A 101,551-nucleotide genomic window follows, 5' to 3' on the forward strand; every position below is an offset into this window, starting at 1 on the left:
CACCGTATGTGTATCGTCGTCGTGCAGGTCATCCAACAAATAAAAACAGATGTCCTTATCAAGGAGAGGTTATTGAACAACTTATCTGTAGCCGGTGTCACCAACCTGGACATACAAGACAAAATTGCAAAAGCCTTATTCCAGTACCTAGTTCTGTACCATCAAGTTCAAGAAGAAAGAAGAAAGATGGAAAATAGTTGCACCTGTTAATTGTACTTGTTAATTTTAATATAGATGCTATTTTTGTACTTGTTTCTGTAACTCTAATGTTTGTGACTGTTAATTTTAATATAAATGTTGTCTTTGTACTTATTTCTGTAAACCTAATGCTTGTGATTGTTACAGAGGACAAATTTTGACTATAAGATGTTATCTTTTTATATCGTTTTTTTTTCCATTATATTTGTCGCTTCCGGTAACTATATAAAAGACAAATGCATATAAATGAATCAATATATAGATAAACATATATACAAATACAAATAACATATAAAATAATCGTCAATCAACATCTTGAAAATATAGCTGCGTGTCTAAACGAGTGCGCAAGCGTAACGATTCCTCTCCCTCAAAGGATAACGATCGGTGAAACGCTAAACACTCGATGTATTATAACATGAAGACCCTACAGTCACCTGATAGGGGCACCTGCTGCTGTATATCCACTACCCTATGCAATGCAAATGGATCGTCTTGTGGACTTCGGCACATCTCAGACCAAAATAATGTCGCAACTAGCAAATGTGGTATCATCGACGTATATCCCTACATCTTTTGCCTAAATAGCTCTAGGTCAGCAGTGAAACTCTGTAAGGAGTCATAAACCGTAATCTTCCACTTCTTCAAATCTAACACCCTTGCCACCCAATGCGCATTATCAAAGTTTATTTGGATATAAACTTGTACACGTTGATATAATACATATTAGAACTTAATCCATTATTCTTCGAAAGGTACTTGAGATTCGAATACTAACCTTATCGATCATACCCCAAGGTTACAAATGCAACTGAGGTAGGTAATCTGCATCCACCATACGTGTAAAGAGCGGAAGGAACTGGTAGCTATCCAAATCTCTCGTCCATGACGTATACTCATGAGGGATGTATCCAACAAAGCAACTCAAAACCGTCATCCAGTTCTGTCAAACATTTGTAGTATCATCATGCTGACGTTGACATAATAACCCTAAAAACGAATCAACATGTAGGAAAAACAGAAAATATAATGTTATCAAGCCATAGAAGGATTATCTAACCAAAATACGAAATTCATTTGTTAAAGTGAACTCACCTCGTTAGACAACCATCCGGAGGTGTCCATGAGTGTACCCTAAAATGCAATTTTGGTTCTCTCACCTATGTCATATACATGACATTTCTCGAATAGGTTCGACTCTACATACCACTTCTTGAATATTTCCTTAAGCTCGGACAGGTCTCGTCTATTGGCTTTGTGGTTTAAGAGGATTTGTGTATGGACTATGAATTAGGGGTCCATTCTTGACAATCATACCACGAATTGTATGAAAATACTACACCAAAACAAATAATACGTTAGGTAAAATGAATAATAAATTATTCCAACCGAACTTAATAAATTTTTTAAAAATCTAAACTTTTTAATACCTTCTGTAACGTTGGAGTAATAGCTGGAGAGTCTGCAAGTGAAGCTATATCGAATACATTTTCTTTTGGGACTGGCTGCATTCAAATACACAAATTGACTAAATAGGATGATAAATTATTTCAATTGTAGTTATTAAATTTCTTGAAATTTTAATTACTTGCTTCTGGTCCTCGTGTCCAGGGATCTCAAGAACATCATCAGTGACCTCATCATTCTGGGAGACAATATCGATCACCTGTTTTCCTTTGCTTGGAGTGTTGAGATAGACCAAATGGAGATCCTATTGTAACAGGATAGAAAGGGTAAACGACTATTTAAAACCACGAAATATAACAATTAACAAATGAAATTTCTGACACTTCACCTCAACCTCCTCCCAAAGTGATATTGGAGCATCCGCATGTGGTGATCGATCGACATTACCAATATCCTATGACAACATTAACATTTAATATTAGTAAATCAAACTATTGAACAAAAAAACAACAAAGTATTCATTATACAATGTACGTACCTCTAATGTCGAAACAGACGTCACAATGGGATCCGCAATCGGTGTAGCCGCAGAAACGTCAGAACGCTGTCACAATATCGATAATAACAAGTTTAGAGAAAATCAAACCACATATGTGTAAATGAGATATAATATTGTATATCTATGTTATACTAACATGAATAATCACATAAGATGTCAACGGAGAAGACCTCATGTAAAGTGATTCATCGTCGCCGACATCCTGTATCAGAATTACAAATTAATATTAATTAATCGAAGAGTTATATTTAACGAGATTAATAGATGTATAATCAAAGAATTCAAATATAACATTTATTTCAAAAGGACGTTATAATTACCTGAACCATCGTAGAAGGTGCCATCGAGAAGACCTCATGCGATGATATATAATTGTCGATATCAAGAGTCAATATCAGATCTTCTCGGGATGGTCTCTCATCAAACAACTGACGCTGTAATAATTTTAATAGATTAAAATTTATTTCAAAAGTAACATTCTTAAAATACTCGAAGTAGTTAGCACTTACAATGACAATAGGTGGAGACGGGAATGTCAGAGCCCCTGTCGATAGTCTGTCACCATCGTCCTAAGAAGACTGTAATAGCATGTACAATTATTATAAGGTTTATATGATTGTGTATATAAATAGAAGAAATATCTTGCAAAGTATTAATTTTTTTACCTGTCCAACAGTATTTGTATGGTGATGAGATTGTCCGGCCTCTGTATGAGTCGTTGTATCCATAATACGACTCAGTCTATCCTTCATAAGAGTCATCTTATCCTCAATACGACTAAACATATCTTCTATCTTAGCCTCTAACCCAATAAGTCAAACTAAGATAACTTATCTCCTAACATCGAAGAAGATCGACCATCCGACACCCCTGTATCTCTCTCCACCGGAGATAAATCTAATGGAAAATCAACATCATCCTACAAAATATATATTTTCAGTATTCATTATTGTTATATCCAAAGTATATGTTAATGCTTAATAAATTAGTACTTACTGTATCTCCAGTGAAGATAGTTGAGATAAAATCTCATCCTGGAATATCCTTTGTGTGCCATCTCAACATCCGGGCGACTCCTACAATCGGTGACATATCTACCCATCGATATAACGAGTCTAGTGTCTCATATATCCAAAACTGTAATATCAAGATAAATCGGTTCTTGTATATATTTACAATCATATTAAACTAATTTTATTTTAAAAACAAAATTTTACTTTGAATTAATAAATACCATAATTACTTGAAACGCTAGTGGAAATCTTATGATGTCATACTACTTAAGCTGGTTTTCCTTTTTCTTTTTTAGGCTGGAATCTATAAAAATTCGAGAGATATTATCGCATATAGAGTGATATGTCATCTGCCACACTCGTACTCCCCACAGGTATGCATTAAACCCATCAAGATGATTAGCTAATTGTAATATCTTTTAGGGAATTGTTTTCCTCAAATCACTCCCTAACAACCTTATGTGAAGATAAAACAACAATGCTAACTTTACTGCATCAGTGTCATCTTCCCCCCACGGTCTCTGTTGGAAAATATGGCTCAGATCAACATATATAACTAATTTACACCCATGAAAATATGTCTGGAGGATCCGATCTGTGGCCTTCGATGGAATATAGAGGTCAATATCTACCATATGACTGAATCAAAGGCCTGTCATAATAGCAAACTCATACGCACTGAATCTGACATCCACATCATTAACTCGAAACCATAACTCCTCTCCCGAGGTCACCTTATTTACTGATCGAAGGATGAAGGAATGTATTAGAACTCCACTAAATTGACTATCCTTCAAGTCCAAAAAGTGTCCGAAACAGGTACATCAAAACATTAGTAGTTACCTCTTTGTTAATAATTTTTTGATCATGGCTCCTACATCTCTATATCCACGTGTAGTAACTTGAGCCTTGAAATGTTTTTTGAGAGGAAATCGCAGTTCATCTCTGCTTTCGTCCCCTTTTCTCTTTTGTACAGCTCCTTGTATGAAAATTAAATTACAATCATATTAAATTTATATAAATTTTAGGGAATAAATTATTTAATTCTATACATAGAGGCCTTATTCGAAAAAACAGATATCAAATTTGAATTCTACACGTCAAAAAACCTTAAGATGGATAAATTTCAATTTGATCCCATATGGAAAATATAAAAAGTCCTAAAATTTAATATAATCGCATTTTGCCCCCCTAATTCCAACCACATGAAACTCATGCTGGATAACTCTGGAAAACCATAATTTTCCCCCACCATGAGAATTCGTGCATCAACTATGCGAATTCGTGCGTCAACCGCACGAATTCAGGGGGTTGACCGTAATTATGCGAGTCCACAAAATTTTCCAATTTATATTATGGCCTACCACACGATGAAAACGCGTAATTTTACCCCTAACCACACGATTACATGTAGTCCACGATGTTCGAAAAGTGCAAAAAACAACCCCGTCTTCAACAATTCTCACCACACGAATTCGTGTGGTCACTGCGCCATTCGTGTGGCGATCGCCGAATTTGTGTGACCACATTTCACCCTCCAAACTTCGTTTTTTAAACTCCATTTCAACAACAATCAAATCTACACCTAATATAACACGAAAGCTCTAAGAATATTCATCCAAATCACAAAGAAATCAAGCATTTTCGTCAATCATACCAAATCAGAACCCTAACACTAAACTGGGTAATTTCACATCAAATCGCTCAAATCATCAACCAAAATGCATAGAGAGATGACAAAGGTTGTTTTACTAACTTTTTTGTCCATCTTTGTTGCCCGAAACATCACAAAAATCGTCAGAGAAAATCGATGTTGCCGAGTGCATGAAACGCGAATTCGAAAATTCTGTTTTCGTGTGTTTGGCCGAATGCGCATGGTTAATGTCTATTTCGTCTCTGAGGGGCATTTTCGTCTCTTTCTAATTTTGGGGCATTTTTGTTTAATAGTGAAATTCAGGGTAATTTCGTATTACCGCCTTAATTTTGGGGTAATTTAATTAATTTCCCTTATTATTGTTCATGGTCAAATCTCTCTCCTATTTGTTTTTTATTTTTTATTTTTAATTTTTGGGGGTTTGGTTGGTTAGAAATTGTCGGGATTGGAAAATTTTGCTTTTCTAGGAAAACAATTAAGGCAAGAAACCATTTTGAATACTTTCGTTGGATATTTTCTCCCCATAACTAGTAATAATTTGTATCTTTTAAATAAATATACCAATAAATAAATAAATCCACTAAATATTTGTGTGGGCATTATTAGTATGATAATGAAAGATAGCAAACTTAGCTATCAAAGAGATGAAATATTCAAACTAATCTGTTTACTACAATATCCTACTCATCTAGAATTACTATAAAGATTCAGAAGCGTTTCATCTTTTATTGTTCATTATTATCTTATATTTGATAAAATTGTGAACAACTTTAAGACTAGGGGTTGTTCAATATTGAATGACTTATGGAACAATATTCCTTTTTCACGATCAAACATTTCTTCTTTATGAATGATATATACTCGGTTAATGAAACTTCATATAGTTTATAATTTAACAAGGGAAAAAAAAGTAAATCGAAATCAAATTGATAACCTATTAATTGGTTTTTTATTCGATTCTACACATTTTGGTTTGATTTTTCTGGCGGCTCCTGTGAGATACCCGCATGCTAGATTTCATCCACTAAGAGAAATTAATATTAAGGCCAAAGGACTTATTCCCACCCAAAATTTTCAAGTTTCTACTCATTAACTTAAAAAAATCTAAACATCCATCTATCTGTTAATTTTGATTGTTAATATTAAGAGTAAAATTATTGTTTTTAAATTTTATTTAAAGAAAAAATAATTTATCCTTATTTTCTATCTTGGTTTTGAAAACTAATAATTTCTTTGTAACTTAATTTTAAAAAGTTACTTTTTCACTCCCCACCAATTAGAATTTTTAGGGTTTTCATATTTTAGAGATAACAATTACCCCTCAAAATTCAAAACACAACATTTACATTTCCAAAAATTCATTCTCTATTTCTAATGATCATTATTCTAGATGATTCGCTTCAAGGTATTATCACCTCCACCACTAATAAGCTCTCTCTCTTTTTCGTGATTTCTTGATACAAAAACCATCAAAAATTTAATTAAAAAGGTTGAATTTTTAGAACGAATCTATGCGACAAAATCACACATATTTGTGCGATAGAGTTGTGCATTGGTTGATGCATAGCTTAATTGAATGATATCGCACGGAACAAGGCCGAATCACATGCTAGATTTCATCCACTAATACAAATTAATATTAATAAATAAAAGATTACATAAATATTTTTTAATCCAATCAAATTGATTTATTTATGTATGGTCAAGCCGCCGTGAATTTTTTGCCGAGAACTTTCCTTTCCATAAGGTAAAGTGAGTGCCAGCTAATTGTTTCTTGCTTTAGTTGTTGAGACTTTTTCCAATTGGTCAAAGTCTTATGGCTTATATTATAATATTAATATGATATGTCATAATTGTGATTATAATGATCACGTGGATATATTAAGATTAAAAAATTGAAGGAGTGTGGTCCACTTCAAAACAATAATTTTTAAATAATAAATAATTACATAAGGCTATAAAAATATAGGGAAATTGGAAATTTTGTCATTTTTCAGGTATAAATATACAATTTTATCATATTTTTTAAATATTAAATATTTATATAATAAAAATAGTATAATATCTAACTATCCGTATCTTCAAATTAAAGTTTGTGAGATTTTCAAGCTAAGGTTAATAAAATCTCCAAGGTTAACGAGATCTTCAAGCCTTGATGATATCCAAATGTAAAAATAATTGCATTTATAATAATTACAATTGAAAGATAAAATAAGTTTTATGAAATTAGATTGATACTTTAATATACAAATTTTTTTAGTTTTTGTATTATAAAAAATTTCAATCCTCATTCAAAAATAGTGTTGAATCTGGATTGAGTTGGGTTAGTTAGAAAACCGGTTTAGTTTGATTTGATTTGATTTAATTTATAATTTTTAAAATAATAATATTTTTATATTTAATTAATATAAAAAATATTTTAAAATATTTTTATTATAAAAAATAAAAATGACCATAAATTACCTTAAAGATTTATTAGACATAAACTATATTTATGTATGGTAAAAATTGATAAATATAAATAATTATTGTGTTTAATTGAATATAATAAAAGAATACTAAATTATTATTTTATTTAAATGCCATTATTATAATTATTTTAAAATATTTTTAGTTATAATAATTAAGAACAGATTTATAATAAAATTAAGATTACCTTAATAATTTTTTAATATATCAGGTAGACATGATAATCAAATTATCTTCTATATTGTTTATTATATTACCATTACTAATAAAATATTATCAGAATTTTTTATTATCGGTAAACCAAATAAAATAATATTAATAATAAAAAATAGATTACTAAAAAATATTTGATTATTCCCAAGCAAATATCCCCTTAAATAAAATAAAAGTTTGAATATTTTTATTAAATCTAATGAAACATAATAATTATTTATAACTATTAATTTGTTGTTCGTTTTAATTCAAATTAATAGTTTGAATTCATAGCTTGATTTATTTAAATTTATGGCTCCAATCGATGATTTTGGCTATTATATCGGTGAAACAATGCAGCCTTATCAATGTGTCATGAATTCAAACCATTAATTAGTATTATGAATTCACACCAAATTAAATCAAATAATTTTTTATTTAGAACTGAACTAACATCACTTTTAATTTTAGTTTAATAAACTTGAGTTGAATTATTTTTTATTCTAATTAAATTAAAATTAAATTATTTTTTATTTAAATAAAACTCAAATAAAAAAAATATTTAAACTCGATCAGTTTTTTACCCACCCATATTAAATAATCCTCTCTCTCTCTCTCTCTCAGTGTGGGGACATCTTATCATGGTGGGATATTGCCATTTCTGTCTAGGATAAGGGAAGGTATTTTTATCAATTGAAGGAGTTTAAAATTTATTTACAACCCTTATAAGAGTGGCCTTCAAGATTTACCTTACCCATGATTTAATTAGTTTTCCAAGAACACTTACGGCTGATGTGATGTGGTGAACTCAAGTTGTTTATGGTCATCTGGGCGGCTAAGGTTTTTTCGTCAATCCTCATCTCTTCACTCCCTTTCATTGTTCTCATACTGTTTTCAAAAGCACCGTCGATTTTCTTGACGCTGACTTTTCCCTTCAATTCCATGCAACGTATCAATGTTATTATACAATCAACCGCCGTCTGCCCATCTCATCTTGTCTTTGAAAAGTAATCTTTTCTGTTCTTGTCTTTCTCTGTGTTTAATTTAATAATTACTCATCAAGTTTGAAGTTTAGAATTAGATTTGGTTACATGTATAACAGAAGCCTTCGGAGTTGACGATAAGAGCAAAACCCAAGTCTTTGTTTCCTGTTGTCTTCAAATTCTTTCTTCTTGCTTTTAACCACTTCACTCTCTTTGTGATAAAAGTGTCGTTTCTCTCTCTCATTCGCTTGTCATTTTGCTGTTTGCGTTGAGGAACGAAGCGGGGAGAGGAGATAAGTTTTGTTGCAGAAGAAAAATGAGGCTTGGTCTCTCAATGACCAAGGTTGTTTCTCTTTTTGTTTTGGGTTTTTTGGTTCTCAACTGCTGTGTCAACTTTGGATCTCACGCTCAGCGTTTGCCTGATGAAGAAGGTAAGTTCACCGCAATAAACTCAGTTCTTATTATCTGGGAAAACGTGAAGTTTGATTTTGATTTTGTCTCTGTTTGCTTGGTGATGCTTGTGAAAGTGTGTTTTTTCGTTTGGTTGCCTAGAATTAGGAGATAGAAGAATTTTGTATTCTCATATCTTCATTTTGTGTAAAAATTGGAAGTTTGATCTTGATTTTCTTTCGGAGTAACTGATTTTAGTTTCTGGGTATGTTTTTGTTCTGTCTCTTACATTTGCTGTGAGAATTCTTCTCTTCGGTTGGAGAGAATCTAAAGAAAGATATTAAAACGAAAGGTTGAAGCTTTGAATTTGTTTAATTATATTAGACCTAGAAATAATCTCTTTTTCTTTCAGTAATCTAATATGATCGATTGTTTGACGTTAAATCGTTTCTCTTAGTTTCCTGTGATTTGTTTGGTTGGCGAGAAAATATAAGCCATTAGAGAATTTTACTTTTCCCGGAAAACACAGTGTGAGAAAACAATTAGAATAATTTCTTGTACTTTGGTTTCTTAGTATGCTCTTTTTTTATTGATTTTGGTTTCCGGGTATCTTCTTCTATAATTGTTTCTGTTCTGTGTTTTGACGTTTGGTGTCAAAAATGTTCTGTTTGGTTGGCAAGAAACTAAAAGATGAAACCAAAAAAAAAAAAAAGAGTGGAAGCTTTGAGTTTCTTTTCTTTTAAATTCCACGTAGGAAAAACTCTCTTTCTCACTCAATAATTCATTTACCAGGAATATTATTGTTCATGGTCAAATCTCTCTCCTATTTGTTTTTTATTTTTATTTTTTAAATTTTTGGTGGTTTGGTTGATGACAAATTGTCGGGATTGGAAAAGTTTGCTTTTCTAGGAAAATAATTAATGCAAGAACCCATTTTGAATACTTTTGTTTAAATTTTCTCTCCATAACTAGTAATAATGTGTCTTTTAAATAAACATACCTATAAATAAATCCATTAATTATTTGTGTGGGCATTATTAGTATGATAATGAAGGATAGCAGACTTAGCTGTCAAAGAGATGAAATATTCAAACTTATCTTGCCTTCTTTCCCTTGTTGAATATTTTATTCTGTGTGGGTTCACAGTGAGAACCTTGGTAACAGTGTAGATCGGAGACATTAGTTTGATTCTTTGATATGGATTAATCATCCAAGAATTTTCACTTCCCACAATAAAAACAAAACCTATTCTCTGTCTTTCTTGCAAGTTGCAAGTGGGATTGTGATATGTTTCTTGCAAGTTGCAAGTCGTTTTGCATAAAAAATTTTGAAAAAAAATCTACTGAGCCAACCCGAGCCAGCTTAAGCTCGGCTCGAGCTCGATCGAATTGAGCAGAACCCGGCTCGTTTCGGGCTCGAATTGAGCAGAACCCGGCTCGTTTCGGGCTCGAGCCGAGCCGAGCTCGAGCTCAAGCTGGCTCGGCTCGAGTCCAGCCCTAGCTGAAATTAATGAAGCTTGATTGATACACACACATTCATTCTTGTTCATTGACATGTGAACACTTATGAAATTAATGTGTTGAAAGAGTACTCACCTTTTGACCATTTGCATTATCTTTGACATGGTGGAATATGAAACTGATTGCTTTAGCATTTCTGATTAGATTTAGTCTTGATTCAATTTTGTTCTAGTGCTCATGAATGAGTTTTTTCTCTGTGACAGTGAGTGCTCTCAAAGCAATACTCTCGAAACTGCAGCTCAAAAATAAAAGTGTATCCTCAACTTCCTGCAGTGACAGTGCATGGACTAACTACGATTCTTCAACTAAAAGCAATATCACCTGTGATTGTACTCAGAACAACAATACTGTTTGTCATGTCACTATTTTGTATGACCTTCTTCCCTTTAACAACTGTCTGTATATGCACAATTTACGTTATAGTGTTTACTTAGCTTGTCGTTAGAGTTAGTTCTGATTTTACTTAAAACAGAGACTGATATTATAATTTTAAAGTGAATTTTAGCAGCCCAGTTAGTAATTTGTAACATCCATTTTTTTGACAGCAGATATCGAGTTTTTTTGACTTATTTGTTATTAATTAGTAGTGTTGCGGCCTATCTTATGAATTCTAATGCTTTTGATTTTCACTGTCGAGTTCTGGGCTTGTTCTGCTTGCTACTCTCTACTTATATGTTTCCTTGTTATTTTTGTTGTGATAGCTATATGAAGCGTCAAAATTTAGCTGGAGTTTTTCCTGAAGAACTTGCTAATCTTACTTTTTTGAGAGAAATGTAAGTGGGTGTTCCTTTTTTCTGCATTAGGATATCTTTGTGCAATATCGGCACATTTTATCAAATGGTTCTCTAAAATTGAGGGCTAAGTGAAGTTGGTTTTGTCAAAACAGCGATCTTAGCCGCAACTATATTAATGGAACAATCCCTCCAAGACTGGCTCAGCTCCAAAATCTTACCATTCTGTAAGTTGCTCCAAACTTTTACCACTTTAAATGAGTTCCCTTCTGCATTTGTTTATCTGGTTTCCGAAATTCCTTACATTTTCTCACTGTGACTTTGAGTGCTTTTTCCAATTCCATTATTTATTTAGTTATTGATGATTTAGATAACTTGTTGGTAGGTTTATAACTTTATGTACATTGCAGGTCCCTTTTGGGAAATCGTATTGGCGGTTCACTTCCACAGGAAATTGGTGACTTTCCTTCACTTGAGGAGTTGTAAGTTATTCATCAGACTCCATGCTTAAATGAAGTAAGAGTTGCTTAAAACATCAATGTCAACTGTGTTTCAATTTTCAGGATCTTGGAGGCTAATGAATTTGAAGGACCTATTCCTGAAACCCTTGGAAATGTGAAGAACTTAAGGAGACTGTAAGACTTCTGTCCTTATCTTCCAATTTATTCCTTTTCTGAAGAATCAGGCAACTGCTGTTGGTGCTTCGGTTCAATTTTTAACCCACTGTGTACTTTTACAGTCTTCTTTCTTCAAACAATTTTACGGGACCAATACCAAAATCACTTGGCAGCCTGACAAACTTACAAGATTTGTAAGTAATTTAGTGTGACATAAACATATGAAATTTTAGTGTTTAGAATTTCCTGATGAAAAGGCTTGATGCACTTTTGCAGTCGGGTAGATGGAACCAATCTGACAGGAAGGATACCTGATTTCATCGGAAATTGGACTAATATGACCCGACTGTAAGTTTTTTACTTCATTAATTTTTCTTCTTTAAGAAAGCGAATTTCTATTGTTTAGAACTTAAAAGTTTTCTGAGTCAATTTAAATCTACTGCAGTGATATGCAGGGAAGCTCCTTGGAGGGACCTATTCCTTCCACTATATCACAGTTGACAAATTTAGAAGAACTGTAAGCACTTGGTCCCGTGTAACGGTGACTACAATATTCAGTTTAACAATAGAATTATTGATAATTTCTGATGCTCGTTTTCATTTTCAGGAGGATTTCTGATCTGAAAGGATCAGGTTCGCCTATCCCAGATTTGCAGAAAATGACAAATATGGATAGATTGTGAGTTGACATTGACTTAATTTACTGCAATACAACATTCAATTTGGCCATCTTTTATCGCATTAACTTACCAATGGGTCAACTCTATTTCTGTGACTTAGGGCACTGAGAAATTGCTCGCTTAATGGTACAATCCCACCATATCTTGGGAGTATGCCAAAGTTAAAACTTCTGTAAGTTGCTAATCTTTTCTGTGGTGATAGATCAATCAATATATGTGAAAAACTGCACCTTTTTATTTGGATAGGAAACAGTATATAAAAAAATGCTCTTTCAGTTGATAGATTTGTTCAAAGACACTTTACCTTATTTATAATTGTATGGTCCACCTTTTTATTATTGTAGAGACTTGAGCTCCAAAAAATTAATAAGTCAAGGTATAATAGTAATAAAGTCAAAATTATCTTGATAATATATTCATATTTAAGGTGAAATTTGTAATCAAATTATATTTCATATTACTTACCACATTATAAACCAAATAAAGTAATATTAGTAATAAACTATAGATTATCAGAATAATTTTTCAATATAGTGAGTCAAATGCCCTCTTAGTAGTAACTCGAATTAGACGAATTTTGTTTTGAAAAAATGTCTTTTTGTGTATTATTGTGTAACAAATCTTGTTATTCCTTGAAATTTGACAAATTGTGTTATTTCGTAATAAATCATGTCATTACATATGTTTTAACATAACTTTACTTATTACATAGTTTAAGTTAATTTAGGTATAGCAGGTCAATCCAAAAATATTTCTGTTCGGATTAAGATTATAAAATTTTGATACAATTTTATTTCGAATCGGATTAAGGTTTAGAGTCTTCGATCCAAAATCCGAATTAATACGACACGAATACTATCTGATGACAAGAACTGTCAAGTCTATAAAAAACTAGGGTTGTGCACGGTTCGATTTAGTGCGGTTTTTTTCAAACCAAACTAAGAAAAATGGTTTGAAAAATTTTCAAACCAAACCAAACCATTTTATGTTTCAAACCAAACTGAAAAAATACAATTTTGTCCAATTTGAATTACAGTTTGAATCATAGTTATTAGTGTCCCATGATATACAAAACATATCATATCCTATAATATGATAAGATACAGATAGAAAGTGATACGTATCATAAGGTATATCGAATTAGTACGATACAGTAAACGTATCACTTGATATAGTATGTATCTTATGATACAATATATATTTCTTATATTAATTAATACATTTTTTTAGAGAAAATAAATGCATAGGGGTGTATATGAAATATTTTAAAATGTTAAAGGTATTTATGATAGTTTTTAAATGATGATATGTCAATTATAATGTTTTATTAGTAATTTATTATTTTAATTTTTAAAAGGTGTATTATTCAATATAATACACGATATTGTAAATTGAATTTTTGGTATACTATAAGATACACAATTTGATTATTATAATTTAAAACTTTTAAAATTATATATATATATATATATATATATATATATATATATATATATATATATATATATATATATATATATAATATTTAATAAAATTAAGTGAATTGTAGTTTTCTAAAACATAATATACACATGTAAAATAAATATAAAATATATATACGATATACATGTACAGAAAATGACAAAATAAATATAAAAAAATAAGTTGTATACCTAATTGCTTATTGAAAAATTTTGTCAAACATAGTTTTATTTATATATATATGTATAGTTTACGATTTGAAAATTGTTCAAATCACAACCCAAATTAAAAAAACGGTTTGAAAATTCTAACCCAAACCAAATCATTTTATAAACCAAAATAAACTAAACTATAATTTTTAAATAGTTTGATTCAATTTTATGATTTAAACTAAATTATGTACCCTCCTCTAAAAAAAAAAAAGCTGCACCTATTTATTTGGATAGGAAACAATATTTAAGAAAATGCTCTCAGTTGATAGATTTGTTCGAAGACACTTTTAACTTATTCATAATTGCATGGTCCACTTTTTTATTATCGTAGAGACTTGAGCTCCAACCGGTTGACTGGTCAAATTCCTGAAACACTTCATAGTTCGAAAGCCCTAAAATTCATGTAAGTCAATTAGAATATTTAATGATTCCTTGTCTATAACCACTTCAACATGCAGTACTTTCGCTAATTTACCAGTGGTTTGCATACTTTTTTTTCTCATAGTTTCCTCGGCAACAACTCATTAACTGGAGCAGTTGACAGTTCGATACTAAATGATAACAAGAAGTGGTAAGTTTGCCATATTTATCTTGCTGACACAAGACTTGAGGTTGTCAATCATGATGGCTCATTCATTTTGAGAAATTTTTTTTATCGATTTTGCGGCATTGCAGGGATTTATCTTATAACAATTTTTCAAAGCCATTTACAGGTGGTTGTCAGCAGAGCCAAGTGTAAGAGACTTTTCTATATCAGTTACTCATATCATTTGTCCATGTCTGTGCAAGTCTTCTTATTTTTAGTTATTACTATTAATTCTGTATTATATCTTCTGTTATATCTAAATCTTTCCTCTATCACTTCACAGTAATGTAATCTCCAGTCTTCCGTCCTCCGTGGACAACTCGTAAGTTTTTTCTTTTTCTTTTGCTTTTGCTTTTTTATGTTATCAGTAAGGTTGTAACTTTCTTTCTTGTGTATATATATAAACTAAAACATCAATGATTAACTCAATAAATTTTCAAATCAGAGATTCCTGGTGCTTCGTGAAGGACCTTCCCTGCCCCGTAAAAGCCACACGTAAGTATATACTTGTCAGTTTTATTTTTTCACCCAATTGCAATACCCACCTGATTTATACTCACAGCAGAAGAATTTGTTCCTGCAGACTATTCCTTGTTTATTAATTGTGGAGGAGGTTCAGTGAATTATGGGGGCTATACCTATGAAGAGGACTTTAACAAAGAAGGTCAGTCAGTCTTTGCTTCAGTGGAAAAACGGTGGGCTTACAGCAGCACTGGTATTTTTACAGCCGATGAAAATCGTGGTTACTTGGAATCGAACCTGAGTGGTCTGAATCCGAGTGGTGAAGACATCTACAAAACTGCTCGCCTATCACCGCAATCACTCAGGTATTTCGGCCTGTGCATGCGACAAGGCAGTTACAATGTGAAACTCCACTTTGCTGAAATTATGATTACGAATGATCAGACATTCAGCAGTCTTGGAAAGAGAATATTTGATGTTTCTATCCAGGTAAAGGAAAAGCGAATACTTAATGTTTCATACTTTTTTAAAGATTTCTTCAACTTTTTAGAAGAAGAATGTTTATTTTTTGGTTAAGCTTGCAAAGTTCTAATGATCTCAATTTGGCACAGGGGGAGGTGGTTTTAAGTGACTTCAACATTATGGAGGAACCTGGAGCTGCCGGTGGAGGCATCACGAAAGAATTTAATGTCACTGTAAGTGGTAGCACTTTGGAGATCCACTTATACTGGACAGGGAAAGGAACTAATGCCCTTCCTGAGAGAGGTGTTTATGGGCCACTTATTTCCGGAATTACAGTGAAACCAAGTAATTGTTTCTCCTATATAAGGATTTTCCCTATTTTTTCCTGCCAACTTGTCCCTTAACTTCTTTATAATTTCTTCTTGTAGACTTCAAAGTTGATACTGGGGGTTTATCAGTTGGAGCCATTGTTGGCATTGTACTTGCTTCCTGTGTAGTTCTAATACTGGTGGTGTTGGTCATTCTATGGAGGCTGGGTTACTTGTGGGCCAAAGACCCTGAAGATACAGGTAATGTTTATAATTCAAAACTATGTTTGCAGTAGTTAAAATATCTTTGCTTCATTCTGACATTAATATGCCCACAAAAGCTTCTCTTTTTCACTGATTGTTGGCTAAAGTTTTAATTTCCTTTCTTGTTGCAGAACTCCGTGGTCTTGATCTTCAAACTGGTATTTTCACTCTAAGGCAAATTAAATCTGCTACCAATAATTTTGATCCTGCTAATAAGATTGGTGAAGGAGGATTTGGGCCTGTTTTCAAGGTAAAAATGGTTGTCATAACTTGCAGTTTTCAATGACAGTGGCAATTGCCAATGAATTACCATGTTTACATGGCTCTGACACTTCCAGGGTACATTGGCCGATGGTGCTGTGATTGCTGTGAAGCAGCTATCCTCCAAATCAAAGCAAGGAAATCGTGAATTTGTGACTGAGATAGGCATGATATCTGCTCTGCATCACCCAAATCTTGTGAAGCTTTACGGCTGTTGTATCGAAGGAAAAGAGTTGTTGCTAATATATGAGTACATGGAAAACAATAGTCTTGCTCGCGCACTTTTTGGTAATCAGATCATCAACATTACATATACTTCTTAATTAACTTCTATCAATTGTGGTTGAACTCTTTTATATTTTCTCCTTTTCTAGGTAAACCAGAACAACTGCTCAACCTGAACTGGGAAACAAGAATGAAGATATGCATAGGTATTGCTAGGGGATTAGTATATCTGCATGAGGAATCGAGGTTGAAAATTGTTCACAGAGACATAAAGGCTACCAATGTGTTGCTTGATAGGAATCTAAATGCGAAGATATCAGACTTTGGTCTAGCTAAGCTTGACGAAGAAGAGAACACCCATATTAGTACTCGTATAGCTGGAACAATGTAGGTCTTTTTTCCTTTTGAATGGAGTATCAATAAATTTTTTTCATCTGGCTTCAATATTTGTTTCTTGTCCAGAGGATACATGGCACCTGAATATGCAATGAGGGGCTATTTGACCGATAAAGCAGATGTTTACAGCTTCGGAGTTGTTGCTTTGGAGATTGTCAGCGGCAAGAGCAACACTAATTACAGGCCAAAGGAGGAGTTTGTTTACCTTCTCGATTGGGTAATTAACATTAACAACATTCATCACTCCATACAATTTAATGAAGTTACATTTGCAGTTCTTGCTTTGACATTTTTTCTATTCTTTTCTTATTGCAGGCATTGGTCCTGCAAGAGCAAGGAAACCTTCTTGAACTTGTGGATCCATCTCTTGGTACAAAATTCTCCAAAAAAGAGGCAATGACCATGCTTAACATTGCTCTTTTATGCACCAATCCATCTCCCACTCTCAGGCTATCCATGTCTTCTGTTGTTAGCATGCTTGAAGGCAAAAGTGCAGTCGAGGCACCTATCATTAAGCGCAACACCGACAACAATGATGCAAGGTTCAAAGCATTAGAGATAATATCACAGGACAGCCAAAACCACTTCACAACCTTCTCTCATGGCAGTCACGAAGGACCATGGTCCGGTTCCTCGACTTCTCTCCAAACCAGAGACGTGTCTATAGAGGAGGATTCTTCATCAAGAAGGCTTCTTAAATAATCTTTAATAGTCAGTGGAAATTTGAGAAATGATGCTTTGAAAATTTTTATTTAGAACTGTAAAGAAAGGTGAGTTGGATTGTGTTAGGAACCAACTCTTATTTAACAAAAACAAAAGATAAAAACATAAAATACACAATAAAATAAAACTATTTTATTAATTAAAAGATTGTAAGGATAAATTGAATAATTTGAAGAGTTTGGGGTCTCTCATTCTAGATAGTTTGAGGAGTTTGGTATCTCTCATTCTTCGACCATTCGAGGCGTTGAAAACCTCCATGAATCAGTTAAGGTTGGTTGTTCAAATTACAAAACCTAAAATATGTTTTCCCCCTTCCTTTTTGAAACTTGATGTTGTTTTTATAGTAAGTGTCGTAATTATAATATTTTTCTTCTTTTCAAAACTATCTTGTCCTCAAGGTGAATATATACACACACAACACATTCAAAATTTTCTTTTCTTTCCCCTTTTTTTGTAACTTTTTTTTTTTGGGCAAAGGAGTATTTTTCACTTAAGTTTTAGCTCAATCTCAAAATCACATCTATGATAATTGAAAAACTCAAAACTCTTATCTACGACTCAACTACTGCTAAATTTTTCTGTTAGAAATAACAATAAAATCATCATTTTACTATTAAGATTAAAAAGATATAAAATTTATTAAATTTTCTCCTGTAGGTATTAAAAACTAATAATTTCACTTCGTCTAAAGTTTTCAAAACATTTTTCCCCCAAACCTAGGGGGTTCCATATTTTTTAAGTTGCAAGTACCTCTTAGAACTTTTAAAAATAACAGTTTCACTCAATTCTTGAACTTCACTTTTTAGTGTTTTCTTTCGCCTGAGCCAATGGTAAACACTGGTATGATAAAGAGATCTTCATTTCTTTATCCACGGTGTGAAGAAAAAATGTCTCTTTATCTCATAGTGGTATAATGAAGGGATCTCTATCTCTTTGTCCATGGTGAGATGAAGAGATGTCTCATCATCTCACAATGGTGCGATAAAAATATGTCTCTTCATCTCACAATGGTGCAATAAGGAGATCTCCATCTCTTCATTGCATTACCTTTTTCCGTTGGCACAGGAGAAAAAGGAAATTGAAGAGGATGCCGAAAAAGATGTCAAAAGCTAAAGTTGAACCATTCCATTCTAAACAATTTAATGAGTCTGAGATATCCCATTTTACGGTCATTCGAAGCGTCAGAGACCTCTTTGGATTAATTAAGATTGGTTGTTTAAATTATAAATCCTTAAAAATATTTCTTCCCCCTTTCTCTTTGAAACTTAATATCCTTTTTATAAGAAAGATTGTCATTAGATTGAGCACGAGTGTTTCAATCCTAACAAATTGCATATATGTAGCTAATACTATGAGGTTTATTGCTTTTTTTTTTGGCAGAGTCTTCATGAAAAGTTTGTCAGAAAAGTTTACTAATCAAAATTTGTAATAGAAGAAGCCTTATTGATCTTTTTATTATCTATCACTGGCATGTCCTTCGTATCGTCATAAATAAATTTTATCATTTATGGTTTCAAATTTATTTATTTTCTATATATTACAAGTAATAAGAATTTATAATTAAAATTGATGGGTCTATTGGCTCTCAATGAAAGGTAGGTAAACTCCTAAAGAAAGGTTGAATAGGTTATGTAAGATAATTAAATAATAAACTTTATGTAATAAATTTAAAGGGTGACGGGAAGAAAGATAGCTCAATCAACTTAGAGTAGTTTAGAGTTTTTTTCTCAAGTTTTTTACGTCAATTTCTTCCATGAATTGTTGTGAGAAAAGATTTATGATAAGGTAAAATTGCCCAATGGTTAAATTTTCTTTACCATTGAGGCTTGGAAGGGGTGTCCTTGTTCCTCGAGTGGGCATTTGCTTTTTCATTGATTTCTTCTTAAATATATCCTAGAGACTAATGGCTGCTTGAATGACTTTGATTTTTGCTTGAATGATCATCACTAATGAGCATGCAAGATTGATGAATGAGTGTTTATGGCTTGAAGTGAACGAAATTTTTTGAACGATTTGCCTTTTGAGTAACGAGTTGGACTTTTGAGCAAGTGTTTGTTTAATCTGATCAAGTAGGGGTGAGCAAAATAACCAAATCAAAACTACAACGTAAGCATTTGACTTTCGGTTTTGGTTTCTATTCAAAACCGAAAAAATTAGAGTAGATTCTAGATAGTAATATTGTGGAACTGTTAGATTTCGAGTCCGGGACAAGTTCTTACATGTTGGGAACCAGAACGAACCTAAATAATTAAATAAAATGAGTTGGGCCGCGACCCGACCTACCTGACATATGCATTTTCCATTTTCTAATTTCATTACTTTATATTTCCCAAAGTTCTTTTCCCGAGCAATACTGTTCCCCCAAATCTCTTTTGCTGTACGCCCTAAATTGCTTCCTCCTGCAAAGGCTTTAATTTGACCACGTAAGTTTTCCTTTTCGTTTTAATTGATAGTTAAAACTAACAGTTGGCGAGTCATGCTAGGATTTAATATAGGGAAACTCAGGAAATCATTTAAGGAAAGCACAGGTTTATTTAAAAGAAAGAGAAACTTGAGTAGAAATAGAAAAGGTAGCAGTGAAATCAGATCTAGGAAATGAATTAAAAATAAAGAAAGAAAGTAGCAGTGGCTGAAGCAAGCAGGAATTGAAGAAAAAAGGTAAATGGTAGTGAAGAAAGAGACTAATTTAACAGAGAGAAAAAGAGAGACATTGATTGTTGAAGCTGAAGAGAGAGACTAATTTGTTTTTTATGATTTTGCAGTAAGTACTTGATGAGGTGAAAGAAGTGCTGTAAGTTATATATAGCACCAATGAACAAATGAAATGAAATCTCTGAACTAAAACCGTTTGACAGAAATTTTGAAGGTAAAAAAGAGAGGGCAGTGTTAGAAATTTTCTGAAGTGGGCTAACATTAATTATGATTTTGATTTAATAAAATTGGGTAATTAAATAGTCTAATGATAGTTTATAGATAAGTTTAAGTGATCAATAAGAATAAGTCTAATATATTTAAATGTTATACTCTGGGTGGACAGTACAAGTGTGGGCTTTAAGGTTTTTGGACCTTGATGAGAGATCAATTAACCTACTATAAATTGACTAGGTCCCTATTCCAAAATCTAATGTAAAATAAATGAAGTATAACTTACTTATTCAAAACTGTGATTGAGGTTTCTGGAGTAGAAGACCAAGTCGCATTGAGAGGTGATCTCAGCAACTAATTTCTGGTGATTTTAATAGGTTTTTCAATTTCAAATTACATGGAGATCTAAGTATTTCTAAAATCCTAAAGTTTAATTCAGTATTTTATAATCTATACGTAGATCTTAAGATTATTATTAAATAATTTATTTTATTCTATTCTATAAAATAAATATAATATGTGGTATCAAAGCAGATACGTATTAGGTTATAAAATCTGAATTTAGGAGTTAAACTCTGAAATTTCGGATGCTAGCACGTTACTGATGCAAATTTTCAGATAGGGGAACCCATATGACTGTCAATTTCTTATCAGAAATACGAATGAATTTAGACGAAAATATGGGAAAATGGGTATGTCAATTCCGTAATTGGGAATCTCCTTTTTGTTGATTCCAATTTGTGGTTTATTCATAACCCACCACAGCCATAAGAAATATATCACTCCTTTTGTTCTTATCTCTTAATCTCATCATGCATTCCTGATTCTGATTAAATTATATTTTGAAAACCATAAATCTAAAGTATTAAAATTTTTTAATTATTGCTTTTAATAATTTTGATCCTAAATTAGGGTTTTTGATTCAAAATTAGGGTTTCAATTTTTTTTTTAATTACGGATTGATTCAGTTTCAGTATAAAAGGATTTATATTAAAATTAGAGTTTTGATTTAATTTCTGAAATTAGAGTTTTTTTAAAATCAAATTAAGGTTTAATTCAATTAAGTTTTTTTTTTTTTTATTGAAATCCTATTATGGTTAAAGTTTTTGAAATTAAATTAAAATTTCAAAATTGGAGTTTTTTTTTAAGTTTTGGATAATTTTAATTTTAAGGTTTAAAATTAATTCTTTTAACCTTGAAATTAAGCTTCGGAAAATTCCTAATTTTGATAATTAAGGTTAATTTTCAGTCCAACAAATTTAATTTCAAATTCAAATTAATTTTTTGGTCAAAACTCGACTTGACCGATTATTGGCAAAATTGAAGGCTGTTGAACCTCCATCGGCGTGAGCTATGTGGTCACGCCTTCTCTCCTTCGATCAGCACTGCCAATCAACGACAAGATTGGGTAGAAAAGTCATGGACGTTGATCGAGTGTGACTGCCTTCTTCAACATTTCTCCAACGCGATTTTTGGGCAAAAATGCTATTGGAGTCGACGATGGCATGGTCTAAAACTTCCATGTCATCCAAGATTAAGGTAGTTACCGAAACTGGCATAATTGTCACCAGAATCCCAAATTAGGGTTTTCAGTAGGACTCGGGTCAATAACAGGTTGGAAATACTCGATAAACCCACCCGTAAATGAAAAAGATATTGTTCAACCTAGTCAAAGTCAAACCGGGTCATAGAGATCCGGTTAATAATCAACATAGGTTTATTTGACCCATGTACCCGATTTTCTTTAGTTAAACCTACCCGAACCAACCCTGGAGCGTGAGTTTCACATGCACGTGAAGGGCATGCTGAAGACCTTGAAGGTGCGTGAATGAAAAGGATGGCGCGTGGGATTCAATTGAAGGTGCGTGAGAGCATGTGGTTGTTCTGATGGCGCGTGAGAGCGCTTGACCATTGTCTGGGGCATGTGTCAGCGTGTGTGATTATTATTGATGTGTTTGCCGCATGTGGAGGCTTTCCTTTGGTGCGTGCAGCGCGTGAAATGACTTGTTCAGCACATTGGTAGTCTCTCAAGGTATATACAAGCTTGTAGTTTGTGTAAGTAATATATAGGATCTTCTGAAAGCATGTTAATGCATATAAATGACAAATTATATTGGGTGGTCTCATGTAATTGTGTGTAATTTGTTCCTAACATGCATAAAGAATCATTTGGACATGTTTGTGTGTCAAAGTCCTTTGATAGCATGTAATAAAGTTTTAAAGTTTTTTTTGGGATACGCAAAACACATGAAAGGTTTTATAGGGTGTATATGAGTATATGAAAGTTAGTTAAACACATTAGTATGTGTAAAACCCTAAGGCAACGCATGAAACCTAATAAGAACATGTGACCATAAGTGATCTAAAGGTTTAAGGGTGCACATTACAACATATGAAAGGCAAACAACAACCCTTGACTCGCATTAAAGACAAATATCAGCACATGAATGGCTTGTGGTGGCATGTAAAGACATATTAGACACCTTATAAGTCTCCATTTGAGATGAATTGAATTTTAAGTTAACTATTGTGGCATAAAATACTTTCTTAAAGTAAAAATTATTGTTCAATGGGATAGATGCAATAATTTAAGGAAGATTGTCAAAGACAATAAAGTATTATGTCTTATGAAATCTTATTTAGGGCAATAATATTTAGTATCATTGAAATATTTTGTGAGTTTTCATGATAGTAATTACTAAAATGATACATTATTGAGACTTACAAAATTTTTCCTTCGGTAATGATACATTTTTTGGTTTTTAAAGTATAAGGTTAATTTTGGAAATGCATTGGTCATGAAGAACTCAATACACCCAAAGGTGATTGGGTTTATTCAATTGACATGTTTTCCTATTTAAACAGAAGAGGAACAATGGTTTAGAAAGTTTTATCTGCCCAAAGGTGATATTTCTTTCAAAAACCACATATTCTGAAAGTCTTTATATGGTTTTCACCTTGTATTTGGGATCCTAATAACATGTCATTTTTCTGCCTAAAGGTGATTTAATGATGATGCACCAAGAATCCCTATAAGGTGTGGCTTATACAGTTTTAAAGCTACTTTAATTATTGCCCAATGTGAATTTGTTGCAATACTTAATTAAAATTGTTAGAGATAACTCAGTGTTGTATCTCATAAAATCTTAATTTTGACAGTATTATTTAGTCTCAGTAGAAGTTATTGTAAGTTTTCAGAATGTTTAATCGACGAAATGATGCATTCATTGAAGCTTGAAAAAATTTCTATGTTCGGTGAAAGAGACATTCTTCAATTGACACATACAATTTCCTGCTCAAAAGTGGTTATTGTGTGTTAAAATTGATGGTTGCATAAGGTATTTATGGAATTACATTGGTCATGAAAATTTCAATTCACCCAAAGGTGGTTGCGATTTTCAATTGACATATGCTTACCTTCTAGTGTGAAAGAGAGCAGTAACCTAGGAGATTTATCTGCCCAAAGGTGATAGATTTCCAAAAGTCATTTGTTCTTCTTATTTGTAACCTTATGCTTGAGGGTACTAATTGCATGTCATATTCTCTGCCCAAAGGTGGTTATATGATGATACGCTTGGAAGCTTCGTAGATAATAGCTTATAAGGTTTTCAAGCTATTTATTGCCAACGATATTATTTATTTATTGCATCCATCTTTGATAGACTTCATCATTGTGAACAATAATAATAAAGCCGCAATTGAGGTCCTGATTGACTCTAACTTTAAAGAGTTAGAGATAAAAATTGATTTTGCACTACTAATTAAAGATATATCTTTGGACTAATGAGTTAATGAACCATTTAAGCTCAAGATGAAAGCCCGATTGAATAAAAGGATTTCAAGGTTGAGTAGGAGAAATCCATCAAGTTAAGTGTAACACCCCAGGTCCAATAACCCGGCCCACTGTTAAGATATTGTCCACTTTGGACACACAGTCCATCATGGGTTTGCTTCTGGGCTTTGCAACCCAAAACGCGTCTTAACAGTTAAGGAGCTCACAGGCTATTTAACCAATCCAATTCTCCCACCACTAACCAATGTGGGATCCAAAGACAGAGCACACACAGACCCAGCATCTCTCCCGTGCTTTGTCGATGTGAGATTCGCCTAGGGGTATCACATACACCCCCCCTTACGGGACTCAGCGTCCTCGCTGAGGTTTGCCCCACCATCGTTCAAGAGGACACGCGGAGTTGCTCTGATACCATTTGTAACACCCCAGGTCTAATAACCCGGTCCACTGTTAAGATATTGTCCACTTTGGACACACAGTCCATCATGGGTTTGCTTCTGGGCTTTGCAACCCAAAACGCGTCTTAACAGTTTAAGGAGCTCACAGGCTATTTAACCAATCCAATTCTCCCACCACTAACCAATGTGGGATCCATAGACAGAGCACACACAGACCCAACATCTCTCCCGTGCTTTGTCGATGTGGGATTCGCCTAGGGGTATCACATTAAGGTTGCTTGTTATAAGGAATCTCTTGTTGATTACTTCGTTGGAGGTTTATCCTAAGGATTACTAAATATCTCACAATATTGGAGATACTCTTTAAATAGTAAAACTCTGAGAAAGCATGATGGTCTCAAAGGAGTCAAAGATTGATGAGTATGTGTTAGTTTTCAAAAGGCACCATAAGACTCACTTTTGACTTCAATCAAATTAAGATTAGTTATGGTTTAGAATCAAATATGAAGTGCTATTAACTGGATTCATAAATGTTCTCGAATAAGAAACGCATAAAGTGAATGAGCCTTAATGGTAGACTAGGTTGTTCAAGCGATCCTTAATTATAAAGAAAGAACAATAATAAGAAGTATTAGTGTTGATTGTCTAAATAAGGTTAAGGTTTTAAACGTGAAGTTGATCAATAGATAAAGGCTAGGTGAGTAGGGGTCCATGTTTAGGTTTGAAAATTGTATGGTCATTAAGGTTAGAAATATGGTCATAATAGATATTTTATTAAAATTTTCAAGATCTTGGGACTCCAAAATGGTATTCCTATAAAACTTAATCTTAGGCTTGAAGTTACAATGAGAAGTAAACGTGGGTAAGTGTTCATGGGGTAAAGTTGTCAAAATAAGTTAGTCTTTTCTTAATGGATTTCTTTATATATATGTCAAAATTATTACCCCAATTAAGGTACTAAAGTGATAGACATCCAATTCTTGAAATGTTATAAGATTAGACAATATCATGGCTAAAATCAATAGTAGGAGTCAATAAAGATTACAAAGTCTAATAGAATATGAGATCATCTTAAAGGACATTTTGCTAAATAATTGATAGCTAATCTTCTAATAGATAAGTCAAATACAATTGATGAAGGTATGAAAATTTTGATAGGATTGTATATTATAAAAGGATAATTTGTTATCATCAAGAATTATTATACGTATCTCGCAAAGGAGACCCTATAACATTGAAAGCTTATTTGGATTAGAGTTATAATAGGTAAATGTCAAAGTTATCTCTCTGAATGAAAGCTTAGTAAAGGAGCTTGTATGGTGTAATTAGGTCTGTCAAAAGAATAAGGGATGAAACATTTGGTATGAGATCTTGAGAAGTCTATCTACGATTAAATAAACATATTGATAACAGTATCTCAGATTTAATAAAGTGCAATTGCTCATAACTTCATATGAAATGAATTGGTTCAATATAGGAATATGAAGATCAGTGGGAGCAAATTTATTTTTATGATATGGTTCAATATATTGATAGCTGCAATATGAATTTATTCCATAAGATTAAGTCAATTTTATCCAAGACGTATGATGTGAAGGATCTTCAAAATGCATCATTTGTTCTTGGTGTTGAGATACACTGTGATAAGACTCATGGATTTAGTGATTTATCTCAAATGCATACTTGAAATATGTGCTTAAACTGTTCAACATGAAAAATTTTAGGGCAAACAATGTACTAAGTAGTCACTGACTGGTTCATGATTTATGATTTTCAATTTACACCTCTCAAATCCAAGGATAATTATTTGATTGTGGTTTAAGAGGTAATGAGATGCTTGTAAAAGATCAAATTTCGTGGTTATAAAATGATCTAAAGTCTATTTAAAGACATATTCTCATACTTGCTCAATGGCTTATATTTGGAAAAATACTAAGTAGTCGTGTGCAACAGTCTCAACCATATACATTTAATTTGTAGCTTATCAAGTGTGTGGTCAAACGATTAATTGAATAAACTACTTATTGTTGACTCTATAGCAGTGCAATTAGATAAAAGACCACTAGTAGATTGAGACATACAAAATAAAATATATTATAGTCAGGAACCTCATAAAGAAAGAAGACATTAGACTAAAATATGAAATGCAAAGTTGATAAAGTTTAAACCCTTAACCAAAGGAATAAGACCTATAACCCATAAAGTCATATTGAAATATAAGGGTGTTTAAGGTCTTTTGACAGTTATGGTTAGTGGGAGTCTTTATTATCATTGTTTTTATTGATATGTTTGTGATCACATTGTTGGGTGCTATTTCTGCCACACTCCCAGATTTGATCTATGTTGATTTGATTATTAGTAATTGTGATAAAGGATAATTTTATGTTGATCAAGAATATAAGTGATGTCTTGGTTCATTATTGATGGTCATATTAATTGGATTGTTTATTAAAGTGTACTTTATCTTTGGACTATTTTGTTTTTTAAAATAGTGGCCACTTAAAGTTGAAAATGTTAATTATCCCGAGAGTCAAAATTGTTTTCCTTTTCTTAAAATAAAATAAAAATAATTAATATTGCCCAAATGGGAGAATGTTAGAAATTTTCTGATGTGTGCTAACATTATTTATGATTTTGATTTAATAAAACTAGGTAATTGAATAGTCCAATGACAGTTTATAGATAGACTTAAGTGATTAATAAGGATAAGTCCAATACACTTAAAAGTTATGATCTGGGTGGACAGCACAAGTGTGGGGCCTTAAGGTTTATTAGACCTTGATGGGGGGTCAATTACCCTACTATAAATTGGCTAAGTCCATACTCCAAAACCTAATGCAAAATAAATGTAGTATAACTTACTCATTCAAAGTTGTCATTTAGAGAGGTTTTTGGAGTAGAAGACCAAGTCACATTAAGAGGTGATCTCAGCAAATAATTTCAGGTGATTTCAATAGGTTTTTCAATTTCAAATTACATAGAGATCCAAGTATTTCTAAAACTCTAAAGTTTAATTCAGTATTTTATAATCTATGCGTAGATCTTGGGATTGTAATTGAATGATTTATTTTATTCTGTTCTATGAAATAAATCTAACAGCCAAATGATTGAAACTGTTTAGTGATCCTACTTTTCTACCATAGCCAACCACCTTCTGTAGATGAGAACACCAGAACAAACAAATGATGACTATCATATTACGAGGGCAATCATATTCCTTTCAAGCAAGAAAAAGGTTTAGTTCTTAACCACCAAAACTCATGTTCGTAAACTAATTATGAACATCATCAGTCACATTGTTTTATAAAGGAGAGAGGATGTGAACTTACACAAGCTAAAAGGATTGAGACAGAGCATTGACATCAACAACCACCTTCTATGCTTTGACCACAAAGCTGGACATATAGAATGCATTCCATTCTGAAAAACAAAAAATAAAAAATAAAAATAAACCAGAACTTTCTTTCCATAACTTTCTTTTCATCCTATATCCAACAATCATAATTGGAAAATATCACTGTTATCCTGCCATGTATTCGTCTCGTTCAATTATGTTTCATTATCACCAATGATTGGTGAAGCTGTTAGTGGGTCGTGGCTCACAGGTGTCTTTTTCTTTGGTGCTTCAAATTTTCAGTTTCTCACCATTTTTAGAATGACGTGTTGCTTCAATTATTTTTCACAGGAATTTTATTCAATCACATGTGCTTCAATTATTTTTAAAAGTTTCTCACTATTTTAATTATTTTACATTGACACAAGATGCGTTGTAGAGATGTCTTCCATTGGCACAGGATGCTTTTCAAAGTTGCAAAGAAATAGTTACAAAGAAAAAGAAAAAAAGAGAGAAAATCACTTCGCATAGGTTATGTTAAGAGGGTATTATGAAAAAATAGATTAGTGTTATAGTATTTTTGTTAAGTGTTTGTAATAAGTAGTATATATGTATATATAGTTTTAAAATCCTATAGAGGATAAATATTTAAAATTTTAAAATCTTATAAATAAATAAGAATTTAAATAATAAGTCTTGTTTGATTAAGAATCGTCGTTGCCACAAACATTAAAATATTCTTGCCGGCCGGCCAACCACCAGACAAGAAATTAAATAGAAAATCGACTGATCTAAAGTTTGGTCAATTATTTGTTTTTTTATAGTGTCGTCACTCCAGCCTAAATCTTAAATTATAAATTATTATCTTAACTTATATGAATAAATTTATACCATTTATTGTATATGTATAATTTTGTTATTTGGTTTTTGTATGCTTGATTTTAGAGATTATATTATTAAAAATATTATTTTTAATAAATGTTTTTTGATAATAATGAGTTCTATCTGAATTGAATCTTTATATTGAGCAGAAATTAACTATATTAAATAGGATAAATCTCAGATTCAGTGATTGATCTCACAATCATTAAATCAGATAAGTTAAAAGTTTGATTTTGATATATCGTTAAAAAAGACTTGAATTTATAAATTTTTATACATGAAACCAAGGTTTTCAAAACTGGATCAGGATAAAAACCGTTTTAAGTATTGGTTTCGGTCAGACTGGTTGAACTTTTTGAATTGGTCGGTTGGACCGGAATTACAGTTTAGTCATAAAATCTGTATGTGTACGTTGTTGTTTTGCTTACTGCTTCCCATACAAATACTCTTTAATTCTTATACGTTAAGAAAGAACAAAGTGGAAGCCCTTATTAATTAAAACTCTTTTCTTTGAATAGAGAGAAGAGAAGAAAGAAGGAATAACCATCATTAATCTCTATTATAATCCCTAACATCTCTCTTTTATATATATTTTCAGTCATTCGGAAGTGGGAAAGAAGAAAAACTAACTTTGCATAAAAAATCTAATATATGCATTCAAAGTTAAATATTGTAATAACAACTAACTTTGCATCAAAACAAAATATATGTATTAAACAAATCCAATTCTACAAACACATGCACTATTAATAATTGAACACAACCAAATCAAAAATCTAATCTATGCATTAAATAAAATATAAAATCAACCAACCAACATAACCATTATTAAACAAACAATATTCAATTCCACATTTAACAAAATATATCAAAAACATAATTTATTTAACATAAAATTTAATAAATGAACAATTAGTCATTCTTCATTATCACTAATGATAAAAGATCATGTCATCACTTCTGTTGCACATTCTATCAATTGTTCATCTTTTACACTATCTTCTTCAATAGTATTATTTATAAAATTTATAATTGAACATTTTATTTTCTTTCAGTTTAAAAAAGCAATCATTTATATAAGAGTGTAAATATTTGTATAAGTACTAAAAAAATGTTTTTACCTGGGAAATTATGTGATAAATCATAATTTGTTGGATCATTATTGATGGGAATAGATCCCTCTCCATAAAGCATTTGATCTAATTCATCTATATTAAATTCACCAAACTCCTCTTCCTCGTCTACTATCCAAAAGTCTGTTTTATCGATACTTTCATAATCAATTGGATCAAAATTTGATTTCTTGTAACATAACCTAATAAATAGCCAAAATGATAAAAAGTAAATAATTAAAAGATTAAAGAGCACTATACCAATAGCCATTAAATATAGGGCACAATCATATGTAAAGTTGTAAATAATCATTAAATATGATAAAATAGTTTAAATAAAAATATTTATAAGTGTAATGAAACATAATTGATAATTGTGTTATCTATTTTGCAATCGTAAGTTATAATGGATAAAAACAAAATCGTTTACATGTTGATGCTCCAATCTATTTCTCTTCTTAGTGTGTATGCATTCAAAAACACTCCAATTACGCTCACAGTCTGAAGATGTTGAAGTTTGACTAAGAATTTTAATTGCAAACTTCTATAAATTGGGAGTATTGTACCCATATATTCTCCACCATTCATCTAATACAAAATAACATGTAAATAATTATGTAATAGAATTTTATAAATTAGAAAAAGAATCGAGACATAAGAAACATATAGATTAAATTCATGTCAGGTTGTGTGGTTTTACATGTTTCAATAGCAAGCTAACGTGAGAAACTCCCTTCACATTCACGAAACATTCTGCTCTCTTCTACTAACTTCGCCTTACTAACATTAAACATATATGTTTTACTCTCAACAACATCTAGAAAACCCTAAAATATCTCAATTTTTGCAAAAAGATTCACGATCATACTGCAATGCAGGATTCAAGTAATACGCAGCTGCATGAATACCTCGACGCAATGTCTTATCCCACCTCAACTTGATTATTTGAGTATAAGGCTTGTAGAATTTCTTTTTATTTTTAAACAACTTCTTTATCCTCAATCTAGCTCTACATATTCCATCATAGATATATCCCAATGAAGGTCTTTCATTTGAGTCTACAATATGAAGCAAACGCATCAATGATCCTACAACTTTTACAATTATACCCATTTCGTTCCAAAAATCATTATTTAGAATTATAATCACAATCTCTTTGCCTTGATTATTCTTTGCATATCTAGAATTAATCAAAAACCTGTTAGTGACCATCACTTGTAAGTCATGCTTATGCTCAAAAAGACTTTGCAATGCGTTGAAAGTCGTAGCAAATCGGATTGCACCAGGCCGTATAATTTCTCTCCATCCTTCTCTCTTTCTCAACCAAGCTATCAATAATGTATGATTATAAATGAACTTTGTCACAAGAGATGCAAATTTGGAAATTTTAATAATGTGATCCTTTTCACCAATATCTTTCAAAATCAAATTGATACAGTGTGCTGCACAAGGTGACCAAGCAATATTTTTATATTTTTCAGACAATAATCCTTCAGCTGCTTTGTAATTAGCTCCATTATCAGTCACAAAATGGACAATACTCTTAGGCCCAACCCATAATACTATTTCCTCAAACAACCTAAATAATGTGTCCTCCCCCTTTACAACACTAGATGCATATACTAATTTGATAAAACAAATCCCTTTTGGATAATATACTAAAAAATTTATCAGTGACCTACTAGAAATATTTGTCCAACCATCAGCCATAAGTGTACAACCAACTTCTTCCCAATTTTTTTTATAACTATCAATAAGTAATTGCACTTCCTTCTTTGAATCATTTAACAAATTCACTCGTGCTTCATGATATGTCGACTGCTTATATCCAGGCCCAATTGCAGTAATGGCATCTAACATAGGTTGGAAATAAATAGAATTTAATGCATTAAGAGGGATGTAAGCATCATATAAAAACCTCACAATACCATATCGGCTCTCCATTTGGCTTCTTTTCTAGCCAAAACACTCTTTATTGAAGGTTGAGTCCCATTAGTAGTCCTTGGAGCAAAAAAATCCCCAACGCCAATCGGTCTTTTTCTTTTTGAATCATTTGTAAGTCTAATTTATTTTCCAGAAGACCCAATACAAGTATTACCTTCAGTCATGTTCATAGGAAGAGATAACTCTTCAAATTCTTTAATTATAATATCACCCTCAAATAGAGGTATAGTAGCACCAAAAGGAGTTGCATGCGTACGAAATTCTTGTTTTTCTTTATTTTTCGTTGCAATCTCATCTAATGCATTAACCATTTGATATCTAACATCATGAGGAACTTTAGTGCATGGACCAACATCCCCTTTTTTTCAGGTCAAATGCTGCTTCATTCTATATATCCTACTGCCTCTAGTTGTCTTACCACAATATAAACACTTCAACATCTTCTTTTTATTCTCATCTATACTCTCAAAAACATGTGCCTAAGTATATCACCTTTCACTCGACATGGTGTTGAAGAAACTTCAGATCCAGATGAGGACATACTCCCACTTTATTTATCTGTTGCATATAAAAATAACAATAAAATCAAAATACCAATTTATATATATATATATATATATATATATATATATATTCATTTAATATAAAATATATATTGAGCATTTAAAATAAAAACTTTTATAAACCCTAAACTCTAAACCTCAAACCCTAAACCCTAAACCTTAAAGTATAACTTTTAATTTTAAAATTTAATATCATCAATATTTGTTATGTGAAAGTCAAATACTCAAAAACTCATAATCACTTTTATTATTTAATTCAACTATAGAATTTCAACATACGTAACTCCATACATTCATTCTAAATAACAATATTCATAATTTGATCACAACACATATCTCCATACATTCGTAATTTGAATTTCAATATTTATTATTTATAATAATATTCGTTATAAATTGTTATATATTAGTTCATTATATGTAAATAGGGTATCACAGAAGACTGATATTCAACTTTCAAATTCTTAGAAACTAACCACATTACGAATGAAATACATTCAATCCAGACATTCAATACAAATGCATAATAAAATTATAAATTCGTAATATAAAATTACAAATTAATAATAAGTCAATTAATATTTTCTAATTGAGAATTTATATTTGTTTATATAAATTGACCTATTATATTATATAAACCAAGGATCACTCCCTTGTTTCAATTCAATTTTTATCTTTTTATATTGTTTCAGTTCGCTTCACTGTACAAACATAAACTCATAACATGCAGTTTTAAATTTGAAACTTTCAAAAGTTTTCACAGCCTTAAGCAATTGATCCACCAAAGAGTTTACAAGGCCTTACAAAACACCAGCTTCCCGTCATTGCCTGAGAAGTCGTCGGTCACAACAACAATGGAAACTCACCGTCGTCAGCCATCATCTGATGACGGCGAGTTTGCCGTGAAATTTACAAATATAGTCGTGAAACTGCTGCCTTGTGAGCCTGCAAACAAACACCCTTTGGCGATAGCGTCGTCATATTTAAATTGTCGTTGGCAAGGAACAGGAAATTCGTCGGCTGTAGCAACTGAGAACTACGTCTGCGTGCACTGCAAGGAAGAGGAAAAAAGAAAAATAGTGTTTTATATGCAGCCAACAGCAGTCCAACCCGATTTCTGCCCCAAAACGGGTTTGCCTTCAACAGAACTCGACTACAGTGTCGGTTCACGGACCAACCGATTCAACCGACTAGTCCGATTTGGTTTTTAAATCCTTGCGTGAAACATCATTTTTTACCACTGAAGTTATCTTTGTTGGTATTTTTAATAAAATTATATATGTACATTTTTTAATACATAAATAGATATATAGATGATAAGTCATCATATTATTAAGGGATTTTAAATTAATGAAAAGTTAATACCCATTTACATAATAATACATTATATATATATATCCGTTTATATACTTATATATGTATGACATTCCTCTATTATTTTATTTTTTTCATAAATTATTTTAATTTTCATATATTTCAATTGATTCTTTAAAAATAAAATTTATTTTCTTTGAATTATATCCAGCTCAATTCTAAGGTTTTATCGTAAATTACAAGTCTCCCCATCTAACTAATTTCATTTTCTCCGTATGCACATCCCCTTATGATATACCAAATATTATACAACTCTCAAACTTTGAGCAAGTTTATGTATACATATTTTTAGTATATAATTTAAATATGTAAATGAGATATCATCATATAATTGAGTATTACTATATTAGTCGAATCATGTATCATATCATGTATCGAAAACCTAATTTTTTTTATCATGTATCGAGTATTATATCATATCATATAATATGATTTTCAAAAAATAGAATAATACAGTTTTTAAAAGAATTTTAATTGACACATTATCATTATAAAAATATCAAAAATACTATTGAAAATTTAAAATTTCTCTTATATATTTGTATTACTCAATCATTTTCTTTAAAAAAGTGTATCACTTCATATCGATAATATGTATCATATCGTAGGATACATATTATATTGTATAATATATCTACTATATAGTATTAATTTGATATATATAATGATACATATTTTTTTTTTATCTATATCATATGATACATATTGTGTATTATAAGATACTGATAACTATAAGTGTTACTTTATTGTTGATTCAAAATCATCCAATCATATAAAAATATATTATCTGTATACCTAAATTATATACTAAAAATATAAACACATAATTTTATTGCTTAAACTTTTTACTAGTGTATTGTAATAAAATATGTTTAATTTCTCAATTATTGAAGGATAATACTATTAATAACTACGAGATAATACAAGACAAGTTTTATTGATATAAGTTGAAAATTAAAATTGGTCCAAGATGCTAGGGTTTCTCATGATTGGTTAGCTGGTTGACAAGAATTGTGAGGGAGGACTAAATATCATTGAAGATTAGTTTACTATTGTTATTTTTAGATTATTTTAACTTTAAAACATTGTCGAAATTGAGTGCTTGAATTTACCTTAAACTAGTGTTTCCTTTTGAAACTCTTCAAAACCAAGTTTGATTTAATATGGGTAGAAAGATGAATGGACATCGGAAAAATATTGTTTTTGTCCGGAGCAAACTATAAAGTTTTAGAGGTGTTTCATTTTTTATTGTTCATTTTTATCTTATACTTAATAAAATTGTGAACGACTTTTGGAGCAGGGCTGTTCAACATTGAATAACTTATGAAACAACGTTCCTTTTTCGTGAACAAGCATTGATGAATCGACGTTCACTTCTTTTTTTAATTAAAAAATGCCAAAAAAGCAAACCAAAATCATAATTGATAAACCTATTAATTGGTTTTTTATTCAATTTCATCTATTTTGGTTGAAATAATATTATGAGTATAATTTTATGTAAAAATAACATCGTATCATCATGTAATTAGATAATTAAAAATAAAAAATAAAAAAATATCTAATTACGTAATGATTTATTAATATTTATATATATAATTCTATACATAATTTTACTGTTTGATTTGATTTGTCTAGCAGCCCCTAACGATAACGAAAATGTAGCTACAAGAAAAAATCCAGAGGGTCTAAAAGCGTGCCACGTAAGAGTGCCGAGGAAGAACGCTGTGGCAATTCCTGAAGTAGACAAACCAGAAAGCAAAATCGGAGAGCTTAAGACGAAGATCACGATGTTCTCAGCAAAGCAGACTGTGACGTGGAAGCATCTGATTGCATCAAGCTCATGGCCTCCGATACCGCGCTCCCTGTATCGATGGAACAGCACGGCTGTCCGAATTGACAACATTTTATTGTGATTTAAGTTGTAACTAAAGTTAGTGTTTTTGCAGTTGAGAAGAGTGAATTTGGATTTGTGGAATTTCTGGAGAAAATTCGAATGTCAGAACAGTACAGAAGGAACCGGAGGAGATTTGATGACATTTTTTGTTGGATTATAGAATTCGTGAGAGTCACGCGTGACGAGAAATGAGATTGGTTCAGATTCCGGGGTTCGGAGGTTTGACTTTGTCACGGGTTGCGTTCAAAATTCCCGGTTTAATTTGTTTAATAGATCTCTTTAGGTTTAGTTTAATTCAAAATCACTCAATTACATAATAACACATATTGAGTATATACTCAAAATAGATAAATATATTTTTCTTGATATCTTTATTATAGTAGATTCGATCAAATCAATAAGTTGAAACTCGAATTTAACTCAAAAATAATTTAACCTTATATTTGATCCAAATCAACTCAAATTTGAATATTCGGATTGACTTTGAATTTGTCTTTATAATGAAGAGTACCACCTAAACAGTTTACTCTGATTTAGTTCGTTTCATTTAAGAGTGAATTCAAACTCAAATCACTTAGATCAAATCTAAATTATCATTTTAATCCCTCAACTCTTTCTATCAAATGACATTCATCCCTTTGCATTCCATGTACACCAATCGTTTTCATTCTATAACTTCTTTGTTATAATGGCAATTAATTCCCCTTCTTATGAATTTAATTTACCATCAAACATTTGATATCACAAAGTTTTTGGGAGTCCTTTATATCATGAATAAATAAGAAAATATCACTTTTTTTTTCTTATGTTCTTTCCTTGTGCATCTTCTTCTTATATTCTTTATATTTCATTGATAAATACATCTATAGGTTAGGTTAGGCCATGACATGACTTATTTTGGTGCAGCCCCTCAAGCTCACGGATTGTGTCAAGCTAAGACCAGCAAATTTGTAAATTATACTTGTTCAAAAGCAAAATCCAGAAAATGACAATAACGCCCTTTTTGCAAGACCATGTAAAATTAATTATTTATATATTTTTTAATTTTTTAAATTTTTTAAATTTTTATGGGTTGGCTCACGGGCCTTTCCCACAAGCCCCATGCATAGTTCGTCTAAATAATGGGTCTTCACATAATCCATAATTTTGTCAGTCATATGTACTATCATCCTCTTTCAAAGCATCTACAAATGAAGCATAACCTCCTTGTGCTAGTGACCTCCTCGGTGAAATAGATCGAAATCTCTTAACCTTATTTTTGCTTATGAGAAGTCTCTTTCCTCTGGTGCCTTGGCGTTGCTTTGGAAGGGTCAATTCTCATTTTCATTAGAGCAAATCCTACTATTTTAAACGTAAGATTTAAACTAATTGACAAAAATCTCAAGGTTATAGTACTATAGATCATTAAGAGTAATATTATGTATATATATTTTTAATACAAAATTTAGATATATAAATAATGTGTTATCACGTGATTGAATGTTACTTTATTTTAATTTAAAATCATCAAATCACATAATAACATATTATTTATGTATCCAAATTGTGTACAAAAATATATATGTATAGTTTTATTAAAGGGAAAAGAGCAATATCATGCGTACACACTTTTGGTACATAATTTGGAAACTCAAATGATATATCATCATATGATTGAGTGTTACTTTATTTTTATTTAAAATCATCCAATTATATAATGACACATCATTTGTATACCCAAATTATATATTAAAAATATATACACATAGTTTTATTAAAGGGGAAAGAACAATATTATGTATACACAATGATATGTCATCATATGATTAGGTGTTACTTTATTTTTTATTCAAAATCATTTAATCACATTATGACACATCATTTATATATCCAAATTACGTATCAAAAATATATACACTATTTTATTCAAGGGGAAATAGCAATATTATGTACACATATTTTTAGTACACAATTTAAATACACAAATAATATGTCATCATGTGATTATATGTTACTTTATTTTTTATTTAAAATTATCTAATTACATAATGACATCATTTATGTACTCATGTTATATATCAAAAGTGCTTTCCTTGTTGTAAACAAACAAATACCCTTAGTTCTCTGTATCAATTATGAAAATTATGAGACATGTTGGAAAGATTTTCTATGTTTAGATAATAATTAATTCTCAATCATGTATGATAAAAACAGAAATATTTCTGAATTTCAAATCTTATATTTCACTATTTTATAATTTAATTACTACTGGTTCATGAAGTGACAAGAATTGCATATAAAATCTCATCCCAAGTACAGGAACACCAGCAAGACACCAATGGCCACAGTCCTTCTGGCCAACAGGTCCATACACAGAAGGATGCCCATCGTTTCTAAACCGGGATAGTGTTGTTACATCCAGCAAACTCACTGGCTTCGACATTTTGCTCAATAGATCCTTCACGATGGCCACCGCAGGCAGTGGACCTGCCAGATATGTTGAACCACTTGCGGGCTGAGTTTGGTGCTTGCAGCTTGCTGAGGTCCCTTCATTCCACTCTTGCCCACTGGGATAAACCAATGGTATGAAAGAGTGAGATTACAATTCAAGAATAACAGTAAAATATCGTGTACTCATTTTAAGTATATAAATAAATACACTTTTGATGTGTCATTAAATGATTGTGAATTAAAGATAAAGTAACATCCAATTATATGAGGATACATCACATATATATTCATTTATATATTTAAAAATAGATATATATAACATTACTCATTAACTATTAAAGAGCCTACTTGTAGTGGGTAGGAGAAATGCCTTGATAGAAAACTTTGGTGATGGAAGGATCAATGGAAGAGTCAACCCATTTTGACCAAGTAGTAAGTCCCTTTTTGAGGGCAACCAATCGATCCATATATTTCTAAATGTTATTCCCTTCTTGAATATAGTCTCATCTGTCACATCAATTTGTATGGATACGTTAGTAAAATTTATTTATACATATAGTTTTATTTTTACTTAGAGATGGATTACGTATTTTTGTAGGGTTCTTGTATGGAGCCACCAACGATAAGTATTGAAGATGAGCATGTCATATCCTTTCCATGCATTGCCATTTTTAATTGAGTCGAGCTTGAGAACCCTCCCAATCTTTTCAATCACTAAATCTAATAGAAATGGTTTAAAATCTAATTTTATTGAAATGTCATAATCCTGCAAGTTTCACGTATACATTTGTTTAGACATCATCACTCAAATGTATCATATTATTCATAAATTTTAAATAAAAAAATTCCTCGTATAAACAATTATATTAAAAATATTAATCCACAATTAAATTATGAAATATAGCTAAATCGATTATGAATAAATCATCTAATAGGTTAAAATTTTTCCCCATCAAGACGCATGCATATAATCTTACATATATACAATGTTTTCAAAATGAGATCAAACGTTAACCCGTTGGAGGGGGTGGTCCAGTCTAATCAGTAGTCAGATCGGTTAGCTATTAAAAAATAATATTTAAAATAACCTCATATAATTTGTCATTAATTATATAATACGACTTATTTTAATATCAAAATAAGTTTATGCAAATAAAATCATCTTATGTTAACTAGGTTAAATCTATTTTTTTATCCAGTTCAATTAACTTAAATGATTTAAACGGTTTAAACCCCAAATCAATTTGCTCCAATTCGGTTTAACTGCAAAACTTGTTTTTAATTAAATCAAAATCGGTCTGGCTAACCGGTGATGATTAAACTGGTTAGACCGACCGCCTTAATCTAATTTTAAAAACCATAATTATACATACCGGTAAAGTGAAAGTAGAGAGACCATTTTGTACACCAAATGTGTAATTTGACTGAGGTACTGAAGCATAAAGCATGCAATTGAGTGACTGCCATTGATTCCTGCTCAGAGAGTCCCCCACGAACAGTATTTTCTTCCCTTCAAACCTCCTCACAAAATCTTGGCTATCGAATCTGCACTACAATTATTATTATGACATTAAAGAATTTTAATTTGTATGTAAAATCAGTGATGGATTCAAAGATATAATCCGAAGGGTTAAAATTGAATAAAAGAAAAATTATAAGAGATCAATCAAGAAATGATGAAATTTAAAAAAGATAATGTAAAATTTTAAAAATTATTTTAATATTTTTAATATATTAAATTAGTAATTTTTTAAGACTAAAAGTATTAAAATATTTATTTTTTATACAAAAAGGTAACTCAAAATTTTCAAACCTAAAAGAGTCAGATAACTCTTCTTAACCCCCAGTAAAATTGTGCATGAAAATATGATAAAACAAGAGCACCTTGGCAGTGAACAAGACGTGGGCTTCCATTTATATTTGAGATAGAGTTTATCCGGCCGACCATTTTTCTGGCAATCAATTTTTTTATTGATTGAACAACATGTTGAAGTGCTGCAAAGAGGATAAGATTCATCAGAAACCCAACTTCGTTGGAAGAAATCACGGCCGCCCACTTGATCAAAACCTGATGAAATAGTGAAAACAAAAGCAAAAGAAATGATAGAGTAGAGATGGCAATTTCGGTCTGACTTTAGGGACCTCGACCCTCTTCGACTTTAACGGAGAAGAGATTTCTAATAGAAACAGGAAAGGGGATACATGCGTCCCTTTACCGTTCTTGTCCCCGTCTTTTTATATTAATATATTTACTTAAAATACTAAAATATCTTAATAGTTTTAATTATTTATGTTTTTCAAATTTATTTAGATTTGTATTGTACATATTAAAGTGATTAATATATTATATTTGTGATATTTAAAATAGTGGATTGATTTTAATTTTACTTAATTTTGTTTTTAATATATTAATATTGTGTTTAGAGGGTATAAGGAAAATATTTTTTTCTTGTTGGTACAAGAAGATGATTTTTCTTCACAGAGATGGGGTTTTTCTTTATGAGAGGGGGACGGAGAATCATTTTATCCCCATAATGGGGATGGGCTAGGGACGAGGATTGAGATCCCCTCCCTGCCCCTTTCTATTGTCATCCCTAATAAAGAGAAAGGTGTAAATTTGATAGCCATTTTTTCCCATTTTGTGATGATTTTTGGGTTTGCTTCAAGACAATGAGGGGCCGTTTGGTTGGCGGTTTTTAAGATTATTTTGGTAATCTATTTTTTATTCCCTTGTTTGGTTTGTCAGTAATAAAATATTACAGTAATCTTCTATTACCAATGCTGACGTAACAGGTAATATAGATGGTAATCTAATTACCACCTTCACCTTAGATATTTAAAGATTACTGAGGTAATCTTGAATTTATTATAATTATATTAATTTTTATTAATTTTTTGAGATAAAAATAAATTTATTTTTAATTAATATGACAAATAATATAAAAAATATTTAAAAATAATTATATTCAAGGGCATTTAAGTAAAATAATTTACTAGTAATCTTTTATTACCTTTAACCAAACACAATAATTATTTATACCTATCAAATTTTATCAAACATAGTAATCATTTATACCCAGTAATCTTCTAAGTAATCTATCTTCAAGGTAATCTTTCTATTTTGGTAATAAAACATTACCCAAACCAAACGCCTCATGAGATGATTCTTTATTGTATTTTAACATTTTTCTAATTGGGAAATTTTTTTCTTCAAAGGAAAGCCTTCCTTTCTATTCATTTTCCAGTTTTTTTTCCTTTCCTTTTTTCTTGTAGTTTTACAAATGAATTTGGACAATTAAATTGCTTAAGGAAAGTTCCTACATATTTGGAGAATTCCCACTGTTTGTTGATTAAATTGGTCAGCCAACTTTATCTTGGTACATAGTTAGACCTTAGTTTAGGAAATAATTTATATGTAACCATAAATACATTCCATTTATAGGACAATTTCATTACATTAAGTTTTTATTCATCTTCGTAATCTAAAAAGAGTAGTGTTATGTATACAAATAAATTGTATAATTTTGTATATAAATAATGACATGTTATAATGTGATTAGGTAGTTTTAAATTACAGATAAAATAACATTTAATCACATAGTGATATATCATCATTTGTATATAAAATTATATATATTATTTGTATACATAATTTTATTAATTTGAAAAACACATTTCAAACTTATACGTTAAATTGAATATTGAAATAACAAAAATAATTATTAACACTTAAGATATATAAAAAAAAATATATTATTAAGTAGTAATTGGAAACTAGAATATGATCGATCAAGGATCTTTAGATCTTCAATAGTAGCACATGTTTCTTTTATGATAATAGTAATAAGGTCAAAGGACTTATTACCACCCAAGTTTTGATGCATTCTCAAAGTCTCATTTACAGGGCTTTAAAATGGCCAAAGGACTATTTTCCACCTAAAGCATCCTTTTATCTTAGGTTTCCACCTATTAAATTTGAAAATCCTATTTACCTACCCTAGAGTGATTAAAATTAACAAAACTCTAACCCCTTAAAATTTTGTTTCTTTTTTCCTCCTAAACCCTAAAACTAACAATTTCCCCCATAGGCCAAATTTTAAAAAAATAACATTTCCACCCTTAAGGTTTAGTTTTCAAACACCAACGCCATCTTCGGTGCTTCTCCAGCGACATCTCTTTTCTCTTCCTCTGGCGGTTGCTCTCTCACCATCTTCACCTTCGACTGATAGTCCTAATCCCAGCAGGAGACTTCCCAACGAAGATGAGATCTCTCATCTTCATCGAAATCGTCTTTGTCTTCTCAATGAAGCTAAGGTTTAGTTTTAGCGTCAATGGACACTGTACAACCTTCCAAATGAGAGAAGCTTGGCCGCTAGAGGGAGAGGAGGCATCGAGAGATATTTATCACCGACGATGGCGTTAGATTTGACATCAGAGATTTAAAGACTAAACCCTAAAGGGAAACTTTCTTTTTTCAAAACTTGGGTTAGGGGGAAACTTTTATTTTTAAGGTTTAGGGGAGAAAAAAGAGATTAAAATTTAGTTTATTTTTAATATTATAGATACAATAATGATTTTACCCTTAAAACAGTTAATTTTATCCATTCATAAATGAATGTTTGGGATTTTCAAAGTTAAGTGGTGAAAACTTGAGATTAGAGGATACTTTGGCTGGGAAATAGTCGTTTGGCCTTTTAAAAATCAAAACACTCATCTATGGGTTGTTAACCTCAACCATCAGTTAGAGAGGTAAAATTGTTATTTTATCATTAAACCCTAAAAGTTAAGAGTTTATATAATTTTCCCTCTATAATTTGGAAAATTAATAACTTCCCCCTATCCAAAAGTTTGAAAAATTCACTTTTTCCCCTAAAGTTTTTTCTTCATTCTTCAGCAACAAGAATTTGTTGCCCCTAACAACCAGCCACCCTAGCATCTTCTTTTTTGGTTGTCGGCCTTTCCATCGAAGTAGGTTTGTCTGATGAAAATGATTTCACTCTTTATAACTAACGGTTTTGGTTAAGGTTAACAACCCATAGGTGGATATTTAAATTTTTGAAACCTCGTGGGTGAGACCTTGGATATGCATAAAATCTTGGGTGGGAATAAGCCCTTTGGCTTCATAATAATAGTAAGCAATGGCTTGCCCATTGTTCGGCTTAAGAAAATAAATAAAGCTACTCAAATATGGGTTTAGGTTGATTGACAAAATAAGCTTGGGCCTGAAAGTGGACTTTCATTACCTCATGACTACAAAATTTTAACAATGGATCAACTCACAGAATATTTTTGCATTGTGAATTTATATGATAGACTTATTAAAAAATTAGGGTTGCCTTTCCAATGTGTACACTCCAATGGATCAACTCATAGAAGAGGTATATATCATGGTTTTAAAATCTGAATTAAGATGGTTTAAAAACCATTTAGTATTTGAACCGCTTTGACTTGTAGTTAGACTGACGATTTTGCATTGGTTCACAGGTTAAAGCCTAGTCAAAGGATAGTTGAATGAACAATGCAAACAAAAAGATATAATCAAAATTTAATAAAATAAGTTAAAACAACAATGTTCCATCGAAAGAAATGGAAACATGAAATATCAAAGTTGAAGACTCGAAAATCCCTAATTCTAGAATCCTAAAACCTAGCTTGATGAATGCTCTATGACAATTTCTAAATCTTTAATTCTTCATGCCTTCTTCCATCGACTAATAGACTTTTCTAAGTTCTAGTTGCAAATTTTAGCTGTGAGGATTGACAACAAAGATGACGAGTGATGATAGAAGATTATTTGATACAATGATGCTAAGAGCTTGATGATTGGCAATGTTGGTGACAAGTATAGCACCTTTGGTGGCTTTGATTAATTTTAGGTTTTGATTCTAACGACAGTTACAAGGTTAGCCACCAACTATTGGGTTTTTCTTTAGACTTTTTTGTAGATGACTTAGAAGGTCTGAGTTAATTACATAAAGAGTAAATCACCTTGTGTCATATTACGAGATTAAAAGTTTGAGGTCAAAGTATAATAACCCAAAAGTTAAAGGTGGAATGAAATTGTGTAAATTAGGGTTATGAGATGGATCATATAGAGTGAGACCATTCTCATTACCCACAAATAATCTTGTCATTTCTGACAAGGAAAGAGAGAAATTTTCTCTCTAAATTCACGCACACATTCATTCAATCACACAAACCAGCGGCTATGAGACTCTCTAATACCTTCTTGATAATTGGTAGTGTTGTAACATCTTTGTAGACAAATGAGGCTTCATTGGTTTGACGAAGGAAGTGAAAACTATTCTGCAACAAAATATGCATGGTGAATATAAGTCTTTAAATTTATATTTAATTGCATATATAAATATCCCTTGAGTTTATGGCCGTTTATGGTGATCTCTTTGTTCAAAATGCTAATGCTTTTGTTGTTCTCTTCTGTATTTATTAAGATCACAACTCTTTTCATGATATCCAAAAAAGTGTTTCCTATTACTCCCTTACATGTAGACAAATTTTATATGTTCTCACTTTTTTCTCTCTCTAATGAACTATTTGATCTTTAAGATCATATGTTTATAGAATAATGAATATATACAATTTCTATTAGGAAACACATTCTAATCTTTGTAGAATTGTTTTTTTTTTATAATTAAATGTGTATATTAACAATAAAAACAAAGCAACTCTCAAAAGGGACCTTAAGGACAACCCAAGCTTGACCTAACCGTAGGAATGTTAACACAAAACTACAAACAAACAAAGCTTGCAAGAACTTGAAATCATTTGAGGACAATGACCAGTCCACATAGCAAAAAATATAGAGAATATATCACCTAATTACTTAATCATAAACAAAACAACCAAACAAAATTGTTGTTTGTTGTGTAAATTGTATTTTATTTATAACAAGTTTTTCTTTAAATGAATAATAATTAACCCCTAATTACATAATAATATATTATATATATACCAGTTTATATACTCAAAAATGTATATACATAATATTACTCTGTTATTTTATTTTTTTCATAAATTATTTTAATTTTCATATATTTCAATTGATTTTTCAAAAATAAAATTTTTTTCATTGGAAATTTTATTATAAATGTCAACATCTAACTAATTTCATAATCTCCGTATGCACATCCCCTTACTATATACCTAATATTATACAACTCTCAGACTTTGACCTAGTCTATATGTACATATTTTTTTATATATAATTCAGATATGTATATAATACATCATCATGTAATTTGGTGTTATCATGTTAGTTGAATCACGATCATATTGTGCATTGAAAATTTGATTTTTTGTATTTTATATTGAATATTGTATCGTATTATATAATACAGTTTGTAAAAACTAGAATAATAAAATATTAAAAAAATAATAAAAAAATTTAATTGACACATAGTCATTTTAAAAAATATCAAAAACACCATTGAAAATTTAAAATTTTTCATATACATGTGTACTATTTCATCATTTTATCTAAAAAGGTATACTGATTCATATCAATAATATGTATCATATCATAAGATACTTATTGTATTGAATGATATGTCTACTGTATTGTATTAATTCGATACACTTTATAATACATATTATTTTTCACTTTTTATCATATGATACATATTGTATATCGTAGAATATTAATAACTATAGATATTACTTTATTATTAATTTAAAATCATTCAATCACATAATGACACATTATTTTTGTATTTAAATTGTATATAAAAAATATATACATATAATTTTATCGTTTAGAATTTTTATTAATGTATGGTAATGAAATATTTTTAATTTCTCAATTATTGAATGATAATACTATTAATAAATGCGATATAATAAAGGGAAATTAATTAAATTGCCCCAAAGATAAGGGGGCAAAACAAAACTACCCCAAAATTGTGAAGAGATGAAAATGCCCCTCATATCAAAATCGGCCATAACCACGCACATCACTGCCAAACACACGAAAACAGAAATTTCAAATTCGCATTTTCGAGCACTCAGCAACTTTGATTTTCTCTGGCAATTTTTGCAACAACTTGTACGAAGGACGGACGATCTCATCACCATATAGATACTGGACGAAAGGTGAAAAAGTTAATAATTTACTAGATATTTCATCTATTTATATACGCAATGATATAAACCTTATAATAATTGTATGTGTTGTTACAATCTTCTCGGGACGATGGTGCCAGACTATTGATAAGGGCCATGACATTCTCGTCTCCACCTGTTGTCGATGTGAGTGCTAACTGCTTCGAGTATATTAGAAATGATATTTTTGATATAAATTTTAATCTTTTGTTAACTCGTGAATGTTGAAATTATTACAGCTTCAGTTGTTTGATGAAAGACCATCCTGAGAAGATCCTATATTAACTTTCGATATCGGCGATGACATATCATTGCATAAGATCTTTCCGATGGCACCTTCTATGGTTTAGGTAATTGTAACGTCCTTTATAAATGTTATATTCGAATTCATCAATTGTTGATTGAATGCCTGTTAACGAGTTTTCAACAATATTGTCACAGAGGCTTGACGATTTTGAGGCTCTACCGATGGGAGATCCAAAGATGACATCGACCACTCGAGTAGATGTTAGTACTATTAATCCCGATAAATATAACTCTTCGATTGTATATCTGTTAATCATTCGATCTATATTACACTTGTCGCTCACTATTTGGATTAATTCTTTGAATATGTGTATTCTGGAATTTTAATCAATTTCCTATTACCTCCAATATATTTTATAACATTGTCATCCTTTTCTATCCATTTTTCTCCATATCTAATTGAAGCATACCCAGCAATTTAGATTAATCATACAATAAAATATATAATCAACATAAATAATATGACTGAAAATACTATTTACAGATGTCTATTACACAATTATACCTATTCCATAATTCAATTATATAATGTGACTATTTAAATATTTTAATTAATGTTATACTAATTTGTGAAAATATCACTTTACCTTTACATTGTATAATATCATGTTTTCCTAAATATTATCTAACATATCTCTAACACTCTTCATTATAAAATATCATTTTACCTTCTAATATTATCTATTCAAAACTATCCTCTAACACCCTTTATTAATAAATATCATGTTTTCCTATATTACTATAATATTTACAACATAACCTATCTAATTTTTATTATTTTACTTATTACACACAACTATAATTTATTTTATAAAATATTACATATAATTGCATTATTAATAAAATAATAACGATTAAAGTAATATCATGTTATCCTATACTACTATAATATTTACAACATAACCTATTTAATTTTTATTATTTTACTTATTACACACAACTATAATTTATTATATAAAATATCACATATAATTACATTATTAATAAAATAATAACGATTGAAGTAATAGTAAGGATAAATACCTCGAAATAACGAACTTTTCTCTTCTCGTCCGAAATCCTGAATATGAACTTCTTTTCTCTCTTCAGAAATCTCTCTTAGATATGTTAAAAATGAAGGAAGATATGTGGTTTATATAAAAATAGAGGAAATGTAGTTTTGATATTATTTTGGGGTATTTTTGTTTAAATGCCTTAAATTAAGGGTATTTTTGTTTAAACCCCTACATTAGGGGTAAATTTGTTTATTACGCTTAAATAAAATAATAATTTAATTTAGAAGGGTAGTTTTGGTATTTATGGAGATATTTGGGGTATTTTTTTTAAATACTTTAATATGAGGGTATTTTTGTTTAAACTCCAAAATTTGGGGTAAATTTTATATTACCCCCAAAAAAGGGGTAATTATTTTAATTTTCCTATAATAAAAGACAATTTTTATTGATATAAGTTGAAAATTAAAACCGGTCCAAGATGCTAGGGTTGCCCATGGTTGGTTACCCGGTCCACAAGTAACAAAAAAACCAAACTGGAAGTTTAGGTTTTTTTGTTTCGAACCGTATCTAATATCGTTGATTAATTGGTAATATTAGACTTGTTAACAACATTTTTGTTTTTTTTATTGAAAAACTTAAATATGCAACAATCATTCGTACAACTTTAACAATTTCAAGAAAATATAAAAAAAAATATACAATATTTTATACAATTGAGGATCGTAAAATAATTAATCAAACTTTGCAACTTGTCAAATAAATAGTACACTCAAAAATAAAAATTGACAAAAAAAATCTTTACTCACACAAGAAGATTTTGGAGAAGGAGAATTATAAGAGAGAACTAGATATGACTAGAGAGTAGTTTACTATTGTTATTTTTAAATTAGTTTAACTTTAAAACATCATTGAAATTGAATGTTTGAATTTATCCTAAATTAGTATTTTTTTTTTTTAACTCTCTAAAACCAAATTTGATTTAATCTTAGTAGAAAGATGAATGAACATTAGAACAATATCATTCTTGTCTAAAACAACTATAAAATTTCAGAGACGTTACACCCTTCATTGTTCATTTTTATCTTAGACTAACAAAATTGAGAACGACTTTAAGAGCGGGGGTTGTTCAACGTTGAATGATTTATGGAACAACGTTTCTTTTTCATGAACGTACATTTCTTCCTCACGAATGATAAATGCTTGCTTAACCAAAGTTCACATTGGATTTTTCCACCACATGGAACACAACTTGGAAAAATTTGTAGGCATGCATTTAATGCATTGAGGGCTGCGTTCATTGCAAGCCTTGGAAGATTCAATTGGGCAAGGAATTCCTTGGCTTAAGCGTTTGGGAGGCAGAAAATTTTCCAATATAAAATGCCCCACGCCTTGAATTTTTGCTGTAATCTCCTTCACTCTATTTCAATGTTGTGCTGTCAATCTTCAAGCTATAAATCATTTATATCATTATATTATCCTCAACTGTCTTTCCAATTGGTCAAATTTAAAACAGTTCACATTTTTTTATAATTTAAACAAATAAACGCAAACCGAAATCAGAATTAATAAACCTATTAATTGGTTTTTTATTCGATTTCATCCATTTTGGTTTGATTTTTCTGGCAGCTCCTACGATATTCCCACATGCTAGATTTTATCCACTAATACAAATTAGGCCAAAAGATTTCTTCCCACCCAAGGTTTGATTTAATTCCAAACTTTCACCGCTCTATTCGTAACCTTTTAAAAACTCAAATAACTATACACGAGTCAATTTTTTTTTAAAATCTCACTTAAGATTAAATGTAAAATCGTTATTTACTAAAAATATTTAAAAATTAAAATTTTATTATATTTTCCTCCTCACTTTTAAAATTCTAACAATTTTCTCTTCACCTAATATTCGAAAAGTGATTATTTTTTCTTAGGTTTTTTCATCTTGTCCCTGACGATGATGCGTTGTCTCATGTCATTAGTCGTCTTCCCTCCCGCCTTCTCTCTTCCTTTCAATCACTTTTCCTCCGATGTGTCGTCTTCTTTTGGGACGTTGATTTATTTATGGTAAAGCCGCCATAAATTTTCATGTTAGAACTGTCCTTTCCATAGGGTAAAATGAGTGTGAGCTAACTGTTTCTTACTTTAGATGTTGAAACTTGTTCCAATTAATAATACTCTCTACATGTTGAATTGATCGAAGTCTTAAATGATAAGTCGTAATTGTGATTATAATATTATATCGAATCGTATTATATAATATATATTGTATATTATAAAATATTGATAATTGTAGATATTACTTTATTGTTAAGTAAAAAGTATACACATAATTTTAGTGTTTAAACTTTTTACTAGTGTGTCATAATGAAATATTTTTAATTTCTCAATTATTGAAGGATAATACTATTAATAAATACAAGATAATAAAAGACAAGTTTTTTTTATATAAGTTGAAAATTAAAATTGGTCCAAGATGCTAGGGTTTCTCTTGGTTGGTTAGCCGATCAACAAGCAATGGAAAAAACCGAACTAGAAGCTTCGGTTTTTTGTTTTGAACTGTATCTAATATCATCGATTAATTGGTAATATTGGATTTGTTCACCACATTTTTGTTTTTTTTTTTAATCGAACAAATTAAATATGCAACAATCATTCATACAATTTTAACAATTTCAAGAAAATATATAAAAATTATATAATATTTTATATAAATGAGGGTAGTCAAATAGTTAATCAAAATTATATAATTTTAAAAAAGTTGTTTTTTTTTATTTTTTCAAAATTAATTGGTGATAAACTCATTATTTTATCTTATATTTTAAACTTTTTAAAAACAAATATTGATTTTGGATGCAAATTCGATATTTATGTGGTATAATAGCATAAAAGTGTTTTCGGGCTAGAGAAAATGTAATTTACTCTTAAAAAAACTATGCTTAGGAATTATCAAAGAACGGTCATATCTTTCTGTGAAGGATTTTTAACCCTGGTAAGTGAGCAAAATTTTAATATAGTCATCATTTTCAAAGAGAATAATAAAGGTAAATTCAAGTTAAATCTATAATATTTAGCTTGAATTCATTCGAGTTGATGAAATGTATCACTAAAGGGATGAACAATAATATTGGAAGATGGATCATTGACAAATCCTCACATTTTAGCCAAGTTGTTGAACTATAGTTTTAGCTCACATTTACTCATTTGAACCAAACATGAATTTAGGTCCGAGAATGAATTCAATCCGAGGCATATATAATATGAGCTAATAATAATTATTCTCCTTGGGTAGAGTAAATTCAATTTCTCACCCAAGGTTTGGCTTAAAAATGTTTTTCCACCTTTAGTTGGTATAAATAATATTTTCCCATTTAAAATCAAATTCTATTAATAAAAAAATTAAAAATAAAATTACTATTTTATTCATACTATTTATTTTTAAAAATTATTATATATACTCAAAATAACAAAAAATAAATAAATATAAACCTTTAAATATTTAAATTACATAATAATCCACTAGGAAGAGTTGTGAAAGAAAGCATCTAATGTAATAGTGACACATGTGAGGGTGTTTTGGTAATTCAACAAGGATTAAAGAAGTCATGGAATAAATAATTATTTATTATATGGAGGACAAATGAAAATGTGACACGTAGGATGAATGAAAACATGACATGTAAGTTGATATTTTCAATTGCGTTTTGAAGAAAAGAATGAAAGAAATAATTCATTCATTTCCTTTCTTTGGCGTTTGGCTTTCTTTAGACACTCTTTCAAAATCATTTGGAAAGATTTGTGAGCTTTTGAAATGTTGAACGGTGAACAACGATTATAGAAGCGACAATGACGACAACAATGTCAACAAGAGTGAAAAAAAAAACAAACCAAAATCATAATTGATAGACCCATTAATTGATTTTTTATTCGATTCCATCCGTTTTGCTTTGGAGTAATGCTATGAGTATAACTTTGTACATAAATAATATCATATCATCATGTGATTAAATAATTAAAAATTAAAGATAAAATAACACTTAATTATGTGATGATACATTATTATTTATAAATAAAATTATACACATAATTTTATTGTTTGGTTTGATTTTTCTAGCAGCTCCTACAAGATACCCTATGCTAGATTTCATCCACTAAAACAAATTAATATTAATAAATAAATAAATATTATATAAATATTTTTTTAATCCAATCAAATTTATTTACTTATGCATGGTAAAGCCGCCACAAATGTTCTCCTGACCTGAGAACTTTATTATCAACTGTTTCTTACTTTAATCGTTGAATTGAAACTTATTCCAATTAATATTCTCAACACGTTGAATTGATCAAAGTCTTATATTAATTGTGAAGGAGTGTGGTCAACTTCAAAACAATTATTTTTAAGAATAATTAATTACACAAGTCTACATAAAAATAGGGAAATTGAAAAGTTTGTCACTATTTGGGTTCGTGGATATAAATTTATCATACTTTTTAAACTTTAAATATTTATAATATAAAAATGGACATAATACCTAATTATCATTATCTTCAAACTAGGGTTGATGAAATATCTAAAGTACTTTAAATTTTTATAATATAAAAATGACATTATACCTAATATCATTATCTTTAACCTAGGGTTGATGAAATCTCCAAGGTTAACAAGATCTCCCAGCCTTGGATGGATGATGTCAAAGTGTAAAAATAATTGCATTTACAATAATTGAAATTGAAAGATAAAATAAGTTTTATGAAATTAGATTGATATTTTAATAGATAAATTCTTTGAGTTTTTGTACCATAAAAAATTCCAATCATCATTTACAAGTAGTGTTGAACCCAAACTGGTTGGCTCGAGTTTGAAAGTCCACTTAGATTGGAAAATCAATTCAGTCTGATTTAGTTTGGTTCAAATTTGTTTAGTTTAAATTTGAATCGAGTTTGAATTAGGAGATTCTTCTTGTTTTGAAATCAAATCGAATTCAAGCTAGAAAGAATTCAATTCAGTTTGGTTCACAAGCTAGGTAGATAACTCGATTCGGTTCAAATTTGATTAAATAATTGTTAAATGACATCATTTTGATAATGAATTAGAATTCATACCATGAATTTGAAGTACATATTCGAACCATAGATTAAACTATACATTTGAGTGAAACTCCAACGGAATTCAAACTAAATCATTTTTATTCAAACTGAACTCTAATCATCATTAATATTGATTCGATAAATTCATATTAAACTTAAACTAAAGGATATTTAAATTTATTTTGATTCATATCCACCCCTATTTAAGGATAGCATAATCATTCTAATTGAATTCAGTTCAATTGATATCCACCCTTTCTTGGAAACTCAATTTTTAATACGAAATTGAGTCCACAGGCAAAAAATATCTTCTTATCATTACATTTAGATGATGATATTTTGAGTTCTATTGTAAATACAATTAAACAAATTTTAGAAGTAGAACGAGATAAAGGCAGAAGAAAACAAGAAGAAGATATATAGGGAGAAGAACAATCTATAATTAATTGAGAAAAAGACGTGTATACAAATGAAAGGAGAGGGTCTTTAGAGTGCATGTTTATATTCTTGGATTCACACATAATTTGTCAACTTGCCTACGTGGCAGAAAATCCACCATATGTAACAAGATCAAGTGGTAGGCAGACATTTTTAATGGAATTGAATTCACAAAATATCTTCTTATTCTTGCTACGGGGTTAAGGAGAATCCTCTTTTCCTATTCGTTTTGTCAACTTGCCTACGTGGCAGAAAATCCACCATATGTAACAAGATCAAGTGGTAGGCATACATTTTTAATGGAATTGAATTCACAAAATATCTTCTTATTCTTGCTACGGGGTTAAGCAGAATCCCCTTTTCCTATTCGTGCTCTCTCCGTTTTCTCCTTTTTTCCGGTCTTCTTTCTGTACCCTTGGTGGCCCTTCTCGGTACGGATTGCATTATTGCTGGGATAGTTTAATTTAATCCCCATATTTAAAGATTAAAATGACAATTTATCATTTATTATTAATATCCTTTGTTTATTTTGTAGTATAATAAAAAATTATCATAATAATTTTAATTTTGTTTATAATTTTTAAAATAATAATATTTTTATTTTTAATTAATATTAAAATATTTTTATTATTAAAAATAAAAATCACCATAAATAACCTTAAAATTTTATTAATATAAATTAAGTTTATGTTTATTAAAAATTTATAAATATAAATAATTATTATATTTAATTAAATATAATAAAATAATATTAAATTATTATTTTACTTAAATATCATTGGTATAATTATTTTAAAATATTTTTAGTTATTTTATAATTAATAATTAAGAATAAATTTGTAATAAAATCAATAATCTTTTAATATATAAAATGAAGATGGTAATCGAATTATTTTTTATATTACTTGTTATATTATTATTGGTAATAAAATATTATCAAAATTTTTTATTACTGACAAATCAAATAGGTAATGTTGATAATAAAAAATAGATTATTAGAGTAATATTTGATTACTCCAAGAAAACATCCCTTTAAATAAAATAATATTTTGATATTTTTATTAGATCAAACCAAACGTAATAATTATTTATAACTATCAATTTTTATCATATAAAATAATAATTTGTGTGATTTATTTTTGTGATAATATTTGATTTTCGATAATAATACATTTTTCGAACCAAACACACCCTAATGTAATAGATTTTATATAAATTTTATCTTAGAAATAGGTAAGAAGCGAAGAAGTGATGAGGGGGGAACAAGTTTAGAGTTGTATTTGAACTGAGCCAATTTGGTCTTAGAAGCTGACTTGATATAGTTTAGTTAAACTCGAATTCATATGATTTGAATTCAAGCCAAATTTGAGTTGAAAAATTTGACTTGTTTTCTAAATCAAACCGAACTCAAGTTAGAAAGTGTTTGACTCAGTTTAATTCAAATTCAGTTAGAATTCATTATTCGAATCAATAGTTTAAATTCATAGTTCAATCCAGCACGGTCAATTTTCTCGGCGCTGACTGTTGACCCTTCTTTCTCCCTTCAATTCCATGCAAAGTAATGTAATTATTAATAAAACAATCAACCCCCATCTGCCCATCTCACAACGTATTTGAAAAGTAATCTTTTCTGTTCTTGTCTTTCTCTGTTTCAATTTAATAATTGCTCATCAAGTTTGAAGTTTAGAATTAGAGTTGGTTACATGCATAACAGAAGCCTTCGGAGTTAGCGGTAATAGCAAAAACAAGTCTTTTTTTTTATGTTGTCTTCAAATTCTTTCTTCTTTCTTTTAATCACTTCACTCTCTTTGTGTTAAAAGTGTCGCTTCTCTCTCTCATTTGCTTGTCATTTTGCTGTTTGCGTTGAGGACCGAAGGAGGGAGAGGAGATAAATTTTGTTGCAGAAGAAAAATGAGGCTTGGTCTTTTAACGACAGAGGTTGTTTCTCTTTTTGTTTTGGGATTTTTGGTTCTCAACAGCTGTGTCAACTTTGGATCTCACGCTCAGCTTTTGCCTGCTGAAGAAGGTAAGTTCACTGCAACAAACTCAGTTCTTATTATCCGGGAAAACGTGAAGTTTGATTTTGATTTTGTCTCTGTTTGCTTGGTGATGCTTGTGAAAGTACGTTTTTTTTGTTTGGTTTCCTAGAATTAGCAGATAGAAGAATTTTGTAGTCTTATATCTTCATTTCGTGTATAAATTTTAAGTTTGATCTTGATTTTGATTCGGAGTAACTGATTTTAGTTTCTGGGTATGCTTTTGTGAGTGTTTTTGTTCTGTCTCTTGCATTTGCTGTGAGAACTCTTCTCCTCAGTTGGAGATAATCTAAAGAAAGTTATTAAAACGAAAGATTTGTTTAATTATATTCGACCTAGAAATGATCTCTTTTTCTTTCAGTAATCTAATATGATCGATTGTTTGATGTTAAATCGTTTCTCTTAGTTTCCTGTGATTTGTTTGGTTGGCGAGAAAATATAAGCCTTTAGAAAGTTCTAATTTTCCAGGAAAACACAGTGTGTGAGAAAACAATTAGAATAGTTTCCTGTACTTTGGTTTCTTAGTATGCTTTTTTTTAATTGATTTTGGTTTCCGGGTATCTTCTTCTTTAATTGTTTTTGTTCTGTTTTTCGACGTTTGTTGTCAAAATTGTTCTGTTTGGTTGGCAAGAAACTGAAAAATGAAACCCAAAAAAAAAAAAAAGGTGGAAGCTTTGAGTTTCTTTTCTTTTAAATTCCACGGAGGAAAAACTCTCTTTCTACCTCAATAATTCATTTACCAGAATTATTATTGTTCACGGTCAAATCTCTCTCCTATTTGTTTTTTATTTTTTTTTTCCAATTTTTGGGGGTTTGGTTAGTGAGAAATTTTCGGGATTGGAAAATTTTGCTTTTCTAGGAAAATAATTAGTGCAAGAAACCATTTTGAATATTTTTGTCTAATATTTTCTCTCCATAAATAGCGTGATAATGAAAGAAAGCAAACTTAGATATTTTGAATATATATAAAAATGCTTTTAGATAAATCCACTAAATATTTGTGTGGGCATTATTAGTATGATAATGAAAGAAAGCAAACTTTGATGTCAAAGAGATGAAATATTCAAACAAATCTTGCCTTCTTTGCCCTGATGAATATTTTATTCTGTGTGGGTTCACAGTGAGAAACTTGGTAACAGTGTAGATCGGAGACATTAATTTGATTCTGTGATATGCATTAATCATCCAAGAATTTTCATTTCCCACAATAAAAACAAAACCTATTCTCTGTCTTTCTTGCAAGTTGCAAGTGGGATTGTGATATGTTTCTGTAATGGCAAGAATATGACCTTTATCTAATTTCCAAACACAATAAAGCTCTGATTGATAACTAGGGATCTTCCTAACCCATGTGAAATTACTGATTTCTTCTCTGATCATGAAGAAACTTGCCATTTTTTGACACAGTTCTTTAGTTGGCAAAAAGTATATACAGTATGTAGTAACCAAATCTAGCAAAAGTTTTATTATAATAACTGAGGCTGGAATTAATGAAGCTTGACTGAGACACACATTCATTCTTGTTCATTGACATGTGAACATTTATGAAATTAATGTGTTGAAAGAGTACTCACCTTTTGACCATTTGCATTATCCTTGACATGGTGGAATATGAAACTGATTGCTTTAGCATTTCTGATTAGATTTAGTCTTGATTCAATTTTGTTCTAGTGCTCATGAATGAGTTTTTTCTCTGTGACAGTGAGTGCTCTCGAAGCAATACTCTCGAAACTGCAGCTCAAAAATAAAAGTGTATCCTCAACTTCCTGCAGTGACAGTGCATGGACTAACTATGATTCTTCAACTAAAAGCAATATCACCTGTGATTGTTATCAGAACAATACTGTTTGTCATGTCACTATTTTGTATGACCTTCTTCCCTTTAACAACTGTCTGTATATGCACAATTTATGTTATAGTGTTTACTTAGCTTGTCGTTACAGTTAGTTCTGATTTTACTTAAAACAGAGACTGATATTATAATTTTAAAGTGAATTTTAGCAGCCCAGTTAGTACTTTGTAACATCCATTTTTTTGACGGCAGATATTGAGTTTTTTTTGACTAATTTCTTATTAATTAGAAGTGTTGCGGCCTATCTTAGGAATTCTAATGCTTTTGATTTTCACTGTCAAGTTCTGGGCTTTTTCTGTTTGCTACTTTCTACTTATATCTTTCCTTGTTATTTTTGTTGTGATAGCTATATGAAGAGTCAAAATTTAGCTGGAGTTTTTCCTGAAGAATTTGCTAATCTTACTTTTTTGAGAGAAATGTAAGTGGGTGTTCCTTTTTTCTGCATTACGATATCTTTGTGCAATATCGGCACATTTTATCAAATGGTTCTCTAAAATTTAGGGCTAAGTGAAGTTGGTTTTGTCAAAACAGCGATCTTACCCGCAACTATATTAATGGAACAATCCCTGCAAGACTGGCTCAGCTCCAAAATCTTACCATTCTGTAAGTTGCTCCAAACTTTTACCACTCTAAATGAGTTCCCTTCTGCATTTGTTTATCTGGTTTCCGAAATTCCTTACATTTTCTCACTGTGACTTTGAGTGCTTTTTCCAATTCATTATTTATTTAGTTATTGATGATTTAGATAACTTGTTGGTAGGTTTATAACTTTATGTACATTGCAGGTCCCTTTTGGGAAATCGTATTGGCGGTTCACTTCCACAGGAAATTGGTGACTTTCCTTCACTTGAGGTGTTGTAAGTTATTCATCAGACTCCATGCTTAAATGTAGTAAGAGCTACTTAAAACATCAATGTCAACTGTGTTTCAATTTCAGGGTCTTGGAAGCTAATGAATTTGAGGGACCTCTTCCTGAAACCCTTGGAAATGTGAAGACCTTAAGGAGACTGTAAGACTTCTGTCCTTATCTTCCAATTTATTCCTTTTCTGAAGAATCAGGCAACTGCTGTTGGTGCTTCAGTTCAATTTTTAACCCACTGTGTACTTCTACAGTCTTCTTTCTTCAAACAATTTTACGGGATCAATACCAAAATCACTGGGCAACCTGACAAACTTACAAGATTTGTAAGTAATTTAGTGTGACATAAACATATGAAATTTTAGTGTTTAGAATTTCCTGATGAAAAAGCTTGATGCACTTTTGCAGTCGGGTAGATGGAACCAATCTGACAGGAAGGATACCTGATTTCATCGGAAATTGGAGTAATATGACCCGACTGTAAGTTTTTTACTTCAATAATTTTTCTTCTTTAAGAAACCGAATTTCTATTGTTTAGAACTTAATAGTTTTCTGAGTCAATTTAAATCTACTGCAGTGATATGCAGGGAAGCTCCTTGGAGGGACCTATTCCTTCCACTATATCACAGTTGACAAGTTTAGAAGAACTGTAAGCACTTGGTCCCGTGTAACGGTGACTACAATATTCAGTTTAGCAATCTTATTCGTCGTTATAAATAGAGAGTACTTTAATAATAGAATTGTTGATAATTTCTGGTGCTTGTCTTCATTTTCAGAAGGATTTCTGATCTGAAAGGATCAGGTTCGCCTATCCCAGATTTGCAGAAAATGACAAATATGGATAGATTGTGAGTTGACATTGACTTAATTTACTGCAATACAACATTCAATTTGGCTCATCTTTTATCGCATTAACTTATCAATGGGTCAACTCTATTTCTGTGACCTAGGGTACTGAGAAATTGCTTGCTTAATGGTACAATCCCAAAATATCTTGGGAGTATGTCAAAGTTAAAACGTCTGTAAGTTGCTAATCTTTTCTGTGCTGATAGATCAATATATGTTAGAAACTGCACCTTTTTATTTGGATAGGAAACAGTATATAAGAAAATGCTCTTCGGTTGATAGATTTGTTCGAAGACACTGTACCTTATTTATAATTGCATGGTCCACCTTTTTATTATTGTAGAGACTTGAGCTCCAACCAGTTGACTGGTCAAATTCCCGAATCACTTCATAATTTGGATGCCCTAGATTCCGTGTAAGTCAATTAGAATATTTAGTGATTCCTTGTCTATAAGCACTTCAACATGTAGTACTTTTGCTAATTTATCAGTGGTCTGCATACTTTGTTTTTTCATAGTTTCCTCGGCAACAACTCATTAACTGGAGCAGTTCACAATTCGATACTAACTGACAACAAGAAGTGGTAAGTTTGCCATATTTATCTTGCTGACACAAGACTTCAGGATGTCAATTATGATGGCTCATTCATTTTGAGAAATTTTTTTTATCGATTTTGCGGCATTGCAGGGATTTATCTTATAACAATTTTTCAGAGCTATTTACAGCTAGTTGTAAGCAGAGCACAGTGTAAGAGACTTTTCTATATCAGTTACTTTTATCATTTGTCCATGTCTGTACAGATCTTCTTATGTTTAGTTATTACTATTAATTCTGTATTATATCTTCTGTTGTATCTAAATCTTTCCTCTATCACTTCACAGGAATGTAATCTCTACTCTTCCATCCTCTGTGAGCAACTCGTAAGTTTTTTCTTTGTCTTTTGCTTTTTTATGTTATCAGTAAGGTTGTAACTTTCTTTCTTGTGTATATATAAAAACTAAAACATTAATGATTAACTCAATAAATTTTCAAATCATAGAAGTTCTTGGTGCTTCATGAAGGACCTTCCCTGCCCCGGAAAAGCCACACGTAAGTATACACTTGTCAGTTTTATTTTTTCACCCAATTGCAATACCCACCTGATTTAAACTTAGCTATACTCACAGCAGAAGAATTTGTTCCTGCAGACTATTCCTTGTTTATTAATTGTGGAGGACGTTCATTGGATTCTGGGGGCAATACCTATGAAGATGACTCAAACACAGAAGGTCAATCAGTCTTTTCTTCGGTGGAAACACGGTGGGCTTATAGCAGCACTGGGATTTTTACAGGCGATGAAAATCGTGGTTACTTGGAATCGAACCTGAGTGGTCTGAATGTGAGTGGTGAAGACATCTACAAAACTGCTCGCCTATCACCGCAATCACTCAGGTATTTCGGCCTGTGCATGCGACAAGGCAGTTACAATGTGAAACTCCACTTCGCTGAAATTATGTTTACGAATGATCACACGTTCAGTAGTCTTGGAAAGCGAATATTTGATGTTTCTATCCAGGTAAACGAAAAACGAGTACTCAATGTTTTATACTTAAAGATTTCTTCAGCTTTTCAGAAGAAGAAGAATGTTAAAATTTTGGTTAATCTTGCAAAGTTCTAATGATCTCAATTTGGCACAGGGAGAGGTGGTTTTAAGTGACTTTAACATTATGGAGGAAGCTGGAGTTGCCGGTAAAGGCATCACGAAAGAATTTAATAATGTCACTGTAACTGGTAGCACTTTGGAGATCCACTTATACTGGACAGGGAAAGGAACTGCTGCCCTTCCTCAGAGAGCTGTTTATGGGCCACTTATTTCCGGAATTACAGTGACACCAAGTAATGGTTTCTCCTATAGAAGGATTTTCCCTATTTTTTCCTGCCAACTTGTCCTATGACTTCTTTATAATTTCTACTTTTAGACTTCAAAGTTGACACCGGGGGTTTATCAGTTGGAGCCATTGTTGGCATCGTACTTGCTTCCTGCGTAGTTCTCGTACTGGTGGTGTTGGTCATTCTATGGAGGCTGGGTTACTTGTGGGCCAAAGGCCCTGAAGACAAAGGTAATGTTTATAATTCAAAACTATGTTTGCAGTAGTTAAAATATCTTTGCTTCATTCTGACATTAATATGCCCACAATAATTTCCTTTCAGTGATGGTTGGCTAAAGCTTCTCTTTTTCAGTGATGGTTGGCTAAAGTTTTAATTTCCTTTCTTGTTGCAGAACTCCGTGGTCTTGATCTTCAAACTGGTATTTTCACTCTAAGGCAAATTAAATCTGCTACCAATAATTTTGATCCTGCTAATAAGATTGGTGAAGGAGGATTTGGGCCTGTTTACAAGGTAAAAATGGTTGTCATAACTTGGGAGTTTCGAAAGACTGGCAATTGCCAAAGAATTACCATGTTTACATGTCTCTGAAACTTCCAGGGAACATTGGCCGATGGTGCTGTAATTGCTGTGAAGCAGCTATCCTCCAAATCAAAGCAAGGAAATCGTGAATTTGTGAACGAGATAGGCATGATATCTGCTCTGCAGCACCCAAATCTTGTGAAGCTTTACGGCTGTTGTATCGAAGGAAAAGAGTTGTTGCTAATATACGAGTACATGGAAAATAATAGTCTTGCTCGTGCACTTTTTGGTAATCAGATCATCAACATTACATATACTTCTTAATTAACTTCTATCAATTGTGGCTGAACACTTTTATATTTTCTCCTATTCTAGGTAAACCAGAACAACTGCTCAACCTGAACTGGGAAACAAGAATGAACATATGCATAGGTATTGCTAAGGGATTAGCATATCTGCATGAGGAATCGAGGTTGAAAATTGTTCACAGAGACATAAAGGCTACCAATGTGTTGCTTGATAGGAATCTAAATGCGAAGATATCAGACTTCGGTTTAGCTAAGCTTGACGAAGAAGAGAACACCCATATTAGTACTCGTATAGCTGGAACAATGTAGGTCTTTTTTTCCTTTTGAATGGAGTATCAATAAAATTTTTTCATCTAGCTTCAATATCTTTTTCTTGTCTAGAGGATACATGGCACCTGAATATGCAATGAGGGGCTATTTAACCGATAAAGCAGATGTTTACAGCTTCGGAGTTGTTGCTTTGGAGATTGTCAGTGGCAAGAGCAACACTAATTACAGGCCAAAGGAGGAGTTTGTTTACCTTCTTGATTGGGTAATTGACATTAACAACATTCATCACTCTATACAATTTAATGAAGTTACATTGCAGTTCTTGCTTTGACATTTTTTCTATTCTTTTCTTATTGCAGGCATTGGTCTTGCAAGAGCAAGGAAACCTTCTTGAACTTGTGGATCCATCTCTTGGTACAAAATTCTCCAAAAAAGAGGCAATGACCATGCTTAACATTGCTCTTTTATGCACCAATCCATCTCCCACTCTCAGGCCATCCATGTCTTCTGTTGTTAGCATGCTTGAAGGCAAAAGTGCAGTCGAGGCACCTATCATTAAGCGCAACACTGACAACAATGATGCAAGGTTCAAAGCATTAGAGATAATATCACAGGACAGCCAGAACCACTTCACAACCTTCTCTCATGGTAGTCATGAAGGACCATGGTCAGGTTCCTCGACTTCTCTCCAAACCAAAGACGTGTCTATAGAGGAGGATTCTTCATCAAGAAGGCTTCTTCAGTAATCTTTAATAGTCAGTGGAAATTTGAGAAATGATGCTTCGAAAAATTTTTATTTAGAACTGTAAAGAAGGGTGAGTTGGATTGTGTTAGGAGCCAACTCTTATTTAACAAAAACAAAACATAAAATACACAATAAAATAAAACTATTTTATTAATCAAAAGATTGAAAGGATAAATTGAACAATTTGGGGAGTTAGGTGTGTCTCATTCTAGATAGTTTGAGGAGTTTGGGATATCTCATTCTTCGACTATTCGAGGCGTCGAAAACCTCCATGAATCAGTTAAGGTTGGTTGTTCAAATTACAAAACCTAAAATATGTTTTCCCCCTTCCTTTTTGAAACTTGATGTTGTTTTTATAATAAAGGCTACTGTTGGATTGATGATAAGTGTCATAATTCTAATATTTTCCTCCCTTTCAAAACTATCTTATTCTCAAGGTGAATATATATGCACACACACACATTCAAAATTTTCTTTTCTTTCCTTTTTTTTGTCACTTTTTTCTTTTTGGGCAAAGGAGTATTTCTCATCTAAGTTTTAGTTCAATCTCAAAATCACATCTATGATAGTTGAAAAACTCAAACTCTTATTTATGACTAAACTATTGTTAAATTTTTTGTTAGCAATAACAGTAAAATCATTATTTTACTATTAACATTAAAAAGATATAAAATTTATTAAATTTTCTCCTGTAAGTTTTAAAAACTAATAATTTCGTTTCGTTTAAAGTTTTCAAAACATTTTTCCCCCAAACCTAGGGGGTTCCATATTTTTTAAATTGCAGCTACCTCTTAGAACTTTTAAAAACAATAGTTTCTCCCTATTCTTGAACTTCACTTTTCAGTGTTCTCTTTCACCTGAGCCAACGGTAAACACTGGTGTGATAAAGAGATCTTCATTTCTTCATCCACGGTATGAAGAAAAAATGTTTTTTCGTCTCATAGTGGTACAACGAAGAGATCTTCATCTCTTTGTCCATAGAGCAATGAAGAGATGTCTCTTCATCTCACAATGGTGCAATGAAAATATGTCTCTTCATCTCACAATGGTGTAACGAAGAGATCTCCATCTCTTCGTTGCACCACCTTTTTTCGTTGGCACCGGAGAAAAAGGAAATTAAAGAGGACACCAAAAAAGATGTCAAAAGCTAAAGTTGAACCATTCCATTCTAAACAATTTAATGAGTCTGAGATATCCCATTTTACGGTCATTCGAAGCATCAGAGACCTCTTTGAATTAATCAAGATTGGTTGTTTAAATTATAAACCCTTAAAAATATTTCTTCCCCCTTTCTCTTTGAAACTTAATATCCTTTTTATGATAAAGATTGTCGTTAGATTGCGCACGAGTGTTTCAATCCTAACGAATTGCATATATGTAGCTCATACTATGAGGTTTATTGCTTTTTTTGGCAGAGTCTTCAAGAAAAGATTGTCAGAAAAGTTTACTAATCAAAATTTGTAATAGAAGAAGCCTTATTGATCTTTTTATTATCTATCATTGGCATGTCCTTCATATCATCATAAATAAATTTTATCATTTACGATTTCAAATTTATTTATTTTCTATATATTACAAGTAATAAGAATTTATAATTCAAATTGATGTGTCTATTGGCTCTCAATGAAAGGTAGGTAAACTCCTAAAGGAAGGTTGAATAGGTTATGTAAGATAATTAAATAATAAACGTTACATAATAAATTTAGAGAGTGACGGGAAGAAAGATAGCTTAATCAATTTAGAGTAGTTTAGAGTTTTTTTTCTCAAGTTTTTTACATCAATTTCTTCCTTGAATTGTTATGGGAAAAGATTTATGAAAAGGTAAAATTGCCCAATGGTCAAATTTTCTTTATCATTGAGGCTTGGAAGAGGTGTTCTTGTATAACATTCCTCCCAAAAAGTACTACCCACTGAAGGAGAAATGTTATGAATTAATGTCCAAAGTGTCTATTTTTTTTTTAAATATTTTAAATGAACGCATTACTAAAAGTGTTTAGAAATTATTTTAAGAAAACTGAAAATCTAGAAGCAAACATAAAATGTATATATCTCATATGAAAACTCATCTGAAACATCTAAGATCAAGGAGTAATCATATACATACCCCTAGATACAATTATACAACTATCTGAATAAGGCCAAAAATCAACAATATCATATGTATGTAACAAAAACCATAGGAAACCAGCTCCAGCCTAGGTCTATCTTCACTGACCTGACTATGCCTCGTAGCTACCTCGATCACCCGTACTTGCAATCATGAAAGAAAAGGAAGTGAGAGATAAGAACACTCAGTAAGGGGAAAGAATTAAGTAAATTATCTCATTTTCTGTTCTAACTCACTTTCGGGACTCAACCCCATATCATAACCTCCATAAGAAATCGAAGGGACAATCTAATTCATTCTTTATTATTTGGGTTATACTTTGTCCCATCTGGTGTCTATTTGATACTTTCTGAAAGCTGACTATAGGGATTTGACACTTTTCTAAGCTCGAGCTCTCTTTTTTTCTCTCACTACCCCATTTTTGAATCTGAATTATGTTCTACTATAAGTATGTTCTACTGCAAGCGGAACCTACTATGGGTCTATATCCTACTACAGATGTGTTCTACTCCAGACATGCCCTATTGCGGGTAGTGTAGTGTAAAGTATCCCCTCATAGTTCATAGCATGCATGCGTGCATTATATATTACTAATTTTGCTTCCATCTAAAATTATTCATAACTTACCAGACTATACTCTTAGGATGACCCTTGAATGTTGAGCCCCAAATTCTTTTTGTTGCTTTTCTTTCTTTTCTTCTTCTTTTCTTTTTCTCTCCTTTCTTTCTTTCTTCCTTTCCTTTTTCTCCTCCTTTTCTTTCTTTCCAAAAACTGGAAAATACTGTTTGCAAGACTGTTCATGCGGTAGGACAACCTTCTTTTTCATACAATTTAACAGTCCCAACGGTCTATACTTCATACAAGCTATATATCGTTGAAAAGAGGATTCAAAGAGCTTTCCAAAAAGCTATAATAGCACTCATAATTCATTAGATAAGGCAGTCAAAATGTGAGATGAAATTAGTGGCAAAAACTTGTCTTCACTATTTATTTGGTAAAGTAGTTCTTTTGGTTCATACAATATTTAACAGTCCAAACGATCTCTAATTCATACAAGTTATATATCATTGGAAAGAGGATTCAAAGAGCGTTTCAACAAGCTATAACAGAACTCATGATTCATCAGATAAGACAGCCAAAACGTGGAATGAATTTAGTGGCAAAAAACTGTCTTCACTGTTTATTTGGTAAGACAGTTTGTCTTGTTCATGCAGTTTAACAGTCCAAACGGTCTCTAATTTATACAGGTTATATGTCATTGAAAAGAGGATTCAAATAGATTTCTAACAAGCTATAATAGCACTCATGATTCATCAGATAAGACAGCCAAAACATGGGACGAATTCAGTGGCAAAACTGTAAATATTATTCAACTCTCTGCCATAAATAAAATCACACACATAGATACCCCAAATGGAAAAATAACATTTCTCAACCTCAAATTCATCATTTATAACATAGCTCCAAGGAACTAAAAGCATAAAACATGAAACATATCAAGGATAATACCTCTTACCTTGTTTAAAGCTAAATCTTTACAAGTTGGCTCCCTCCTCTTTGTTTTGCTTCCTTTATCACCAAAACCACCTTAAATCAACACTAAAACACACTAACATTTTTATATAACATGCATCCAATATATATAAACATAGGAAAAGGGAAAAAGAAAGAGACCTTTTGGTTACCAAAACTCCAAAAGTGTTTTCTCTTCTTTTCTTTCAAATTCTTCAAATCATCCACTTTCCTTCTAAAAATAAAGAAAACAAGCATGAAGGAGGCTGCTTTTCTGGAAGAGGTGGATAAGATGATGGAAAAAGGTAGAATTGCCTTTTTTTTTAATTTTTCTCTCTTTATATAATCTTTATCTTTTTTTCTTTTTTTAATCTCAAAATAGGGTCAAAAGACATAAATGCCCCTAGAACATACCTGAGAGTATTACACCGTGTTCCTTGAGTGGGCATTTGCTTTTTCATTGATTTCTTCTTAAATATATCCTAGAGACTAATGGTTGCTTGAATGACTTTGATTTTTGCTTGAATGATTATCACTAATGAGCATGCAAGATTGAAGTGAATGAATTTTTTTGACCAATGAATCCTTATGTTGGGGCTTACCTACATGAGTGTTTATGGCTTGAAGTGAATGAATTTTTTTGAATGATTTGCCTTCTAAGTAACGAGTTGGACTTTTGAGCAAATGTTTGTTTAATGTGATCAAGTAGCGGTGAGCAAAATAACCAAATCAAAACTAGAACGTAAGCATTTGACTTTCGGTTTCAGTTTCTATTCAAAACCAAAAAATTAGAATAGATTCTAGATAGTAATTTGGTGGAACTGTTACGTTTCGAGTCCGGGACAAGTTCCTACATGTTAGGAACCAGAACCAACCTAAAAAATTAAATAAAATGAGTTGGGCCGGGATCCGACCCAACCTGACATATGCATTTTCCATTTTTGTAATTTCATTACTTTATATTTCCCAAATTTCTTTTCCTGAGCAATACTGTTCCCCCAAATCCCATTTGCTGAACGCCCTAATTTGCTTCCTCCTGCAAAGGCTTTAATTTGACCACGAAAGTTTTCCTTTTCGTTTTAATTGAAAGTTAAAACTAACAGTTGGTGAGTCATGCTAGGATTTAATATAGATAAACTCAAGAAATCATGTAAGTAAAGCACAGGTTTATTTAAAAGAAAGAAAAACTTGAGTAGAAATAGAAAAGGTAGCAGTGAAATCAGATCTGGGAAATGAATTAAAAATAAAGAAAGAAAGTAGCAGTGGCTGAAGCAAGCAGGAATTGAAGAAAAAAGGTAAATGGTAGTGAAGAGAGACTAATTGAACAGAGAGAGAAAGAGAGACCTTGATTGTTGAAGCTGAAGAGAGAAACTAATTTGTTTTTTATGATTTTGCAGTAAGTATTTGGTGAAGTGAAAGAAGTGCTATAAGTTATATATAGGACCAATGGACAAATGAAATGAAATCTCTGAACTAAAACCGTTTGACAGAAATTTTGAAGGAAAAAAAGAGGGGCCAAATGATTGAAACTGTTCAGTGATCCTACTTTTCTACCATAGCCAACCACCTTCTGTAGATGAGAACACCAGAACAAACAAATGATGACTATCATATTACGAGAGCAATCATATTCCTTTCAAGCAAGAAAAAGGTTTAGTTCTTAACCACCAAAACTCATGTTCGTAAACTAATTGTGAACATCATCAGTCACATTGTTTTACAAAGGAGAGAGGATGTGAACTTACACAAGCTAAAGGATTGAGACTGAGCATTGACATCAACAGCCACCTTCTATGCTTTGACCACAAAGCTGGACAAATAGAATGCATTCCATTCTGAAAACCAAAAAATTAAAAATTAAAAAAAACGAGAACTTTCTTTCCATAACTTTCTTTTTCTTTTCATCCCATATCCAACAACCAGAATTGGAAAATATCACTGTTATCCTGCCATGTAGTCGTCTTGTTCAATTATGTTTCATCATCACCAATGATTGGTGAAGCTGTTAGTGATCGTGGTTCATGGGTGTCTCTTTCTTTGATGTTTCAAATTTTCAGTTTTTCACAATTTTTATAATGACGTGTTGCTTCAATTATTTTTCACAAGAATTTTATTCAATCACATGTGTTTCAGCTATTTTTAAAAATTTCTCACTGTTTTAATTATTTTACATTGATACAAGATGCATTGTAGAGATATCTTCCATTGGCATAGGATGCTTTTCAGAGTTGCAAAGAAAAATAAGAGATAAAATCTCTTCGTAGGATATGTTAAGAGGATATTATAAAAAAATAGATTATTGTTATAATATTTTTGTTAAGTATTTATAATAAATAGTATATATGTATATACAATTTTAAAATCTTATAAAAGATAATTTTTTAAAATCTTACAAATAAATAAGAATTTAAATAATAAGTCTTGTTTGATCAAGAAGCGTCGTTGCCACAAACATTAAAATATTCTTGCCGGCTAGCCACCCAGACAAGAAATTAAATAGAAAATCGACTGATCTAAAGTTTGGTCAATTATTTGTTTTTTTATAGTGTCGGCACTCCAGCCTAAATCTTAAATTATAAATTATTACCTTAATTAGAGTGATTAAACACTATTGAATCATAGTTGACATCCTAATTTTTTGTACCATGCATCTAGTTTTTTAAAAAAATTTAATTGACACATCATCTTTATAAAAAATATCAAAAATACTATTAAAAATTTTAAAAATGTTTTTTTATTACTCAATCATTTTCTCTAAAAAAATGTATCATTTCATATCGTTTATATGTATCATATCGTAAGATGCGTATTATATTATATAATATTCACTATATAATATTAATTTGATATATCTTATAACACATATCTTTTTTCACCTACATCGTATTATATCGTATGATACATATTACGTATTATAAGATATTGATAACTATAGGTGTTATTTCATTGTTAATTCAAATTCATCTAATCATATGAGAATATATTATCTGTGTACGTAAATTATATACTAAAAACATAAACATATAATTTTATTGCTTAAACTTTTTACTAGTGTATTGTAATAAAATATGTTTAATTTCTCAATTATTGAAGGATAATACTATTAATAACTACAAGATACTACAAGACAAGTTTTATTGATCCAAGATGCTAGGGTTTCTCATGATTAGTTAGCTGGTTGACAAGAATTGTGGGGAGGACTAAATATGATTGAAGATTAATTTACTATTGTTATTTTTAGATTAGCTTAATTTTAAAACATTATCGAAATTGAGCGCTTGAATTTACCTTAAACTGGTGTTTTCTCTTGAAACTCTCCAAAACCAAGTTTGATTTAATCTGGGTAGAAAGATGAATGGACATTGAAACAATATTATTCTCGTTCAAAGCAAACTATAAAGTTTTGGAGGTGTTTCATTTTTTATTGTTCATTTTTATCTTATACTTTATAAAATTGTGAAAGACTTTAAGAGCAGGGGTTGTTCAACATTGAATGACTTATAAAACAACGTTCCTTTTTCGTGAACAAGCATTGATGAATCGAAGTTCACTTTTTTTTTATAATTAAAAAACACAAAAAAAGCAAACGAAAATCATAATCAATAGATTTATTAATCAGTTTTTTATTCGATTCCATCTATTTTGGTTTGAAGTAGTGTTATATGTATAATTTTTATTATATTATCGTATAATTAAATAATTAAAAATAAAAAAATAATATTTAATTATATAATAATATATTAATATTTATATATAAAATTATACACATAATTTTATGAGTTGATTTGAGATTCCTAGCAGCCCCTACAAGATGCCTCCGTGCTAGTTTCATCCACTAAAACAAATTAATATTAATAAATAAAAAATTATATAAATGTTTTTTAATCCAATCGTATTCATTTACTTATGTATGGTAAAAGCCGCCATAAATGTTGTCCTTAGAACTTTGCTTTTCATTGGATAAAGTGAGTGCGAGCCAACTGTTCCTTATTTTAATAGTGGAAACTTATTCCAATTAACATTCCCTACACGTTGACTTGATCAATTATAATATTACTATGGTAAGTCATTATTGTGATTATAATAGGGGAAATTAAATCAAATGCCTATTTCATTCTTTTATTAAATAAAAATACCTATTTTTTTATTTCAAAACAAAAATACTTATTTTTTCTATTTCAAAGCAAAAATAACCTAAATATTTTTTAAAATATCAAAATTATCTTTCACCACATCTATATAAACCCTTTAACTCTGACTCATTATATAAACTTTTTATATCATTCAAACACTCACTCTTATTTTTACTCAACATCAATTACTGTGGGTTCATTCAGAAGGAAGAAGTTTGTATTTCAAAATTCGAATAAAAAAAGTTAATTCGTGAGAAAAATGTATTTATACGAATCTTAACTCGAAACTTAATTTTATTTGTTAAATCTAGTTCGTATGTCATGTAAAGGGGGTATTTGGATAGTTGATAATAAATTAGGGGTTAAATAAAATGTTAGAAAAATATATGAGATATTTTGATATTACACAATATATGAAGAATTTAAATAATATGTTTAGAATAGATAGATGTATTTTGATACAAAATAACATACAATATGTTAAATAAAATGTTATATAATTATGAGGGGTAAATGAAATGTTATAAAAATATAGGGGTATTTTGATATTAAACAATGTAAGAATGTTGTAAATGAAATGTTAGCAATAGATAGATGTATTTTAATACTAGACAACATACAAGGGTGTTAAATAAAATGTTAGTAATTATAAGGGGTTAAATAAAATTTTATAAAAATATAGGGGTATTCTGATATTAAACATTGTAAGAATGTTGTAAATGAAATGTTAGCAATAGATAGATGTATTTTGATACTAGACAACATACAAGAGTGTTAAATAAAATATTAATAATTATAAGGGGTTAAATGAAATGTTAAAAAAATATCAAGGATATTTTGATATTAAATATTGTAAGAATATTGTAAATAAAATGTTAGAAATAGATAGATGTATTTTAATAATAGATAACATACAAAAGGTGTTAAATAAAATGTTAGTGATATGAGGGGTATTTTGATATTAAATATTTTAAGACGGTTTTAAATGACATGTTAGAAATAAATAAATGTATTTCGAGAGAACACAACATTTAAGGGTGTTAAAAAAATGCTACGTAATTATAGGGGGTTAAATAAAATATTAAAAAAATATAAGGGTATTTTGATATTAAACATTGTAAGAACGTTTTAAATGAAATGTTAGGAATAAATAAATGTATTTTGATACAAGACAACATATGAGGGTGTTATATTAAATGTTAGATAAGTATAGGGGTTAACTAAAATTTTGAAAAAATATGAGGGGTATTTTGATAGTAAACATTTTTAGACATTTTAAATGACATGCTATGAGTAGGTTGGTACATTTTGGGAAATTATAGATGACATATATATTAGTAAATGGTTATAATGGATTTTTTCTTATAAATGTTTAATTTTTTTCCAAAAATTTGTCATTATAGAATTAATAATTAAAATAGCTAGTTATGCGTCGTTTCGTTTCGATAGAGAATGAATTAAATGTAATGATAACATAATGAAATATGTTGGAAGATGTAAACAATTGATTAAAATTCCCTTTGAAACAACATTTGAAGGATCTATTCAACTTTTAAGTGAGCAATGTGGTCTTGATTCAATTAAAAACTACTTTCAACTATCTATAAAGCCAAGAAAAATTGAGTTTGACTGCCCCGTACAGATCCAAAATGATTAAGATGTTCAAAGTCTTATCAATATGTCTCAATACTTTCAGGAATATATTTCTGTTTTTGTTACATGTACCATGATTGAAGGACAAGAAAAAGAACAAATTAATGAAGTTAAAAAAGAATATGATTTGGAAGACTTTATTAATTTCAGTAACGATGCATTGTATATTGCAAATGAATGGGCTCATAGAGAGAAAGATAGGGTTCCTGACTAGAGTGACTTTGAAGGGAATGACATGACTGATATTCCTTTTGATGAGAATATGATTTGGAAGACTTGATTAATTTCAGTAATGATGCATTGTATATTGCAAATGAATCGGCTCATAAAGAGAAAGATAGGGTTCCTGATTAGGGTGACTTTTAAGGAAACGACATGACTGATATTCCTTTTGATGAGAAAAGGTTTGAGCATATGTCACCTGTTATCGGGGGTATAAATAGTTTGTAGTTTGAAGATCCTATCTGGGGTGGCGAAAATTATTCTGGGCCACTTTTTGACAATGTCTCAATTGATCCATTTAGGTGGCTTCTTGATTTTCCTCCACAATAATCAACATTATCAAGTGGTACATAATCGATTCGAGAGGGTAATGTTGTAAAGTTTGGTGATATTTTTCATAACAAACAACACTTGAAAGATGTTGTCGACCAATTTGCCTAGAGAAAGGATTTTAATACATGGTACTTAAGTCTAACATAGGGCAATGGAAGATTAAATGTAATGATGAAAAATGCCATTGGTTTTTATCTGCAACCAAAGTCAAAGTTAGTGAAGCCTTCCAAATTATTAAAATGGATCCAATCCATACATATTCAATTGATCAAATAATGTCACATCTCTGACAAGCTAGGGTTTGGACTTTAGGTCAATTAATGAGGTCAAAGTTTATGTTGATTGATTGAATTTATTGGCCTAAAGAGATAATTGTTGACATCGTCGGCAAATATAAAATTAACATTTCATATTCACAGGCTTAGCGGACAAAAAATTGGCTTTAAATTCATTGAGAGGCTCATCGAAAGAATAATTTATGCTCTTACTAGATTATTTCTATAATTTATAACGTACTAATCCAGGAACTATTACCGCTATTGAAACGAATGATGAACATCGATTTAAGTTTTTTTTTCGTGGCATTGGGATCTTTCACCCGTGCATTTAGACTATATCTTCGACCTGTTATTTGCATTGATACTGTTTTCCTTAAAGGTAGATATCTTGGTTATTTATTCCTTACGGTAGGTCTTGATGGTAATAACATAATATATCCAATTACTTTTAGTGTCGATAAAAAAGAAAATCACGACACGTGGTGTTGATTTTTCAGGAAGGTTAAAGAATGCATCCATGCAATCCCTGAGTTGGCGATAATCTCAGATCGATATCATGTTACATACTCTGTAATGGGTGAAGTATTTCCAGATGTCTATCATGGGTGTTGTTGTCATCATCTTCTATGTAACATGCGATCAAAGTACAAACATGACTCAAAGCTAACTTGTTTAAACATGTATAAAATTGTTATTCCGTTTAACATTTTATAAAATTTGATCATAAAGTTCTCATATTATTTATACCTTGCAGGTTATAGGTGCATATTGGAAAATCACAAAATCATATATAGAAGCAAATTTTGAGGCTATGATACGATGAATCCTCATATTGGGGTTTCCCTGTATGAGGTGGAATTTCAGCGATAGAGCAGGGCATATTTTTCGGGGCATTGACATAACATAATGATAACTAATATTACAGAGTTATTTAATGTCTTTGTCAAACATGCACAGGGTCCGCCTATCACGATACTCATCGAGTTTATTCAAGACATATTATAATAATGGTTTTACAAGAGGAGAAACTATGTAAGTACGTACCTAATTATTATTATCTATTTGAGCATGTCTTTCTTCCCTTATGTTTGTTATTAACAGATATGTTGTTCCTTTTTTCAAATTGCAAATGAATGCCCCAACTTTGTTACCCCATGGACAAAGGAGAAGATTAGTCGTCATGTGTTAAAGTCTGTGCGTTTAGAAGTTCAACCAAATATAACTCTTCAGTTTTAGGTTGTTAGTTTTGGTGGATACATGGGCATTGTAGACTTTAACGAAATGTCTTGTATGTCCAAAAAGTTTCAACTTTCACGTTTTTCCTGCAAACATGTCATTACTATTGCAAAACACATGAAGGTCACAAATGTCAATACATGAGTTCATCCATTCTTTAAGACCGAGTTCTATCATGCAATGTATGCGAAACCTGTCAACCCTCTCACAAATGTCAATGCATGGGTTATCAGAATGGTTACATGCACTAGAAGAAAGAGTTATCCTGTCTCTCGTGCTTAATCTTCGTCGACCAAGTCATCCTTCCAATAGAAATCGACGTCCTTCACCAAAAGAAAATGTTACACCAAAGATATGTGGTCATTGTAAGCAACTAGGGCATATCCGAACCCAATATAAAAGCCCAACACCAGTTCCAAGCTCTATCCCACAAGGTTTATCCCAAAAAGGTAAAGGATCAAGATTTTGACAACCTTTTGTTTAGTTTTATTAATTATATGGTTTATGTCTTTGTTCAAATGATGTGTAATCAATGTATTTTGATTATTGTTTCAATTGAGTAATTATGTTTATATGTGATGTAATAAATTTACTGTAAATAATTTACTATAATTTACTTATGCATGAAGCTTAACTTATAAAAATTAATAAATTATACTATTGAAACTGAACTATATTTGAATAATGACTTGTAACATCATATATTAACTTAGAAAATTTATGCAATTTATTGATTCAATATTATTTCTAAACTAATAATATGATCAAGTTCATGCAATTAATTAAAAGTATCATTCCAAAATGATATCTTGATTTTTTATTTTATATAATTTATCAATTCACTTGAAAATTCCAATGGAATAATGCTATATCAATAATTTTCATATGTAATAATGATATTAATGTTAAAAATATTTTAGTATTCACTAATACCATAACTTAAAGTTAATAACATCACACCACTCTCATATAATTTTTTCCATGACAAAATTATTTAAAAAACAAAATTAAATACAAATTCATATATAATGATAGATAATGTATATCATACACATCAGCATATACAATATATATGTACATAACAACTCCCGTATCAGTTAAAAAAAACAATGATCAAAATAAATATACATCCGTGATCTACTAAATATAGTAAAACTACAACTGTTGGCCTAAAAACCCATACATAGAGGTGGACAACTCTCAGGGAAAATCCACCCTCCGTGACAATGCCAAACACTTCAGGAAGTTTTACATATAAATGTCATAGTCACCAGAGCCCTCGCCCTACTAGGGGACATCTTCTGCTTGACGTAATATTAGTCGATCACCTCATGATGTATGCCCAAAAGTTGTCCAAAAATTCATCGTCTCTAATAATGTTGGTATAAATGTCATGTATGGTCGCATCCTTTGTGCAAAATACTCTAAACTCTATAAGTATGATACCTTAGAGTCGTACACCATAATTGACCAATCACGAAAATCTATAACTCTAACTGCCTTATGTATGTAATCGAAGTTTATAAGGATGAAAATCTATTAATATTGAGAAATTAGAATAGATAAATGTGTAGTATATAATTTAATTCAAAGTAAATTATAAGTGATATACTATTATACTATACGATATCAACCTTCCCCCATGGTTTGTAAAACAAACCGAGGATATAATCTGCCTCAACCATCTTCATGAAGAGCTCAATAAACTAATACCCTTCTGGCGGCATGGTAAGCCAGCTATCGATGCTTCCCGATATGCCTTACAAAGCAGTTGTGGGACGTCATTCAACTGTGTGGAACGATGACCTGTTGATCATTCTGGTGTCGACATAATATGGCCAAAAAAAAATCAACATGCTAAAATGGATATAAAAAACTTGAATTGTATATAAAGCTTTTAATTAAATTATATAGTAAATGCGACTTACATCATTTGTCAGCCACTCACGCAGCTCCATAACAATCCTTTAGAAACTGTCTTTGGACTTTGCTTTGATGAAATAAACTTCATGCTCATCAGATGCTGCAGTTCTAGTATACCACATGAGAAAAGATTCCTCACGCTCTACAGCAGAGGATGGAATGGTTGTGAGTTATTGTTTTACCCTCAATTTGATTGGATTTGTATATAGGGTGTGAACAAACGGATCCTTTCAAATGACCTAATCATGTGCAATACGAATCATCTGCTTAAGTAACAATTATGATTTAATCAATTAATTTTACCTTATCGATGTATGTCTGAGGAGTTTTGATTGGGGAATCCTCTATCATAATCAAGTTAATGGTCCATACCCCCTAAATGGACTATAAAATTAATTTTATATTGTCAGTGATCAGTACATATGAATATATACTAATTATAATGGATATATCTCATCCTGGTTTTCATCGGAAACATCCTTTTATAAGTCCTCCCCTTATGAACTAATATCTATTGCCCTTTTGTTAAAACTGGGGATACCAATAAGTAACCACAGCCGCTCATCCTGAAAAAGAGACAAAACATTTTAAATAAAAATAATAATTTGAAAGATAAATTGATCAATGATATTTCATCAAAAATATACTACCTTTATGGTGGGGGAAGGTGTACAGGAGAACTCTTGATCGAAAATGTCTCACGGCCAGTACCCTATACGAATGAAAAGAACAAATTGGTGAATCATATTTCATATAAAATATAATAACCACAATAATTTTCATACCTTAGGTGTGGGATCTGAAGCAACCAAAGGACCAATTGAAACACCCTCATAACCAGGACCCTATACGAATATATATAAGGAATTAATCAATGGAAATTAATTAAAAAATATAATAATAACGATAAATGACAAACCTTGGAGTAGATAGGTGATGTAATAAAAGAGCCAGTCGAGACCCCCTTATAGTGACTATCCTGACGGAATAGCAATAATAACTTGATCAATGACATTTCATATAAAATATAATAACAAAATTCTATATTAAATATCATCGAAAATTAAATACATACCTCATGTGAGTGATAAGATGGAATTGACCTGTCAATAGGGAAGGTCCTCCCAACACTGACATACATACCCTATATGAAGTTAATATAGATATTAGAGCAAGAACAAAATACAATTTATATAAGAGTGATAAGATGGAATTGACTTATCAATGGGGGAGGTCCTCCCGAAACTGATGTGCATACCCTAGACGAAGTTAATATATATATTAGAAAAAGAACAAAATACAATTTATATAAAGAATATATGAGATATGGCTTCATAGCCTAATCGACTAGAATTGGGCTTGTACGCATGATGATTTCCTTTAAACAAGTCAGATGATCCTCTAATTAAGTTATCAAAAAAGGCAAACAGGAAATCTCACGTAGTATCATAGTTCCCTAGTGTGCCAAAGTAGCATATACTATGGATAGAATAGGTGATACAGGAGGGGGACACTCCTATGTGATGGGAGAGGTAGCGTGGTCTTAAACCCAGGAAGGTGTGCAGCCCCAGTGGCTAAGGTTTGAACAACAAGGGGACATGAAGACTACTCCATAATAAGGGTTGAATAAGCACCTCATATGTCATCGGACTACCAGCCGATATATCTACAGGTGGCATCGTTGGAAAAACTTCATCTCTTGTCATTGGGGGGAGGGAGAGGGCACCAAAGATGATAAACAGGAATGCGATCTGACACACCCATGTACAAAAGAATGTTTGCTTACTATAGTCTAGCCTTTTCAATCGGTGATAGACAGAGCGAGAAAGTGACATCATCCTATTTATTTAGATATATAATTCAACATATTTATAATAATCAAGGTATCAATTAACTCATTAATTAACAATTACATACTTGATCACCGATGAAAATAGTGCTTATACGACTCCAAGTAGGAATGTTTTGTGTATGCCATCGAAAAATCCATAGAGACGCTTGGATATCAACCATATCCACCCAATCGTACAGGGTGTCCATCGTCTCATATCTAATATTATAGTATAAACATTAATGGTTAAATTAAAGTAATTAGTTTTTTTTGTCAATTAATATAGATAATCAAGAAATATAAACTTACCTGAAAGCAAAAGGAAATCTGTAAAGATCATATTTATGCATTTCGAGCATATGGCTAGAACAGACTCTGTCACTCACCTGGGACATCGACTTATGCCACACTGGAACACTCTAGGGATAAGAATTAAACCCATCCAAATGATCAACCAACTGAAGGTATTTTGTAGATACCTTCTTTTGTCGATTATTCTCCAATAACATCATATGAAGGCAATACAACAAGGCCATCTTGACAACGTTGATATTGTCATTCCCCCATGGCCTAACCAAGAAAACACACTCGATATTGTGATACTACATTTTCTAATAGCCTTGAAAGTAGGTATCCCTAATACAATGTCTAGATGAGCAAGGAATATATGATGAAAATACAGTGAGTTGGTTGAATGGTAGCCCCGTCATCAAAGCAAACTCGAATGGGTTGAATCTCACGTCAACCCTATTAACCTTGAACCATAACTCATCTTAATCTAAGCCCCAATGTAGTTATCGTAGCAGAAATGAGTGTACCAACACTCTGAAGAACTTGATATCTGGTAGTCGAAGAAGGTGCTTGAAACACATCCTCTCGAACAATCAAAGCTACTTCGAGGTCAATATTAACCTAATCTTTGATATGGCAGTGCGTTGGACATAACATATCACCTTTGCTCAGAAATATCCTAACTTATCAGGGATTCATAACTCACCTTTGACACGTTTTCTTTTATGAGAAGTATCTTGAAAAAACTTTAGAAAATTTGTAAGAATTTCATTAAAAACAAATATATAAGCAGACATAGAAATGACAAATATAAACAAAAAAACAGAGGTAAAATACAAAAACTACATATTAGAATACCAACGAAATATAAAAACTGAAAAAATGAAAAAACAAAACTAAAATTTGAAATATGCACATTGAAATTCCTTAGAATGTCAAAATTTGAAAATACAAGTCGACATATCCTAAGATGCCCAATATTGAAAAACGGAACTGAAATTTAAATTCTATATACTGAAATACCTAGAATGTCAAAAATCAAAAAATCGCATGAAAATCTAAAAAGTACGAGTTTATATATACCTTAAAATGACAAAAATAGAAAAAATAGAACTGAAATTTGAATTCTATATGTTGAAATACTCTAAATTGTCAAGAATCAAAAATTTACTCGAAAATCTAAAAAGTATGAGTCAATATATCTAAAAATGATAAAAATTAAAAAAAATGAAAAAAATTCGAATTTTATACGTTAAAATACCCTAGACTGTCAAAAATTGAAAAATCACTCAAAATTTGAAACGTACGAATCGATATATCCTAAAATGACAAAAATAAAAAATAAAACTGAAATTCGAATTTTATACTTTGAAATACCATAGAATATCAAGAAACGAAAACTAGCTCAAAAATCTAAAAAGTATGAGTTGATATATCTTAAAATGATAAAAATAAAAAAAATGTACTAAAATTTGAATTTTATACGTTGAAATATTTTAGAATGTCAATAATTAAAAAATCGCTAGGAAATTTGAAAAGTACGGGTCGATATATCTTAAAATGACAAAAAATTAAAAAAGCAAATTTGTGTAAAATTTTCCACAGACCATTGTGGATTGCCCCTAATATTTTAGAAAAGCTAAATTTACCCCTCATTCCACAAGCAATCGTTTCCATCTATGGGAGATTTAATTCGGTTCGTAGGATTCACTGTTCCCCTAAACTCGATCTTCGGCCAATCTAACCCATTTTTGGTCAAAAATCACATTTTAGCCTCCAATTTTAACACAAATTAAATCTACACATCCTATTACATAAAATCCCTCAAAAATTTCAAGCAAAACAACTAATAATCAAAATATTTTATGCATTGTTTCAAATCAAGACCCTAAAAATTTAAACCTCAAAATCTCTCTCAAATCTCAATAATCCTAACAATAAATTGATTCAAACAAAAGTAGAGATAATATACTAACCTTCTTTGTCATTTTTAATCGTCAAAAAATATGAAAAATTGACAAAAAAGACGAAAGATTCTACACCCATGGAAGACCCGTGAGAGACTCATGTTTTCTTTGAATTTCAATAGAAATCCGTGGGAAATATGGGGAGGGATATGTAAAATTTTTAGTTTATATATAGGGGCAATTTGGTTATTTCACAAAAGAGGGTATTTTCGCTTAATCCTTAAAGTTTTTGATAATTTCGCTTAACCCTCTTTAGTTTTAGATATTTAATTTAATTTCCCTAATAATAATCACCTGAATGTGTTAAGATTAAAAAATTGAAGGAGTGTTGTCAACTTCAAAACAATAATTTTTAAAAATAATTAATTAAATTAGTCCATGTAAATATAGGAAAATTGAAAATTTTGTCAATATTCTATATTTGAGACTGTGTATACATATTTATTATATTTTTTACACGTTAAATATTTATAATATAAAAACAACACAATACCTAATTATCATTATCTCCAAACTAGGGTTGACGAGGCCTCCAAGCCAAGATTGACGAAAGCTCCAAGCCTTAATGATGTGAAAGTGTAAAAATAATTACATTTATAATAATTGAAATTGAAAGATAAAATAAAATTTATGAAATTAGAATGATATTTTAATGGATAAATTCTTTAAGTTTTTGTGCTATAAAAAATTTCAATTATCATTTTCAGGTAGTGTTGAATACAAACTGAGTTGGCTCAAGTTTGAAAGTCCACTTAGGTTGGAAAATCGATTCAATTTAATTTAATTCTGTTCAAATTCATTTAGTTTAAATTTAAGTCGAGTTTGAGTTAAGAGATTTTACTTGTTTTAAAATCAAACCAAATTTGAATTAGAAAGAATTCAGTTTGGTTTAGTCTATGAGTTAGGTAAATAGCTCGATTTGATTCAAACTTGATCAAATAATTATTAAATGATATTATTTTGACAATAAATTCAAATTCATACATTAAATTTGAATTACATATTTGAACTATAGATTAAACTATACATTTAAGTCAAACTCAAATTAAATTTAAACTAAATCATTTTTATTTAAATCAAACTCTAATTATCATTGATATTAATTTAATAAATTCAAATTAAATTATTTTTTATTTAAATTAAACTTAAATTAAAAAATCTTCTAATTTAATTTCATTTATATCCACCCCTGTTTAATCATTCTAATTGAATTCGGTTCAATTGATACTCCTTCTTGGAAACTCCATTTTTAGTACGAAATTGACCATTCCACGGACTTCAAAGGCAAAAAATATCTTCTTAATCAGTACACTTAGATGATGATATTTTGAGTCCAAGTGGTAGGCAGACATTTTTTAAGGGAATTGAATTCACAAAAATATCCTCTAACTCTTGCGACGGGGCGAAGGAGAATCCCCTTTTCTTATTCGTGCTCTCTCCGCTATGTCCTTTTTCCCGACTTCTTTTCGCTCCATTGGTGGCCCTTCTCGGTTCTGTCGACTTCAGTACGGATTGCATTATTGCAATTTATCATTTATTATTAACCTTCTATCTCTATTTTGTAGTATAATAAAAAATTATCCTAATAATTTTAATTTTATTTATAATTTTTAAAATAATAATATTTTTATTTTTGATTAATATAAAAAATATTTTGAAATATGTTTATTATCAAAAAAATAAAAACCATCATAAATTACCTTAAAATTTTATTAATATAAATTAGGTTTATATTTAATAAAAATTAATAAATATAAATAATTATTATATTTAATTAAATATAATAAAATAATATTAAATTATTATTTTACTTAATTATCATTAGTATAATTATTTTAAAATATTCTTAGTTATTTTATAATTAATAACTAAGAATAGATTTATAATAAAATTAATAATTTTTTAATATATAAAATAGAGATAGTAATTAAATTATCTTTTATATTACTAGTTACATTACCATTGGTAATAAAATATTATTAAATTTTTTTATTACTGATAAATCAAATAAAGTAATTTTAGTAATAAAAAATATATTATCAGGGTAATATTTGATTACTGCAAGCAAACGTCCCCTTAAATATAATAATATTTTAATATTTTTATTACATCAAATCAAACATAATAATTATTTATAATTATCAATTTTGATCAAATATAATAATAATTTATATCTAATAATCTTCTGTGTAATTTATTTTTATAGTAATATTTGATTTTTGATAATAATACATTTCTTGAACCAAAGGCATCTTAGTGTAATAGATTTTATATAAATTATATCTTAGAAATAGATACAAAGCAAAGAAGTGACAAGGAGGGAATCAGTTTAGACCTATATCTAAACTGAGCCAACTTGGTCTTGGAAGCTGACTCGGTAAAATTTAGTTAAACTCGAATTCATTTTATTTGAATTCAAGTTGGAAGATTCAATTTGTTTTCAAAATCAAATCAAACTCAAGTTAGTAAGTGTTTGGCTTAGTTTACTTGAATTCATGGCTTAAACCGGTGATTTTGTCTATTATTTAAGTAAAACAATATTGTTTTATCAATTAGTTATAAATTCAAACAATCGATTAAAATTATAAATTTGAACTGAACTGAATCAAATTATTTTTATTTAAAACTAAACTTAAAAGTCACTTTAATTTTTATTCAAGTCAAATTGGAGTTGACTGTATCCACCAATAATAAATAATCCTCTCTCTCTCTCTCCCTGCGTAGAGACATCTTATCATGGTGAGATATTGCCATTTCTGTTTGCGATAAAGGAAGGTATTTTTATCAATTGACGGAGTTTAAAATTTATTTACAACCCTTATAAGAGATGCCTTCGAGATTTACCTTACCCATGATTTAATTAGTTTTCCAAGAAGACTTAGGCGTCTCATGTGGTAAACTTAAGTTATTTACGTACATCTCTTCACTCCTTTTCGTTGTTCCCACAGTGTTTTCAAAAGCACCGTCGCTTTCTTGACGCTGACTGATGGACCTTCTTTCTCCCTTCAATTCCATGCAACGTATTAATCTTATTATTAATAAAACAATCAACCTCCACCTGCCCATCTCATCTTGTCTTTGAAAAGTAATCTTTTCTGTTCTTGTCTTTCTCTGTTTTAATTTAATAATTGCTCATCAAGTTTAAAGTTTAGAATTAGATTTGGTTACATGCATAACAGAAGCCTTCGGAGTCAACGATAAGAGCAGAAACAAGTCTTTGTTTCCTGTTGTCTTCAAATTCTTTCTTCTTACTTTTAACCACTTCACTCTCTTTGTGTTAAAAGTGTCGTTTCTCTCTCTCATTTGCTTGTTATTTTGCTGTTTGCGTTGAGGAACGAAGGAGGGAGCGGAGATAAGTTTTGTTGCAGAAGAAAAATGAGGCTTGGTCTTTTAACGACCGATGTTGTTTCTCTTTTTGTTTTGGGATTTTTGGTTCTCAACTGCTGTGTCAACTTTGGATCTCACGCTCAGCGTTTGCCTGATGAGGAAGGTAAGTTCACTGCAATAAATCCAGTTCTTATATATTTTGGCAAACGTGAAGTTTGATTTTGATTTCGTCTCTGTTTGTTTGGTGATGCTTGTGAAAGTGTGCTTTTTTGTTTGGTTGCCCAGAATTAGGAGATAGAAGAATTTCGTAGTCTTATATCTTCATTTCGTGTATAAATTTGAAGTTTGATCTTGATTTTGATTCGGAGTAACTGATTTTAGTTTCCGGGTATGTTTGTGTGAGTGTTTTTGTTCTGTCTCTCACTTTTGCTGTGAGAATTCTTCTCTTCGGTTGGAGAGAATCTAAAGAGATATTAAAACGAAAGGTTGAAGCTTTGAATTTGTTTAATTATATTAGACCTAGAAATAATCTCTTTTTCTTTCAGTAATCCAATATGATCGATTGTTTGATATACCTATAAATAAATCCACTAAATATTTGTGTGGGCATTATTAGTATGATAATGAAAGAAAGCAAACGTAGCTGTTAAAGAGATGAAATATTCAAACTAATCTTGCCTTCTTTCCCTTGATGAATATTTTATTCTGTGTGGGTTCACAGTGAGAACCTTGGTAACAGTGTAGATCGGAGACATTAATGTGATTCTGTGATATGCATTAATCATCCAAGAATTTTCACTTCCCACAATAAAAACAAAACCTATTCTCCGTCTTTCTTGCAAGTTGCAAGTGGGATTGTGATATGTTTCTGTAATGGTAAGAACATGACCTTTATCTAATTTCCCAACACAATAAAGCTCTGATTGATAATTAGGGATCTTCCTAACCCATGTGAAATTACTGATTTCTTCTCTGATTATGGAGAAACTTGCCATTTTTTGACACAGTTCTTTAGTTGGCAAAAAGTATAAACGGTATGTAGCAACCAAATCTAGCAAAAGTTTTATTATAATAATTGAGGCTGGAATTAATGAAGCTTGACTGAGACACACATTCATACTTGTTCATTGAGATGTGAAGATTTATGAAATTAATGTGTTGAAAGAGTACTCACCTTTTGACCATTTGCATTATCTTTGACATGGTGGAATATGAAACTGATTGCTTTAGCATTTCTGATTAGATTTAGTCTTGATTCATTTTTGTTCTAGTGCTCATGAATGAGTTGTTTCTCTGTGACAGTGAGCGCTCTCGAAGCAATACTCTCGAAACTGCAGGTCAAAAATAAAAATGTATCCTCAACTTCCTGCAGTGACAGTGCATGGACTAACTATGATTCTTCAACTAGAAGCAATATCACCTGTGATTGTAATCATGACAATGTTTGTCATGTCACTCTTTTGTATGACCTTCTTCCCTTTAACAACTGTCTGTATATGCACAATTTATGTTATAGCATTTACTTAGCTTGTCGTTACAGTTAGTTCTGATTTTACTTAAAACAGAAACTGATATTATAATTTTAAAGTGAATTTTAGCAGTCCAGTTAGTACTTTGTAACATCCATTTTTTTGACAGCAGACATCAAGTTTTTTTTGACTAATTTGTTATTGATAAGAAGTGTTGTGGCCTATCACATGAATTCTAATGCTTTTGATTTTCACTGTCAAGTTCTGGGCTTGTTCTGTTTACTACTTTCTACTTATATGTTTCCTTGTTATTTTTGTTGTGATAGCTATATGAGGGGTCAAAATTTAGCTGGAGTTTTTCCAGAAGAATTTGCAAATCTTACTTTTTTGACACAAATGTAAGTGGGCGTTGCTTTTTTCTGCATTAGGATATCATTGTGCAATATTGGCACATTCTATCGAATGGTTCTCTAAATTTGAAGGCTAAGTGAAGTTGGTTTTGTCTAAACAGTGATCTTACCCAAAACTATATTAATGGAACAATCCCTGCAAGATTGGCTCAGATCCAAAATCTTACCATTCTGTAAGTTGCTCTAAAGTTTTACCACTCTAAATAAGTTCCTTTCTGCTTTTGTTAATGTGGGTTTCAGAAATTCCTCACATTTTCTCACTGTGACTTTGAGTGCTTTTTTCAATTCCATTATTCCTTTAGTTATTGATGATTTAGATAACTTGTTGGTGGGTTTATAACTCTATGTACATTGCAGGTCCCTTGTAGGAAACCGTATTGGCGGTTCACTTCCCTGGGAAATTGGTGACTTTCCTTCACTTGAGGAGTTGTAAGTTATTCATCAGACTCCATGCTTAAATGAAGTAAGAGTTACTTAAAACATCAATGTCAACTGTGTTTCAATTTTCAGGGTCTTGGAAGATAATGAATTTGTAGGACCTATTCCTGAAACCCTTGGAAATGTGAAGACCTTAAGGAGACTGTAAGACTTCTGTCCTTATCTTCCAATTTATTCCTTTTCTGAAGAATCAGGCAACTGCTGTTGGTGCTTCAGTTCAATTTTTAACCCACTGTGTACTCTTACAGTCTTCTTTCTTCAAACAATTTTACGGGATCAATACCAAAATCACTTGGCAAATTGACAAACTTAGAAGATTTGTAAGTAATTTAGTGTGACATAAACGTATGAAATATTAGTGTTTAGAATTTCCTAATGAAAAAGCTTGATGCACTTTTGCAGTCGGGTAGATGGAACCAATCTGACAGGAAAGATACCTGATTTCATTGGAAATTGGATTAAAATGACCCGACTGTAAGTTTTTTACTTCCTTAATTTTACTTCTTTAAGAAAATGAATTTCTATTGTTTAGAACTTAATAGTTTTCTGAGTCAATTTGAATCTACTGCAGTGATATGCAGGGAAGCCCCTTCGAGGGACCTATTCCTTCCACTATATCACAGATGACAAGTTTAACAGCACTGTAAGCACTCGGTCCTGTGTAACAGTGACTACAATATTCAGTTTAGCAATCTTATTCGTCGTTATAAATAGAGAGTACTTTAATAATAGAATTGTTGATCATTTCTGATGCTTGTCTTCATTTTCAGGAGGATTTCTGATCTGAAAGGATCAGGTTCGTCTATTCCAGATTTGCAGAAAATGACAAATATGCAAAGATTGTGAGTTGACATTGACTTAATTTACTGCAATACAACATTCAATTTGGCTCATCTTTTATCGCATTAACTTATCAATGGGTCAACTCTATTTCTGTGACCTAGGGTACTGAGAAATTGCTCGCTTAATGGTACAATCCCACAATATCTTGGGAGTATGTCAAAGTTAAAACTTCTGTAAGTTGCTAATCTTTTCTGTGGTGATAGATCAATATATGTTAAAAACTGCACCTTTTTATTTGGATAGGAAACAGTATATAAGAAAATGCTCTTCAGTTGATAGATTTGTTCGAAGGCACTTTACCTTATTTATAACTCCATGGTCCACCTTTTTTATTATTGTAGAGACTTGAGCTCCAAAAAATTAAATAAGTAAGAATATAATAGTAGTAAAATCAAAATTATCTTGGTAATATATTAATACTTGAGGTGAAATTAGTAATCAGATTACATTTTATATTATCTACTACATTGTTGGTGGTAATAGAAAATTACCAAAATCTTTTATTACTAACAACCAAATAAAATAATATTAATAATAAAAAATAAATTATCAGATTAATTTTTTAATATAGTGAACCAAACATCCTCTTAATATTAACTTGAAATAGACCAATTTTGTTTTGAAAAAATGTTATTTTGTGTCAAAATATCTTTTTGTATATTATTGTGTAACAAATCCTGTTATTTCTTGAAATTTAACAAAATGTGTTGTTTCGTAATAAATCATGTTATTATATGTGTTTTGACATAACTTTATTTGTTACATAGTTTGAGTTAGTTCGGGTAAGGTCAGGTCAACTTGAAAATATTTCGGTTCGGTTTAAGGTTGAAAAATTTTAACACGATTATATTTCGGATCGAGTTAGGGTTTAGAGTCTTTGATCCTAAATTGACATGACACGAATATGATCCGATGACACGAACTATCAAGTCTATAAAAAATTGCACCTTTTTATTTGGATGGTAAACAATATTTAAGAAGATGCTCTCAGTTGATAGATTTGTTCGAAGACACTTTACCTTTTTTATAATTGCATGGTCCACCTTTTTATTATTGTAGAGACTTGAGCTCCAACCAGTTGACTGGTCCAATTCCTGAAACACTTCATAATTTGGATGCCGTAGATTTCGTGTAAGTCAATTAGAATATTTATTGATTCCTTGTCTATAAGCACTTCAACATGTAGTACTTTCGCTAATTTACCAGTGGTTTGCATACATTTTTTTTTTTTCATAGTTTCCTGGGCAACAACTTATTAACTGGAGCAGTTCACAGTTGGATACTAAATGATAACAAGAAGTGGTAAGTTTGCCATCTTTATCTTACTGACACAAGACTTGAGGATGTCAATTATGATGGCTCATTCGTTTCGAGAAATTTTTTTTATCAATTTTGCGGCATTGCAGGGATTTATCTTATAACAATTTTTCAGAGCCATTTACAGCTGGTTGTGGGCAGAACCAAGTGTAAGAGACTTTTCTATATCTGTTACTTATATCATTTGTCCATGTCTGTACAAATCTTCTTATTTTTAGTTATTACTATTAATTCTGTATTATGTCCTCTGTTGTATCTAAATCTTTCCTCTATCACTTCACAGTAATGTAATCTCCAGTCTTGCATCCTCCGTGAACAACTCGTAAGTTTTTTCTTTTTCTTTTGCTTTTTTATGTTATCAGTAAGGTTGTAACTTTCTTTCCTGTGTATATATAAAAACTAAAACATTAATGATTAACTCAATAAATTTTCAAATCATAGAAATTCTTGGTGCTTCATGAAGGACCTTCCCTGCCCCGGAAAAGCCACACGTAAGTATATACTTGTCAGTTTTATTTTTTCACCAAATTGCAATACCCACCTGATTTAAACTTAGCTATACTCACAGCAGAAGAATTTGTTCCTGCAGACTATTCCTTGTTTATTAATTGTGGAGGAGGTTCGTTGAAATCTGGGGGCAATACCTATGAAGAGGACTATAACAAAGAAGGTCAATCAGTCTTTGCTCCAGTGGGAACACGGTGGGCTTATAGCAGCACTGGGATTTTTACAGGCAATGAGAGTCTTAATTACGTGGTATCGAGCCCGAGTGGTCTGAATGTGAGTGGTGAAGAATACTACAAAACAGCTCGCCTTTCGCCGCAATCACTCAGGTATTTTGGCCTGTGCATGCGACAAGGCAGTTACAATGTGAAACTCCACTTTGCTGAAATTATGTTCACGAATGATCAGACGTTCAGCAGTCTTGGAAAGCGAATATTTGACGTTTCTATCCAGGTAAACAAAAAGTGAATACTTAACGTTTTATACTTTTTAAAGATTTCTTCAGCTTTTCAGAAGAAGAAGAATGTTAAAATTTTGGTTAATCTTGCAAAGTTCTAATGATATCAATTTGGCACAGGGGGAGGTGGTTTTAAGTGACTTCAACATTATGGAGGAAGCTGGAGGTGCCGGTAGAAACATCACGAGAGAATTTAAAAATGTCACTGTAAGTGGTAGCACTTTGGAGATCCACTTATACTGGAGAGGGAAAGGAACTAATGCCCTTCCTCAGAGAGGTGTTTATGGGCCACTTATTTCCGGAATTACAGTGACACCAAGTAATTGTTTCTCCAATATTAGGATTTTCCCTTTTTTTTCCTGCCAACTTGTCCTATAACTTCTTTATAATTACTTCTTGTAGACTTTAAAGTTGACACTGGGGGTTTATCAGTTGGAGCCACTGTTGGCATCGTACTTGCTTCCTGCCTAGTTCTCATACTGGTGGTGTTGGTCATTCTATGGAGGCTGGGTTACTTGTGGGCCAAAGACCCTGAAGACAAAGGTAATGTTTATAATTCAAAACTATGTTTGCACTAGTTAAAATATCTTTGCTTCATTCTTACATTAATATGCCCACAAAAGCTTCTCTTTTTCACTGATGGTTGGCTAAGTTTTAATTTCTTTTCCTGTTGCAGAACTCCGTGGTCTTGATCTTCAAACTAGTATTTTCACTCTAAGGCAAATTAAATCTGCTACCAATAATTTTGATCCTGCTAATAAGATTGGTGAAGGAGGATTTGGGCCTGTTTTCAAGGTAAAAATGGTTGTCATAACTTGCAGTTTTGAGTGACAGTGGCAATTGCCAATGAATTACAATGTTTACATGGCTCTGACACTTCCAGGGTACATTGGCCGATGGTGCTGTAATTGCTGTGAAGCAGCTATCCTCCAAATCAAAGCAAGGAAATCGTGAATTTGTGACCGAGATAGGCATGATATCTGCTCTGCAGCACCCAAATCTTGTGAAGCTTTACGGCTGTTGTATCGAAGGAAAAGAGTTGTTGCTAATATATGAGTATATGGAAAACAATAGTCTTGCCCGTGCACTTTTTGGTAATCGGATCACTAACATTACATATACTTCTTAATTAACTTCTAGAATCAATCATGGCTGAACTCTTTTATATTTTCTCCTATTCTAGGTAAACCAGAACAACTGCTCAACTTGAACTGGGAAACAAGAATGAAGATATGCATAGGTATTGCTGGGGGATTAGCTTATCTGCATGAGGAATCGAGGTTGAAAATTGTTCACAGAGACATAAAGGCTACCAATGTGTTGCTTGATGGGAATCTAAATGCAAAGATATCAGACTTCGGTCTAGCTAAGCTTGACGAAGAAGAGAACACCCATATTAGTACCCGTATAGCTGGAACAATGTAGGTCTTTTTTCCTTCTGAATAGAGTATCAATAAAATTTTTTTTAGCTGGCTTCAATATCTATTTCTTGTCCAGAGGGTACATGGCACCAGAATATGCAATGAGGGGCTATTTGACCGATAAAGCAGATGTTTACAGCTTTGGAGTTGTTGCTTTGGAGATTGTCAGTGGCAAGAGCAACACTAGTTACAGGCCAAAGGAGGAGTTTGTTTACCTTCTTGATTGGGTAATTGACATTAACAACATTCATCACTCCATACAATTTAATGAAGTTACATTTGCAAGTTCTTGCTTTGACATTTTTTCTATTCTTTTCTTATTGTAGGCATTGGTCCTGCAAGAGCAAGGAAACCTTCTTGAACTTGTGGATCCATCTCTTGGTACAAAATTCTCCAAAAAAGAGGCAATGACCATGCTTAACATTGCTCTTTTATGCACCAATCCATCTCCCACTCTCAGGCCATCCATGTCTGTTGTTGTTAGTATGCTTGAAGGCAAAAGTGCAGTCCAGGCACCCGTCATTAAGCGCAACACTGACAACAATGATGCAAGGTTCAAAGCATTAGAGATAATATCACAGGACAGCCAGAACCACTTCACAACCTTCTCTCATGGTAGTTACAAAGGACCATGGTCAGGTTCCTCGACTTCTCTCCGAACCAGAGACGTGTCTATAGAGGAGGATTCTTCATCAAGAAGGCTTCTTCAGTAATCTTTAATAGTCTGTGGAAATTTGAGAAATGATGCTTGGAAAAATTTTTATTTAGAACTGTAAAGAAGGGTGAGTTGGATTGTGTTAGGAACTAGCTCTTATTTAACAAAAACAAAAGATAAAAACATAAAATACACAATAAAATAAAACTATTTTATTAATCAAAAGATTGTAAGGATAAATTGAACAATTTGAGGAGTTTGGAGTCTCTCATTCTAGATAGTTTGAGGAGTTTGGGCTATCTCATTCTTTGAACATTCGAGGCGTCGAAAACCTCCATGAATCAATCAAGGTTGGTTGTTCAAATTACAAAACCTTAAAATATGTTATCCCCCTTCCTTTTTGGAACTTGATGTCGTTTTTATAATAAAGACTACCTTTAGATTGATGATAATTGTTATAATTGTAACATTTTCATACCTTTCAAAACTATTTTGTCCTCAAGGTGAATATACACTCACACATTAATAATTTTCTTTTCTTTTCCATTTTTTTGTCACTTTTTCTTTTTGGGCAAAGGAGTATTTTTCACCTAATTTTTAGTTCAATCTCAAAATCATATTTATGACAGTTGAAAAACTCAAATTTTTACCTATGACTCAATTGCTGTTAAATTTTTCTGTTAGAAATAACAGTAAAATTATCATTTTACTATTAACATTAAAAAGATATAAAATTTATTAAATTTTCCCCTATAGATTTTAAAAACTAACAATTTCACTATATCTAAAGTTTTCAAAATATTTTACCCCCAAGCCTACGGGTTCCACATTTTTTGAATTACAATCACCCATTAGAGCTTTTAAAAACAATAGTCTCACCCTATTCTTGAACTTTGCTTTTCAACATCTTCTTTGTCTAAGCCGACAGTAGACACTAGTGTGACAAAGAGATCTCAATCTCTTCATCCACAGTGCAAAGAAGAGATGTCTCTTCATCTCATAGTGGGGCGACGAAGAGATGTCTCTTCGTCTTTCCATCTTTTCATTCACAATGCGACGAAGAGTTGTCTCTTCATCTCACAGTGGTGCAACGAAAAGATTTTCATCTCTTTGTCGTACCATTTTTTTCTGTCGGCTCAAGAGAAGAAGAAGATTGAAAAGGATGTCGAAAAAGATGTCGAAAGCTAAAGTTGGACCCTTTCATTCAAAACAAGTTAATGAATCTAAGATATCTCATTTTGAGGTCATTCGAAGCATTAGAGACCTCTTTGAATTAATCGAGATTGGTTGTTTAAATTATAAACCCTTAAAATATTTCTTCCCCCTTTCTCTTTAAAACTTAATATCCTTTTTATAATAAAAGTTGTCGTTAAATTGAGCACGAGTGTTTCAGTCCTAATAAATTGCATATGTGTAGCTCATACTATGAGGTTTATTGCTTTTTTTGGCAGATAGTCTTCATGGAAAGATTGTCAGAAATGTTTGCTAATCAAAATTTGTATTAGAATAAGCCCTATTGATCTCTTTGTTATCTATCACTGGCATGTTCTTCACATCATCACAAATAAATTTTATCATTTATGGTTTCAAATTTATTTATTTACTATATATTACAAATAACAAGAATTTATAATTCAAATTGATGGGTCCATTGGCTCTCACTGAAAGATAGATAAACTCCTAAATGAAGGTTGAATAGGTTATATAGGATAATTAAATAATAAACTTTATGTAATAAATTTAAAGAGTGACGGGAAAAGAGATAGCTCAATCAATTTAGAATAGTTTAGAGTTTTTTTCTCAAATTTTCTACGTCAACTTCTTTTATAAATTGTTATATAGCTTTGGGAAAAGATTTATAAAAAGCTAAAATAGCCCAATGGTCAAATTTTCTTTAGCATCGAGGCTTGGAACGGGCTTCCTTTTTCCTTGAGTGGGCATTTGCTTTTTCATTGATTTCTTCTTTAAAATGTCCTAGAGACTAATGGCTGCTTGAATGACTTTGATTTTTGCTTGAATGATTATCACTAACGAGCCTGCAAGAGTAATGAATGAGTGTTTGTGGCTTGAAGTGAACGACAGTTGTTGAACGATTTGCCTTCCGAGTAACGAGTTGGACTTTTGAGCAAGTGTTTGTTTAATGTGATCAAGTAGGGGTGAACAAAATAACCAAATCAAAACCAGAACGTAAGCATTTGACTTTCGGTTTCGGTTTCTATTCAAAATGGAAAAAATTAGAGTAGATTCTAGGTAGTAATATGGTGAAACTGTCAGGTTTTGAGTCGGGGACAAGTTCCTACATAGCATTTTCCATTTTCTAATTTGACCAGGTAAGTTTTCCTTTTCGTTTTAATTGAAAGTTAAAACCAACAGTTGGTGAGTCATGCTAGGTTTAGTATAGATAAACTCAAGAAATCATGTAAGGAAAGCACAGGTTTATTTAAAAGAAAGAGATACTTGAGTAGAAATAGAAAAGATAGCAGTGAAATCAGATCTAGGAAATGAATTAAAAATAAAGAAAGAAAGTAGCAGTGGTTGAAGCAAGCAGGAATTGAAGAAAAAAGGTAAATGGTAGTGAAGAGAAAGACTAATTGAACAGAGAGAGAAAGAGACACATTGATTGTTGAAGCTGAAGAGAGAGACTGATTTGTTTCTTATGATTTTGCAGTTAAGTATTTGGTAAAGTGAAAAAAGTGCTATAAGTTATATATAACAGATTTTGGGTAGGAATTGGAATTTACGTTACCTTGTTTCCTTGATTTCTCCAGATTTGTCCATTTTGGTCACGACTTGAGTCTTCCCTTAGGCAAGTTAGCACATTTCGATTGTTTTTACAATAACCAAAACACTTTAACAATCTTCTCCTTTTTAATTGATGTCAAGATAAGTAAAATGAGATTTACTGTAATTTATCAAACACTTCCATTTTGGAAAAGAAATTTAGGACTTGGACTAAATTCATTAAATGTTATAATGATCAATATGAATTTTAATACAAAGAACACAGTAGATTGAGAAAATTTAACATAAAGAATTAGAATCAAAATTGTTTGCATGGATCAATATATTGTTTGCATATTCACAAGTAGTTGTTAATAAGCCTCTGACTATATACACTTATGGGGGTAAATAAAAATGAAAAATTAGAATCAAAATTCGACGCCAGTGTTTATTTGCACAGAGAAAGAAGGTCGACCAACACTTGAAAGAGGGGCATCAACTCTCATCACTATCCCTGAGTTTCCAACATTTCCATTCCAGTTAGACCTACCAATCTGCATTGCAGTTGCAGTTGCAGTTGCAGTTGCAGTTGCAGTAACAGAATACAAGAAAATGAGTATGACTCATAATTCTACTACCAAGCAGAAATTCAAAGTTCAGACAATGTGTAACTTCATAATGTCTGACTTACCGAAACTGAGGCAAATGCAGAAGGATGTGTCATGCATGTGTAGCCATAGATAAGGCTCAGTTCCTCCTTCAAGGAATGAATAAGTTCTGCTTGAAACCCAGGATTACTTCCACCAAAAGTGGGGCAAAAACTGATCAGGGATTGAAAAAGCAATGGTAAGTATCATATAGTTGGAATAGCAAAAGGTGCAATCTGAAGACGATGAATAAATGGGAAACTAAAATGACCCAGATTCGACAGGTTTTCTAAGATACACATTGTTTTTTTCTTCCATGGATGGGAAGAAGACAGGGTTTTGCAGCACCTTTTTTCTTTTCCTAGATAGGAAAACAATCAGGTTTGCAGCTTAAGACCAACTTGGTATTTAACTATTGTGATGTAGTTGCTCTGCTATAAGTTCCTCAACAAAGCAAATATTATGACAAGGGCGGTGTTGCTAATTTCTTCTACAAACATCAGATATCCAAAAATCAAATAATTGGAAAATCACATTTTCATAACATAACTGAAAATGCATACCTGAATTGAATGGTCGGCCGCACCATAAGACCAGACCTCTTCCAAGCCAAAGCTTGTGCAAGACCCAATGTAAACGATTTGTCAGGCCATTGGACCATTGGGGTGACACGTGCTCCCCACTTACTCTGATACCATATTAGAAAGGTAAGAGTTTAATTTTCAAAAATCGAGGGTACCAAAAAGTTGATAAATTTTTTAAACTACACATAATTAAATGTCATTTTGGCTACTTTAATTCAAAATTTTAAACCTAACCATGCTCGAGAAGCTAAGTCTCATTTCTCCAGGATATTGACCCTGAGCTTGAAGAAGGCCCCCACAAAGTGGTAGAAAAGCACTAGTAGTTAGACCCTCACCAGAAACATAAGTTAACTGTCCATTTGGAAACTGCAAATCCACAAATGACTGCATGCAAAGAGAGAATAAGTTAGAGATACTTACATGATACAGAGAAGAATAATAATAATTCTATCAGCAACGCATCATGTTTCAAATCAACCAGTTATTTCAATCTGTTCTATTTGTAATGTGTGCTTCCCTTCAAATAGATATTAATTGTCAAAACAAGATAAGAAAGCTCATTCATTCAAATGCCAGATCTCAGCAGCATTAAAAAAGACAACCCGGTGTTCGTTCCACAATGGCAAAGCAGAAAAAGAGATCTCTCTTTTTTTTTTTTAAACTTTCGTTTACTTTTCATTTTATTGAAAGGTTGAACACAACATCAAACCCACCTAGATGCTTCAGGACTGCTAACACTACACAAGAAGGGGCTCAACTAGCCTCATCATCGTTTTGTATATAAAAGTTCTGTGTATAATCAAGTGATGAGATTGAAGTTGCTAACATCTTATTTGGTATTTTCAAGTTGCATAAAAGCAAGCTGAGGTACATTAATTCAGATATTATCAGGACAATTAAAGCAGTACGAAATTTTTTTATTAAAAAAAAAAAAGAGCACCAATGAACAAATGAAATGAAATCTCTGAACTAAAACCGTTTGACTGAAATTTTGAAGGAAACAAAGAAGGGCCAAATGATTGAAACTGTTCAGTGATCCTGCTTTTCTACCATAGCCAACCACCTACTGTAGATGAGAACACTAAACAAACAAATGATGACTATCATATTACAAGGGCAGTCATATTCCTTTCAAGCAAGAAAAAGGTTTAGTTCTTAACCACCAAAACTCATGTTCGTAAACTAATTGTGAACATCATCAGTCACATTGTTTTACGAAAGAGAGAGGATGTGAACTTACACAAGCTAAAGGATTGAGACAGAGCATTGACATCAACAGCCACCTTCTATGCTTTGACCACAAAGCTGGACAAATAGAATGCATTCCATTCTGAAAACCAAAAAATAAAAAATAAAAATAAAACTTAAGAAAATCTAGATATAATACTGTAGAAACATCTCAGTAAAAAGCTGTGGAAACCAAGTTGCATTAGCATCATGAAGTTGTAAAACAAATCACCAATATGAATATTAAATAAGTTAAGAAAAAAAGGTATGCAAACAATTATTTTCAATGGCACTAGAACCAATATATTAACAACAAAGCAACTCATGAAAATGCCCTGGAGATTCATAAAAATAAACGTATTGCCATGTCCAAATCCTCAAATCAATTTTAAGGGAAAGAAATCAATAAGAATTTCTTTACAGATATACATCAGAAAACAAAATCACCCTATCCGCTATGCTAATTTGTTTTGCTACCAAGTAGAATCTGTCTTGGTGGTTGTGTTAATTTTTTTGAATAATTTTAAGGTCTTTACAACAATGAAACTAAAAGCTTTAACAACGTCACCACTGTCATCGCTAATAATACAATTTTACACTGCTCTCCAAGTAACATTTAAAGATTGCATACCTTCCTGTCATATCCATACCAAAGCAAGTGTTGCTTTGACAAATGAACAGGCAAAAGAAGTGTTGAATCACGAACATAAAGTACTGGTCCAAGCTGAACAAGGAAAAGAGATGAGTTGTTATTCCCTGATGTGGAACAGCCATTTGATACCTCTATTCTCCATAAATCTCCCCTTGCAATGAGAGAACTTTCCAAGTCATGTGTTCGACTGTCATAAGTTGATGAAATATTTATGATCCCCTGTATCACAGAGAACATCTCCCTTTACTAAGCTAAACTTTGTAATGAAAGTCTTGTCTCTAATCAATAATTTGTACACAAGAATTAAGCAAGAACCACAAACATTTGAATAAGCACAAATCAAACAATTTTCCTATATGAAACCCAAGATACTTATGATGCTGGTGAAAAAAAAAAAAAGCAATAGAGAATCTGCCTGAGAAGCAAAAAAGATCCGAAAACAAATCCATTGATTCCATTATCTAGTCTAGTAGCTTCTCAGTGAGGGTTTCTTATCAATCATGGATGCACCCACCCCTTCTGCAAAAGAACTTTCTCCCATTCCAATATAAACATTAGAGTACCACTATATCAAACAAGCATAGATATACAAAAACAGTTAATGTGTGTCTACCTAGCTTAGTCAGTTGGATCCCCTGCGGATGCATAAGACCATGATGAATTTGATTTAACACAATGGTCTAGCAAGATCAAATAACTATAGAACATATAAAAAGCATATTAACCATATACACATAAACCAATACAATACAACAATCCCACCAAAAAAAAAAAAAAAAACACTATAAACCTCCATAAAATCACCTAAACTGCCTTCAGATAAAAAACTACCTGTGGCCTACCGAGATGTGCAGCTGACGGCAAATCAAGCCCACCCGTTTCTTCATCCACATTATTACTACCATCATTCTCTACGGCCCCAACACCTATCAGTCTCTCTCTTTCTTTTTCTCTAACTATAAAACTTTCCTCAACACTCAACCCCGCATCACTCCTCTTCAAACCACTATCAATCCCATTCAACTCCAGTCTAAGCCCACTCTCCTCGTGCTTAAAAGGCACAGGCAACTGTCTATAAAATTGATAAACCAATCCCTTCAAACACGCCCCAAAGTCAGCCCCAGCCTGCCCAATCCAGTGACCAATATCAAAAATGGCCAAAACGCCGTTAATATCGGGTTTGCTGACCGAAATAGCCAAATCTCTTTTGGTGAAACTCGCAATAGGAAACTCTAAATCGAAAAGTTTCGATTTTTTAAGGTCTGGCCACGAGAACGACGGCGGATTTGCAATGTGTGATTGAATTATACCACTGAAACCTTGAACCAACCAGTCCGCCAGGTCTTGACCATGGCGCTGGACCTCCTCCCATACTTCAAACGACCTCTCTACTGACATCGAACCGATCAATTTTAGATTTACAAATCTTTCACTTGAATTTAGAATATTTGAGTATATAATTTTATAAACTAATTGCAGGCTTAGATTTAATAAGTGAAATTAGGGTTTTTTCTTTTAATCCGGAAAGTGAGACTATGAAAAAATCAGAAAGCTTTGTGGTGAGTAAAACTTCATTTGAAAAAGGAGATTGATTCAATCGTTGCCACGTGGATGATGCCATGATGCATTAGAATGTGGATGAGATGAGATTTTCTTGATAGAAAATTAAAATATATTTGTCGTGTTACACATAGTCAACTTATTCAACACGATAGATGCCTCTAAAAGTGTATTTTTCTGAGTTTCAAAAATTATTTGAATGGTAAGAGAGAAAATTATATATAAAATAGAGTATAAATTTAAATTTTTTTAATAATATATTAAAATTAAAATTAAAATTTATTTAATAAAGCTAATTATTATACGCAGAGTTTATCCTATCAGTATAAAGTTATTATATTATCATTACTTTTTTAAATTATTATATTACCTGAATTAATAAAAGAAAAAACAAATCTCTTTATATATAAAAATTATATTAACCTCTTCTTCTTCTCCCTTTATTTTTCTTCACGCTCTTTTAAATGTATTCTCACTTTAGGTAACTTATAGTTGACACTGATCCAACTTTCACATATATTTTTAGTGTCAATCTAATTATCTTCAACTCATTTTTTGTACTGATCTTGTCTTTCCAATTCATTCCCTGCTAACCAAACCTCTGACAACTTATCCACACACAAATCTTCCTCTTTCCAACTCTATTTGATGTCAATTACAATTTTCAAAAACTCATTCCACCGATCTCACCCTTTCTCCTTCTATACAATGTTGAATTCGATGTCAATCAAAGGGATAGAAAATATTCTTGGTTGATGAAGATATTCTTCTTCTCTTATATTTAATTTGGGATAGAAAATATAATTTATGCCCCCTAAGGGTGTGGTGTTCTTACATTGTTGGGCCAACCATGGGGTGGGAAAAGTTATTTACTATTAAAAAAATTGCCTTGCTTATAATGTTATCCCTCTTGGTTTTGTTTGGATTTTATTGGATCTTAATGTTGCACAAGAAAGTCAAAAAAAAGGGCTTGATGTCAAGAAAGTCAAAAAAAAAGGGCTTGATGTCAATAGCCTTTATCTCTCAATGGCAATATCATTAACATTCCCATTGGGGATATTTTTCAACAATATCATGGTGAAATTAACACTCAGGAATCAAAAATAACTCGTGTAAGTAGAAAAATTAGTAATTTGTTATAAAATAATGAAATAAATAACAAAGTGATTGAATTGTAGAAGTGAGAGTTATGATTTTATTAAATCAAACCCACGGCAAAAGAAAGAAGCAAGAAGAAAGCAATAAAGTAAAAGAATTTCATAAGGAGAGGAGGGGGGTATTTATAGAAAATTTGCCGCCTCTCCAGCGAATAAAAATGGTTTCTTCCAAGCTAAGTTTTTAAGGCATTTAATGTCTTCCCATCTCTTTTGGCCAAAGTAAAAAATATGGGGTGAAAAAATCCACCATGCATAACACTCCCCTTTGAATTCTCATCACTTATAGATAATTATATTAACCTTGCTAAAGAAAAACCCAGTGGGATAAAAACCAAAGCAAAAGAACATAATAATTAAATGTCTTATAAGTTAGCGTTGGACGTGCTTAAATTGTCTTATTAAAAACCTTACTAGGAAAACCCAGTGGGACAAAACTTAGTGAAGGAAAAAAAAGTACAGTGCATCTTTTGTCCAATACTTCAAAATTTTGCCTAATGAATGCTCCCCCTGATGAACGCTCCCCCTCTTTGTAGTGGGATTAACTTGGTTGCTTGTTGAGCCGCCGCATACCGATATTATACACTAATTTCTCAAATGTTAATGTCGGTAGTGTCTTAGTGAACAAATCTGCAAGATTCTCACATGGATCTGATTTGTTTGACATTAATCTTTTTACTCTGCTGGAGCTCATGAGTGTAAAAGAACTTCATGAGATATGTTTGGTTTTGTCTCCTTTGATGTACCCACCTCTAATTTGGCTATATATGTTGTATTGTCTTCATATAATATGGAATGAGTGTGTTATGGAAGGAAGACTGCATGCATTTTGATATGATGGATGACAGACCGTAACCATATACATTCTCGGTTGGCTTCATGGAGAGCTAAAATTTCTGAATGATTTGAAGAAGTTGCAACCAAGGTTTGCTTGGTGGAGCGCCATGATATACCTTATGTCATTAAGTGAAAATATATCCCGTTGAGAACGGGCCTTATGAGGTCAGAAAAATAATCAGCATCTGCATATCCAACCAAACTAGGATGTTAGAGGGATTTGACAGAATAGAGTAATCTCAAATCTCTAGTTCCACATAGGTAACGGAGTACATGTTTGATTCCTGTTCTAGTGACGACGGGTTGGTGCAAAGCTAAATCGGGCCAATAAATTAACTGCAAAGGATATATCCGATCTCGTGCATTGGGCCAAATATAATAAGGCTCCAATGACATTAAGATATGGTACTTCAGGACCAAATATCTTTTCATCTTCTTCTTTATGACGAAATAGGTCCTTTTTTTAGATCAACAGACCGAACAACCATTGGGGTATTCAAAGGTAACTCTTATCCATATTAAAGCGTTTTAATAATTTTTCAATATATGCTAATTGATAGATAAGTATCTCATTTGAATTGTGCTCGATCTGCAAGGTGAGACAATATTTTGTTTTCCCCAAAATCCTTCATTCAAATTCTTTTTTCAGATATTCAACAGTTTTTAGAGCTCTTCAGAATTCCAATTAAATTCATATCATCAACATAAACTGCTATAATGACAAATCCCGATTCTGACCTTTTGATAAAAACACATGGGCATATAGGGTCATTCACATAACCCTTTTTTTTTCAAATATTCACTAAAACGATTGTACCACATACGTTCAGATTGCTTTAATCCATATAATGATCGTTGTAATTTAATTGAGTACATGCCTCTTGAATTGACCCTTTTTGCTTCAGACAATTTGTATCCTTCAGGAGTTTCATATAAATTTCAGTATCCAAATTTTCTATACAAATAAGCAGTAACTACGTCCATTAGACGTATATCAAGTCTTTTAGAGACTGTTAAACTGATTAAATATCTGAATGTGATTATATCCATCACAAGTGCATATGTTTTATCAAAGTCTATACCGGGCCTTTAGGAAAAGCCTTGGGCTATAAGTTTGGCTTTATATCTAGCAATTTCATTTTTCTCATTTCTTTTTCTCACAAATACCCATTTATATCCAACGGGTTGTACGTCTTGATGTGTTGGAACTACAGACCCAAACACTTGATGTTTT

General features: G+C 31.3%; 3 protein-coding genes and 1 pseudogene across 5 annotated transcripts; 2 read left to right on the forward strand and 2 right to left on the reverse strand.

Moving 5' to 3' along the window:
• The first annotated feature begins 8,231 nt into the window (after window positions 1-8,231).
• Window positions 8,232-91,387, forward strand: LOC123207320 (probable LRR receptor-like serine/threonine-protein kinase At1g53430). Of its 3 annotated transcripts, none has more exons than XM_044624681.1 (24): window positions 8,232-8,906; window positions 10,589-10,754; window positions 11,087-11,158; window positions 11,272-11,343; window positions 11,527-11,598; window positions 11,680-11,751; window positions 11,856-11,927; window positions 12,010-12,081; window positions 12,179-12,250; window positions 12,341-12,412; window positions 12,514-12,585; window positions 14,418-14,489; window positions 14,592-14,657; window positions 14,762-14,821; window positions 14,956-14,994; window positions 15,118-15,167; window positions 15,256-15,623; window positions 15,746-15,941; window positions 16,025-16,165; window positions 16,300-16,418; window positions 16,507-16,717; window positions 16,804-17,041; window positions 17,117-17,267; window positions 17,366-17,912. In XM_044624681.1, the coding sequence occupies exons 1-24, from the start codon at window positions 8,792-8,794 to the stop codon at window positions 17,750-17,752; spliced, it is 3,027 nt and encodes a 1,008-aa protein (XP_044480616.1). In that variant the 5' UTR covers window positions 8,232-8,791; the 3' UTR covers window positions 17,753-17,912. The 3 variants fall into 3 exon arrangements, with proteins under 3 accessions (XP_044480616.1, XP_044480618.1, XP_044480617.1); XM_044624683.1 differs by lacking the exons at window positions 10,589-10,754; window positions 11,087-11,158; window positions 11,272-11,343; ... (18 more) ...; window positions 17,117-17,267; window positions 17,366-17,912 and adding exons at window positions 84,724-84,883; window positions 85,217-85,288; window positions 85,402-85,473; ... (18 more) ...; window positions 90,357-90,507; window positions 90,607-91,387 and having other exon boundaries at window positions 8,240-8,906; XM_044624682.1 differs by lacking the exons at window positions 8,232-8,906; window positions 10,589-10,754; window positions 11,087-11,158; ... (19 more) ...; window positions 17,117-17,267; window positions 17,366-17,912 and adding exons at window positions 83,207-83,584; window positions 84,724-84,883; window positions 85,217-85,288; ... (19 more) ...; window positions 90,357-90,507; window positions 90,607-91,387.
• LOC123207314 lies at window positions 38,185-40,566 on the reverse strand (annotated as a pseudogene).
• On the forward strand, window positions 54,878-62,994 carry LOC123207321 (probable LRR receptor-like serine/threonine-protein kinase At1g53430). Its single transcript, XM_044624684.1, has 25 exons — window positions 54,878-55,036; window positions 55,181-55,330; window positions 57,043-57,205; window positions 57,539-57,610; window positions 57,724-57,795; window positions 57,978-58,049; window positions 58,130-58,201; window positions 58,306-58,377; window positions 58,460-58,531; window positions 58,629-58,700; window positions 58,828-58,899; window positions 59,002-59,073; window positions 59,241-59,312; window positions 59,415-59,480; window positions 59,585-59,644; window positions 59,779-59,817; window positions 59,937-59,986; window positions 60,085-60,452; window positions 60,574-60,772; window positions 60,856-60,996; window positions 61,158-61,276; window positions 61,364-61,574; window positions 61,661-61,898; window positions 61,975-62,125; window positions 62,223-62,994. Exons 2-25 carry the CDS (start codon window positions 55,216-55,218, stop codon window positions 62,607-62,609), a joined length of 3,027 nt encoding a protein of 1,008 aa, XP_044480619.1. The 5' UTR covers window positions 54,878-55,036; window positions 55,181-55,215; the 3' UTR covers window positions 62,610-62,994.
• Window positions 91,388-93,946: 2,559 nt separating the features above from the next.
• LOC123207313 lies at window positions 93,947-98,314 on the reverse strand. Its single transcript, XM_044624678.1, has 7 exons — window positions 97,598-98,314; window positions 96,746-96,985; window positions 96,128-96,217; window positions 95,122-95,271; window positions 94,867-94,991; window positions 94,348-94,477; window positions 93,947-94,210 (listed from the first exon to the last, which is right to left on the reverse strand). The coding sequence occupies exons 1-7, from the start codon at window positions 98,162-98,164 to the stop codon at window positions 94,085-94,087; spliced, it is 1,428 nt and encodes a 475-aa protein (XP_044480613.1). The 5' UTR covers window positions 98,165-98,314; the 3' UTR covers window positions 93,947-94,084.
• Between the last annotated feature and the right edge of the window lie 3,237 nt (window positions 98,315-101,551).

The sequence above is a fragment of the Mangifera indica genome, unplaced genomic scaffold (assembly GCF_011075055.1).
Source record: "Mangifera indica cultivar Alphonso unplaced genomic scaffold, CATAS_Mindica_2.1 Un_0071, whole genome shotgun sequence".
In the NCBI taxonomy this organism is placed as follows: domain Eukaryota; kingdom Viridiplantae; phylum Streptophyta; class Magnoliopsida; order Sapindales; family Anacardiaceae; genus Mangifera; species Mangifera indica.

Excerpts from the sequence above, each read along its gene's own strand:
- LOC123207313 (XM_044624678.1), bottom strand. The coding sequence starts at position 98,164 with ATGTCAGTAGAGAGGTCGTTTGAAGTATGGGAGGAGGTCCAGCGCCAT. Across the intron at positions 96,986-97,597 it reads CACATCTCGGTAGGCCACAG|GGGATCATAAATATTTCATC; the intron begins GTAGTTTTTTAT and ends TCTGTGATACAG. Across the intron at positions 94,992-95,121 it reads GACTTAGCTTCTCGAGCATG|AGTAAGTGGGGAGCACGTGT; the intron begins GTTAGGTTTAAA and ends ATATGGTATCAG.
- LOC123207320 (XM_044624681.1), top strand. The coding sequence starts at position 8,792 with ATGAGGCTTGGTCTCTCAATGACCAAGGTTGTTTCTCTTTTTGTTTTG. Across the intron at positions 11,928-12,009 it reads CTGACAAACTTACAAGATTT|TCGGGTAGATGGAACCAATC; the intron begins GTAAGTAATTTA and ends GCACTTTTGCAG. Across the intron at positions 12,413-12,513 it reads ATGACAAATATGGATAGATT|GGCACTGAGAAATTGCTCGC; the intron begins GTGAGTTGACAT and ends TCTGTGACTTAG.
- LOC123207321 (XM_044624684.1), top strand. The coding sequence starts at position 55,216 with ATGAGGCTTGGTCTTTTAACGACAGAGGTTGTTTCTCTTTTTGTTTTG. Across the intron at positions 58,900-59,001 it reads ATGACAAATATGGATAGATT|GGTACTGAGAAATTGCTTGC; the intron begins GTGAGTTGACAT and ends TCTGTGACCTAG. Across the intron at positions 60,997-61,157 it reads CAAAGGCCCTGAAGACAAAG|AACTCCGTGGTCTTGATCTT; the intron begins GTAATGTTTATA and ends TTCTTGTTGCAG.